At 30.2% G+C, this 102,400-nt stretch overlaps 3 protein-coding genes and 4 pseudogenes across 3 annotated transcripts; 3 read left to right on the top strand and 4 right to left on the bottom strand.

The window, feature by feature from the left end:
* Nucleotides 1-835: 835 nt before the first annotated feature.
* On the bottom strand, nucleotides 836-4,886 carry LOC113558541 (histone-lysine N-methyltransferase 2D-like). The gene has a single exon (XM_026964028.1). It carries the CDS (start codon nucleotides 4,100-4,102, stop codon nucleotides 2,033-2,035), a length of 2,070 nt encoding a protein of 689 aa, XP_026819829.1. The 5' UTR covers nucleotides 4,103-4,886; the 3' UTR covers nucleotides 836-2,032.
* A 28,897-nt stretch (nucleotides 4,887-33,783) lies between these two features.
* LOC113558008 lies at nucleotides 33,784-34,903 on the bottom strand (annotated as a pseudogene).
* A 141-nt stretch (nucleotides 34,904-35,044) lies between these two features.
* Nucleotides 35,045-36,100, top strand: LOC113558007 (annotated as a pseudogene).
* LOC113558006 lies at nucleotides 36,101-36,500 on the top strand (annotated as a pseudogene).
* A 14,916-nt stretch (nucleotides 36,501-51,416) lies between these two features.
* Nucleotides 51,417-52,882, bottom strand: LOC113558005 (annotated as a pseudogene).
* A 10,135-nt stretch (nucleotides 52,883-63,017) lies between these two features.
* Nucleotides 63,018-63,419, top strand: LOC113558003. The gene has a single exon (XM_026963536.1). It carries the CDS (start codon nucleotides 63,018-63,020, stop codon nucleotides 63,417-63,419), a length of 402 nt encoding a protein of 133 aa, XP_026819337.1.
* Nucleotides 63,420-85,826: 22,407 nt separating this feature from the next.
* LOC113555702 (tryptophan--tRNA ligase, cytoplasmic) lies at nucleotides 85,827-89,749 on the bottom strand. The gene is made up of 7 exons (XM_026960215.1): nucleotides 89,130-89,749; nucleotides 87,163-87,391; nucleotides 86,910-87,092; nucleotides 86,608-86,818; nucleotides 86,374-86,547; nucleotides 86,173-86,313; nucleotides 85,827-86,099 (listed from the first exon to the last, which is right to left on the bottom strand). Exons 1-7 carry the CDS (start codon nucleotides 89,251-89,253, stop codon nucleotides 85,950-85,952), a joined length of 1,212 nt encoding a protein of 403 aa, XP_026816016.1. The 5' UTR covers nucleotides 89,254-89,749; the 3' UTR covers nucleotides 85,827-85,949.
* Between the last annotated feature and the right edge of the window lie 12,651 nt (nucleotides 89,750-102,400).

Below are 102,400 nucleotides of genomic sequence, written 5' to 3'. Positions count from 1 at the left end.
ACGAAATCATCATTAAAAAAAAATAAATGTTTATTCGTATAATTAATAAAGAATAAAGGTTTTACTCATATTAATGTTTAAAAATTAAAATGTGATGAATGTGGTAGTCTGATATTCGTTTATTTTGTTTGAGATAATTTTATATTTATAGGTACCTACTCCTACAAAGTAATATAAATATAACCCATGTGATAGGTCAATGATATATTATATGATAATAAATATTATAATACATTATGATGCGAGGGAAATCGTGATGATACTTTTCCTAATTTTTTGTACAGTTGCCGTGTTTAATTCCATAACACTATACATACGTAATGATAGTTTCATATACTTACAGGTTATTTTGTGAAGTTGTATGTTGTATCAGAAATATGTATTGGGGTTTTCAGGATATTGTAAGTTGTAGCTAAGCTAAAACTATTGTTACAAGTTACGTTATTATGATTAATAACCTATATATGTATATAAATAAATAAATAGATAATTATAATATATTAATGTCACACCGATACACGCGCATACACTGCAATGTTCTGCATATTTCATATAGGTATTACGCGTGTATATACTAATTACGTGTGTAGTATAATTAATTATACTAATATGGTACCCATTTCCTAGTCAAAACTTGATGTACAACTCAAAACTCAAAAGGCATATAATTATATTAAAATACAAGTATATCGTGTAAAATTATACATCTAATATAAGTAGGTAAAATTATGTCGTGTGACATAAAACTGATCACACGGCCTGTAGTGCATTGAAATGATAATTTTACACGGTTTGTAAAAAAGCACGTTGGTATAATTTTGTAAATGTTGTCGAATTGAATTTATTTTACTTAAAACCGTACACATGATAAATATTTATAATATAATATACACATAATATAAATATTTACATATTATATAGGTAAAATATAGGTACACGGCATATATTTAGGACACGATCGCAATGTGACAAAGTCACACTACAAAATATACACGTACAATGTACATATATCGATCGTATTATTGTATTGTTGTATATATATATTAATAGATATATATGTATATAAAAAAAATACTTAAAGTACAACAGTTTGCTGTGCGTACGCGTATATATATATATATATATAGTATAGTGTAGTGGCGGCGGCGGCGGCGTCGTTTAAGACCCGGCTAACACCGCTGTCGCCGCGCACGCGACGACGACGAAAAAAAGTAACATAAAAAACTCCTATTTTCAACGTACATTTATATATTATATATTAATTCTATAATTATTTTAACATACTATATGGTAACGCGGCGAAAACGATCGTAAGTCGCTCGACGTACCTATATATATATATATATACTGGCCGCAGTGAGCGTCCAATATATTCACAATAGTACAGCTTACTACGTTTACAAATATACATATAATTCACAATATTTACATATATTATACTTTTATTTGTATAAAATATATAAATATATAATATATTATATGCATACATAAATGTTTACGAGGGAAAAAACGCAACTACTTGCACAACAATTTTTGCATCACATCGCATTACTATTTTGTATAAATTAATAATTTTTATATATATATATATATATATATATATAGATAAACGTAAAAAGTCGTTTTGTAATTTTTTAAACGCGTACACACTAACATAAAATATATACTGTACACACACACGTATATAATAATAATAATAATAATAATAATAATAATAATAATAAATCTAAAAACGAAACATGACGGTATCAAACACATATGAGTATAATATATATAATAGTTTATAGGCAGAAGGTACTCGAGAGATTACTAGAAAAAAACAAAATAAAAATTACACATTCGTTGCGTACCGCAGTCACGCATGCGCGCGCGACAGACGCTTGGAAATTATTGAAGAAAAATTAAGCGCGGCTGCATTAATTACTATTGCTGCTGCCGCTGTTGTTGCCCACGATCGACCACACCGTTTTCAAACAAGTGGCGGATATTGGTGCTGGTGGTGCTGCTGGAGCTGCTGATGGTGATGGTGATGTCACAACGGCGACGACGATCCGGCGGCGGCGGCAGCGGCGGATACTGACGATCCGGACGATTGCGGTCCGCCGGAAGCTGCTGCTGCTGCGGCAGCTGCTGCAGCGGCCGCGGCCGCGTGATATAGTGACGCCTGCTGGTGGTGTGGATGTGGGTGTCCGTGGTGATGTGGATGATGTGGGTGTGCGTGTGGGTGATAGTAATCGTTATACCCAGCCGTAGTACCGTATTGCGAAGCCGCTGCCATTTCGTACATTTTCTCGGCGGCGGAGGCGGCGGTCGCGGACGATGCAGTGGCCGCGGCCACGGATGCAGCTGACGATGGTTTGTCGGACGCTGATGCGGCTGCAGCGACCGATGCCGTTGGCGGTGGCGGCAACAGTCGCGTAATCGAAAACGGATGATTGGATGCGGCGAATTCGGCCGCGGCTGCGGCTGCGGCGGCAGCTGCTGCTGAAGACTTGAGGTGTTGCTGCAGTTGAAGTTGCTGATGGTGGCTATGATGCTGCTGCTGTTGCTGCTGGTGTTGTTGTTGCTGCTGGTGGTTGTGGTGCGCAGCGGCCGCTGCTGCGGCGTAAATGTCCACCGGACTGTGCTGCTGCTGATGGTGTTGCTGCTGCTGGTGGTGGTGCTGTTGCTGTTGGTGTTGTTGTTGCTGGTGTTGGTGATGTTGCAGCAACGACCCAACCAACATTGACGATGACGAGTCATCGTCGCCACCACCGTGTTGTTGTAGGTGATGGTGCATGTGGTGCACGTGATCGTGGTCACTGTCGTGGTGATTACCGTTGTTGTGGCTGTTTTGGTGCTCGTGCGTGTGGTGGTGGTGTAGCAGTAAATGGTGTTTGCTGTGCTGCTGCTGCTGTTGGTGTTGTTGGTGTTGATGGTGCATGCCACTACCGAAGCCTAAATCTGCCGCGGCGGCCGAAGACATGAGCCCGCCACCACCGGCACCTAGTTTTTGATTATGGTGGTGTTGCAGTTGCAGCAGATGGTGGTGGTGGTCCGCAGCAGCGGCGAGTACCGACGAGGACGACGCCGATGACGGTGGTACCGACGATGACGGTTTTTTGTCTAATACCATGTCTAAATGGTGCTGCTGATGGTGGTGGCCACCACTAAGTTGATGTTGACCAGTAAGCTGGTGTTGACTGCCACCGCCGCCGCTATGCAGCATGGGCGACGAACTCTTTGAGTGATTATGACCTCCGTGGTGCTGATGATGGTGACCGCCACCGCCGTCACCGTGTTGTCGGATCGACGAAGCGTCTTTTTTGTCGTCTTTGAAACGCTTTTGTCGTCGTAGGTAGCAACCGTTCTCGAACATGTTTCCTGAGTCTGGGTGTAACGTCCAAAACGAGCCCTTACCTGGTTTGTCGGGTGTCCGTGGCACTTTAACAAAACAGTCGTTGAATGACAGCGAGTGCCTGATGGAGTTCTGCCACCGCTGTTGGTTTTGCCGGTAGAACGGAAACAAATCCATGATGAACTGATAGATTTCGGAGAGTGTGAGCATTTTCACCGGCGAATTTTGTATGGCCATCGTAATGAGCGAAATGTACGAGTATGGCGGTTTAGCGTGAGTGTAGTTCCGACGGTACGTCTTGTCGGCACGGACACGTTGTAACGCCGCGGCGTTCGCGGCACCGGTCGGGTCTCCGCCGGCACCAGCGGCTGCGGCCGCGGCAGCGACGGCGGCGGCCGACGCGTTCAAACCGTACATAGCCGCGGCCGCGGTCGCGGCGGAATTCATGCCGCCGTACAGTTGCTGTTGCATGTTAGCCGCGGCCGAGGCACTGCTGCCGAACACGAGCTGCTGTTGCTGTTGCTGTTGCTGTTGCTGCTGCTGTTGCTGCTGTTGCTGTTGCTGTTGGTGGTGCGACTGCGGAGGCGGCGAGCACAGCGACGGCGTCGACGACGGTCCGCCGCCGCCCCCACCGGCGCCGGTGGTCGACGAGTTGCCGCCGTACATGGCCGCCGCGTTGACAGCAGCTGCGGCAGCGGCTGCGGCCGCGGCCGCGGCGGTCGCCGTATCGGAGTACAAAAGTTTTTGCGACGATAGCATTGTCATAGTTAGCGTTTGTACTTTTACCTGTGTTTATCGGTATAATAATTATGTATTGTATACCTATGATGTGACGACGATTGCGGGCGGTCGCAGACGGCGTTGCTTCACGTGTGTACACTATGTATAATACGACGCTGTCACACTTGCGCTGCGAACATCTACCTGTACGTGATATCAGAGGCGACGGCGGAGCGGCGATCGCGACCGCGGGGACGACGGCGACAACGGCGGCGTTAGCGAATGCGGCGGTGACGGTAACGGCGGACAATCGTACATAATATTTGTGCACAGCGACTGTACGGCATGTATATACAGGTATACAGATATTTCGTAACACTTGCGCCGCGCTGCTGCAGTTTTCCGGCGGCAGCCGCTTTGCCGGCACTTGGGTCTGGTGCGCGTACCCGCAAACGGCGCGGAGTATATTGCTATAATATTATACTCTCGACGCGCGCGGTTCGCAAACACAGCGACGACGTATCGGCGCGGCGGTGGTGAATTCGCGTGCGTCTTCCACTCGCGGACACTGTAACACGACCGACGGACCGCTATATTATATTAGATACGGTTCGCGGCTACAATAATAATATAATATTATATACCTATTACGCGATGTACCGTACAAAATAATAACACGATATTATTATTATGACGCGTTTGTGTGCCTTTGCGTGCGTGTGAGTGCGTTGTTTGCTCGCAGGTATATAATATGATATTATTACGTGTACGCGCATATATCGTTCGTTCGGGCAAGGCTGATCGCGGCAAACTGCTGCCGTCGTTAAACCGACCGAGCGAGAGTGTGGTGCCCCGCCGGCCCCGGTCACGGTCCCGGTCGACGGACACACACACACACACGCACACACTAACGCACACACCCACAAAACACGTATACTCGTACACGTCAGTGGTGCGGCGCGGAAGGAGGAGGGGCCGGCCGCCGAACAAATGTATATGCGCGTCGGGCGCGTGCGTGCGTGCGTGGTATCGCTGTCGTGCGCGCGCGCGCGGCGTTTCTCGGTGCGTCGGTGTCGTTTGCCCGAGGCGCGGTGCGGTGGACGGCGAGGTGCGCTCGCGCATTGGACGACGTCCTACCGCGACGCCGTGCGCGCGCTCCGCCCGCGATACCGCGCCGCGCCCCCCCAGCCGACGGTCTCCTAGACTACGACCAATCGGCCGTCGGCCCACCGTCGCCGCCGAACGTCACCCCGACCCCACCCGGCGGCGCGTCGACGAGTTTTCCGCCGCCGTCGCAGTGACGGTTTTTTTTTCGTCGGCCGTTTTTTTCCCACATCAGTCACGTCGCCGCCGGCACACGCACACACGGTCGGTTGTCTTGCCGCCGCCACCAGCGCACCGGCAGATGTTTGGCCCGCTTGCACTTCGAACTGCACCCGCACCGCGCCCCACACCACGCCACTTATAGTGGACTTGGGCGCGCATAGTAGTGATGGTGTTTCAGTGATAGACGAGCTTTGCCTAAACACCGCCGCCGCCGCCGCCGCCGCCGCCGCTGCCGCCGCCGCCCGAAGTCGCGGATCGCACCTGAAGAGAATAGAGAGCGCTCGTTTTACTATAATATTAATCAATATTTATTATTATGTTTTTTATCATACATTCACTATGACATAGTATGTAACATTAATGTAATATTATTACGATAATTTAATATACGCACGTAGTATGTACGTAAATAATATAATAGGCATAGGTAATATCATGTGCGTTTAACGGTCCCATAGAATTACCCGCTTGGCCATTTGATTGTGGCGCCGGAGTAGTAACAATATCCGTTAAACCCGCACTGGGCGCGTTTACCATAATATTATTATATTGTAACATGTAACGCGCTTATATATTATTGTTACTTTTTCGAAAGTTAGAATTTTACATAAAAGTAGATGGTTAAGTATAATATCTACCGTATTACAATATTATTGCAGTGTAGGTACCAATATATAGCTAAATGTCCTACATAGAATTACGGGTTGTATCGTAAATTTAGGCTAGAAAATATACAAACTATATTGCCCGCTACTCGAATGTATTTCGGGTATGTTTTACGTTCGACAGACAAACTATATCTGACACCCCCTCTTCACGTATATTAATTCATGGAATAAAAATAAATCTACAATTTTATACTATATATAGTCTATAACTGAGGTGTATCGTTTATAACATAGGTAGTGTGCAGCAATATTCACTGGGTACCTATATATATATATATATAGAGAGGAATAATCTCTATACACGCATATTAAGATGATCTAATAGAGTATTACATAATTCGATGGCTAGGTAATGGTGACCAGTTACATATTATAATAGATACTCATGTGGATCATGGTAGGTTACAGTTAATCTTTATGGATATATTCAATGTACCTCAATTTACACCCATACTAATATGCAGGTTTAAAAGATGTATTATCGACTATATTGTATACCTATATATTATATTATAGTATGTATATTACCCATATATTACTCACCAACTAAAATTGTTAAACAGTTATACTTTTTATTAATTTTATTATTTTGAATTATGTTACCTAAAAAAACGTTCATAAATAATATATGATTATTTACCTAGTGTTACCTATCTACATTTTCGACAAAAAAATGCAATTATATACCACGGTACAGTAGAATTCCGATTATCCGGACTAATTAATGTCGAGGGTGGTCCGGATAAGCAAATATCCGGATGATTGATATATGACATATCAAAAATTAAATAATTATATAGTTACAAGTTGAGCATTAACGAATTAAAAAGTTATAGTTAATTTACTTTTAACTAAGTTACTTAACGAGTTACTTTTATTTTGATAAGTAACTTCTAACTTTACTTGTTTCTTTTTTTCAAGTTACTTCTAAATTAACGAGAAAACCCAGAATGATTTTAACATATTGACTATTAAGCAATAAATTCGTTGTGTCGTCAACAATTATATTATTTGTTCATAACATTTTGTTCGTATTGTTTTCTGTAACCGTTTTGTAATTAATTTTACACGAAAAAAAGAAAATCAACTTAATTTTAAAGATAAGTTACAATTTTTTTCAAATTAACTTTTAACGAGTTAAATAAATAAAAAATGTAATTTTTAACTTTAAACTTAACTTACATTTTTCTGTATTGACTTAACGAGTTAAAATAATTAGTTAACTTGCCCAGCCTTGTATAATTGTATGAATATATTGTATGTATGTACTTGTTATTAATATGTATGTACTATAATTTGAAATTTATAACAATAAATAAATAATTTTATTATAATATTTAACTGAAAAAGAATAAGCTATAATTTAAAAGAAATTTTGAAGCCGTTAAATCTTTTTTCTCGTCCGGTTAATTGGACGTTCGGTTGATAGGCGTTCGGATAATCGGAGTTCTACTGTGTATATATAATGTCCATTTATCATTTTTTTTTTTTTAAATGTGTTTTTGGAGGTACCGATTAGAAAAAAATTTACTTTTTACATAATGGAAGTTAAATAAAAAAATTAAAAGATAAATTTTTAAAAAATTGATAAAAACGACTATATATACCTATAACGAATTTTGGCATTAGCAAGCATTATTTTTTCTGACTATCAATAACTGAAACTGAACATATAATAATTAAAATTAAAATATAATCAATATTTTTATAATAATTATCATATTATAATATACGTATAGGTAAAGAATATTTTTATTTAAAACAAAAATAAATAGATTTTGTCTCATTTTCAGATAAAGTGCAATGAAATATATTTTGAAAACAATTTTAAAAATGAGTTCGGGTCTTAACTTCATTGTTTATCCATTTGTGTGCCTTGCGTGTGTATGCTGCATGGTGCACTCATATTTAACTTATTTTCTGAAATCGGTCTTATATAGCTATACATTTACATAGATATTATATAGGTACATTATATTTAGAGGTTATTGATAATAATATAGATAACTGCAAGGACTTAGTTTTAGTTTTAATTATTATTATTATAGGTATTATTCAAGTTTTTTTTCTATTTCACCTTTTTTTCAAAAAATGCTGACAAAAATAATCTGTTATGTTATATAAGTTATAACAATAATGCAATTATTTTTTCATGGCAGATCATTATTAAATTTTGTAGTAGATATGCTAGCTGGCTGTATTAGTGTATTATATATAATAATACAGAGTATCGTATCGTGTTATTGGTGATCATGGAGAATGAGTGCTTTTATAAAATATATAAAGTACTTGTGTACAGAGCCGTATTTAGTTAGAAAAAAACGACTATTAAATTTTTTTAAATTTTCTTTCTGGATTGTTATACTCAGAAAACGTTTTAATTATAGTATTACGCAATGTAGTTTTATAAATAAATGTTTTATGACAATGTCAATGATAATAATATTATATTATAATTTATGGCAATAATTTACAAAATATAAAAATAAGTATAACATATTCTGTATAGGAAATATAATTAAATATCCGCAGTTATGAGAGTGGATTAAGACAATGAAAATTTACAAATAAAATGAAATGCTTCCTGTTGCTATATTCCCTAAATATGGCCATATTACTATATTAGTGAATATAATCAATGATATTACCCATCATATATTAACTTTTACAGTTTATTGTGTATGACGCATATACTCTATCATGTTAAAATATTATTATCGTGTCAGTTATAGTAGTTATATTATTGTATTTTGCGATAATCTATATAAAAACTATACATACCAACTATACCTATGCATATGCACATTGCATAGGCATCTACATGCAACGTGCCCACAGAATTTATAAATATATATTATATAATATGTAGGTACATATATACTCACATTTTAACATTTATATTAACCGTAACTCTTATATTAAATTTATAAATTTTATGTAACATCATTATAATATATTTACTTATTATTGTTATGCAGTAGCCTGCATTGTTGTATAATAAAGTGTGCAATTCTTTATTTTGTCCAAAAATTGCTACTTTTTATTCTGACTAAAAATGAGAGGTATAATAGCTTCCTTTTTTCGTCTAAAAGTATTGCATTATTTTTGTCCATGATTTTTTGATTCAGAATTTTGTATAGCATTGTGTAAAAATGAGTTTAGTTTAAATCTGCTTAACCAAAGCTTTTAGCACGTTATATTTTAATATAATTTTTTTTGGTTTTGCAGTATGGAGAATGTAGATCTTTTGAAAGAGTTTTCATTTATATATAATAATGTTGTGTTGCTATTATAATTTATTGATGATTAATATTCGATTTATCATATCCATTGTAATTATGTTCATCAATTGGTAATAAATAAGTAAATTTGTATATTGTATATATGTTTATAATTTTGCATTTATATTCTTATATATTGTTATATACACATATTTCCAATGGGTATAGATGAGTTGTTTTTTGTTTTGTTAGTCGAACCAAAATAATTGTACTTAAAATTACTAAAAGGAATTGTATAACTATAAATCTTCCACCCTTTTCACTTCTATAAATTTAATTTAATAAAAAAATGTAGTCATCACCCTCTTTAATAAAGTTAGCACAATTTATCATAGTGAAAAAATGTAAATAAAATAAAAGGTTAACATAATATATATAAGTACTGGCTACAACTCGTTTGCGCAAATTTACCTTTTTTACAAACCGTTTACGTACAAAAACACAACTCATTTGCGCACAATTTGCGAATAATAGAAACCTTTTTTCAAAGAAATTTACCCTCGTATAGAGTGTACATAACCTGTGTACGTACCTCCAAAATTTTTGAATTAATCATTAGAAGGGCTGTGCATTTAATGCACTAAAAAGATATTAAATGTATGCATGCATTTTTGCGCTAATACAGGCAAAATATACACTGAAAAAAAAAACATTCAAATGCATTAAATTCACAGCACTGGTCAATAGTGATGGTGGAAAATTATTATACTCTTACAACATTTTCTTTCACCCTTTATAAGGCTTAGAACTTTCTGTCTAATCATATTCTGGTATCATAGACTGGTGGGTTTAAATATGCCGTTTGAGTTATTTAATTTATAGCATAGCTTTCTAATAGATAATAAGCCATCATTATTTACAATACAATTATATATATGTATAATACTATTTGGCATGCGAAGGGGAACTACTTATTACTAAATTAATATGTATAATTGTTTATTTTTATGTATAATAATTAAATGAAATTGTCTGTTTAAACTGTTTAAAAATCATACTTAATAAGACACCGTTCTAAGTTGTATCTATTCAAAGTTCACAGATAATCTTGTCACAATCGTCCATACTCACATCATTATAAGATAACATATAATAGTATGCAACATAATAATTTTGAGACAGCGCGTCCCAAAATGTCATACGTAAAATCGTGAGTAAAAATAATACAGTTTTTTTAATGTGAAAAGAGGAAATAACTTTATTATTATAATTGGTCGAAAAGTAGAATAGGTATATCATTTTTGGGCGAAAGAGTATTGCCTGTCCTATATAAATACTATAACCGCAATTATCAATTTAAATGGTGCTATATTATAATTAGTCTATTATAACACCTATACAGTATCGTTTAAATTAATTGTTTATAATGACTTTAATTTTTAGTATATGTTTATATTGCATATAGATACACTATAATACACTATACTTTACAAAACCACTATTCTACATAATCACATCTATGTGGAGGAGAAAAGAGATGTTTGCAAATGTTACTCCAATATTACCACATTACCCTAGGGTGCCAATATAATATGACTTAACATGGATCTGAATAATATATACGCCTAATCCGTACATAGTTATTGTATAATGGTCATGTTGTGCTTTTTGGTATTTTATCCACTGTATATTTCTTCAACGACTAAATCAGCCGTGAGAGGTGATTATAGTCAAGTGAATTGTAATATACCTATACCGGCTATACCAACCTGTAGTTCGAGCAGTATTATTGAAAGATATATAGATATAAGTTTGCGATATATTTACTAAATTATTGTAGTACCAATTAATTACTTTATATTTAGTCGTTATATTCGTGTAAAATTATAGACTATTATGGTTGACATTTGTAATTTGTATAGATGATACACGCTTGTAGATATATATTCAGTTTGTTTGTTTTACTAGTTATTTTTTAATTTAATTAATTTTAATAAAATGTTATAACAATAGTAGCTAGCGATCCCATAACTACACTACATGAGTGAATAGTTAATTATTATTATATATACATATGTATAGCCGCATAGTTTTCTATTAGGTACACTATCGTAGCCTGTAAGTATTGACTATTGTAGTAAACTTGTAAGACTGAGTAGTAAAATACAATTTAAATAAGTTTCGTTGTTATTTCTATTAAATGTTTTTTTTACTTTTTAGTATCTATATCAGATATCTTCAATCAGGTCATCACAAATTTGAATTGGAGGTGCTGTAAAATTATTTCAAAAATAAAACAATCATACATATTTTTCACTATTTAAAAATATAATTTTACGAAAGATATGAACGTGTGAGCTTAATCCATTAATTAATTTTTTTACAATATATAATGTATATTATTATAATAATATATTTGCACAATATGTTTGGTTGTAACTAGTTAAAAAAAACCAAAGATATAAAATATAAATACAAATACAGGATATACTACTTTAGAGTATCACTGGATTTTTGTAAAATATCTTAAGGTCAAAACTCAAATGATGTTGAGAAACTCTGATCTATAATAATATGTATAATATTCGAGCACACGTATAATTAAATAGACAACATTTATAATTTATTCCTGAACTAACTAGCCACTAAGTTATATATTTCTACATATATCTATTGAAAACATAAGTTACAGCTAAGCGCTAGACTAGTCTAATAAAGATTTTAATCCTATTTTATTGTTTTATACAGGTTATATTTTATTGATTGAATATCATGATGCGACGGCCCACGGTGACCCAATAATGACTGCATATCAGTGTAGTACTTATATATAACTATAAAATTATGGTAAACTATTTATTTTAACTGGTACATATTATACACAGACTATTTTAGTTAATGCTAAGTGCCTTGGTTAGTGGTGACTGAATATAAAACGATATGTTATATTATTATATAATATATAAGTTTTGGACCTCCAGTATTTGTATGCTTTTATTGGATAGTTCAATTTAATTTAGGGTTAAATAAAAATCCTATTTGGATTATAAAAAATCTAAATTAAATTAAATACATTTGCATATTTTAAGGTTTTTGCTTACTACGCGCATCATTTGTAGTTACTATGACCAGTATAAACTAATCTAAACTGGAAAAAAAAATAATATACTAATTGAATCCTGGTATAAACGGAAAAAGTACTGCGGTAAATGTACCTGGAATAGAGTAGGCCACATTGAATGTGTAAAATTTGAATTCAATGTTAAATCATTGCATGTATTACTATATTACTAAGTGTCTAATAAGTATACTATATATTTTCATAATATGGTTTTTTATATTGCTAGTAAAGTAATTTATTTTACTAAAAAAGTTTTTTTCGATAATATTGCATGTATTTAATTTTTATTTATTGCTTATAAGTTTTCCTGATAGAATCTATTATACTTAGACTTATAAATTTACAATTTTTAAAGTAAAATATATCGGTTAGCATGCAATGGTTGCGCATTAATCTAAATTTAGATTATTAGATTTTTAAAATGTAATTTACAAATGCATTAATAATTAATAAGGTATAAAAAGCTTTTATTATATAAATTTATAATATTTAATTATTATATTAGTATATTATATTGATATAATTTATTATTATTATTACATTTTGAGTGAATACTCCGTTACCGTAAAATAGTGGAATATGTTCATGATGGTAATATGATTGCATATAGATATTATGTAATAGTTTAAAATTAATGTTATTCTGTATATAAATACAATAAATAATATTGATATATGTAAAAGTTTGAAGTGCTCACGAATAATTCATTTTCCTATATTATAACTTTATAAAATTGAAAATTTAAGAATTATTACTTCTCCAAAAAGTTATGACTGAGAAAAAACAAAAAACCTGCTATTAAGTATTTATTGTAAAAATAATTTATTCATAATTTCGCTCAGAATCTAAAACATTTTAAAACATACCTACTTGTAGAGTTAATTGTTAACTGTTAAACAGTTATTCTAAGTTTGTACAGATGAAATAAAGGACGATGTTTTTTTTTAAAGTTATACCTACGGGACTTAATTAGTATTAATATTAAAACATGGATTTAATTTGTTTTTATATTTTTGATTTGACTGGACTCAATCAGTATGTGCTAAAACAAATTGGACTTCAGTCGTTCTAAAATATTTTATCGAGATTTGATTTGTATGCATTCCTACTGACAATAACGTTTGAGTTCAATTTGACTCTATTTATCTATAAAAGTTATATATTTATATATTATTTATAGTGGTTATATCTATAATATTGTATAACTATAGCATTCCAATTAAACGCCAAATGTTCTAAAAATAATTTTTTTTATAATATAATATATTAGATACATAATTAGCATATAAATTAGTGTAATAGATATTAAGTTCTAATTGTGACGTGAACAATTACATTTTTTATCACCATAATAGTTGTCAGCTGTTAATTTCATGACTGCGTATACGTCGACTAATAGTTATTACTAAGAAAAATAATAAACTACTACAGTTAATCGCTATTTTTTTGCCACGTACCTATTATATCATAAAACAATATAATACATCATCATTGTCCCGTAAACTTAATAATTGCGCACATACTGCAGCCACATTAATGCGTAAATATAATAATAAAGTAAGTATCTATACTACTTAATGGCTAAATATCTATTTTTTCATTTTTAAAAAATAATATTAATAACACAGTATCTTCACGTAAGACTGCTTGTTACTGTTATTAATTATTATAATATATGTGTTAATAATTAATTTTAATTCTATAATAAATAAAAGGATTAAGATATATAATATAATAAATTAAAATAAACGTACATTTTTCGTTGATTGCACAAAACGGAAAACTAGTATTGGCCAGACAGATTGTCATTGAAGCTCAAAAATACTTACATAATATCACGCATATTAACGATTCGTCAAAACAATTATGTAATATTATAATAAGTCGGTCGAAGTTGTATCCTTAAGTCATTTGATATTCACTGAATTTTTGTAATTATAATAATTTAGGTACTTGGACAGTGGTCGTTTGGGCGAAGATAATAATTTTGACCAAAAAAATAATAGTCCATTTGGCCGAGTGAATTTTTGCCTATGCTCTGTAAAAACCTGGTGATAAATACGGATGATATCGTTGCTAATAACGGTTATTCATCATTATCACTATTAGGTATATTAAAAAAAAATTATGATTCAGACGCATGATTTTGTTTAATTAATTGTTGAGTGTACGTATATTATAAGCATTCTCATACTTATTTGCCCGGTATTTTTAGTTGAATGAACCCTTGTCCAAACAAACTATATTTTGGATCGATTCGTCTAAACGGTCTACGCCCATATATTTATATAGGCATATCTACTAGATATAGGTATACATTATACAAAAACGGCACATAATTTGCAGTGTATTTACGTTAGGCTGCATATATACTCTAATAATAATTAAAGTATAAATTAAATAACTAAAATCACGCATCCATCAAAACACATAAATACTACACATTTTGTACATCGCATTACGTAAAGGAAGGTTTTTTTATGATTTACGTCACGTATTTTTACTACTACCGTTTGTGATTATAATTTATTATTTATTATATATATATATATATATATTATAATTAAGAGATAAATTATAATTTCATAAATAAAAATTAAGTTACCTATGCGTAAATCTTATCTACCGTTTCAGCTTGAATATTTTAATTATGATATCTACAATATCTTAGAACAATTCTGATCTACAAACTCAGATTTCACTATCGTCGTTTTAGCAACTCGTCGAAATAAGTAAGTTTCAAACAATACCTAGCTATATTCCCGTATACCTAACCTAGATATTACGAATTAAATTTATTATTTATATTACTATATTAATTGGACTTTGCCTAGGTTGTTACCAGAACATGTTTTTAACTATTATCAGTTTTTAGAATGTATATTTTAACCATCTTTTTCCATAAGATCACAATAATTATGTACTAATAATGATAAAATCTACTTTCAAAACTTAAACTTTTGATCATATAATAACATCGCTTTATACAAAAATGTGTATAAAGTTTCATATTGTTTATGCTTAAGTAAGAAATATTCATTAAATTATCTTTGAAACAAAATAGGAGGAAGACATTTAATAAACAGTATAGCCCCATTTCATCTCACCAATTAAATAATATTATTGTATTAATTCAGTTGTTAAATAATATTAATAAAAATAAATTACCTATTTAGTACCTATTTATTTTTTAATGGTATTAATATTAATTTAAATTTTAAATTATATTATTTTGTTCAATATAATAATATATAAATAATAATATTTTTCATATAAACTAGATCTAGTTTATATAGTTACTCATTTTCAAATGACATAGAGTCTAAAATATAATAGAGCCCTCAATGTTGAAAATTGAAGCATTTTTATTAATCTAAAAGGTAATAACAGATATTATATATATATATATATAATATAACAAAATAAACTATTTTAAAACCAATACATTTATCACGCCAGTACTTCATTTAGAATCTAATAATAATAATAATAATAGTAATAATAAAATATTGCCTTTCTGAGTGTAGACTGCAGACGAGTGCTTAGTTAGATTGACCTCGTGCAATTTCATTAAACTGAATGGAAACTATTTGACTGGGAATAGTTCTAAGATGTTTTGTGATTTTAGATAAATTTCAATTTTAAAATATTCTTTAAGTCATTAAACATTGAATAGAGATAAGCAACATAATAAATAATCCTTCAACATAAAACAATAAACTACGATGACGTATACTTAATCGTGTAATTCAGAATAATCTAAATATAATAAAATATATACAGCCATTGTTTAGTGTCTTTGGCTAAATGTTTATGGTCTTCATACTTTTTCAACTTTTTTAATAACACATACTATTTTTGAAATGTTACATCAAATAATTTTTATATGTATTTATTTAATAGCGTAACAATCTCTTTTATAATTTTTAATTTTTAATTTTTTAAATGCACATTTTAGGTACCCATTACAACAAGAATAATTTATAATATTTTACGATATAAATACAATTCGATATTACAATAAATTATAGTAAAATATCCAATTACTTTATAAATGTCAACTATAAAAAAAGTTAAAACAGAAAAGCTGGTCAACATTATAATTATAATGTAATATAATTAATAATTACACATAGGTTAAAGAGTTTAGGTATAATTTGTATTTTTACTTTAATAATTACATTGGAATGACAAATGAAGCATTAAATGTATTAAGGTCCTATATTAAATCCAAGAACTTTGTATAGGTAGATATTTTGAAAGTTGTATAGGTAACCTTAATAAATGAGCTGAACATCTAGTCTCTATGGAGTATAAAAAATTGATAAAACTAATTTAGCAATCAAAGATAAAGCATTTATATTGATTAGATATCATATATACCAAGTTTTTTGTTGTATAATGTATAATACCTAAATACATTTAATTTGCTCATAATAGTTTGCCCTGCAATATTCTTTTAATTGAATACTGTAAATCATAGGTTGTAAATTTACCATTTTTATATAGCCAAATTTTTAATAAAATGTAAGATCGTATAGAAAATGATACCTACCGTCAAAAATAGCATCATATTAAAAATGTGTTGGTCTTATTCATTAATAATTATTTAGAATTTTAGGTGGAGAGCCATGAATCATCAGCATAATAGTAATTTCTACCTACTTATATAATATTGGTAGGCATGGTATAAATACATGTCACTTAGGCGTCTATCTATTGAACCTAACATGCGACTATACTAAACGAGTTCCAGCTGAAGAAGACCGTATTACCTATACGTTTATATTCTTATGTTACGGTAATATTAGTATATTACCATCAAGTATTAAATACAAATTCTCCTATAGTTATTATTTATAATTTATGAATTTATGATTGTTATTTTAAAATTATTATAACATATGAGAACGCGGTTTCATGTTATGTCAAGAAGCTTGAAAATTTAATACACCCTGTTCCTTATAACAATTTTTCTTACAAAATATGAATTGGAAAAAAAAATTATAACTGCTAGTAATATACTATGAAATAATATTAAAATTATTATTATATAATACGAGAATATTAAACAATAATTTTTCGAGACAAAAATTTGTTCAACCTACGATATTTTTAATAGGAAAATAAATAATTATAATAGTAGGTATTGATGTAATTAGTTATATGCGAGGCGCATAGCACCGACAACCTATTACACAAATTCGTTATTTAAAAAAAGTATAATATAATAGTTTTAACATATTTTTGAGCTTTTATTATTCTTAATGATAATTATTGTTACGAAATTATCATTATTAGCTACTTACAGGCTAATATCATTTAAATTAACTTTTTTTTTTGATAAATTTTACTTTTCTAAAAAGTTAGTTGCTTATAACAACTTTTGCAAATTGATATAGACTATATTACAACGGAATTAATAATAAAACATTTATTTATTTTGTAAAGTTGGTAAAACTAATATTAGTTACATGTATTACGTGTAGGCAATAAAATGGCATAATCCATTATTATCATAGAGTTGGGATAGGTACTCTTGTTCTAAATAAAATTATTTAAATATAGGCCAAAAAGCATGTATATGTCCTGCCATCTAGCGGACAATTTATTTTTAGGTTTGAGCTAATTTGGCTTTGAAATATAAAATTTTTTTTGACCGATTAAGCTGTTCTAACGATATATGTTTATTTATATTATAATTTATATTAAATGTCACCTTGTTACTAGAGGACGTATGTAGGTTGCATGCAAAGTTGTCTTCGTCTTTCAAGTACTTAAAATATAATAAATGATAATTTTTACTTAGCTTTTTTAAACAATACACATAAGTGAAATTCCTTAAGTGTTGGGAATATAATAATCAATATTTTCAAGACATTTTTAATAATAAATATTTACGTATTTTTGAAAAAATTAATTTATTATAATTTATTCAAAAATCTTTATCTGTAGAAATAGTAGATACGATAATATTTCATTAAATAATATTGTATAAAAGTTTCAAAATATTTTGAGCTGTTTATTGACATTTTGAATTTTTGAATTTAAAGTCAAACAATGAATACATTGATTTTCCAATAATTTGTGATTTTCTATTTTCGAAGTGAAAACTATTATTATTTATAGGCATTTTAAACTTTCAAATTTAGAGTATTTTTTTCTGTGTTGAATAAACTTTTTTAGGCTCGATCAAACAGATTGAAAATATAATACTATTCTACGTAAATTATAGAAATTTAAAAACATCAAAATTTTTTTTCATTTAAAAATTTAAAGATTTTTTTTTATTAGCGCTTGAAGTTCAAAATTTGAAGAAAAAAAACAGTAAAATTTGTAATTCATTCTATCATTATAAAATATAAATGTTAACAATTTTCAATTTTTATAATTAATACTTATAAAAGGTACTAGAAAAGAAAATTGAATACAATATTACATATAAATAATTTTTGTTTTTCCCTCATATCTAAAAAAAATTACCTCATTTTTTTATCATAGGCATTTTTAAGTTATTTAAACGAAAAATAACAAAATATTGTTTAATTTAAAAAAAAAAAGGCGAGGACTTGAACATATATTATAAAATATACTGGTTAGGTAAGCCAATATATATTTACTTGAAAATGATGATATACTTACAATGATAGTTTAAAATATTACAAAATAATTTTACCACCACCGTATGTATAAAAAATAAGTGTGTTTAAGATATTTATAAATTGTTGTGACTTTCTCATTTCCAATAAAATAATAATGCTCTAAAAAAGACCATTATGGTAATCGGTCCGTGGACAAAAAGTCCGAATTCAGTTTTTATAGTCGGACAAAAAGTCCATGTACATTTTTAGTGTCGAACAAATAGTCCGGAAATACAAAATATTTTATATAATTAATATTTATTTAAAAAATTTAAAAATGTTTATAGACATTACATTTATTTCTATTATCTTGTTTTCATTTATTATTATATAATTTATTACAACATATTAGAACAACAATATCAAAATTTATTTGTAACTAAATACATTTTAACAAACAATGAATTTTATTTTATTTATAAACACGCCAATCTAAATAAAACTAAAAAAAAAAAAAAATAGTATATCATAATTATAATAAAAAAATATAAATTAGTCATTATTATAATTTATAGGTACCTAACTATACTACTATAAAAAGATTTCCGTTTATATTTTTATTAGTTATACGCAAATATAATAATGTGTATAAAGCATTTTAAAATTTCAAAATAAATATTAATTAGGTATATAAAATATTTTGTATTTTTAGACTTTTTGTTCGACACTAAAAATGTGCTGGGACTTCTTGTCCGACTATAAAAAATGAATCCGGACTTTTTGTCTAACTTTTTTTAAAGTTGACTTGTTGTAGTTATATGGACCTTTTGTCTCCGGACTTTTCATCCGCGTTTCGACCATTATATATATTATATGGTGTATAAAAAAATATTTTGGTAAGATTACAATTTAAGGTAAACAGAAAAAAAAAATAACACAAGATATTATATTTCTTAAATTGTGAATAATACTAAAGCTATCTACATCTATCAACTATCAAGTACGTAAGAATGTTCGATAGTGTGACAGAATATTACAATCATTAGTTGTAATTTATGACTCATAACTCCGTGATAGCAACTATCCACACCTATTGTCCTCATGATTACAGCCTCTTTAAACTATCAGAATATCATTGTGCGGTCCAGTTCATAAGTGGTGAGATCCAAAATTATAAGCCTATTGTCTACCTATATCTTATGTAGATGTGTAGTAGTTGTGTATAATAGAATAATATACGTACTATAATACATAGAGTATTATGTTGTGCTGTTGTACCTACCGTATACAATTTGTATACTTATTTATTTATGATCTTACACAAAAAAAACTCTTTTAACAAAAATTATGTATACGTATAATAGAAATGTAGATATATAATAGGAATGAATAAATGTGTACAGAATAAGAATACATTTGTACACGGTTTTTATAACAATAAAATAAATGTTTATGTTATAAATGTTATAAATTATAATACTAAAAAGTCGAATTTGAATATTAAATTAGAAAACCATTTTTAGTTAATAAAATGAAACATTAAATTTGAACAAAGTATATTACTAAATATAAAATATAGGTATAAAATACAAAATATATTATTGTTTAAGTGAATACAAAACTCAGTAATTTTCATTCTCAATTTTATAGAGACTTATGACTTTCTATGATTGATTATAACATTGATATTTGATGAGTTACTTATGAATACTTATGATGTGTAAATACAAAGTATTTTATTACTTGCAGTTAGTTATAAAACATTTTAGAGTAGTAAAAATACTTAAATTTTCAACTTCAATATCTTTAATGATAGAAAAATGAATCTTATAGTTGATATTTTTGAGAAGGGCAAGAATAAAAAATTTCTGCACTTTTCTCAATAATAATTGGAAAAAAACAGGAATTTTGTTAGTATTTCTTAATTTAATATATTTATATATAATACATTGAAATACATCATGTATTCAAAACATTGTAATTTTCAGTAGTATAATAAATTTATAAGTAGGTATAACTACATAGTCTTGCTTCACTAAAAAAAAAAAGATTAGTTTATTAATCCTGTAGATTTGTTACGAATGATATTTAACTATATAAATACATTATGTCATCAACTTAAAATCTTTAAAATACTTTTATTAAAAAATATATTTAAGTACTTATTATCAAAATAAGTAGGTAGGTAGTAGGTATATGTAATATGTGGTAGATACTAGACTTGATGTGGGATGAGTGGATTTAATTATTTACTATTTAACGAACGCTTAAATTTATGTTTATTTTAAACATGATTCTTGAATAATAATTAGTTTTACTTTTTGTGTATACGCACAACGTCATTCTACATTGGTCGGAAGTGGGAGGTGTCCTAAATGTAGTCATTACGCTACCACGCTACCTCAACACAGTAAAAAAAAGCTAACCTAAAAACTAACTAAAAATTTAAGGCACTAACAAATACTTTAGTTAGATGCTTAGGATATTAATCAATAGTATTTATTACACAGTTTTTATTAACTTTGAAATTCATAGGAACGACTAGGTAATAGGTAATACCTCTTACGCAGTATTGGTTCACATGCAAGTTGTATGAAGTTAACAACTAACATAGGCGTGTCTATGGGGGGGGGGAATATTATTGTTCATCGTTTATTTATGACCAATTTTTTTTGTGTCCACGATTGTTTTAGTATACTGCTTATTATGACTATTGTTTAAGTGAATACAAATCTCAATAATTTTACCTTTTAATTTTATAGAGACTTATGACTTTCTATGATTGATTATAAGATTGATATTTGATGAAGTTACTTATGAATACTTATGATGTGTAAGACACTTTTTTTTTGGATGTAATCATAAGAGTATATATAATATATATATATCATAAATATAATTGTATTTGAATCTATAATCTATATTGTATTTATTATACAAAAATAGTTTTATCTTTTATCAAATAATTATAATGGAAACCAATTTTATTATGCAATCATTGGTTATATAGTGAACAAATGATAATAATTTATAATATTTGTTTAATTTTTATTCAGTTTTTTTAATTAGAGTAATAAATTCTCAGCTCGTAAAAAATATAAATGGGTTGGCGAGCGAAGTGAGTAGGGTACAGAGTCCATTAGTAAAAAATAAATAATATTCTTTATTAAATATCTTTGTTAAAATCTTCCAGTAATTTTTAACTCATCTGATTTGTTTGAAAATTTGTTAAAAAAAAAATTATTGCCCATTTGCTTTTGAATATAGGTATTGCCAGTTATGCTAAATTATCTTTTAGCGGAAGTATTAGATGACAGGTAAGTCAGTATGACAGTATATTAAGTTAAGTTACATAAATACATTTTTTTCGACTGTTAGATCTTCGATCAAGGTAGACTGAATATCTCTCCAAAATACTGATAAAATTCATTATACATGTATGACATTGCATTGTATTGTAAATAATAGAATTTAAATTAAATGAATTACTATAATAAAAATATGAGTTGTTATATTATATAGCAGTAGTATACATATAATATTAACAATGAATAATTAGTATAATTATTTCAGTGTCTTCTGTAGTTTCTAAAAATCCATTAGCAATAATTTATGTTTTTGATTATTTGTTACATCTTACATGTGAATAATTTGTGTTATAATTTATGAATATTAGCTAACTTTTAATTTTATTTGTGTACATATTTATTTGTCACACTGACAATTTAACAGTTTACCAAAATACTGTCATATTGATTTTTCTTAAAACAAGATATTACCTTAAAGTTTTTGGAATACAATTCAATAGGTACCCGTATAATTAAAATACTTATCTTATGAATATTAAAAATAAAATGTATATGACATCTGATATAAATTATAAATATTTTTATGAAATAAAATAATTATTACAAATTGTTTATTAATAATATTTATTCATACAGATATACTTTTTACATCTATAAAAAATACTATTATTTAATATTTACTAATACCTACTATAAAATATTCCTATATATTATACGATTATTATAACACTTATTACATGCTTACTAAATGTTGTTTTGTTTGTAAAGTAAAGCTGTAGATAAATTATAATTGTTTTTTAATTTGTACAATATTAAGTTTATTTCATAGTAGAAAAGCAAGTCTGCAATATTTTTTTTTATAATTGTAAAACTATTTTATATAAATAATTATAAAGAGATAAAAATTAAGAAATTAATTATTATCTGAAATTTGTAACTTCATAGACATGTTTGATATTGTTTAATACAATTTAGGTATTTACTAATTACTATACAAAAATGTAATTATTTAAATTAATATCTACTATTAACTTATATTTTATCATACCTGAATAATATGCATTATACATGTTCATAAATATAAGTATTGATAAGAGGTATTTAAAAATTGTTCAATTAAGATTTTTAACTTAATTTTTAGTTATACGATTGAAAACGCTCAATTTATATTTTTTTCTCCGTTATTGCCTTATTTAATAATTTATTTCGAATAATTGATTACTATACACTCTGTATTTATTCAAATAAATATCGAGTTTCGAAAAATCAAAATAATATAGAAAGTCTAATGACCCAGAAAAGCGACTCCAGTTATTTTCTGGTCTACTATTTTGAAGTCATGAAGAAGTCGAAGTCTTCGACTTGAAGATCTGTTTGTAGTGGTGACACTACAAAATATCCTCGCAAAAATATTCCATGACAAAATATCCCACGTAAATATTAATTCAAAATGTAAACCTTTTTATAAAAGTCATATAGATATTATTACAATATAATTATTATTAACATAAATTATAGAATACAAAAAATTAATTAAAAAATGTTATGTGCTTGATTTTAAGCATTTATTGTTATTCGTTTCATCATATCCACAACAACATATTTTCGTCTTTTCTTTTGATGGTATAAAATGACTCACTATTCCATTATCAAAATAACGAATGATACACATTCATTAAAAATAAAGTTTGATTATTACTTATAAGTTATAATCGTAACTTTAATAATAGAGGTTAACATTTAAAATTATTATTTATGTGGGATATTTTGGTTTAGGAATATTTTTACCGAATATTTTGTCATGGAACCATTTTTAATAAGTACGAATTAATAAGGTCATAACTCGTAAGGTAAAAAAAAACTAACTAAATAGGTACCGAAAAAATAAAAGTCATAACAGTAAATATTTATAGTATGTATATAACATGAGATACGGAATTCAGTAAATTTATTAAAATATTTAAAATATGTTTGGATAATGCTTTTTAGGAATTGGTGTATAGGTTATTTACTACTATTATTATTTATTGACTCATTATTTATAGTCATAATTTAAAAAAATATATAATTATAATAATTTATGACTACAACATTAAGCATTTGTATCACATATTGTGTATAATGTATAATAAATAATATTTATTATTTATTATAATTTTTTTTTTAACGATATATACTTATTTTTATTATAAATTATATTTCAATATTTAGTAAAATAAATTCAACGCCTTGACTCGTTCAATAAGATAATTAAATGGGCATATACCAATTTCGCCAAATACAAAATTTTCGTTTAGTATACCAATTTATTGCGCTCTTTATATTTTAGGATAACTAGGATAAGTATGCAATTGCGCTTGTATAACACATACTAAGATGCTTACTGGTTAATGTGACTCGGTATAATATTCCTATTTTATATCAATATTAGGAATTTTATGAAACAAATAATAATGTAATGTAACTGGTATTTAATTTTGAATAAATGACGACCAAAAATAACTTGTAAAATGCGAAAAATATTATTTATTTATTTATATTATATTATTTATTATGTATTAATATTCACAAAAAAGTTAGTGTTTTCATTTATTATATAATAATTTTAATTAACTAACATATTTTTTTTTAGGTATATTGTAAAATTTTTTGAGCAATTGATCTATCGATCCTAAAACGTATAGAGTACAATTGGTAAACAAAAAAGTAATGTTAGGCGTAATTGGTAAACTGCCAATTAAATAATATGGAAACGGTGCACGTAAATTTTGTTTTTCATCGCATAGTATTTTTGGTAAATCGCGAGTACTTCATGTTTTTAATCAAGGCTAGGTTAAAAAATGGTAAAGTGTTCTCAATTGCTCGATAGCTTTGTGTTTGATACTGTAGTGTTTGGGAGTACCGCGTACCTATATCTACGTTTGGATACCGTATTTGCATATTTGATAAGTAGATAAATAGGTATGTATATTATATATTAAACTATTTAATCACTATGTAAAATAATAAAAATGTACACTATTATTCTCATAACCTGAATGATGGTATAATTTATTAGCTATTATTTGTTACATCAGTGAAATTTGGTGGTTTTGTATGATTTCGTGCGTTAAAAGCTGAAAATAATAATAATTACCATTATTAATAAATTAAATAATCTTAATTGAATTAAATTAAAATACTTTATGTAAGATTATTAAATAAATTACCATTATTTCATGAAGACAAGGTACAATTCCTTTCAATATTATTAGAAAATATGAATGTTGACTATTCATTTGTAGGCTTGATTTTCACAAATGTAAAAAAAAAAAATATTAATATTAATATTAGTTAAATATATTATGTATTACTAAAATTTATAAATAAATACTTATCAAATTTATTATAGGAATTTACTTACAGGAAAATAATTTTGCCCATAAAAACAAAATTTTACAAAACCTAAAAAAATGTATTTTAATTAGAACATTATTATAAAACATTATTACTTAAGTTATTTCTCTACATAATAAACATTAAAAATAATTCAATGAAAATATAAACACATAGATTAATGATTAATATTTGATAGTTCTATTTGCCTTACTAGTTACTACATTTTTCTATTTATATGAATCTTTGTTCTTGAAATATGGTGCAGGTGTCCGATTGGTTAGGTATGCGTTGACGCGATTCTAAATCAACCATCACTTGAATTGTATTTTTGTTATGTTATATTTATTACATTAATAATTAGAATAAAAACAGTGGCGTACTAACGGGGAAGGAGGAATACCCCTCCCCCCCGGCTAAATGAAATTTTTAGGAAGAATTAGTTTCTTATAAGACGTATATTTTTGGTCATACAAATTGTTTATTTAAAAATTAAGTCCTCCCTCCAAAATTCAGGTCTACCTAAGTACACCACTGAATAAAAAGATAACACGTTATACTTTATACTAATATACTTACTGACATTAATTATTTACGCAGACAAGCCAAAATAGTTGGTGCTTCCATAGTAGGTATTAGATCGAATTAAACTTACAGAAAAATGCTACAGGAACTTGTATCATATATTCATTAAAATCATAATTGGAATATTTGGAGCTAAATTAAAGTACTTACCTACTAGGTCAGAAGATTGAGAATATAAAATGATAGACTAATAATATTTCGGTGTCTTACAATAAATATTACTGTTTTACTATATATATCATTATAGAATTATTTAAGTAATACAAAACTAATGTCGTATACAGTGGACAGTTATTGTAAATATAATATTATTATTTAATGTAGATGCAAAATAGGTGGGAATATATTAATGTTAAAATAGGTCAGGCCAGTGAAGCAAAATGTGCTGAGGCAACAACCAAATTGGCTTTATAAGACCGCCGCACGCGCAGGCATGACTCCCGTTTTCGCTGAGTGATTCGGCGAGGACTAAGCACGGCGATTGTGCATTTAAAGTGTTTTCGAATTAGTGTAAATTTTATGTTTGTTTTACACATGAATAAAAGTGTTTCCGACTAATAAACTCGAATTTGAGTTATTATTTTATTATTTGTGGTGATACCACACTAATAAAAAGTTGTAAGATAGCCTTTTATTTCTATTCAATAGATTTTTTATTCTGCTGTAAATTGAACGGTAATTTTTTTATATTTGACCAAATATTTCCAATGTTATCCCAAAAGAATTAATATATTGTTAAAGGATGTAATTTTTCCAATATTTTGAAATATTTTTCCTTTCCTTTTCTGTAAAGTTTTAGGGTTAAATTACAGTCTTGACCGTCAATTAACGAAATGTTGGCAATGACGTAGAAAGTGAAATTTAAATCGTGAACATACAATTTGGGAAAAATTGTAAATTAAGGGAATATATTAAAGCCGGTCCAAAATGTTTTTATACGTTAAAAAATGACCAGTTTCAAAAATAATACATATTTTTATCGTTTTTATTGCGATGTATATCTAATTGTTTTTTTTATCACAATACGAAGAATTATCATTTTCAAACATGGAATTTACATAAGAGATATTTAAAATTAAAAAAAAGTTCATACATAACGAGCGCGACCAATGCACATAATAAGCATCAGACTGTTTTTGAAAATGTTAAACAAAAATACGGAAAACGTGGATGTATACCACCTACATGATGTTCACAATACATTAATACACTAGAACGTGTGTATACCACATGTCCACATATTATACTTATATATATATACATTTAAATACTCCTATTTAAATCACTATAGAGGTAATATTATTGTAAAACACAATTTTATTGTAATACAATGTATCATCATTTATCGTGTAAATAATATTATACGCACAAACATACGCATCATTGTCAGCTGCGACTTACATCGGTAACTATATGTACCCACACATAATATTTATGGTATATTACAGTCGTGCGTGCGTACTGCAACGGCAATATAATACTGCGTATGTAGTACTAACAAGGGGATAGGCACAGTGGTATATAGCGCGCGCACATATAACTTCCGCCGCAATTAATTTTTCATTACCCTGCGGCGGCGCGTGCGGCCACTGTCGTCGACGCGTGTCTTCCCCGTTTAATAATATCGTATCCGTATCCGTGTATGTATATATGTGCACGTATTTATATGTGCATAAATTATTCCGTTAGCCGCCGCCAATGCCACAGCGGCACGTCGCATTTCCGCATTTGGCGGCACGTCGCGTGCCACTCGCCGCCGTCGATGGGTGCTTTTGGTCGTCGTTGTCGTCGTCGTCGTCGTAGTCATCACCGCAGTCGTCGTCCGCCGCCGCCGCCTTCATCAAAAGCCCCGTCTGCCGGGCAGTTCGCCACGCCGACGCAGCGCACGCACGCCTGCACTCACGCGAGCCGCCGTCATCGAGTATTCCCACAAGAACGCGCACGCGAACGGTTTCGTCTGTTCGTTTATCTATAAGCGTGTGTTCGAACACAGCGATGACGTCGAACTTTCACACGCTCGAGAGTCCGAACCCCACTCGGCCGTCTGGATAATCGCTTCTCAGAGGTATATAGGGACTAGAAAACCAATTTCATATAATTAGGGCTCGGAACTTAATGCACTAAAAAAGTACTAAATATGCATGCACTTATGCACTTAAAAAAGTACAAATATGCTCTAAAAATATGCACTTATATTTAATTATTTTACACATTATTTTCACAAATATTTTTTTAAATTTATAAATAAAAAAAAAGCAAAGTTATATAAATAATATTTATTTTAATTTTTTTAATCATAATTTAAACAAAAAAAAAAAATAAAAATAATAATAAAAAATCGCTTTTAAAATGAAAAATGTTCCTTTAATAAAAAAATGTACTTCTGTCGAGTTATATTTATATACCTGAAATACAGAAATACAAATTAGAAAAACCACCAGGTACCTACCTATAATTAAAATGCATTAGATATAATTTTGTTCCTACCTTCAAAAGTGTTACATTGGACCACTAAACTTTTTTTGATGTTTTCAAAATTGAATGATCGTCGATTATCCACCAGCAAAGTTTTGTATCTTGAAAAACTACGTTCAACATCAGTTGACGTAATCGGCGCATATTTGAAATATGTAATATCGTCACCAGTCAAATCATCAGGAAGACCTTCTATTGAACTTTCTTGTCCACTTAATATTTTTGAAATTTTAAGTATCGTCTTAAAGCCACAATTTTTCTCTAATACATTATTTAATTTTTGAAATACTGCAACACCGATTTCACCCTCACAGTCGTTTAATTTATTTTGAACATATTTAACTGCAGATAGTGCTTCTGATAGTGAAATATATTGTGTTTCAAGTTTCGTTATATACTCCGGTATAAATCCAAAATTTGAATGTATGTATACCAAATTAGCTTCCATATCGGGTTCTTGAATTAACTGTTGAGCTTCTTTAACAGAAATGGCATCTTCAGCATTTAAACTTAGTAATACTCTACGTATAACTTGGTAGTATTTGCAGTAATAGGAAGCTGCGATTATCCATGTACCCCATCTAGTTAATATTGGCTCTGGTGGAAGTGGTATGGCTGGTGCTTCACTTTTAAATACTAAAACACGTGAAGGAGCCTTTAAGAACACCTGTTTAACTCTAGAAATAAGTTTATCAACTTTTTTAAACTTTTCCCGTATATTTTCGGCTACTCTATGGATACCATGTGCGAGACATGTTAAATGTATCATTTTAGAGTACAGTGATTGAAGTGTTTGCCCAGCTTTCACCATGTATGGTGCGGCATCGGTCACAAACAGTAGGACGTCATCATGGCGAATTCCGTTTGGCCAGAGGACGAACATTGAATGATCAAAAAGTTTTACTATAGTCGAATTATTCGCTTTTTTCAGAACTTCGGTTGTTAGCAAATAAGTTTTTCCCGGCGCGTCAGTATTTAAAGTTCCTATTATAACGTTAGCTACATATCTTCCTTCAGAATCTGTAGTTTCGTCAATCGACACCCATATTTTATTTCCTTTAATTTGTTCTCTTATTCATAGTTTCTTCGTATATGTCGTTGACATAAGTTTTGCGTAATGTCGAGTCACTAGGAATTTCTCTTGACGTATACTTTTCTAAAAATGATTTTAATTGAGGATTACTTATTTTGTAAAATGGTATGTTTGCCGACAATAATGCTTTACACAAATCGTGTAAAAAAAGACACTTTTTCGGAGTATTAGTTACTAGCTGTTGGATTTCAGAATTTTTGTTTTTTTCGTTTTTTCTAATAACCGCTCGTTTATGTTTCTTAGTGTTAACGTGTTGAGTCACTACAAATTTTCGATCACTATTGACCTTCACTTCACATAACTTACAGAATAAAATACTTCCGTCGGTTTTGAATATATCCGTACCATATTCCAAAACAAAACTATTCAAACGATTTGTCGCAGATTGTTTGGTTTTCGGCATAATGAATTAAAAATAATATAAGTAGGTAATTAAAACAAGAACGACGCGTACAACTACAACAGATAAGACGGACGTATAAGCCGGAACTGACAAAAACATCTAAGCGGTTTAGCAGTAGGTCTATTAATGCCATTAACAGTAATCAATGAGTTATTTTCCTAGAAAAGTATTTATAGAAAATCGTCGTATTTCGATAGCTGTTGTTTCTATTTTTAAATTTGTATAATATTATATTTTAGATGAAGATAGCTGTAGTTGTAATTTATAAATATATATACATTATATTTTTATATATTAATATTATATTATATTAATCAATAGGGGAAAAACATTGTTTTTAATATCAAATAGAAATTTGAAAAATACGATACAAGAATATCTAGTAAGGTCTCTCAATATGAATGTATTTATTTTTTTTATTTACAAATTTACAAATTTTCATATGAAATCTCCATAAATTATAAAATATGCTCTAAAAAATTGTAAAATTAAGAAATATGCTCTAAAATCTAAAAATCACCAAATATGCAAAAATATGCACTAAAAAATTTTGATACGTTTTTCGTGGTGTCTTGGAATGAATTTCTAGCTCACTTAGCAATAAATCTAACGGTTCAAAAAAATCATGCAAATGCAACAACTTCCGAGCCCTATATATTACACATCACTTTTATAGAATTTATAGTGTTTAAATTTACAGCTTTTTCTGATCGGTGAAGGTCATTACGTGAAAAATATTTATTTCTTTTCAAACCCTAATACAGAGCTTATACTGTTTGGAATATCAAAACGTAGTCTTCCATCACATCTTATTTATGATCTAAAATCTATACGATCCATAATTAAACTGAATGATAAATAAGTCCAGTTTAGTTTATTAAAGGCTAATAACTCTTTCGCAATTTTATTGTTAATATCTGCAATGTTATAATATCCTTGACTAATATTAAACTTTACAACGTATTTTATAATATCTCTAAAAGTTAGTGGTCTGTTAGGTAGTATATTCATCAGTTTTTTTTCCTTGATCCATTATTATTTAAATATAATCGATTACCTTTCTTTCTTTTTAAATTTCGTATTGTATTATACACACTAGCACTTCCAGACATTAAACTACCAAATGCTGATAATCCTGCAGAAATAGGTATTAAGGGAATTGCACCTCCTGACTGACCTGGTGTTAAAATCAACCTTTTACCAACATTTTTTTTTTAAACGTTCTTTTTATCTTCGCTGACAGTATACCATTTATTTTTATTTTTGTAGTCCGTTTCCGTTTACGTTTAAAACCCATACCTATTTTTCTTTTAGTTTTCATTGTGTTTGTTACGATGTACGCAACGATATTCTCTTTTCTAGGTGTATCTTTTGCTTTAAATCTTTCCCAAGCACGAAGTTCTAACACTTTATGTCTATCTTCTAAATTTTTACTAGTTGCATGCAAAATATCGTGATCGTGACATGCAGTATCTAACAGATTTATTCCTTTATCACCCAATCTAGTCTCTTTTTTAATTTCGTACCATGTCTACAATACTCACGAGTCGCTGCGTCGTCAACGAATTAGATCTTGATTTCGTCCCCCACCGAACGGTTGTACTTGTTAATCCGTCTAATAAACTATTAACTAGGTTTTTTTTTAACAAATATAAATACAAATCTAAATCTTTTCGATAAAATCACTAATAGACTTAAACGATAAAAACACTATTCTGAAACCAACGAACATAATAGCGAATAATAAACAAACATTAATTTCTTTAGAAACAGCTATAAATAACTTTTACACAATTACTTAAAAATAAACTGCTTCATCCCCACTAATAAATGCTAACAACTCGCTCGCCGTTTCAGATATTGAAAAAGCAGAAGTATTCCAAGCCCATCTTTCTAAAACTTTTTATCCGCATGAGGACATCCACATTCCGCAAGATATTATCGATGTTGAAAATTATTTATATTCTACCTTACCAAGTGCTCGCCCAGAAAAATATTTTACAACTAATGAAGTTAAAAGTATGATCTCAAATTGTTCTCGCAAAAAATCTCCAGGGTTTGATCTAATAACGGCTAATGTTGCTAATTGCTTACCGAACAAAGCCTTCATACTGCTTACTTATATCTACAATGCTATTTTGAGACTTTCATACTTCCCCACTCTTTGGAAGTTTTCGCAAATAATTATGTTTGCTAACCGGACAAACCTCCTGACCTCCCAACATCCTATAGACCTATAAGTCTATTGCCATATATCTAAAAAAATTGCGAAAGACTCATTCTCAAACGTATTTATCCGCACATAATATCAAAAATTGTACTCCCATCCTCACAATTTGGCTTTAGAGTCAAACACAATACCGTACACCAGGTCCATAGAGTAATTGATGCAATCTCTACCTCTCTTGAAAACAAATGCTACTGTACTTGTACGTTTTTAGACATCTCCCAGGCATTTGACAAAGTGTGGCATGAAGGTCTTCTGTTTAAACTTCGTAAATTTCTTCCTCCTATACTATTTCTACTAATGGAGTCATATCTTACAGACCGATATTTTCAAATACGCCAAGGTTCCACCACCGAAAATATAGCCACAATTAGTGCAGGAGTACTTCAAGGAGGTATACTTTCTCCTGTCTTATTTAATATTTATGCTGCCAATCAACCTTCTACACAACATACTATTGTTGCTAATTATGCTGAAGATAAAGTCATATTATCAGTACATAATAATCCACTAATTGCTTCAAGAAATTTACAATCCCACCTAAATCTACTCTCAGAATGGTATGCCAAATGGAAAATTATATTAAACAACAACAAATCCATTCACACAACTTTCACCCTAAGACACGGACTTTGCCCTAACATAACTGTAAATAATTTACCTATCCCTGCTCTTGACACTGTTAAATACTTAGGACTAAACCTCGACAAAAGACTAACATGGCAAAATCATACGAGGAAAAAAAGACTAATACTTAATGCCCGCTCTCACTCTCTAAAAGTATTACTTTCAAAAAATAAATTCTCATCTTTAAAAACAAAACTTCAAATATACAAATCTCTTCTGAAACCCACATGGACAAATGGAATTCAACTATGGGGATCGGCAAAAAAATCAAATTTAAATAAAATTCAGGTCTTTCAAAATATTATCCTTTGTAAAATCACAAATGCCCCACCATTCGTCTCTAACATGACCCTCCACAAAGACCTAGGTGTAAAAACAGTAGAAGAAGAAGCTGCTATTTTCTATACTAAATTAGTAAACCATGAAAATCCTCTAATAAAAGGCCTACATATCCCGTCACTTCCTGGTAATCCCCGTCACAGGCTGTAAAGGAAATGGTATAGGGATTACCTAACTTAATCCTAATAAGTTATAAGTTATCAGATAATAAACAAGCTAAGTGCTACTGATAGGTGGCTTTTTATTCATGTAACCCTATAATGTTTTGTTACCCTATTCTCACATATACTTATTATGCTTAATTGTATTGATTGTATATTTCTTGTAAAAATAAAAAAAAAATTAAAAAAGTCGATGTAATCGATATGGGGGCAGATTTAGGCTGTCCGCGATTCAGCCAACTTCATCAGCAATTGGACTATGTTAATATTAATAATAATAATAATGATGTTAATCGTATGAAAAATTGTAAACTATTATTTCCGTGCTGAGATCGGGTAGAACGTGACGTTTATCATACGATCTGTATAACGTTAATTTCATTGTTTTGATTGTTTTAATTTGATACTTAAATGATCGGATCGACACGTTCTCTCTATACGAGGTATACGGTTCATAAGACTGCTGTGTTATTGGTGGTGGTGGAGGCGGGGAAGATGTTGACGGCGTTGTCGCCGATGCTGCTGTTGTTGTTGCTGCTGCTGTATGCATGCGTGCGATGACTTGTTGCGCACAAGACGACGCTCCATCTTGCTCGTGCGTGCGTTGAACTCGTCATCGCGTTCATCGGATTCATTGTTATTGTCATCGTCGTCGACGGCAAAAAAACATCGCTTGTGGTCGTCGAACGTTAGGTGATTTCGTATCACGTGACCTCTAATTCCCTTTGCTCGTATGGTGGTTGCATTCTCGATGTCATACGCGTAAGATTTAGCGCGTAACGCCACAAACTCGTACATTTTGCGCCCTCCGGTTTCGTCTTTGAACAATCCGGGGATTCTCTTACGCGACAACGTGTAACACGCATGATCCGGCGGTAGATTAGAGGTATCCTCTGATGTCGTACGACTCATCAAGTTCGGGTTGTCCGCTAAGTCGCTGTAAAAGTCGTCCGTCGACACACAATACAAGAGGGAATCTGTAATAATAATAATAAAAATTATTTTTCATTTTAAGTACGGTATACGTACCGGTGTCGGTCTACAACAGAACAATCTTGTCACCATAATGACATTTCATGACGTTATAATGATAATCATACGTCAGTGTCTTACTCCACTCAAGGACTGCAAACCCAATGTAAATTGGTTTACAGAAATTAATCACTTTGTTGTGCATAGGCACTGCTGCGAGATTTTCACTATAAGTGGTATACTGCTTAAACATCGAGCGGTTAATGAGTTGTCGCATCCTCTGGGGACATGAAACAAGCTCCATCTCGAAACGATTGCGGACATTCTTCATTGTTTTACCTATGTAAGCGTTAATCCATGACATTATGAAGACAGATAATAATAATAGTTACCGAAAACGCTATTATTTTGATCTTCCGCTCGAACGTGGCCATCAACTTTCGGACGGCAGAGCCGGAATACTAGCGTGCGGTAGGAACGGTATATTGCTGTGTTCGTCGTGCAGATGACGCGGGTACGAAATGTCAACTTCGTAGACTCTTCCCACGTCATCCGTATCCGACATCCACTCGAGCTGAGCTAACGCGACGTCCGGATTTTCCGCGTACCACGAAAAACCACCGTACGGCATATATTCGCTCATGGCCCATCCGTAAAGGTTATTGCCTTTCGAGAAAAAATTAATTAATCAATTAATACACGAACATACGTATATTACTATTATTATTATATATAATTAAAATCTTGATATACGAGCCACGTATTCGGCTCGTCGGCTCGGCGTCTTCGGATTGTTGGCCTTGGCCTGACGCCCGATCGCCAGTACTAGCCCGCTTCGGATTCCGAGCTCGAAAAATAATATCTGCTCGTAATTTGGAATATGTTGGGTATGAAAACTCCGGTAGACGAATAGTAGACAAAATTACGTTTTTTACCAAATTAAAAATAGTAATCATAAAAAACCATTTAGTTGTTCATTTTTAAACATGACGTTTCTTTCCGAAAAAAAAACATGGATTAAGGTCAACTTTATTGACTCGGAAAAATCAAAACCGAAAAGTTTTTTACTAATTAACGAAACCGCCGTTACTGGATCGATATCAGCTGGAATTGGATATACGCAATCATCGGAATTGAGCGCGACAAAGAATATTCCATCTATGGCGTCATGTACTTTTATATTAGTTCAAAAATATATCAATAAATGAATACATGATTTCGCAGAAGCACAAATGAAAATCGCCGGTGACGAAGAACGTCGTTTAGCAATAGAAGCTGGAGTAGTAGATACTGATGGAATTCCTATGTGTACGGTTGTCGCGGATGGACAATGGTCAAAGCGTAGTAACAAAACTATAAATATGATGCATTATCTGGAGTGGTAAGAAATGTACATATAACAATTTTGTAAATTTTAATATTACATTCATAATTTCAGGCAACAATAATTGGTTATAGATCGAAAAAGATATTGTTTGTGGAAATTAGAAATCGGTTTTGTGTAATCTGCCAGAGGGCGAAAAATAAAAAATTGAATCCACCTGAGCATACATGTTTTTAAAATTGGAAAAAGCGTACTACAAGTATGGAAGCTGATGGTGTTGCTGATGGATTTAAACAGAGTTTAGAAATGCATGGTCTAAAATACAATAAACTAATAGGTAAGCTACTTTACGTTTTTAAATCGGCATATTTTTTATATAAGTAATTTTAGTTTATTCATGAATTATTTATTTTAATATAATAAAAAAATGTCTAGAAAACGGAGACTCAAGCGTTACAAAAAGATTAGCTGAAATAATGCCTTATGGATCTAGACTACCCGTCATAAAAATAGAATGTCGCAACCATTTATTGCGAAATTAGTAGCTATGACATTAAATACAAAGTATCCGATTTCGTTAAAAAAACATTAAAAATCAAATATATTACGCTTCTTTAGTTATTCTTACATAATCTGAAGGAAGATGAATTTCCTTATTTTTTAACTTGCGCTCTATAGCACTATATACATTATCATAGGGCATTTGAGTGTCACCTTTAATTAGGAATTTTTGTTCAATAACTACATTATGTTGGTCGGAAAAATTTAAAAGTGCGTTTAATAAAATAGAATTACGATTTTGATAACCACGTCCATCAGAAAACAGAATAATATATTTTTTTTCTTGGTCAATATTAATACAATTGGTTTCAAGATGAGATAACAGAATACTTACAAAAACTGATGCATCTAACTCTCCCTCACATTCATTCCACCAATAGTTGTGACATTGGTGTTCATTGTTTACATTATTGATGTAAGCAGCATGTTAAAAACAATCAACTTATTTGCAATTAATATAAAACTTATCAAATAACTCCAAATCAGTTAGAGAAGCATGTAAAAAAACTAATATAGATACACAGACTATTAGCTAAATGGCTAGGCATAGTAAAAAGGTTAGACGATCATTTGAATCCGGAGGTTCAGCGTTGCAGTGGATGTTCGGTAATACCGACGCTGATGATGTAAGAAGGTATGATAGCTCGATTAACTATCTTTCAATAACATCGACGCAAAATTAGATCAACAAGATAAATTATTTAATTCACTTATATTAGGTAAAAAATCTACGAATTTGTATATGCAAATAAATATTTGATTATGATGATAGTTCTCAATTTAATTATTATTGTTTTTATTAATTTCATATTTATTTTATAAGCTGTAACACATATCCAGCCAGTGTGAATTGAAGTAGAATATTTTTTGTATAATAATTTATTGTCAATAAATTTTTTTTTTATTTTTAATAAAAATTTTACCTATTATTAATAATTGAAAAAATGTAAAAGGAAAAACAGGAATATCAATGATGAATATTGTTTTATATTTTCCTATAATTTAATTATTGTTCTTGTAAGTCGTAATAGGAATAAGTATAGGTAATATATAGGTAAATTTGTTTAAAAAAGTAATTTTAAATACATATTAATGTCGTGCGGACAGCCAAATCGTACGGTAAGGTAATTATCGTTAATTAAATTATCATGTTAAAATTAATCACCTTAATTCTACTGGATTTTTTCGGCTAAACAACCTATCGTCTCGGTTTTTAATACTGTATTAGGATCCTGTGTCTAAGAGCGGCTACAAGCCTTTTAGAGGGAAAAAATAAAAAAAAAATTTACGTAAGTACATACAAATACGCTTAGTGTATGATACATTTATACACATCTTATCTCTTTTCCGAGGTATCGCCGCGCGGTGACCTTTGGACATGTCGATTACACTGACCTACCGACAATTTTCGGATCATTAATTAATATTTAAATATTTGATGAATAACAAAACTGCCAACAATAATTATCGCAACAAAAATACACTATCCAAAAACATGTCTAATCAAAACTCGTCTCAAACTATTTCCAAACAAAAACCAAGAGTAGGATCAGCTGGCTCTGCAAATAAATCACATGATACTCACATACGGAGTGTATCAAATAACATATTTAATTCTTCCGAGTCAGCGGACGAAAACAATGATCAATTCATATTAAGAAAAGCAAAAAAACAGTCAAAGCGAAATCTTTCATCGATAGACACTCCCAATCCCGAACCTAAAAAAGTCAAACCTTTATTTATGACGGTCAACAGATTTGCTCCGCTCTCAAACGAAGATACCGTGATGGGAAACACCGAAAAGTCCTCACCTCTCATGTACAATTTAACTCCATACGATGATCAAAATTATAAAAGAAAACTCCCACACCCAATTTATGTCCGTGGTATCCTAGACTTTGTTGAAGTGCACAATGAACTAATTAAACTAATCGACACCGACACATTTACTTGCAAATCATCTTCAAATGACTTAAAAATCCAAACATCAGACTCTAAGTATTACCATGAAGTAATACATTTTCTAAAAGATAGTGAAGCTCAATATCACACGTACCAACCTCAGGAGGAAAAGGCCTTCCGAGTAGTGGTCCGAAACCTTCATCCGTCTACTTTAACAGTTGAAGTAAGAATAGCAATCGAAGAAATCGGTTTCTCCGTCAGGCAAGTTTCTAACGTTCTTCAAAAAACCACCAAAAAAAAACTTCCTATATTCTTTGTCGACCTGGAGCCAGCCGAAATCAACAAAGATATTTTTGGAGTAACATCATTACTCTACACAAAAATAAAAATCGAGGAACCACACAAGCGGAAAGATGTCATTCATTGTCTCAACTGTCAAGAAAATGGTCATAAAAGGAAATACTGTTCATACTCTCCAAGATGCGTCCGCTGCGAAGGTCACCATCTTTCCTCCAGTTGCAGCAAATCAAATGAATCACCTTGTTATATGTAAGCGTAGCATATAGTTATTAGTTATTAGTAATATGATATGTATAGTGGCGTACGTGACCGTGGGATCCAGCAATTCCTACCCTGGCCATTGCACAGAGAGGCCTCCTGGTCACGACCGCCTCAGCAGTCGTTACGCGAGACGCACTCAAGCCGAACCTCATTTTATTAAGCAGAAACTTTATGTTTTAAATTAAGCACCTCTATAAGTTTACAAAGTAAATCGTAATTCTAAAGTAATAAACCTATTTTATAACCTATTATTTTAATCGTTTTCTTGTCTAATTCTTTCGCAACATCCTGACTTGTCTTCGACCCACGTAACTAATGCGCTGGTACACATCATTTGATGGCGGCGGGAGTCAACAATTCCATTGTAAAATAAATTATTGAAGAACCTACTTGTACTACTGCCTTTCTTTACGGGTAGAAGACCGGGAAATCATCAGAGCATCAAGTAACTTCGACAAGGAACTCCAAAGCATCTCGGAATCAAAATGAATAATTAGCAGAGCATAGAGATTTACAAAAAGCGTCAGCACCGACAACGGCAACACCGCAGTCACAAAAGACGTCACCGCCACCGTCGCAGAAGACGTCACCACCGCCGAGAGCCGTCCAACTACGAACATAACCGACGATCATCGTGTCTCCACGGCCTATCAGCCACAACGAATGAGTACGGAGTGTCAAGGACATCAGCGTCACCGTTGTCGTGATATATCGAAGACGCCGCCGCCGTTGACGCAAACTAGGTCACAGCTGTTGTCACTACGTATCAATCAAAACAAACAGTCATCACAATCAACAATGTTATTATATATAGCCGCTTCGTTCTTGTGAGTTATCCAATCATCATTTTATTTTTTTTTTGTAATTAATCACTACGCATAAGCTCAAACTGATTTATACAGTTGTGAAATAATATGAAATTAATAATAGTAGAATTTAAGAGGAGGGAAAATAAAGCGAAGTCAATACAATACACACAATCGTGAATAATTTTGTACTATTATAATTTAATATTATTAATACTATAATTTTGCTGTATGCTTTTTTTTTATTATTTTTTTTTATTTGCTTTTACTCATATTGTTTGCATAGAATCGGAAGGTAATTGAGAAAATTAATTAATTTATCTATTCTATATTGTATGGTTATTTACTAGGACTAGTTATTTCAAATCAATCGTAGTCTATAACAGATACTGATCAAAGTGTAACCACCAATTCTAAAAATCTTATAGATCTTGAAAGTAGTGTTAGTGTTAGTATCCTTTCTAGTGGAGAACTTTACAAATTCTCAGACGAATTTGACTCAGATGATAGTAGGTTCAACAATATATTGCATTCGGAACATATTTTAGACAAGGCAAACCATTTTATAAGTAACACTGACTCGGTTCTCGAGGACGCGAAAAACTTACTCAAATTAACTCGTAAGCAAAATCAAGCAGTAAAAGAAACAATAATGTCAAAGTTTATGACCACAAACACCAAGCTCTAAACTTGATCCCTTTGTTCAATGGGGAGAACGCAGATGATAGTTTTGCATTTCATAATGCATGTGAATATGCATTACATAGTATTGACCCGGCGGAGAAAGAAAATCTAATCAGGGGTATAACAACTCGATTAATAGGCAAGGCCATACGTCCGTTCAGACATAAGAAACCCACTACTTACAAAGAACTTAAGGAAACTTTGGATCTCACTGTTAATAAAAAACAAACGTTAACGCATTTACATTTGAAATTATCAACATTTAAAATAGCTTCGGGAGAGACGATTCAGCAATATAGCGACAGGGCAGAACAATTATATTACTATATAATAGAAGCATTCATGACAAAAAAAGAAATTTCTTGTACGGAAGATTTATCCAAAATAACAGAAAGGCAAATCTTATCAGCATACACCGAAGGATTACCACACTATACAAAAATTTTAGTTAAAGCTAGTAGACCGAATAAATTATCGGACTGTGTCCAAATTGCATTGGAAGAAGAGACATCACGCATAAATCAAAAAGGAATTCGCAAAAACATTAATGAATATAAAAATAATAAGTCAGATTTCAAATCAAGTAAAACTTATGGAGGTAAGACGAGTTCGGCAATAAAATCTAACGCTAAACCATCTGATGCATGTTATCGTTGCGTACGTACAAACCATCAGGCAAAGCAATGCCGTGCTTCGGAAGCCAACCAAGCCCGGTACAGAGAATCGCAAAATATAAATAAAAAGGAAACAAAAGTTATCAGAGTAGTTACGTTCAACTATTTTAAGAAACCAAATCACACTATAAGCGAATGTCGTAAACGGAAGTATGTTAACGAGCGCAAGGCCCAGGAGCAGCAAAGTACCTTATCGGGAAAAGAACAAACACCGGGCCCAAGTGGCGCTTGCCCGGAGGGGATATCAAAACAGCCACTCTGAACCTGCAAGGGCTCTCTATTTCCAGGCAAAACTGATTGATAAACATGTCATGTTAAAAATTCCACAGTACATAGTAGAAAACGTCAAATTACTCATAGATACTGGTAGCGACTTAAATATGATAAAATTATCCACTTTAAGAAACGAAGTCATGGTCGATGAAAGCCAAAGTTATCAGTTAAAAGGAATTAATGTATACCAAGTACGCACCTTAGGCTCTGTAACCCTCAATTTAAATCTTGATACTGAATACCTTACAACCAAATTCCAGGTAGTTCATGACGATTTCCCATTTCCTCACGAAGATATCTTAGGAAATCCGTTTCTTACTGAAAACGGCATTGTAATAGATTATTACTCGTCAAAAATCTTTTAAATTAATACGGACGCTCTTACACTTAAGCCGTGTGCAGAAACCATTATATCAATCGCCAGCTCGAAACCGAAAGGAACAGATTCGGTAGTTCAGTCGCAAACCTTGCCAAAAGGAAACATTCGTCTTTGAAATGTGGTAAACACAGTTAAGTAAGGAAAAATCTTAGCTATTGCCATCAACACTTCAGAAGAGCTCATTACAATACCACCTTTTAATATAGAAGACATAGAATTTGAAGAATTCCGAGAAATCCCCATATTGATCACGACAAATTCTAACGAAATAACGAAAGATACGCAACGCATTGCTCGCATTCGGGAAGCTAAATAATATCAAGAGCTAAATGCGAAGAGTCAAATAGTATCTGGAAGGAGATTGACAAATATCCAGATATTTTCCAGCTAGATGGAGATCCATTTCCTTCTACAGGGGCAATACAAGACGAGATCTACCTAAAGGAAAGTGCGAAACCTATTAAGATTCGACCATATAGATTACCGTACGCTCACTGTCAGGAGATCGTCAGCAAATGAAAGAGTTGGAGAGCAACAATATTATACAGCCATCCGAGTCCCCTTGGAACGCACCACTTATCGTGGTCTCAAAGAAACCAGATGCTCAGGGGAACCGAAAATACCGAGTTTGTGTCGATTTCAGACTCCTTAATGAATTGACCATTGAAGATGCATACCCTATACCCAGGATAGACGAAATTTTAGACCAGTTAAGCCGGTCGAGGTACTATACAACGTTGGATTTGGTCAGCGGATACCACCAAGTATCAATAAAAGCAGAGAATCGCCATAAGATAGCTTTTTTCACTGATAAAGGACACTATGAGTTTCGAAGAATGCCGTTCAGATTAAGCGGAGCTTCTAGTACGTTCCAACGCTTAATGAATACAGCTCTAACAGGGATAAACAGTACCAAAGCTTTCGAATATTTAGACGACATAATTGTTTACGCTTTAGACTTACAGGATCATGAATCCAAATTACGGGATGTATTTTCAAGGCTTCGAAAATCTAATCTTCGTTTACAACCATCAAAGTGTCAATTTCTACAAAGAGAGGTGATATATTTGGGACATCTCATTACCGATAGAGGAGTCAAACCTGACTCCGAAAAAATCCAATGTGTACATAACCATCCAGTTCCCAGGAACTCGACAGAAATTAAACAATTCTTGGGGCAATTTGGCTACTACAGGAGATTTATTGAAGGATACAGCAAGACGGCGAAACCATTCACAGCACTCTTAAGCAAAGACGAACCATTTGAATGGTCGACCGAATTTCAGAAAGCTTTTGAGACGCTCAAACAGAAGCTCGTAGAAGCACCAGTATTGCAATATCCTGATTTTGAAAAACCATTTATCTTAACTACAGATGCAAGCCAATTCACAATTGGAAGTATTTTATCACAGGGCACGCCGGGACCAGATCGACCTATCGCTTATGCGTCCAGGACTCTAAATAAAGCTGAACAAGCCTATAGTACAACCGAAAAAATGTTGTTAAGCATAGTCTAGGCAACAAAGAATTTTAGACCTTATCTACTTGGTCGACAATTCAAAATTTACACGGATCACATGTCATTAACTTGGTTGTTCGACGTAAAGGATCCGGGTTCGAGGCTTCTACGTTGGAGATTAAAGTTGGCCGAATATCAATACGAAGTACTCTACAAAACAGGAAAATCCGATACCAACGACGACACACTAAGTCGAATAATGGAAGTTAAAGTCGTGCACACTAGGTCTCAATAAAAATTGACAGAATCACTTGTAAATTTGAAACTCTTCTACGAATACATATCAGATAGCGAATGTCAAAATTAACGGAACGCGCGAGTCCAAGAGGTAACTGGGGATCTCTTCACCGTTTCAGAATAATTCCATTTAGTACACTGCGTGTCTGCTGATCTAAAGCTGAATCGAGGTATCGCCTTAGAATTTAGAAGTAAATTAGGACACTTACAGGATTTAAAAATTCAACGTCCAAAGAAGACCGAAGTAGCATACTTTCGATTGGGATCACTGTACATCATCAACCTCGTAACGAAGGACAAATTTTGGCAAAAACCAACTTTGGAAGACATTTACGAGTCTTTACGGAACCTTTTGTCAGGAATTTGAAATTCGGAATCTGGCCATGCCCAAAATCGGTTGTGAAGCAGACCAATTGGATTGGTCCACGGTACTCCGAATGATCAAATACATATTTCAGAATTCAGAAATCGATATACAGATATTCTCTAAACAAATTGTTGTTGAATTGGATAAGCAGCAAATTATACGTGAACATCATATGGCAGTTCTTGGAGGACATCGGAGTCAACCAAATAGTCAAGCGAATTCAAAAGCAATTTGATTGGGATGGGCTTAGTTAGGATGTCACGAACTTCATTAGCAAATTTTCATCCTATCAAATGAATAAGATATTGTCCCGTAATACCAAGCAACCTATGGTAATCAGCACCACCACGTCCAAACCCTTTAAAAGAGGATTTATCGATATAGCTGGCTCACTCACTCGAACTTATCAGTGAAACGTATAGATCCTCACCCTTCATCTTACAAAATTTTCGGTAGCAACACCTATGGCTAACAAAGAATCTAATGCTGTAGCATATCATTTCGTTACATCATTTTTATGCATCTACGGCATGCCACAGAATCTAATAAGCGACCAAAGAACGGAATTCTTTATTAAAATCTTTTCCGAAACATGTAAATTATTAAGAGTGGAACGCATTAATACATCTCCGTACCATCCACAAGCCAATGGTGCATTAGAAAGAAGTCATCGCACGTTAGGAGAATACTTGAGACACTACGTAGATGCAGACCAACAAAATTGGGATACCTACATACGCCATATTTACTTACAACTCATCAAAGTATCAATCCACCGGCAAACAACCTTATGCACTACTCTATGGAAGAACATTACAAGTACCAACTACACTAGCAAAACCACCAGAACCGCAGTACAACTACGAAAATTACCAATTAAAACAGAGATTACGAGAATCGTATCAAATTGCTCGAGAACGTCTGATGAAGAATAAAATCAAAACCAAAGCTAGTTATGATCAAACGGCAAACCTAGTAACAATTCATGTCAACGATAGAGTACTTGTTCAGGACAAAACTAAAAAGGGAAAACTAAGCCCTAAATGGTTAGGCCCATACGTCGTGTTAGAAATCAACGAAAATGAGAATGTGACGATACCGAAAGGAAAACGAAAAACCAAAGTTCACAAGAATCTATGAAAAATATTTAACGAGTAGCCAACAAGGATTTTCTAATTTGTACATACATTGATTTATTCGTATTTTTGTTTTATATGTTCTTGGAGCACCACTTCTTTAACGACGCACTAATTCATTATTATTGGGGAAGTTCTTGGATCTATCAGCAATTACTTGTAAAACATACGAAATTTTTCAGGTTAGTAACAACTGTCTCATTGAATGTACAAGCAGTAAGCATTACACAACTTCCAGAACATCTGATCAGATTTAGTGCCTTCCCAAATCATACGGGGATGTACTACGAATTCAGAGAACACATCACATTCACGAACACAGATTGGAATCTCATAACTTTAGTAGACTTATCTAATTACAGCTCAAAATTTCAATTGTTAAGGTCGACTTATAAAGCTACGGCGGGAGTCTGTACCAACCTACAATATAAGGTCAATGTCACTAAGTTCTGGTACCCCTGCAAACAATTTGATCAATCTGTCAACCCGTATCTATTCGAGATTGAAGCTAATCTGGATAACATTTGGAAACAATAGGGCAGGAGGCTGTTGTGGAAGAACGAGTTCGTCGCAGTGTTGGTACTACATTCACCAAATTGGTAAAAGTGTTATTCAGCTCAAAATTGTTTTTGGATGTAAATTCGATTTTTCAAGGAATTAAAGATCTGTCCATGGTAAAACAATCAACAAGTGATTTAATAGAAAAACAAACTAAATTATTCCAAACAACTATGAGCGAAATTTTAAAATCAATCACCAATATTTCCGATCATCAGCAAAAACTCAAAGAAAATTAACAATTTCTACAAACTCAGGCAAACAAAAATTCCATGGCAACTAATACATAAATGGTAAAAACTACTTTGTTAGAACAATCTATTTTTTTGGAATCACTTCTCAATCAATACGCATATGAAACTCAAAATCTCATTTCTATCATAAATTCAGCGGTTCATAGAAAAATTCATTCCACAGTATTACCGCCAATAAAGCTTCTTATGGAACTTAGAGCATAACTTAGACCCAATTAACGTTACCTGCAGGAACCCAACTCCCCGTAGAACCGAAAGTACAGAACATACCAGAATTTTTTAAATATCTTCGATTTCCATACTACATAAAGATTTTCTTCTCATTTTCGCACTTAATTTCCCATAATCACTGTAAATAGCTACGAGATGTATCACCGTATTCCATAACCTTTTTATATGGAAAACGACAATGCTGTTATTATCGAACCAGAAACTGATTATATATCCTTTAGCGACGATAGTGAATTCTATTTCACTTTCACTCAACAACAAAGTGATTCTTGCTCTAGGCTAAGTTCATATACCATTTGCAAGGGCAGCGAACCAATTCAGCGAAGGGCATCCTCTAAAATATGTGAAGTTGAAATCTTAAAAAATCCACAATTTTTTTCCAATTTCATGCAAGAGTAAATATGTAAAACTAGATATAAGCATTTGGAACCGATAAGCTAAAACCGATTCTTGGATTTATTGTACTCGTTCCGAATTTGTAACCCTAAATTGTAAAAACTCTCAGAAATCATTTTAATTTATTATAAAAGGCATTGGCCGACTTAGCATCGCTCCTGCGTGTACACTACATGCGGCTATGGCAATAATGTTACCTATTTTAAACAGATATATTAATCATACGTTAGACTTAGTACCAGAAAACCCTTTATTTAATAAAAGTAATATTAAGGAATTATTAGATATAGAAGATATTAATCCTCAAACACTCAATCATTTTAGTTAATATAAAAACCTCCGTCAAGCAATACGTGAATCTACAATGAAACAAAAATCCAATTATAAAACAACAGAGAACATTTTAATAGTTCCAATCGAATATCATATTATAGTAGAGTATATTTATATTTCAATAGTAATAATAGTAATTGCATTTTTAATTGTCAAATTAAAAAAACAAAAAACCTACGTTTATAAACCAGAAGTAGTGGAAACCGAATGTTAATCCATATCCTTAGTAAATATATATATATAAGTATTTAGTATTATTTAACTCTAGCGTCTTAAATCGCAGAGACTGCTCCAGTTTGGCCCTGGGGGCATGTTATATGTAAGCGTAGCATATAGTTATTAGTTATTAGTAATATGATATGTATAGTGGCGTACGTGACCGTGGGACCGGACGCACCACCAGGAATCTGCCGATCCAGCAATTCCTACCCTGGCCGTTGCATAGAGAGGCCTTCTGGTCACGACTGCCTGGGCAGTCGTTACGCGAGACGCACTCAATCCGAACCTCATTTTATTAAGCAGAAACTATATGTATTAAATTAAGCACCTCTATAAGTTTATAAAATAAATCGTAATTCTAAAGTAATAAACCTATCTTTTAACCTATTATTTTAATCGTTTTCTTGTCTAATTCTTTCGCAACATCCTGACTGTCTTCGACCCACGTAACTAACAGCGCCGGTACCTGCTAAATGTGCCCTCTGTGAGGGCAATCATCCTGCGAACTACAAGGGATGCCGCATGTACAAGGACCTCCAACGCTTCTGAAAGCCAAATTCATACAATCATGTCATTCAAAACAAACGTCACTAAAAGTCGTAACAATATAAATATTAATAATTGTAAAGTCACCCAGCAGCAAACACCCAATATAAACCCTCCCCCTCGTATCTATGCCCACGCAGCATCAGGTCACATTCCCAATACAGAAACTTCTGATAACTCACTGTCAAATTTTCTAAGTGAATTAAAGCTTTAATTGACCCGCTGTTATCTCTCCACACCACTGTCCTCGATCGTCTTCTCGCTCAAAATGTCAAATAATACATTCACCTCCCAGTCCCTAGCCATCATACTTTGGAATGCCATCGGCCTTGCCAAACACAAAATGAACTAATTACATCATTAAACGAAAAAAGAATAGATATAGCACTAATTTTTGATACACATTTTACGTCCAACTCAAAATATTCTTTTCCTAGTTACGGTACCTTTTCCACATGCCATCCTGGCAATACCACTCACAGTGGTACCGCCATCATTATCAGATCATCACTACAATTTACAGCTGCACCCTCAGTTAATAATGGCTTTCTACAAGCGGCAATAGTTAATATTAACTTGAACCATGAGCCAATCACCGTTGCAGCATACTGTCCCCCAAACATAAAACTACGCCTCAACAATTTGATTCTTTTTTCAACTCGCTTGGTCATTATTTCATTGTAGGTGGCGATCTAAACGCCAAAAATCAAACTTGGGGCTGCCACTCAACAAATCCAAAAGGACGCTCCTTATTCCAATCAGTAACCAACAACCATCTTACTATCCTTAATCCTCCAAATCCGACCTACTGGCCTACTTCTACCAGTAAGCATCCAGATATACTCGATATTTTCGTAATCAAAATTCCAACTAACCTAAAACATCTAATAAAAATTTATAAGGCCCAAGCTCAGATCATACTCCAGTCTTTCTTTCTTTAGACGGCCATCCTTCTTCCAAGCCAAATAAACCATGTCTTACAAACAGTTCTACAAATTGCGCCAAATTTCGCGAAATAATAAATTCAAAAATAAACCATAATACTAGATTAAAGACTCCAAACGATATTGAGGATTCAGTCCAAAATTTCAATGAATCCATACAAACAGCTGCTTGGGACTCTTCTAGCTTTCAAAGTTGTCATGTAAATTCTAATTAAATTCCCACTTATGTTAGGGAGCTAATTACTCTAAAACGTCGCGCTCGAGCTAGATGGCAACGAACTAGACTTCCCTCTGACAAAAACTCGTTCAATAATCTCGCTTCATCCTTAAAACGTATATTAAGTAAAATAAGAAATGAATCGTTCAATAACTAGACCTCCTCACTTGCCGCAGAAGGGGGGTCACTCTGGAGGGCAACCCGCAGTTGTCTTAAACAGAAAACTACCCAAGTTACGCTAAAAAAATTGTAACGGTAACTGGTGCATAACAGATAAAGAACAAGCAGATACTTTTTGTTTACACCTCTCGAAAGTCTTTCAACCACATAATGATATTGACAATAATCTACTAGATGAAAATATTGAAAATTTTCTCCTCTCCCCTCTACCTCTCTATCTTGCTCCACTCCAAAACCGTTCTCGCCAAGCGAGGTACAATATTATATTAAATCTTTTCTCTCAAAAAAACACCTGGGATAGATTTAAAAACCGCTGAGGTAGCTCGACAACTCCTTAAGAAAGCAGTTATTCACCTAACCCATATCCTCAATTCTATATTAAGACTATCTTACATGCCCCTCCAATGGAAGGTTTCAGTAATTATCTTATTCCCGAAACCTGGCAAACCCTCGGACATTCCATCATCATATCGACCGATAAGCCTTCTCCCTTTCTTTGCGAAACTATGCGAAAAATTTATTATCAAACGTATATCACAGATCGTTAGCGATAAAAATATAATTCCTCAAACCCAATTCGGCTTTCGTAACAAGCACTCCACCATACACCAAATTCATCGCCTAACTGACGCCATTGTTTACTCCTTCGAAAATAAACTTTACTGCTCCACAGTCCTGCTCGACGTTGCTCAAGCCTTCGACAAAGTCCGGCACACTGGACTTCTGTTTAAACTAAAACCATTTCTTCCTCCTTCCTAGTTTATATATTTCAAATCTTATCTAGAAAATCGTCATTTTGTGACCAAAGTAGGCTCTGAGTTCCAAAACCTAGCACCCATCCTGGCTGGTGTACCCCAAGGTGCCACTTCATCTCCAATTCTCTACAACATATACGTAGCCGACCAACCAACTTCTCCTTATACTGCAGTAGCTGAATTTTCCAATGACAAAATCATCTTTACTTCTAATGAAAGCCCTATTGTCGCCTGCCTACATTTTCAATATCATCTAAATGATATGGAAGTATGGTATTCAAACTGGAAAATAAAAATAAATAATGAAAAATCCTCACATTTAACCTTTACCCTCAGACAAGGCGCAGTCCCTTCGGTCTCCCTTGCAAACAAAATTATACCACCAGTTACCAAGGTTAACTAAACTTTAAAAATAAACTATTGCTTTACAACTCTCCTGAAGCTCATTTGGACTTATGGCATCCAATTGTGGGGTGCTGCAAAAAAATCGAATATTTACAAAATGCAAACGTTTCACTTAATATATCTTCGTATAATTATCAACGCTCCCTTCTACAGGGTGGGGCGTGGTTACTTCCTTATCTGAAACTCTCGCAACTGAGCGGCTATTAATAGTAGAGCGTTGGTTTATGGCTTGTTCGAAAGCACGTTATCTAAGGTTTTTGTTATGACTAGTTCAGTGTCAACAATGCAGTGGACAAAGCAAGAGCGCGCGTTCGCCGTGGAGGCCTACTTTTCTTTCAGCCGTTCGATCATCGCAACTCAGCGTGCTTTCAGAAACCATTTCAATATCGCACCTGCAGGTCGTGTGCCAGATCGGAAATCGATTTTTTTGTGGGTGGACACGTTCAGGGATACCGGTAGTGTGCAGAAGAAACATAATGGACCTTCCAGAACCGTCAGGACGCCAGAAAACATCGAAAGGGTAAGGACGGCGATTTTGAAATCCCCTAGGTGATCTGCACTCAAACATTCGGCTGCTTTAGGGATTTCTAGTCGCACAGTGAGACGAATTCTTCATGAGGAACTTAATTTTCACCCATACAAATTGGCAGTGGTGCAACAACTTAATCCACGCGATTACGTTGTGCGAAAAAATGCATGTGAAGCCTTCCTCGAAAACCTGCCTCAGGACGCCCTTGTTTTCTTTAGTGACGAGGCACATTTCCATATTTCAGGATGTGTGAACAAACAAAACATGCGATATTGGAGCCCCACTAACCCGAGAGAACTTCACGAGCAGCCTCTGCATACAGAACGTGTGACTGTTTGGTGTGCAATATCCAGAATCGGCATTATTGGCCCATGGTTCTTTGAAGAGAACGAAAAAGCAGTTACGGTCAATTCTGAACGTTATGTCAGCATGATTGTGGATTTTTTTCTGCCCAAACTTGAAGAAATGAATGTAGGGGAAGTGTGGTTTCAACAGGATGGCGCCACACGGCAAGAAGGTCAATGAATATTTTGCGTGAACACTTCCCCGAACGGCTCATCTCTCTTAGAGGTGATCTTTAGTGGCCAGCACGATCGCCAGATTTAGCCCCATGTAATTTTTTCCTGTGGGGCTACCTTAAATCGTCGGTATACACTTATCGTCCAAAGACCCTTCGTCATCTATACACAGAAAAAATAATTAAATCAATATTGCCAATAATTGTTGTGTTATGATTTTTTAAAATAAGGAAGTAACCACGCCCCACCCTGTATGTTACAAACCATACTCTACATTTAGATCTCGGACTACCAACTGTAGGCGACGTGGCCACATCCTCCTATGAGCGCTACCGCTCTCTCCTAATCAACCATCCCAATCCGCTTATTCTAGCTCTCAACTCTGCACGAATCATTTAAAAGGCTTAACTCTAAAGGCTGTGTTACAAATGACGACTTTAATATTTGTTCTGTTATTATAACGCCCCAATTCGTTTGAGCAAGACAACCAGCTCTCAGAAATAATTTACCAGAACTTTTTAATGTTAGCCTACGAATAAAATATCGTTTATTACAAATTATCGTGATTATAGTAGGCTTTTCACATACAAAGTACCAATTATTTTTGAAAAATGATGGGTACCATAACTCTTTTTTAAATTCAGTGATATGAGTATTACATTGGGTAGGTTTGGCTATAGAAATTTTTAATATTTCTGTTACACAAGTGGGATCAGTAACACTATTGTGTATGATTTCATTAAAACCACATACAAAAGTGTTAACAACTTTTACACAGTTATTGATATATGACCAAATAAAATATTTTGTCACCAAATAGTCTGTTATTAAGTACATTGGATTTTCAGTTATATGTATAAATTGTCCTAATTCATTGATTGAAACATATATCGATAGAATATAATATTTTTTGAAAGTGTCGATGATAGATAATGGAATTTTTATTGAAAATATTAATCTATCGTTCATTGGATGAAGGTGTATGTGTAATATTTTGAATATTTCTTCATTAAATTTTATAGGGAATTGTAAATTTTCCGGCAGGATATTTTCCATTCGTTTTTTTCCGGTAAAAACTGATCTGGTGTAATTATAAAAATATCCAATTTATTTGTTTGAACGTTTGAAATTATTCTTTGTAACCTCGTTACAAATATATCTAGTTCAAAAATATTATTTTCAATTAGGGATATTAATCTTAGAATAATAATTTGTTTATTTTTGTCTGCAAATTCAATACTCATGGTATTAATAGTGTTTTCAATTTTTTCAAATTTTTATCAAATCATAATTTATTGTCATTAAATGTTGTTATAGGTTTCATTAAAATTTGTTATTGTGCTCCTTAAAATAGAAACTTGGTCTTCAACTATGTGTATCATATCTTTTTGATCATTCTCTAATTTGTTAATCGAACAATCATTCCTTCTTACTTCATCAGCGTCGGCAATGCCGAACCCCCAGATTCAAATGATCACCTAACCTTATTACTATGCCTAGCTATTTGTCTAATAGTCTGTGTATCTGTATTAATTTTTTTTACACGCTTCTCCAACTGATTTAGAGTTATTTGGTAGGTGTTATTAATTGCAAATGAGTTGATTAATTTTAACGTGTTATTTACATCGATAAGGCTATTGATTAGATATTTTAAATCTATAAATGTATTGATGGTCCAACTACTTTTACATAATTTACCTTCTCCTATTATCTCGTTTTAATCCTAGACTATTGGTGGTAAGAGTGAGGTTATAAAATGCAGCATCTTGATTTTCACTGGAAATAATATGACTGATTAGTAGCATGGTACGACAAATCACATTCCAGACATCCATTTTTGTTGTAATTCTATCATAAATAATTTTTATACTATTATAAAATATAAATAATAACAAAAATATGTATATAAATTATAGGTATTTCGTACTTATTTGGTTTAATATTTTGACGTTATATAGATACTTAACAAAATTTTATCGCAACAAGTATGATAGATGTAAAAAATACAAAATTAAAAAATTAACTCAATAGGTATTGTACGTATTTTACAAATACAGCTCTATATATTGACTGCAGAGTGCAGACTGCGCGAGTCCCCATCACATTATATACAAGCTGGTTTATTCAGCAGATTCCTTTTATTGTAATAAATTTTGTAAATAGCTGTAATATGTTTGTTGTAATATAAACACACAAGTATGGTAAGATAACAAATGTTTAACGTATAACAATTTAGTTAGACGTGATCGTAAATGCTTAGAAACCCAACAAATGTATCAAACGTTGTTCAATGTTCAAAACTTGAGCCACAGCCAGGTAAGTGGTATATTTATATAAATTGTAATCAAACAGAATTAACCTCAGATGGCATCGAATGGCAAGTGACAGGCACAAATGTATTACCAAACGATAAAAACCCTATTGTGCATATCGAATACTTTGCATCAAAAAATTTACACAAAAGTGTCTTTAAATTAATTGAAATAATCGATATAATGCAATTTTAATCAACTATGTGGGATCTTCACACTTGAATATTACTAACTCACTAAAAATTGAAACTGAAATCAAAAAACCAAAATCGTTTGTTTCTAAAAAGAGATTTATGAAAAGTATAATGAAAGATCGTTTAAAAATATTCAAAAACTTAAATAATGAAGAAATAATGGATAATCAATCAACTATTGAACCAATTAAGTAATCATAACTATTTTTTAAATTACAACATAATATTATGTCATATATTATTTTTTCTGTAGAAACAAAAAATATTGACTCGCCCACTTTAGGCGCCGACAACTGTCTTCCAGGTACTTCGACATCAATCCCTACTTCCGATTGGTAATAATATACTAAACATTTTATGTACTTATTATGTATAATACTACATTACTACCTATTTAATATTTTAGTTAAAAATAATATATCTATTAATTAATTAACTGTTTTGTAGTACAAAGGGTGATATACCATTATTGATAAGTAGTACACCATCAAATAGAACTTATATAAATGCCAATGATTTTGATATATCGAATGTGGAAAGTTACGAACTTACAACTTCTTGCGATAATACTCATAATAATCTGTAAGTTAAATATTTTATTGATAGTTAGGGTTTGGAAATTGATGACTTTTAAACTATAATTAATAACTATAAAAAATTAATCTATCACTTATATAGCACACAATTAATACACACATTAGTGCAAAATTATAAAAATTTTACTTACCTCAAAATGTCACAAAATGAAACATAAAACTAAGTTACATATACATTATCTTGTATAGTTCCTCCAACAAGAAAAGATAATACAAATAATGTATTAGGATAACATCACATCTTTAGAATTAATTTTAATAATGATATAATAAAATTAAAATTAAAAAGTGATACTTTTTTGTTCACATAATTTATAATTATCAATCATTATCGCACAATGTGAGTCCCAAGGTAGCAGTACTATCAATATCCAGTCATTCACTTCGTGATCCTGCGGTAAATCCTATAGTTACCTGCGGAACAGCCGATTTTGAGAGTTAGTTTTTGAAAATAATGTCCTCGATAAGAGAAGTACTAAGGAATGCGCACTCATACCATTTTCAAAACTCTAGGATCAGCACTTGATTTTATATGATTTATTGGACGGGAGTAATTATAGTTCACGGAAATAATGAAATTTTAAAATGAATAAAAATAAATTTTATATATTTTGTATGAAATATAAATACATCAATGGAAGATTTTCAATATTATTCTAGGGGAGGAGGACTAAAATATAATATGTATTTTACTTTCAGACCCTGCAAAATAGACAACAAAATTATGAATATCTATAAAATAAATCGTGCAACAACATTTGGACAATAATATTTACAATAATAAATCACTTATAATTAATAAAGTCTAAATTTAAATTTAAATCTAAAAATTAAAAATAAAATAACAATTAGGAGCGAAAAAATAATAGATAGTAAACATTCAATGGTCTATTGCCATTTTACAAATCTAAGTAAAAAAAAATACAATAATAAATAATAACACAATTTAAAAAAACTAAAACTAATAAAATAAAACTAAACAGGGGAAAAAAAGAAGAAATACAATTTTAAAATCTGTAAATATTTATCATGTAACTATAATATTTTTTTTGTTTTATTCTATTGTTCAGTAATGTTTTTAAAAACAAAATAATACATTTAATAATATTTTAAAATCATGCTACTTAATTTATCCTATATTCTTCGCAAAACAATTTAGTTAATGATACAAATGTATACTATTCAGATTTACAAAAGATTAATATAAGTACTGCAAACAATATCTACGGAAAAAAAATAATATAAAAAGTTTAAAAGGTTATAAAAAATACCAAATAAGGTAAGTTATTAATAATAATATATTTCAGCAACACTATTTACAATATAATAACACGAAAACAAACATATATATATATATACCTATTCTATACGTTTGCAAACTATGCGTATACGTATATAAACGTATTTATACACGTCATTATAGCGCGAAGCACAACATTCTATGACAGTTTGAATTTTGTCGCTTGTCTATACGACGCTCATTTCATTGTAACCGAGCTGGAATATTACGCAAAGATTGGTCAAAAGCAAATTACCATCAATTTATACAATGATTAAGATCGAAAACTACTCGAAAATCCCAACAGCCCTAAATTGAACTACAGACAAATCCTTTTGGAAATTTCAAAATCATCCGGTATGGTCAACGTACAGTAAAAACAACATTGACAGAATATAAAATAAAGGTATTGTGTCATCAACCAACAAGAAGAAAATAAGACCTACAATTATTGAAGAAGTTGACGATTTTGACAAAACTGCAATAAGGCAAAAAACTCATAATTTTGGGTTCAATTTTTAAGTGGCCACAATTGCAAGAACTGCCATAAATGAAGATGAAACATTTCTAAGTATGAAACGTTCATCATTTCAAAAGATATTAAAAGTATTGCAGATTGTGTACGTCAAAAAATGTCGGAATAGCGCGCTCTTCGAAAGAGATGACACCCTTATGGCTTAGCGGCAAAATTATTTAAGCACAGGGCAGATGACAAATATATTACTTAGATGAGACATAGGTCAACGCGGAAAAAACACATGGCAGATCATGGGTCGACAGTTCAGTCAGTTCACGACGTGACGCATTTAAGACAGGCCTCACAACAGAACAAAAGGAACCCTCGGGCAAAGGTAAACAGCTCATCGTCTTACACATAGGATCATCTGGTTTGTTAAAATTCTACCATCACTTAAATTCAATGCTGTGATTGTTATGGATGATGCGTCATATCGTTTTATAAAAAAACATTCAACTTTAATGAAAGCAGGTGTAATGATTGAGAAAAAAAGGTAATAAGTAAGTCGGGGACTATTATATTATATCTCTAAATCATTACTTGTTAAATAATAATTTGGTAATATTATCTCTCTAATCCTTGTAGCGATTTGCTTGTTGAAATCGTTGTTCGCGTTCAAGATGTAATATGAGGTGATCGATTTATTTTAAAATAATCAAGTACACCTTTTTTCTTTGAACCACTATAGTAATTTTATTTTATTTTTAATACACAAATTTTAATTGATTACAGACGTTTATAACTGAATTATTATTATGTATTATTGCATGAACGATCTGCGTAGTCTCTTACATTTAGAGATGTCAAAAAAACATTGATGTTTTAAGCTAAAAACTTAACAGTTTCGATATTTTGCATCGATGTGTCACGTTTACCGATGTTTTGAATTCGATGTTTGTGTAATATTTAGTGTAGTCCTGGCAGACCATCGAGCAGAGCCTCTGTTATTTTCCTAAGTCTAACAATTATTCTGTGTAACTAATTTCTTTTAAAATTGATTATATTAATAAAGTATTAGTGATAACTTAAACACCGCGTATTTATTACTAACGAACAAACTCGGTTGTGGAGACGTCAATAACATTTTTGGTGGCAGCGGTGGGATCCGTAGATTCCAGTTCGTTAAACAATAAGTTAGTCAATGCCGTGTAATTTTGAGTTAAAGTAAATCTATGCTTATAATAAAATTAAATACAAGAAGAAATTCTGAAGAAGAAAATCCGAAGTGTCCAGAAAATCCAAAACATCGAAGTATACAGAAACTCCAGTTTACAAGACGACAAGGAAGGAAGCCCGCAAGTACCGCTGTACTCGTAGCGCCGCCCAAACTAATGGTTAGTAGCGCACGCACTCACACGAACGCGAATCCGTAATACGAGCATCACAGCCGCCGCGTCCGTTGTTCGTGGTACCGCTGAAATTTATAAGCGCGCACACACACACGCAAACGACGCATAATACACGCGCCGCCGCCGACGTGTCGATAGTGCCGCCCGAACCGAACGACACTCACTTACGCACGCACGCATTTGCCGTGTATGCTAGTTACGAAACCGGACGTCTGTGCTGCCGCCGAATATATATACATATATATATATTATAATATAGTACCAGCAGCTGACAGCCGCTGAAAACACTGATATCCAGTGCACGACGCTCGTAATCAGCGCCGCCGCGAAGTGTAAACAAACAACACGACTCGCGTTAGCGGTTCGAATTCGTGATAAGCGTTAAATTTAAAAAATACGCGATCGTTGTAATCGGTGTAAATACGCGATCGTCGTTATCAAATAAATACGCGACCGTTGGTTATTAACGACAAGTCGTAAGCAAGCAGAGAAACCCACTACAGGGTGTAGTGGTCCCCGCGCCAGCAGTTTCGGGACTAGCGAACGTCGATTCCACAAGCGCAGTCGAAGAGGAAAGTCGTCGTTAACATCCAAGAAATTCGAGCCAAGCCAAGCAGAACATCAGTGCAGATCATTTGAGCATCCAGTAATTTAAGAGCAACGGGATCTGCAATGCCTAAAAAACCGGTTGGACGTCCCAAGTCCGTGAGAACACCGGAAAACATTGCCGCAGTAAGAACATCGATAGAGCAGTCTCCGTCGCGTTCTGCTCGGAAACGTGCCTCTGCTCTCGGGATCTTAAATTACACCCATATAAGATTATGGTAACTCAGGAATTAAGTCCAACAGATTGGGGAAAACGAAAAGATTGCTGTAATGCAATCCTTACAGTTGTGCCTCCCAACGGTATTGTGTGGAGTAGCGACGAAGCACATTTCCACATTTCTGGCACAGTGAACAAACAAAATTTTCGTTATGGGGCTGCTGAAAACCCTCTAAAAATACACCAACGACCTCTTCATAGTCCTAAAGTAACAGTTTGGTGTGCTTTGTCTTCGGTAGGCATCGTGGGGCCTTATTTTTTTGAAGAGGGTGGTATTACAGTTACTGTGACTTCCAACCGGTACTGCGAGATGTTGGAGAACTTTTTACGCCCGAAAATCGAAGAGTACGAAAATAATGATGTCTTCTGGATTCAACAGGATGGGGCCACAGCTCATACAGCCCGTTGTTCTCGTGCTGTATTGCAAAAAATGTTTCCTGGTCGCTTGATTTCCTTAAGGGAAAACATTACATGGCCTCCTCGCACCCCTGATTTGAGCCCATGTGATTATTTCTTATGGGGATACCTCAAAGCTGAAGTTTTCAAACATCGACCAAGAACCATTGAAGGACTAAAAGAGGCCATCCGTCAAGAAATCTCCGCGATTCCACTCGATATGCTGGCGAAAGTGATGGAAAACTTTCGAGAACGGCTCCATATGTGCGTTGCTCGTCAAGGCAATCATTTAGACGATATAATTTTTAAAAAATAATTTAAAAAAAACCTTATATAATATAGTTTTTAAAAATAAAAATTTTTTTTTCTTTATCTTGTATCGTTTTTTTTTAATTCACTTCGAAAATGTGGGAGTCCATTATGCCACACCATGTAGAAATAAACTAAAATGATTCGGGCCTCAATTCCCAGTATTTACCACTGACTGTTATGCAATTATTTATTATATGGGTTTACGTTTGATATAGACTAATGTCTATATCTGTATTATTTACAAACTATACATTTATAAATGTATTGTCAATTATTGTTATAAATATTATTAACGCGTGAATCTGGAACCGTACGGTGTGTAGTGTGCGCGTAATAGACGTCTACAATTCAAGTCAATAGTTCAGTGAATAGTTCAGTACCATATTTTGTTATTTTTATTTTTTTAATTATTGTAATTTAGTTGCTTAATAATTTATTAATCATAATTCAATTTGTTAATAATTTGATTTGTACAACATAATAATTAATATTATGTCTAAATCAAAATCGGAAGTTTGAAAATACTTCGAAAAAAAAACTAATGGAAATGCTATGTGTAAAGTCTGTGGTAAACTATTAAAAACTTCTGGAAATACATCAAATTTAATGGGTCATTTAAAAAAGTTGCATAAACTACCTAGTGAAACAAATGTAAAATCTCCAAATAAAAAAGAAAAAGTAAGTACATTTTAAATAATAATTTTTACAAAGTAAAATTCATCTTTTTATCTTTATCCAATAACATATCAAATGTATTATCCAGTTTTTAAAATTTTGAAGAGAAAATGTTTATTTTCACATGCATTGTACAAAACTGTATTAAATTTATAAAAATTAAATGGATAGATTATTACTACTGGATATTTTAAATAATTAAAAATTCACAAATTGATAGTTTACAAGAACAAATTTAAAACTATTTTAATAAATAGGACAGTAAAACAAAAATAAAATATAAAAACTGAAGAAATCATAATTTATATTATATTGGTACCTAAGTTATATACCATCATACTTACATATTTTTACATTTCAACTGTATACACAATACTTTGTAATTTTTTAAGCTTTTAAAACAATTAGACGTCGGACATGTTTAAATTGTTGGTCATCAGTCTCACTAATACATAAAATTTGTATTAATATAAATGTTTTTATTTATACATAATAATATATTTATATCAAAAATATAATACTTTTCTATTTGAAATTTTATTGATTTTTTTTTAATTTTAAAATTTACTTGTACTAATATACAGTTAAAATTACCAAGGTGTTATTTAAATTTAACTATTACCTATAAATATATTAATTATAACTATTTTAACAGGCAATGAGTTCATATTGTACTCCTGGAATCAGATCATCATGTTTAACTGATACTGAAAACAATATTGATGATCCAGAGCTACAAACTAAAGAAACTGCAAACAGTTCTAACGTATTGCCCCCCTCTGATGTATCTATCTCAACTTACACACAGTCTTCAAGCGGAAGTACCTCCTCAAGTATTACAGGAAATTTCATGAAACAGCCTACTCTGGAATGGTCACTTAATAAAATATCTAGTTTTTCAAATTAGTATTTATTTATAATTAAGAAAATTAATTTATTGAATTGATTTTACTAATTTCATCAACCCTGCTAATTATGCATTTATATAAATAATAATAATTTATATATTTTAACAGATGGAGGGCAGAAACACATTAAAATTACTGAAGCAATTGTATATTTTATCTGCAAAGATAATCAACCGTTTTCAGTCGTTGAGGACATAGGATTTAAGAAACTGATGAAAGATTGAGGAGAGCTATTCAAAGTAAAAGGAAGGGTCTGTTAACAAGAGGAGTCTGCCTGCTGCACAACTCCAGACCCCACACAGCCAATGTCGTGAAACAATTTTTGAAAAAAATTGTTTACTGACGGGGAGGTGAAGGGGTGGTCGAGAAGTGGACAAAGGAAGTGGCGGCAGACTCGATCGACATTATTCACAAGAAAAATTCTTGTGACCACAGTTTTCAACGTACTGAACTTGTTATGGTCTTGTTATAAAGAAGAGGAGTAAATCTATACGGCAGTGTAGCCAACATAGTAGAAAAATATTCCCTATGGCCGTGAAAGCCTCAGTACACTTACTTTCTGGACACGCCTCGTATAACCTCTTTGAGATGAATAGTTTTTATTTTATATCAGAAAACATATGGGTACACTATAGTGTACCTGGGGTCTTCGTATCACGTTAGCGGTCTTTTTGCCACGCCAATTTGTTATCATGATAATAATAATTAATATTCCGATTATGTGTACAATGATATTATGTAGTTATTGTAGTATAATACTTACACGTTAGAATGTAAATTTTGTTAATTGTTTACATTTTCTTGCGTTATTTCAACACTTCTTTGTAAAAAAAAAAAAAAGCTTTTATATAAACAGTATAAAATGCTTCGTGAGGATGACATATTAGCTTTATTAGGTGACGGAAATGTATCAGATATTGGGGAATTAGATAGTGGTGATGAATCTGAAGACTTTTTTTCTGAAGCAGAACTCACTGAGCTTTTAAATGAATTTGAAAATAACGATGGTAATTTTGAAAATGAGAATGAATATAGTGTTGTTGGTAAGAATTTTGAAACAACTAAAAAATGTGATGTTCGTTGGGCACGAAAACCTTTTGCCCAACCACGTCTGCATTTGGAAAACTTAGATCAACCTATATATCCTATTTTACTAAGATCTCCATTAGAATACTTAAGTGAATATTTTAATAATGACATTTTTGAAAAAATGACTTTTTTCACAAATTTAAACGCAGTTTCTAAACAAATTTCGAGATTCAAACCAACAAATATAAACGATTTATTTATTGGTATTCATATTATTATGGGCTCTTTAAAATATCCTCGAGTACGTTTATATTGGGAAGACAATTTTCAAATTAATATTATTGCATGTAATGTGACACGAGACCGTTTTTTCGCTTAACGAACTAATTTTCATATAATTGACAACAACAGTATAAGTAAAGAAAATAAAGACAAATTCATCAAAGTGAGACCATTATTTGATGCAGTGTTAAAAAAATGTAATAGCCTACCTTTAGAACAGGACCTTTGTGTTGATGACAGATGGTTCCTTTCAAAGGCCAACTATCGATCAAACAAAATATGAAAGGAAAGCCTATTAAGTGGGGGGTCAAAATTTTTTTATTGTGCGGAAGTAAGAGTGGAATGGCTTAGAATTTTATGCTATTTCAGGGATATTCAGAATTAGACAGTAACTTGGTAAAATCGGTAGGCTCTGGTGGTAGTGTTGTGTTACATTTAACACAAAATGTTCCTCCGAACCGCCATTTTTTGTACCGGGTGGGGCACTGAAACGGCCGATTTTAAAAATAGATTTTCTCAGTAGTAATTAAGATAAGAATTCTCACTAAATACTATTAGTTCAAAGACAACATGCCATTTAGTAAACATGGAACAGTGGAGTGGTAAACAACGTGCTTATGCGATAAAATCATTTTACAAAAATAATGACAGTTACGTAGCCGCACAGCGTGAATTTCGTCTTCATTTTAATCTTAAACGGCATGATTCGGTACCATCGGCTAAGGCTATTAAAATATGGATAACCAACTTTGAAGAAACGGGTTCAGCATTAAAAAAGAAGCCTGTACGACAAAAAACTATTCGCACACCTGAAAACATCGTTGCTGTCAGAGCCACTTTCATAAAGAGTCCGAGACGTTCTGCACGAAAACATAAGTTATCGTTAAATTTATCCAGTAGAAGTTTACGTCGGATTTTACACAGTGACCTAAACGTTCACCCATATAAGGTGCAGGTGGTTCAAGAATTAAAACCTGCAGATCACTATAGCCGCATAACTTTTTGTCGAGAAATGCTAACCCGAATGGACGAGAACGAAAACTTTATTCAAAATGTTTGGATGTCTGATGAAGCACATTTCCATCTTGATGGTTTTGTGAATAAGCAAAATTGTCGTTATTGGTCTGAAGAAAATCCTCGCAAACTTCATCAACGACCTTACCTTACCTTACCTTACCTTACACAGTGATAGGGTAACTGTATGGTGTGCAATTTCACATTATGGCATCATTGGCCCGTATTTTCATGAGGACGAAAATGGACGGGCAACAACTGTTAATTCAAATCGTTATGTCAATATGATCAATAATTTTATGGTCGGCGAACTAACGAAGTTTCCTCAAAATGATAACTTTTGGTTCCAACAAGATGGCGCGACATCCCATACGGCCCGAGTATCAATAAATGCTATTCAACAAATTTTTGGAAATCGCATTATTTCCAAAAATGGTGATATTCATTGGCCACCTCGATCACCGGATTTATCAGTATGTGACTTCTTTTTGTGGGGATATTTAAAAAGTAAAGTCTATGCACAGAAACCTCGAAATATTGATGAACTAAAAAACAAAATTAAAGAAGAAATTTCCAGTACGCCTTTGGAAGTGATACACCGTGTAGTGGAAAATATACGAAGTAGGCTAGAAGAGTGTTTGAGAAGAGATGACCATCATCTTGAGGATATAATTTTTAAAAAATAAATGGCATGTTATATACTTCATTATAATAAATAATAATTAATTTTTATTTGGTTTTTTTATTTTATAATTTGTCTATGAAAATCGGCCGTTTCAGTGCCCCACCCTGTATTTTGATAATTATTTTTCGTCATTTGGATTATTTGAGAGATTGCAACAGTTGAACATTTACGCGGTTGGTACAATTAGATCAAATTGGTTTGCACAACCACCATTTTTAAGTGACAAACAAATGCGGGAAATGGGTAGAGGCACTGCATTTGAAGTTACCACAGATATGAATCATTGTAATATAGGATTTGTAAAATGGTTTGATAATAAAGCAGTTACTCTTGGTTCTAATTACGTAACATCTGGGGATGTTGACAAAGTTGAGCGTTGGGACAAAAAGAAAAAGGCATATGTAGAAATCGAAAGACCAGAAATTGTGAGAAGATATAATGATTCAATGAGCGGTGTTGACAAAATGGATCAATTGATCAGTTACTATCGTATTTTAATTAGATCGCGAAAATGGACATAACGAATGGCTATGCATGCATTCGATATTGCCATTACAAACAGTTGGATTCAATATACCAAAGAGGCTGAGCAGTTGAATATCCCTAAAAAAAATGTATTAGATTTATTACATTTTAGAATAAATTTAGCGAAAGATTTAATAACTTTCGAAAAGCCAATAACACCAAAACGTAAAGGACGTCCGTTGTCAACCCCATCAAACGAATCAGTAAATGAACCATCTCAAACGTACAAAATACCAAAAGTAGACTCTCAAAGACCCACAGAAGCAGTTAGAACAGATACTATTGACCATCTACCAGAATTCGATGATAGGAAATATGCCACAAAATGTAAAAATAAAAAGTGTGAAGGACGAAGAACCCACGTGTATTGTTTAAAGTGCAATGTCCATCTTTGTCTCGACAAAAAAAGTAATTGTTTTAAAGATTTTCATGTTAACAAATAAGATATGTTGTTACTTATTATTCTATACCTAAATATTATAATATATTTGAAAAAGGTTATTATTATTATTATTATTATTATAATTATTATACAAAAGAGACTGTAATTTTGTGATTTGGTAAACTATTTTTATTGTTATATTTGATAAAGGATATTATTATTATTATTATTTTACAAAAAAGATTGTAATTTTATGATTTGTTATACAATTTTTATTGTTAAAAAGCACAGGAGAATACTGTATTAATTTTATATTTTTCAAAGGTTTTAAAAATAAATTTTATTTGATTTGTTTTACTAAATTTGTTTCTTAACATCGAAAAAGATTAATTTAGATTAATAATTAGTTGACACAATGAAAAATTTATTTATAGATGAATATTGACTCCACGAAGACCCAAGGTACACTATAGTGTACTCACTTAAAACTTCGCAAAAAAAAATGATAAAATTACGAAACTCGGCAAAATTAATTTTAAGACTATAAATATAAATATGATGAAAAAAAAAATTTTTTTTTTAATTTTCAAAAAGTCGGGTCTGAAAGGATTAAAAAAGATATGATGCTTATGCGTACATCATTACACAGGCTTAATTGACCAAAAAAATGTCTATTTTTAAGCATTAGAAAATCTAGCTGAACTTAGATAGAACGTTAAAGCGTTAATAGTATTAGAAAAAAAAATTTTAATTGTATGTATTGGCATTAGAAATGGGCCACGAAGTAATTGGACCATTGCCAATTCAATCCAATTAGGGTAATATGGACACAGGTCAAAATCAAGAGGCCAAAAACAATTCAACTTAAAATGGTGGATATAGAACAGTTGATCTACAAAATATTAGACACTCGTGATTGGGTGAAGTGTGTGAGACATGCCGAAGCATTGCAAGAACAAGACAGCGAAAAATAAATTATGAAACAGTATGTAGGTATGAGCCAATCATTTTGACTATGTTAGCTGATGATAGCCGATTGGGAGTCTAGTGACGATAAAAAATTATGAATAACATTCGAAAATTCGCAATTACATATTTTAATAGTATACTCACTTGTATAGTTATTTTCTTATTCTGGTGTTGTATTGTATGTGGTATATTTGTTTTATTTTTATTATCAATTAATACAAAAATATAAGATAAAACTTTTGTTCAAATGTTATTCGAATAGTAAATCACATGGTAAAATGCGTAAATACATTGTGTCATTATCATCTATTTGGAGGGAAAATAGTTCATTTAATGTTATTATAGAAAAAAATTAGATGGCAAAGGTGCTTAAATACCACAATTTTAAAAACAATATACCAGGAGATAATTGGGTTGAAGGTTTTTGAAAAGATACCCAGATTTGTCTGTTAAGTTTAATCCAACATAAAAAACACTCACGCCAACTTAAGTGTAGATGACATTATCAGTTATATTGACTGCTTGATGTCGCTAAAAGACTTATGAGGTATTCCACCTTCCAAAATATAAACTACGACGAGACGAACTTAAATTACAACCCGGGCAATAAAAAACTTATAAGAATTATTCTAAGAGTAATTATAGAAAATCGGATGTACAAAAATTGATTAAAGATAAAAAATATTCCCTACAGTAATTTAGAAACATTGGCCGAACTCAAAATAAAAATGAAAAAAAAATGCTATGTGAAAAGTTTTATCTCCTTGATGAGTTTGCATTAGAAACAGGTCATGAGGTGATACGACTTCACCCCTATCACTGCCAGTATAACCCTATTGAGTTTATTTGGACTCAAGTTAAGAATGAAGTTGCCAAAAAATAACACTTTTAAGATGGTAGATATTGAACGTTTGACTTACGAAGCATTAGATTCAATGACTGCAAAACTGGGAGAAATGTGTATGACAAACAGGAACTACTCAATCACTTGACTATGAATGAGAAGTTCACATTTGATAAATGGTATTCCTGCTGGTAGGATATTCAGAATAAACAAAACAATTTATATTAAGTCTTTTAAAAATATTTAAAAATATACAATTAATTAAATTTTAATGTTTATTTAAACTGTTCAACTATAAATTGTTTAAAAATAGTTTTAATTTTATGTATATTATTAGGAAAGATAAAAATTAGCTCACAAGTGCTCGTCAACCTATTATCTGTTAATGTAAATAGAATACTTTTTTTAAAAAAGTTTTACCTATGCATAAAAAATATATGTCGTTATATTAGTTGTAACATAGAGAGTAAGTTTATAAAATTCATAAAAATTGTATATTTTACAATCTTTAGAGGGTTAAGAGGACTTATAGTCTTGGCACATATACATTGTAAAAACTAATTATATTTTGTTATTTGTGAGTAAAGGAAGGAACAAAATAAAAAAAAGTCTCATGTTATAAAGAATGAGGATAAAAAAACTATTTTATGCTCATTATGTTATAATCTACGAGACATATCCAGAAAGTAAGTGTACTAAGGCTCTCACGACAACAGGAAATATTTTTTTACTATGATCGCTACACTGCTGTATAGCTTTACTCCTCTCGTTTATAACAAGACCATCACAAGTTCAGTACGTTGAAAACTGTGGTCACAAGAATTTTTCTCGTGAAACATGTCGATCGAGTTTGCCGCCAAGTGCGAAATCCGCGCCGTCATTCATTACCTCTATGGAACACTATAAACTGGAGGGTGATAATTTTCTCAGGTCTATTGTTACTGGAGATGAAACTTGGGTTTCACACTATATGCCTGAGACCAAGAGACAGTCCGAACACTAGTGTTCACCCTCAACCAAAAAGTTTAAAACCGATTTCAGTCAAAAAAATCATGGCATCAGTGTTTTGGGACCACAAAGACGTCATATTGATTGAATATTTACCTCAGGGTGAGACCATCAAAGCAACAAGGTATTGTGAAACCCTAAAAAAATTGAGGAGAGCTATTAAAAATAAAAGGAAGGGTCTGTTAACAAGAGGAGTCTGCCTGCTGCATAACTCCAGACCCCACACAGCCAATGTCGTGAAACAATTTTTGGGCTCATTTGGATGGGATGTTTTGAACCACCCTCCGTATTCCCCGACCTGGCGCCTTCAGATTACCATTTGTTCACTTCCCTGAAGAAGCACACGGGTGGAAAAAAATTGTTTACTGACGAGGAGGTGAAGGGGCGGTCGAGAAGTGGACAAAGGAGGTGGCGACAGACTCGATCGACATTATTCACAAGAAAAATTCTTGTGACCACAGTTTTCAACGTACTGAACTTGTTATGGTCTTGTTATAAAGAAGAGGAGTAAAGCTATACAGAAGTGTAGCGAACATAGTAAAAATATATTCCCTGCGATTGTGAGAGCCTCAGTGCACTTACTTTCTGGATATGCCTCGTAAATTTAAACTCTTCAAAACCAAATTATTTTATATTACAAATAATTCATGTATGATGTGATATTTAATAATAAATAAAATGTTTATTTTAATAATGATTTGCTATAAATCAACTTTGTTTCATAGAAAATTTATATTTATATCTGATTTCCTAACAACACACATTTTTAACAGATTTGTATAATTACCTTGTAATTAACTTATTAATTTCAATAGAAGCAAAAAAAAAACAAAAAACTTGTTTAATAAGTAAATTATTTTAAAACGCATGATAAAAACAATATAATTAAATTATATACACTATGTAACAACTGTTTGTTAAATATTCTTTACTAGACATTTGATTATAAAATTCTTAACATTTAATAGTCAATGCACTGTGTATCCTAAAATGGCATTATTTATAAACATACAATTGTGTACAAACCACAAACATGTTTTTTTAAATCAGCAAATTAGTCAATATTTACAACATTTAAGATTAATGGTTGTAATTTAACATAACCATCTAAGCATACATTTATGAGCTTACAGATCATTAGACCGTGCCAGGGGCTCACACATATGCATTTATTGAATAATATATATATTATATTATAATCATACCTAATTTAATGATGTATCAATTGAATAGTAAACTTGTAGTTATCATACACAATAATAACACATTAATAAATTGTTTTTTTTTTTATTAAACACAACATTTATATAACTGTTAATGCAAATATAGTAGTAAAGAACAAATAGCTATTAGAAGTATACACAATGGTATAATGGTTTAATTATAATGTAATAATAAAATTGATTTTTAAACATGTTGTTTTATAAGCAAATAATATAAATGTGTTGATCTAAGAAAACTTCAAGTCATAATTCAGAACCGAATTATATCACTCATTAATTTTTTTTTAATAAGTAAATATATTACTATTATACTGTAAAATGTACCCATGAAATAATCAACATTAACAAGCATAAATTTGTTTTTACTAGTGATATAATAAATGCCATAATTTTTAGATTAAATAAAAATTTTTATGGAATCAAAATAGATTAGGGACATAACATGATGAGAATGTTAGGTTGACCATTAATTAGAACAATGAAGATAAATATGGACAGAAATCAGACTATGGACTTATACAAAATAAAAAAAAGGGAATGTCTTGACTAGCAATGTGTAGTTAGAAAAATTTAATTACTCAATTTTATGTTTTAATTAAATAATTTTTTCACTCTTAAGTTATACTATTATTAAGGTTTATTTTTAGTCCTTACTAAAGTTTTATTTTAATTAAACATTATTTGTAATTTTTGATTAAACAAAAAAATCAACAAAAGGATGAGTTAAAAATCTGACTAAATGATCTACTGATTTAAAAATTAACATCAAAATTAAGGAATTCAATAGTATAAATAAATGCTCTAGGTTAGATTATCAGATGTAGGGTATTTAAATTATATGGTTAAGGAATTCTTATCCATTCCTACCAGCATGTCACCAAATACCATGTTAAGACACAATAATACTATCAAATTCTTTGCAGACAATGTAATGAAAAAACCAAATATTTTAATAGCGCCCAGCGTTAACATATGGAAACATTTATAGACTCTATTTATAACTTTTTTTCCGCGCATATTATCGTTATCGCAATCGAAACAATATACGTTTATCGACACTATAACATGTCTAGTTTACGATTGAACAAATACAATCAATTTCTAATGCATTGTTGTCTCGGAAACACAGTTTTGTTTTTACGATTACAATCGACGAAAAAATGGATCTTCATTTCGAGTAAGTAGATTTTAGCATACGTACATATTTTTTTGAGCCGCTGTTTTTTTATATTTACTTTTACGACATACTAAGAATAATTTTACAATAGTTTGAAAGTATTTTAATAATATTGAATATAGTTATGGCTGTCTAAGTACCGGTGTTGCCATATGGCAACGCTAGGCGTTTCGATACATAAAGTTATTATTATTTTTTTTCATTTTGAAAGGCATGGTTTTTCGCTTTCTGAAGCATTGGATATATTATTAAATGATGATGAGATGGAGGGGGATATTTTTAATGAGCCACCTCATCCTAGTGTCGATACTGATGAAGATTCAGGTGATGAAGACGGGAGTGGGTAAGATATAACATACTAGTTGATGTTATCAAATTTTTGTAAATAAATTCCGTATTTTTATAGTTTAGTTGATAATCTGTCATCTCGACAATTGACGGCAAACGCTGAAATTCGGCTGGAAAACAACGAAAGATTAGGTAACTTTTGTGACGAACTAGTTCAACCTACAGACATTTTGAGTTATAGACCACGTCATGAAACATTGGTTGTTACACCCAAAAAACATCAAAAGTGGTTAGAGGCTAGGAAAAAATCCAAACAAATACCTCGCTGGGAGAAGGGGGCAGATTTTGACATCAAAAAACCCGCTTCATTTCCCCAACCTGATCACTCCAGGTATAAAAGTTTGTCCGCTACAGAAATATTCGAACAATTCATTGATACAGATATTATTGAACATATAGTTGTAGAAACTAGACGGTATGCATTATTTTTAAACTGTCCTGATCCAAACATAACAGCAGAAGAAATTCGTTGTTTTATTGCGATATTATATGTCAGTGGATATAATAATTTGCCATCGAAACGACATTATTGGGATTCAAAAAATGATATAAAAATTTGGCTGTATCTGAATCAATGAGACGAAATAGATTTTTGCAGATTTGTCGATTTTTGCATCTTGCGAATAATATTGATATCAATCAAAATGATAAAGCATGGAAAATACGACCAGTTATGGAAATGCTAAAAAAAAAATGTATTGAGAACTTTATTCCTGAACAAAATACAGAAAAAAAAAAAAGAAGATGCGCCGGAAAAAATTGCAACTCAATTGTACGAACAAAGTGTTCAAAATGTTCTGTTGGGTTATGCATTAATTGTTTTAAACCTTTTCATACCCAATGATGTATATTTATAAAATATTTTAAGTTTTTTTTGTACAAGCTGTACGACGTATAATATGTTGGCGTGGATATGATACAGACGAACTAACCAGAGCTAGATACACACATGCTACAGTCAATCATACTAATAACTTTGTTGACCCTGTTACTGGGGTCCATACTCAGCATATTGAACGTGTTTGAGGCTAAATGGAGAAATAAAAAGCATAGGGGTACCAGACACCATCATTTGGAGTCTTATCTGGCGGAGTTTATCTAGAAACAAAACATTGAAGGAGAACCATTTGATAACATATTAAAAAATATTTCAGAAAATTGGTCACCAAAAATAGAATTTTAAACTTATGCAACTGTAACTGTGATAATTCGTTTATATTTATTTAATATCGTATTTTGACGTTTTTTGATAATTTTTATGACTTTGTTTTATATTATAATAACTTTTAGACTGCTAAACTTTCCACTGCTATCATTTTAGAATTAGTAGTTTGATGTTATACTAATACAAGGTTTATAGATTAAAATACAGAACTATCTGGATAGTACTATAGTAGTCAAGATAACAGAATTAAGCGTCTTGGTAGTAGGGATAACAGAAAAGTACCGATGTACTAATGTAATTAAACTATTTAAGTATTGTAACACATCTCTTCTCTGAAAAGTTGTAAACTATGTTCACAGGAGAGGACACAAAACTACCAGAATACCTAATTATCTTACAAAACCCCAAAATCCGTCTTATACAGTAGTCGCCACGACCACCAATCTTAATGATCATATAAAAAGGAGATTTTGGCAGATGGCTAGAGATATCTGAGATGTTCAGAGTTAGGTTGTAACACCACTAATCAGTCTAAATCAGTGGTCGGAAACCTTTTTGGACTCCCGAGCCACATTAATAAATTAATAAGAGTTCGCGGTCTAGACAAAAATAAAAATTTTTAATAATCAATTAAACTTCATTGTCATAGAATTTAAAGCGGGCCGTATACAATAAACGCGCGGGCTGTCGGTTGCCGACCACTGGTCTAAATAATTTACAATTGTATTTTTGTATTTAAAATATATGTTCAAAAAAAAACAATATAATACCTTTAAACATCATATTGTCGTTCCTGTATTGATGTATGAATTGACAAGTCCGACATAACGATATGAAAACATTAACTGTTTGCATTACAAATGTTGCTACAAGCTGCTGTTTATAGGGCTCAAATGACATGCAAAATATTATGATATATTATAGTGTTATACTTAAAACATACTTCCAAAGTAATATACAGGTTTCACGTGCTTGCAGCCAAAGTAAAAGTAAGCAGCAACCGTTCCAGATACTTGCATGAAAAGCGTCTATTATCTTTGCTCTGGGCGAGGTCCTTATCCACCGCTACAGCTTTCATTGTTACTCCGTACTTCAATTACTAGTACCTAATCAACGAGTTCTTCACCGAAACGAAAATCTGTGGAGACTTGAATAAGACCAACGCCTGATCAAGCATAACTGAAAGATAAAATAAACAAATCGCACATAAACACGTGTTTTAAAGACGCAAAATCGACATTGGCGTCAATGAACAACGAGAACAATACAGTAAAATATATTATAGCGTTTTATTATAAATTGTAACCTATTATTAATAATGTTATGCCAATCGATGGTGTATTGAATTGTAAACGATCACTGCCGGTTCAGATGTGGTGAAAAGAACATTGTACATACATACTTTAGAGGACAAGCAAACAGGACCGGCGAGGAAGAAGACCGGTTCACAGCACTATACAACGTTATTACACAGTACACAGCGTTAGTAGTACCACAGGCTACAGTTACAGCGCTACGCGTCGGTGTTCCGATCTATACGTTACGTGGCGGGGAGTAAACAGTGGTGGCGGTGTCGGTGGTTACTGCAACTGGTTGTGGACTTATGGTGGTGTCGGACGTTAGTTTCTCGACGGCGACGACACTACGCACAATTGTCAATAGACACCCAAACTCAGTTTGGTGTTCGGTCCTCAGTCTCAGTGGTTCTCACTTTTCTTATGAATAAACGAAACGAACCGACCGCGTTCACTCGATCCCTTGCGGCACGACACTAAATTACAGTGTTTGGAAAGAACGTCGTTTATGAACGCACGTACATTCGTACATAGTTAATGAACAATACGCGAACGTTACTCGTTTTTTTCAAATTCGAACGTGGACGACATTTATATTTTTAATGAATTTGAACGATTTTTAAGACATTTAATTGATTTACTGTTTAATAAATTTAATATGTATAAAATAGATTAAATATTTTATTCGATGAAAAAATTAAATTTGTAAACTCCAATGGTCCCGGCTCGACATATAGCATTATAGCAATAATAATATTATTATGATTTCCACAAATTTTTAATAAATCTGTATAACTAATCGGCTGATCATAATAAAAACGAATATAAGTGTAAACGTATAGTGATGTTGGTGTATCGTAGTACCGTGCACAGCACCGGATTTTGAGCGGGACGATCCGGGGCCCATGCCCCGGGCGCTAATCATAAAGGAGCGCAAATTTCAAATTTTAAACTTGTAATTTTTATTACATTTTTTTTTTTTTTTAATACAAATTGAATCTTTTGTTTTGAATTACACAAGTATTTCAAATTAAATAGTTTTAATTCAATATAGTCACACTGGTAATGATTAAGAAAAGACATTCGTCAAAAAATTATCTGGTTGTGAGTTCCGGTAAAAAGCTCTCAAAAAAAAAAAGAAAATGAGCGCACTTCGGCGTATTTTCAAAATTGGTTGGGTAATACACAATGCAACAGAGGTTAGAAATTATTTATAATTATTAGATCTGTATAGTATTATAATAATTAATGACGTGATTATTATTATTATTATTTATTAGTTTATTATTTTAGATATTATAATACGTACTATTTTAGAATCTAATACCTAACCGCGAATTTGAAACAGGTATAACTTCTAAAATAATAGTTTTCGGAAAATTTTGTGAATTAATTTTAATAATATATTACTATATTTTATTTAAATAATACAGTACAATAAATATCTAATATTTTATAGAAAATGAAGAGAATGGGACAGATGTTGAAGAGGATGAGAATATTGAGAAATGTAGTGATAGGGTAATTGTCAAGGAGATTAATTCTGATAATAACAAAGATAAAAATTTAAATGTGTCCGAATTTATGTCATTGAAATTAAATGAAAATGAAACTTTGAATTTCAAAGATTGTGATACATGGCCTGAAAAAATAATAGATTCTCAAAGAACTCATATTATTAGAATGAGAATGAACTATATTAAAAAGTTGGATACTACTAGATCTGAAAGAGAAGGGCGATCTATTAATGTTTCTTGGTTTTTCAAAAATCTTTTTAATGGAAATCGATGTCATTAAACTTGGCTTAGCTACTCCAAATCAAAAAATGCATTATTTTGTGTACCGTGCAAATTGTTTTTAAATTCAAATGACAAAAATATGTCAAAATTAACATTAGATGGGCTTATTAATTGGTAAAAAAGTGTCAGAAAAAATACCAGAACATGAAAATTCTAATATTTATAAAAAGTATTTTTGTTCAAAGAAAATACTTGAAATGTCAATTTGTGAAGGTAAAGGAATTGATAAAATTACAAAATGAAATAAAATTAGAAGAAAATCATTGGAGACTAATTAAATCACCTATAATAATCCGTATTTTGACACACTTTAGGACACATGCATTTTTTATTGTTGACTTTTAAGGGCGCTAATATTATGTTGTGCCCCGGGTTACATAATTTGTAGATCCGGTACTGAATTCGTGCATATCATATGGGCTATGTTATAGTTATGTATAGTAGACTTATACTTTATAAAATGTATATACTCTAGTCTAAATTGTGTTTTTATTTCTGGGGTGAGTTGCATATGTTAATAGATATTTGTATTGACAGCGGGTAAACGATAAATAAAAAAAAATTAATGAACGACCTCATGAAAGCAACGCAATCATATTTTAGAATGTGGACGTGAACACGTTCGTTTGAAAAAAAAACGAACGTGAACGTGAACAAATTCATATTTTTAGTAAACGCTCTGAACACTGATAAATTATTAGTTCTAATTTATTGTACTAATTACTACTAAGCTTCTAAGTACAAACATATTGTTCGGTGTGGCGTAATGTCACTATAAAATCGATTGATTTACATTGTTACACTCGTCTCTTTGGCCACTATTACAATTAGCATTATCGTGTCCTATCTCATTGCAATAATTACAAGTCATTGGTGTTGCATTATTATTATTATTATTATTATGTCGCGTAGGTATTACTATTATTCTGATTAGGTTGGCGAATATTATTTTCAATTTTGTATTATTTTGTCTTTTGCGGGGACAACGGCTGTTCAAACGCGTTTTTTTATAATTGCTTTTATATTTTCCCAAGTTGAAGTTTCCCTATAGAGCTATTACAACACACGTCCAATGCTTTACCCGTTATTCTAGTTATTTTATATTTAATTAACATATAGGTAAATCGGTAAATTTTCTTTTACTATAGCCTCGCATGTTTTTATAAACACGTCTTTTTTGTCTCCGCAATTATGTATTATCGCCGATATTTCTTTTAATGGAATTTAGTACCGCTCAATTTTACTTTAGATTTTCTTGTTAATGGCGGTAACTGTGTATGCATTATATTTCAATATTTGTTTTAGCGCGCGTGTCTATAACCCTTGTTTCGTTTTCGCTATCTGAAACTGGTTTAATACAGTAATACTTGTAAGTTGTAGGTTATGTTTGAAAAGACTTTAAATTACCGGGGACGATTATATGTCTTTTACATTCGCTTTTGACCGTCTGTACAAAAAGACAATATTAAGTAATAACGCGTCAAGGCCCGCTTGACTGAAAATTATTATACAACGTTGTGTGTGTGTGTGTGTGTAATATCTTATCGTTATATGCATTTTGTCGTATTCAATATTTGTAACTTATTCTTATCCTTAATGGCTAATAATACAAGTAAAGAATTATGCATACAAGCATATTAAGATAATATTACAACTTTTTTTTTTGCATATTTATAAAACATATTTAGGAAAAGATTTAAATTAAGATGAAATTATAATAAAAAAAATTACAATTATAATTATTATAATAAAATATATAATAAAAAAAGGGTATAATAATAATATTACTAATGCGTACATATTCTCAAAATAATAATGAATATGTAACATAACTAAGAATTTATTACACTTTTTTTAGATAAATAGTATAATGATGTTAAGTAAAACATGTTATGTAAAAGGGTAATGGTATAATAGGTTAAATTTAATCGGTTCGAATCTCCTGATACTTTTGTTCTCGGATTTTATAGATTATATAACTGATTTAAGACGTCATGCAAGTACAACTTATTTATATTAAGTAATAATTTAGCAAGCTTATATTTTTGTTTTTTTTTACAACTTTTATACGAGTTTTGTCTGTTGTTTCCTTGAATGTAGCTGTAACTAGGAATCCATGCTAAAGCAATTTTTTACTTAGCAGATTTATTTAATTGTCTATTTTGAATAATATTTGATTGTGGTTGAATTTGTGCTAAGTGAGTTTCTGATGATCAGCTAATGTGGCTTGTCTTGGTTTGAAATATATTGAATATTTATTAATATAACAGTGTACATAGAACAGTGGTTATTCTTCTTTGACAAGTAATTTAAAAAAAAAAAACGCTATAAAGATCTAATGATGAAAAAAATATTTTGATCCTTCTAGAAGAGCTCTTAATAAATCTGTAGTTCTAGGTAAAGGATATTAATCTGCTTTGACACTATCATTTAGTTCTTTTTATGAAACTACAAGCCTATAAGATCCTTTTTCTTTTTTTTTTACTAAAAAGGCTAGAGCTGCAAATGTTAATATTATAGGACGAATAATATTCGCATCAAGTAATTTGTCAAGTTGTTTTTTTAATTCTTCACGTTGTTGTGGGGAAACTGTGAGTGCATTAAATTGAATGTCCGTATAATTTGGTTTTAATTTTAATTCGCAAGGATCTACATTAGCACATTTTATGCATGAAGTGTCAGTTGTAAAAAAGGTGAATGAATTTTTTTAATAATTTAACTACTTTTTTATGTTAATATATATCAAGATATTGGGATATATTTATTACACGGTTCCTTCATTATCCATAAGTATTTCTTTGTCGTAAATGTTCGAAATTATGTTTGGTATTTTTCTGTAAGTATTTACTGATTCAATATTATCGTTTATTATTTAGAGGTTTTTTGGGTATCTGTAAAGTCATTAAGAAGTGAACTATTATCGATATTATTATTTTTCTTTGTGTTATTTATCAATTGTTGTAAAAGCGGTATATAATTAATGACAATATGATTAGGTGGTACTTTATTTGATGGTTTATCTGTTCTTGTTCTGGGGACCCAATGCGTGTTTTTATTTACATTATACAAAACGATTACGAGCCGATTAATATAATTTTTCTTTTGATAGACAATTGCTGTTTTATTAGTGTCATTGTAAATATTATAAGTATCGTGATTATAATAATCAGCGATTGCGGCTAATTCATCATCAGACATTCAATAATTGGGCAGCTGTGTAATGTTTAATATTCGTAAGATATCGGCTATAGAAGTGATTTTATTTAATTTGTTATCATTCAAAGCATTACATATAGCATAAATGCCACAGTTTTCATCTCCTGTGACATTTTCTCCGGGTTTATAATTTTCAAAAACTGATTTTATTTTATTATTATCTTTTATATTAATGTCTATATTATAATCATCATTTAATTTTTTAATTTACTTATGTTACTCATATTGTTATTATTACTTTTATCATTTTCAAGATTATTAATAGGTGATTTTATTTTATCATTGGAATTATCGTTAATGTTATTTAATTTTTTAATTGTTTTATAAAAATGGTAATGGTCATGTTTTAAATGTATAACTTTTTGATGTTCTTGAGTTTTCTAATTTTTAGTTATGTGTGTTGTGTTTTATCTTTATGACAAATGAGAAAAAAATTTTTTTAAATATTTATCCATTATAATGTTGTTAAATACGTTTTGAAACCCTCGATCTATTTAATAGTAAAGTATGTTTCTGCAGTATTCAAATTAAATGCAATAAGCCGATGGTTAGATGTTACGTATTATTGTCTATGCGGCGTAAACGCGTACAGTAAATATTTTAATATAATTGTCGAGGAAAATTATATCTAAATTTTATTTTTACATAAAAATAATAACTATTAACTAAATCAATATATAATATATATACTATTATAATGGTTAACAAGCCAGATAAAAATTAATATTTATGACCTATTACACTATAGCAGAGTTAACTACTTACAGTAAAACGCTAAAATTCTTAAATGCGTATTGGAAAGAAAATAAAACAAATACGCGGGTATACGATTGTAGCTTTTTGAACGATAACCATATTACCACAATTTATTAATAATATACTTATAATTTGAACATTTCTAATTTTTTTTTTTTATTCTCATAACTCCAAGAGAATTGGTGTACCAGAATAATTAATTATGATTAATTATAAAATGATAAGAAATAATAAGAAAATTTAAAATTGTCCAAACGTCAAAACAAATATTAAAAATTTAATTAATATTATGAGTTATGATGATGGCATATGGTATGTAGGTATAAGACATGAGGAAAATGAAATACAACAATTGAGCCGTAGATTTTTATTAAATACATCTGTACTAGTACAAGGAATGAGAAACTTTATTCATAATAATACAATGAATGAAGAAATACAGGAATTAAATATACTTATAAAAACATTGCTAGTTACTACAGCAGAATGTGAACGGGGATTTAGTTTAATGTTTAATGAACATAATATGTTCAGATCTAAGATCTAAATTGACAATAAAAAATATAACAAATCTTATGTTTATCAATATAAATGGGCCACCTCTTAATACATGAACAAGGGCGGATCTAGCATGTATTTACGGTCGGGGCACTTTATAAAAAAAATTATATAATATAGATTTATCCCCCCACAAAAAAAAAACAATATGATAAATATTTATGTTTGTTAATATGTATTATTTTTTTCTAACTGGGGTGGCACTTGTACCCAGTGCCCCCCTAGATCCACCCTTGTATATGAAACCCAACCAAATATGTTGGAATTATAAGCTGGCTGTTGCAGCACAGATTGGCCGATGATAACTGTTCGAGGAGAGTGGAGCCATTAGAAAAACAAAGTGGAAAATTTTTTAAATTATAAATAAATACATTTGCTATAATGGAATTATATATTATTATGTATTTAAATATATTTATAATAATAGATAAATTTAAGTTAATTAGTATACGGGGGGTAGGGGGCAGAGCCCCCACGTATTACATATTTCTCAATTTAGGTGTATACCCAAAAAAATATTTACGATTACACCACTGTGTACAACTTGTATAAGGTATATTGACAACGAGTGTGCGCCGGGTGTATCGCAAGCGAAAATCATTCCGTTATATTTTATTACACCAAAAACACTTCGTTATAAATTCGTATAAAAAAAGCCAAGTTAAAAAAATTAAATTTAGTAATGATTAAATCTGTAATAACGTAAAAAATCGATATACAATAAAAATATGAGATTTATTCTTACTTTAAATATATGTTATATGTATGTGATTTAATCATATATTAATATCAATTTTGTACGTAATTACCTTCCTCCTGATCGTCGAAGGATTTTCGTTATTGTACACTGTATACAACCTGTATATCTAGTTTATAATATTACTATAATACCATATATTGTCAACATGCACCTTACCTGTTTCACTGGAATATGTGTATATATGTATATTGTATTTGTATATGTATATATATGTGCTGTGATGATGTAATGAGGTGATACAGGTAAAATAAGATCACTGGACGTGTATATCCAAATAAAAACAAGACTGACTTATTAATGTATAATAAGAACGGGTTTAGTAATCGCAAAACGGAAACGGATTCGAGAGATGTTTGTGAAAAGACGGGTGCACATGCACTGCCGAGGGAGACGACTTGATCAAGCCAGCCAGAGACGTAGGCGGCCCTATCAAAGGCCTCCACGTTTCCAAAGATCTGGCTTTATCCTTGGTTGCAGAGACCCTCATTAGGGCCATTCCTTGTCTTTGCCAGCATACGAGAAAAGTCACACGTCCTGCGATTTATTTTCACAGACACGTATGGCGTTTCTGTGTGACCTCGTAATATAAATCGTCCCCTTCATCACTGATAAAAGATTTTTATTGAAGTTTACCGTTATCTGCGCGCGGTAACTCGACCGTTACTAATTTATTATATTTTACCCTTTATGAAATGATTACATTTATGATATGAGCGCATATCATTACAAATCTTTAAAAGACATGATATTATATGAAAACTAATTAAAATGCCATTATTTTATAATACTACAACTACCTATGATGACAAATAAAATCAACTGTAAAGTTTCTAATTCCAAGTAAAATACTTAGTAGTTACTAATAAGTCAATTAAAGTATTGTTTATAAATTATTAATTACGAAAAATACTATATATAGTGATTACTTATTTGTATTTATTTAAATATACTTACACGTCCACGTCCTGCCAAGTATAGGTAATTAAACAATATGTTGACTAAGTATTTAACTTTAAAATTGATTTTATTTGTTGTCATACTCGTCATAGGTATTTGTAATATTATAAATGGCATTATACTTATTTTCCATATTATTTCACGTCTTTTAAACATTTAATCATTACTAAATTTAATTTTTTTTAACTTAACTTTTTTTACACAGAGTTATAACGAAGTATTTTTGGTGTGATATTATCTATTATTTTTATACAAAAGTTACGATTTCTTTTGACTATTAAGCCTGAAGATAAATTTTCATCATTTTTATAAATTAGTATATACCTAGAGTAATAATAATTATTACAATGGCCATACGGCGAACGCCGTGGGTCCGGCGTCATCCTCACTCATCGTACGTTGTCATCATCGCCGCCGCAGTAATGAGAATAGGAGGATGGATAAGCGGCGAATCGAGGGAATTATTAATTATTATTTATATATTTTAACATTTTATATAATATATATTATATTATACGATTATAATTTACGATATTTTAGTTGCGTAAGTAAAATCGGTCTTTAAAGTACTTAAAAATTTTTGGTTATAACTTCTAATAAGCTAGCTAAACAATCTGCTTGCAAGTCTCTCTGTTCCCATCTGCACAATATTTTTGATCAATTGATAACGTACGATAGGTACGACTGTATACGTTTAGCCGTTATGTAGAGCTGGCCGATGCATTAACAAAAATTAGCTCGGTATTTCAATGGTACAACTTGGTTTCCTATTATTATATACATTATTGGCTATATTACCTACACTATTTTTTTTTTTTTTTTTTACTTAGCTTTGCGCCACTACCGTCACGCTAGATAACAATACTTAATTATTATAACTATTAAATATATATAGACCTATTTTTTTTTATTGTAGATTCATCGTAAAAAAATCATTGTATATTTCCATACATTTCATATGGGTATACGGTATACCTATTTAATAGGTTATAAATAAAATAATATTTTAATATATAATATAGTAGGTACTTACTCATATAGAATGCTATATTCGTGTTAACATGACCTTTGTAATATGATGAGCAGGTTTTATTATAGTTTTTATTTTTTATCGGATAATCGCATATAACCTATAATTTATAGATTTTTAATTATTTTGACATGCATCTACTTGGTAGTTAATACTAGGTACTAAGTAAATAATTTTGAAAATAAAGAAATCACTCAAGACTATAATAATTTCATCAGCAGATATAATTAATATTTAATTGTATGTTTATATATAGCCATACAGGTACCTAAGAATTGAAAATATAATACAATGTACGTATTTCTTTGTACATTTTACAACCTATTTAATTCTACTGGAAGTCTTTAGTCAATTAACATTTGAAGTTCAAGTTGTTAGTGTTTTTAAGACTTATTATATAATATACTATATTCACTCGTAAAATAAATAAGTCTCTTTAAACAAGAAAAAATGTAATACAATATCCCATGATTATTGTTTTTAAATCTATAAAAATTATTAAAAATAAATATAAGTTCGATTTTTTTTTTTTTTTTTTAATGCATTTGATTTGAAGTTCAAATTTTTTCAAAATTTACAATGAAGTAAATTATAAATAACATTTACCTTATAGTAAAAAATTAATAAAATCTTCAATTTTTATAGCTAAGGTTTTAATATTTAATACAATGTTCTTCATAAATAGTTCATACCGAAACTAATAAATTTAAATAATATACAAACACAATTATTTTTTATAAACATTTGAAGAAGTTCAAATTCGGACGAAATTACCTACTATGTAAATGTAACTTAACGATGAATAACGATGTTAATTATTTTGTTATAAATCAAAAATATTATTCATGGAGATTTAAAACTTAAACGCGTACCTAAACTATTATATCACGTTTTTTTTTTACTATAAAATTTAAGGAATAATTGGTCAAAATATTCAACGATCTTAAAATATCCAAATGTATCCGTTTTTCCGAAAATAAGTGTATTACACTTTACTTTCAAATAAAATGTAAATATAATATATTATAGTACATAAATTACGTTAATAGTAATAATATTACAAAATATACTGCACACACATTACTCATTAGTCAAACAGCCAAAATATATAAAATAAATTGTTTTTATATTTACAGTATACACACAATAAAATAAAATATTAAATAATTTGCTAAAAAAATAACTGCACTATTAAAAATGTAGAAAAATCTTTTTAAAAATAGAAAATATTATTTTATTTTTAATAAAATTAATCCGTTTTCCGACAATAAGTGCATTACACTTTACTTTCTAATAAATAGAAACCGGATCAGCTCTTAGATATTTTCTATTATATTATACATTTTTTTATTTATACAATTTTATTTTTCTTGTCAAAATACTTAAAAATTATTTGAGCTAATTTTATTAGCAAGTTAAGTGTAATGCACTTATTTTCGGAAAAACGGATTAATTTTATTAGAAAATAAGATTATTTTATATTTTATTTCATATTATTTGACTATTTGACTAATGTGTGTGCAATATATTTTGTGATATTATTACTATTAGGTATTTAGGTAACGTAATTTATGTATTATAATATATTTATATTTTATTAGAAAGTAAAGTGTATAATGCACTTATTTTTGGTAAAACGGATACATTTGGATATATTGCCTGTGAATATTTTGACTGTTAGATATTTTGATTTGGATATTTTATAGATGTGAACAGAATAGGTAGTTGACATTTTTGTTTAGATTTTATCTTGAATTTATTAAAATGCTTATAGTATAACTTCTAGTATGGTTATACCATACCTAATCGATTTTGTTGAAGAAGTAATTTTTACCTAGATTGTCGTTATTTTTTTTAGTCTAATTTAATACTTAATAAAAATTATACAGTGCCGGATTAACGTATAGGCCAAGCAGGCCCGGGCCTAAGGGCGCCTTAATTTTAAATCACATAAAGGGCGCTGTCTATCGTCTATGATGTCCAGTACAAGTAACAAAAACATGAAATTGACGTTCTCTTGTAGTAGTTCTGACTAGAGTAAATAGTAATAACATTTTAAATATAAGTATATAGTAATAGTATTTTCAATATTATGCCATTCTTAGAATAACTACAATATGTATTTATAAAAATAAACATATCGTAATAAGCAAATATAGCAAATCAAGGAAATAATAAATTTACCATTACTTTAATTAATATTTAATATTACGATTTAGTTACAATAAATTGTAATTTTTAATTATAACACAAATAGGCAGCACATTATATCTGCTCCAAAAATCACTATTCCCCCCCAAAAATTTGGGTAATTATCAACAATTATATTATTGAAGTCAGATTTATGTGAATCAAAATTCATCCAAGTTATTCATTATTTAATTTTAACTGATATGTTATATTTTTATGGCTTTACAAGCATAGTGCATCGTATTTTCGTATAGGAATATGAATATTATAAGCCTTAAAATTCTAAACATCTAATTACAATTATTGTTTTTCTGAATTTTATATGATTTTTAATTTAACTAAATCATGGTAATATAAAATAAATTTTTCAAACAAGTTGTATAAGAAGTTTTTTATAAGTATATTAGGGCAAAATGTCCTTATTACTTGTTAATAAACAAAAATGTTTTTTAAGGGCGTTATATTATATGGGCCTAGGGGCGCCAAATCTCTTAATCTGGCACTAACCATAATAATCAATTATACTTTATACTTTATACTACAACGTAACTTTTGACAATCAGTAGATTGTTTAAGACTGCATGCAGATTGCAGAGCTTACCCATCTATAACCCAGGGTACACTATATATTCCGAACACCTCCGGCTGCGTAGGCAATGGGGGACGATCAGAGGCGTATTTATGATTTTGGCACCCTTATTCCCACCAAAAAAAGTTCGGCGCCCCTTTAAGAGACTTACTATTTGGCACCCGAGGAGATTTCCCCCTTCACCCCTCCCAAATACGCCTCTGGGAACGACTGGATACCCCTTCTATTTACTGTGGTTTCGCTAGATTTTGCACGTGAAACAGCGAAAAAACACAAATAGTTCACCATTCTATTATTATATAAATGAGTATGTATATAATTTAAAATAATTATAATAATTTTGATTAATTTTAAAAAATATAATTAATTATTATATTTATTGTACTCAAACAGTTTATACATAAATTAATAAGAACAATTTTTAGGTTTAAATTGCAAGTTAATTTTGTAACAAAGTCATAACCCATAGGTAATCCAAACAACCGGAACAACCACTCTCCCCAATTCTATTCAGATTACTGCGAAGCTACTGTATTGTAAAAATCTTATGAGAGAATACAAATAATATTCTTACTTTTAAGATTGATAATAAGTGAATTCATTATAATAATAAATAATATTAAATCTAAGAGTATACATTTGAAATTGCTAAACAAAAATTTGGTTGTTATCCATTACGTAAAATAGAAACAACATATTGATGGTTTCACGACAAAAGGGGACAAGCAACATAATATATATCAAGGTTTTCAAGAGAGTAAAAAAATGATTTTCACATATTTTATGATATTGACGTTTGGACCCCAAAAATGTCGCTTGGGCCCGTGTTTTTGAGTTCACATATTATAATAGTCGTTTGTATCCTAAATTTAAAAATTCGATAACTTATTATAAGATGATCACACGGATGTACCAGTGATACATTATGATAAATCTAAATTTCCAATAACCGATTATAACAAAAATGTTGCTTAGACCCTAATGTCACTTATCCCTTTTTGTCGTCTAACCATCAATATGTAGATGTAACATTCTCTTGAACAAAAATATATATTATTAATGGGAATATGCTACCTGTATTGCTATGTAATCTTGTACTACCTATGTTAATAATAAGCTATAAAACAGGGGTCGCTAACAAGTCAGCTACTTTTGAAATTTTAAGACCCTGGTGATCGACCTAGGACGAGATTTATTTGATGAGCAAAAAAAAAAAAAGTTGTTTCTTGGTTTTTTTCTGCAAGTTTTGAAAATTCTAGTATATAGTTAGTAATAGCTGCTTGTATACTTGAATCCAAATTAATGTTTGTAATTTTTGACCGATATGAATAGCAAATTACATTATCCAATTATTAATTACGCGATCGACCGATAATGGTAAAATTAATTTTTATAACAATCGACCTGTATTCCTAGAAAGATCGACTGGTTGGCGACCCCTGCTGTAAAATAAAGCATAAAAACGTTGCCTAACCTAACCATATAATTATTGATTTGTAACTACACAACACTGATTTCTTAGTACTATAACACCATATATAAAATAATAATAATTTACAAATTATCTAAGAAAAATAATTTTCATACTTTATTCAATTTGAATTATAGTAGTTTATTACATTAAACAACACATTTTTGTGTGTGTGTGTGTGTGTGTGTGTGTACATAAATTATGTAAAACATAGAAGTTGAAAATTAATTTTTTTTTTTTTAAATATATAATTGTGTTTTTGTCTTAGTTTATGATAACTTTCTTGGAGTCATGAATTCTTTGACATCATCATCTGTAATTTTGCTTCTGTTTGTTTGGTGTTCCTTCACAATTTTTGAAATAGATTCAATCAATATTTTTTTTAATTCTCCAGTTAACATATTTCCAGAAGTATAAGCCTATTAACATATTAAAACAATATGTTTATTTTTAATAAAACTATAATATAAATTCATTAATTATGTGCATTACTTTTTCAATTTTAGTTAATTCTTCATCACTTTCTAGAAAATGTTTTAAATACTGATATGATATATCCACATTACAATCACCGCCCTTTTCACGGTGTAATTCAACTGTTTCTCGACCTCCAGAAAATGCATACTTGTTGATCTGTTTATAAGAAATAATATAATGAATAAAAAAGAAAATATTTCAAAAAACTAAACTAACTTTATTTTTTATTTCCTTAGGAGTATCTTTCAAATAGATAGATGAATTCAAATCACTAGCTGACATTTTAGTGTCAGCTCCTTGTAAAGACGGTAAAAATGATGAATGTATTAAAGCTGGTTTTAAGTATCCAAGTTTAGGGGCAACATCTCTGGTCATTCGAAAATATGGATCCTGAAAAAAAATATTTTATCAAACAATTAATATAATAAGAGAATTAAATGTTATTCTTACCTGATCAATAGCACATGGAACTAAACAAGGAACTTTTTCATTTCCAAATATAAATGGAAATGTTGAAGACAAGCAAGGAGCAGCTTGAACAGCAGGGAATGCAATTTTTCCGATTACATCACTATCTCCAAATCCAAATATACCTTTTACTTGATTGAATGTAACACTTTTTTGAATTCTCAGTACATTAGCATAAAAAGACGGACATTCACTAAAATCATTTAATTATTTTTTTTAAATTATAATTTTTATTTATTTTAAACAAAAATATATTAATGCATTAGTTTAAATATTTCTAATACCCCATAAACTGTAAATCTGAAAATATAAATGTGTTCTTTTTGTCAAATCCACATGCTATTATATCTTTAGCATTTTCAACAGACAACACCTTTGCTTCTTCTAATGTTAAATCTTTCCATAAGTATTTTTCATCATCAGTCAACTGTATAACAAGAGGAACATTAAAAGCTTCTTGTAACCATCTGAAAACAATAAAATATTAGCTACTGCTATGCTCAGAAGAATTTAAAATAAAATAAATAAAAATCCTACTTTGTAAATATAAATGGTATTAAATGTCCAATATGTAGAGAGTTTGAAGAAGGTCCTCTTCCTGTATATAAATAAAAAGGTTTTCCTTGTTCATATAAATTTAAAATACTGTATAAATCTCGATGTGAAAAAAATATTCCTCTTTTAAGGAAATGGTGAACAGGTTTTTTAGTAACAGCCTCGATCCGCGAAATTAATTCGTCATCAATTTTACTACTACCAAATCTTCCTAAAAAAGAAAAAGAAAATATAACTACCTATTATTTGTAATTACAACATAAATGTGTAATAACAATCTATTAAATAGTTTTAATTTTCATTATTAAATTATACTTACAAACCTAAAAGTTAAGAATTGAAATAACAATTTATTATAAATATAATGTAATCCATGTACCTAATCTATAATAAATAATAATAAAATATAAGTAATAATATTGTATATATATGTATTTTATTAATTTAACACGTTTATTGTAATTTACTTTAAATTTTATTATTATATAATTAATAAGAAAAATACCTATTTGTTTATTATTATATGTAAACAAAAATAAATAAGTAGGTAAATTAACCAAAATTAACTAGAATTATTACTAATAATTAATAACTTATATAAAAATTTGTTTATTTAATAAAACTTGAACATTTAGCTTAAATGTAACTAATGTTAATGAAGTTAATATTAAATTATTTAAATAATAATATTATGTTTAAAAAACCATGGATCAAAATGATACAGTAATAAAAAAAAGAATATTTTTTTAGAATAGTTTAAGCTTAAAAATTAGAACAGGTTACAGATTAATAAAATAATAAGTATTGTTATAAGACATAGATATTAATCTATAATATTTGTTTAGTACTTAAATACAAACACAAATATAAAATCTTAGTATCTATATAAATAAATAGCTGTCCTTGTGTACTTTGTTGCCTGTATAAAATGCATTTGTGTCAAATTTGGTTGCCTAATATTAACATTTAATATAATAAATCATATTTTTGATTTTTTGATTTGGTACATAGATGATATTTCTGACATATCAATAAATAAATAATCAATAAATAGCATATAAAAAAATTAATTTTTGATTGTTTGGATGGTGTACTAAAAATAATTTTTTTAAAGTACCTATTCATCAAAGTTTCTATCAATTATTTTAATCAAAAATTTTAATTTCATCCACGACTGTTGCGTAGGAAGACGACTGTGCTACTAAAGAAAAATATTTTTGAATATTCGTCTATACTCTATAGTCAGCGCATGCCGATATATCAATGTATCTGCATGTTTTTCTCGGAATTAATTGACTAATATTTTTAATTACAATAAAATATAGCTTATGTCACTCAGAAATAATGTAGCTTTTTCCTGGGGAAAGAATTTTCTAAATTGGTTAAGCAGTCATTTAATAAATTTTGAAGAGACGTTATACTCGCATGTGTTTTATCTGTCTTATTAATGTTCATCATAGCAAATTTGTGTTCAATAGAACACATTTTATGTTGTTACCTTTAATAATGCAGTCAATTTACCTATTATCAAACTTAAAAGTAAGAATATTATGTATGGCATGTCCTAATACTCAATTTCAAAGGAAACAACATGAAATGTGTTCTGCTGAACGCAAATTTACCATGATGTATGTTACAACAGAGAAAACACATGTGGGTATAACATCCTCTTAAATTAAATAATTAGGAAAAAATAAAAATTGCATATTATCTACCATGAAAATATCTAATGTCCCGGCGAGTCAATTAACGATAGTTGTATACAATAGTAAAGTGTATCCATGTTGAGGACAATGAATAAATCAACAAAAATGTAAAATGTATTCCTAGTATAAAGCAATATATGTATTAATCCATATAACAACTTACGATAAAAATGATAAAATATTGCGAAAATATAATTATTGTTATGGGGAAAGAAAAGTAATAAAATAATAATAATTGCTTACTGATGAGTTTGTCATAGTCGATTCCTGTTTTGTTCTTTGAAGAAACATTCCACGGGTTTACCACATCATCTTCGTTGTTGACTTCTTTAGATTGCAATGACAAGTTTTCCAAGGATGAAGCCATTTTCAAACGTAAGTAAAACGTAATATATTAATATGTAATTACTAGGAAATCAAAACCGCTATTCTGTACAAATAATTGTTGGTTATGCATCATTATACACAATAATTATTATAGGAAAGTTATCAGTTATCGGTTATCAGTTGTTATTATAAACGACGTGGATCCCGTGGAGGCATAAAATATTTGATATTTATTTAGCCATGCGTGGAGGTATGTAACGGTTATAACTTATAACCATTGATATTAAACATGAAAAAGGCGGGCCAAATTGGATACCACTCTGCTGTATAATACTTGATGTAGAGTGACTGAGTGAGTATAATGAGTGTGTTAAAATTGAATTCAATTATCATTAATTGTATACGAAAAACGATTCCGAACGGAAATAGTCTACAATATCATCAGACGGTAGACACTAAGTAAGTAAATATACGGAAGCGTTAAAGGGCCAACCTTATTTTTTTTATCTCATTATTATAGATTATCACAACTCATAATTATCAATTAAAACTCGTAATTATTACATAACGCAACTCAAAATTACGCGTTGACACAAGTCATTATTATGCATTATCACAACTCATTATTATGAATTAGAAATTAGAATTCGTATAATAGAAAAATTTTGGAAATGGGATTTGTGGGCGCTATGGTACTACGATGTAAGCTTTACTGTTTAAATACTTAATTAGAAGAGGATATTAAACAAACCCCGAGTCGAAAACCAGTTAGGCCTAAAAAGTAAAAATATAGTATAAAATAATTAATAATAATGAAGGAATTGCACATCGTAAATTGGGAAATGACCCAGAACTGAGAACTAAGAACTGAGTACCTAACACCCCCAGCTTATTTTGAACTAAAAATATTTTTTAAAGTGTAATTTTGAGTTTATAAGAACGAGTTTAATAAGTATGCACAAACGCCATAGATGTACGTACTTACATATTATATATATATATATATATATATATATATATTAGATATTTGGGTTTGTAATGTTAGTACAATATATACAATATAAAAAATATACATTTATATATATATATGTTATATATTTATAAAATTATAACGCATTTGGATTTTGGAAACGGGACCTAAACATCATAAGCTATCACCTATCGACTTGTCAATATTTAATTTATATAATTTCTTTTTACAATTTGGTCAACAAAAATGCTCTTTTAGTAGTGATGTTTTACAATGTTTTAGAAACTTCTTATGAAAGTTTAAAAGCATAAATTATGATATGACTGGGCCTTTACAAATTAATTCAAGATGCAATAACCATACCAAACTCATCAGCAACACGTGAAAGATCATTTTCGACAATGCGCCGCACGATTTGGTTACGCACCATGTATCAAGTATAATCACAATTTAAGATAATTATCCAAAATAACTATCTTAAATCGTGAGTATGATGCAGAGTAGATTTATTAATCTTTCGTTTTTATAAATAGGAAGAACTAACCAATGGATGAAAAAATGAATTTGTAATTGATAAGTTCGTAAAAAAATCAAGAAAATTAAATTTAAAATAATTTATTTTTAATTTGTAATCCTTTTTAGTTTTTCTTTATCGGCTATACCTATAGTAATATTAAACCATATTATTTTATACAGATTTATACTTACATACATATTTATAATTATATTTTATATTTATGAATATAGACCTATTATTAATAATTAATATAATAAAATTAAAATCGTTGTTCGTTGATTTCATATTTTAAAGGAAAGTATGTCGGTTATATTGAACAAAAAAAGATTGTTCATTGAAAATTAGATTTACTGCAGAATACTTCGATTTTTTTTTTAATGTAGTAATTTATTACTAGGTACATTACACTTTACACTATATAACATTTTAGCACATTTTCGGCGAACAAGAGATAACTTTTTAATTTTCTCTTAATTGAGTTCCATATTAAAATAGTTTTTAATAGTTTTGTTTAAATCCATGGTAAAGTAGTAAGTAATATGACTGGCAACAATTTGAATCGATTATAAAATTTAAAAGCACCCACAAACCCCATTTCTAAAATTTTTCTATTTTACGAATTCTAATTTATAATTTATAATAATGAGTTTTGATAATCCATAATAATGACTTGTGTCAACGCGTAATTTTGAGTTGCGTTATATGACAATTACGAGTTTTAATTGATAATAATGAACTATGATAATTTATAATAATGAGATAAAAAAAAAGTGGGTATCGCTCTGCTGTATAGTAGAGATGGAGAGTAGGTCACTGGTCACTATAATGGATGTGTTAAATTTGAATGCAATGACGGGTATCATTGTACACGAAAAACGATTCTGAACGGAGTTGATTTGTCAGTTAATGATAATTAGTTGGATATATTAAATTATTACTTATGTTTAAATTGTAATATATCGTTATTTAACGCGATTTCGTAAGAAATTAAATTTCATACGCTCATAAAATATTTTCTGTATTGACGCTGGAATTTTTTTTTACAGTTACTTGAAGGAAAACTTATGGATAACCGTGTATTGGATTTTTGAACCTTAAGTATAAATCACAAAAATTTTATGAATTTTCAACTTCAAAATTCCTAGCAAATTTTCGCGATTTTGATATATTTATTATATCCGTTATTTTTTCAGGGTTTTTCCCGACGCTTTTGAAAACTACTGTACATTTTTTATGAATTTTCCTATTCTAATAGAGGCTGAAGTCAAAAATCGAGGCATTATTACTACTCCAAAACATGATGACACACAAAAATAAAAAAAAAAACACATCATTGTAAAACCAATGCATTCATCACTCTGTTCAGAATCTAAAACATAAGATTAGCCCTTCAACGCTTCCGTATAAATACATATATATTTATATATCTTTTTTCGTGTTAAATTAATTTTTATTACTAGGATTCGGGACTTATAGCACTAAATATGCGATTATATTAAATAATCCGAAAAACTTAAAAATGAAAAAAAAATCACTTAAAAATATTAACAAAAAAGATTTATTTCATATAAATATAAAAAAAAATTGTAATTTATATATAATTATTAATTAATAAATTTAAAAAATAAAAATAAAATCTTTAAAAATATGATTTTGAATGTTCTGAAAAAAATACACATTTATATAGTATAGGTAGTAAATATTTATTAAAAATTTGTTGTTGTTAATAAAATGTTTATCTTTATGATTGTATTGAACTATAAGGTGTTTTCGAACTAAAAGGCTCTTCTATTATCGGCTAGAATACACTTTATGCTGAAAATGAACGTTCCACGTCAACGGAAGTAGGTAGAAAATATAAGAGCATCGAACTTACTTGAAAAATACTACATTATTACATGTTAGATCTTCTGCTATTGAACTAAGGTCCATGGACTCTCCTACGATGATGATTTTAAATATTTGTTTTAAACCATTTAAACCTTGGTTTTTTTCGATACTGCAATTCCATATTATATAACCCATGTAAATTACATCATTTCTGTAATTTGTTTACTGTACAGGATAAAGAACATATTATTAATGAATAAAAAATAAAGTAGGTAGGTACTTAGAAGATTTGAAACTTTAAAAACGTAAATACTAAAAAGTAAAATTATTTAAACATAAATAAAAAATATCCATAATATTATTATTTACGTAAAAATTGAACATAACCGCAATTGTTTATCAGACATTCGAAGCAGTGGTGACCTTTTAAAACCACGGCTTTAGATTTAAAGCCGTGTTTAAAAATAAACTAATTAATAATTTATTATCCTTATTTATAAAATATGATAATATTAATACAGCGAATTTTGTATTGTTTTTTGGCTTTTTTATGCTTTTTGAAAGCAATTTATTTAACTACTAGAAAATTTATTACACTTGGATCTACATAAAATTCTCTATCGATAAACTTTAGATTTCATCCATTTCTCGTTTTCCATGTGAGAGTAATCTCATCCACAAACGGACAAGGACAAAAGTTTTACTAAAAAATTAGAAAATATAATATTACACTTGTCATTTTGTAATTTACCATACCTATTGTTTAGCGTTAGTACATTTTGAGACTTGTCATATTAGTATTATACATTCACAACATTATACATTTAATTATAAGCATTTTCGAGGCGTATAAATCGTTAATTTTGATGATTGAAATTCAAAGTTCATCAGTTATATGAACAATTATTGATATTTATTAACTGTATTAATATCCCGTTCCAGTCAGATCTTCTGATCTTGTCCAGTTGTTTAATTGTTTGGTAGTGGGTTCTTATTCTTAAAAGAATAAATTTGATTAAAAGTTGATAAATTTATTTATTGATTGAGTCAAGTACTGAATAGTTCATAAAGCTTACTTAATTAAGAATCATAAAATATAGTGTTAGAGTAAAACGACTTATTAAAAATCTAACGATTAAAATTTAACAATTTAATGCAAATATACAATAACAATACTAATAATAGTACTCATAGATAAAATGATGAAACACACTACGAAATTAAGAATATTTAAGCTTTTGAAAAAGTATTTAAAGTCTAACTATTGTAATTTTTACGTATAATAAGTAATGTAGTTGTTTTATTTACATCGAATATTATATGATTTTGACGTTTGCGAATACATTTTGTACTAAGTCGTAATTTTTCACAGTTTTTTGTTGATTTTGTTAATTAAAATTTAGAAAGTTCAGTATAATTATACCGTTTAGGGCAATGTTAATCTTTTATAACTGAAAAATATAATTAATTACTTCGACGCCAGATTCATTAAAAAAATTGTCTTAAGTAATGTTGAATATACAGACATGCAGTAAGTAAATAAAATAAATATTTAAAAAAGTTTTATATTGTATAACATAACTTTTCTAAAACTTTGCATTCTACAAATGGTTATTTTAACACATGATAAAAAATGTTGTTATTAATCTATTAACCTATTAATTAAATTAATCTATAGATTTTGAGATTCAGCTTGAAACACTAACCTTTTTAATATTGGTCGTATCGTCTCGAAATCTTTGAGGTTCATCGCCGTGACACCTCGAAATCAAATTTCTGTTTTAAAAAATGTTAAATTTCAATTTTAAAATTAAAATATTACTAAAACCTAATTACCCGCCAATTTTTTTTTTTTTAACTTCACATTTAAGTCACCACTTACCGTCTAAATAATTGATTTGAAAAACTTTTACTAATTGGAAGATCATCTAGGGACGCATCTGTGTCGATCCTTGAATATTTTATCTAAATGGGGCAAGTATTAAAAGATTTAGTTTTGGAGTTAGATTTTTGATAACGTAATAACTAATAATAAATTGAATTTTTGGACAAAAATTCATGAAAAAATAAGAATTTGGACAGTTACACTGTTACACAATTATAAATGAGTAGGCAGTTTTTTTATATTATGCAATGGTTTGTGAGGAGAAATTTCGAAAATATTGAACGTGCGGTAGGGTTGCCTTACAAAACATCTTCGAATCTGTATGCCAATATAATAAAATACATAATGCGTTCACTTTCACTATTTGAGGTGTATTGTATGATAAAATAATTTATAAAACAAATTGTTTCATAGAGATAGAATAATAGAATAATCAGCAAATATTTTATATTTTAAGGATAATTAAATTGTATAGAACTTGCCTATATAATTACCTTCTATTGATGAAAGAAAGAATCTGACAACCTGGCAAAATTAATTAAGCATATGAATATATGATGATCACTAATGTTATTGAAATATAAAAACATAGATCACAAAAGTCCATAAAACATGGTTTTTTTTATGAGTAGGTATTATAAGTATATATTTTGATATGAATCAAAATCACAAAAAAAAAAAACTATTTTGTAATTCATAGTTGTGTTACTTGTATTTTTATGTTTTGAAAATTGTATACATGACGTTTTATAAGTAGTTGTATTTCGTAAAATAGAAATCATAAAATCTAAGTATGTACAAAGACAATTATTTGTTCTACACACTACACATTTGAAGTTCAAACTCGGTCAAAATCATATAACTAAACAAAGATAACTAATGAATTTTTTTTATATTTAAAAAAATATTTGCAGGACTCTAAAACTTTAAGAAACTATTATTATATTATATACATTTAATGGCTTTTTCAAATGTATTTTTTTATTTTACAAAAATGAATTTAACCTAATGCTGTACTAATGCCATAATAATATAATTTACTTTATTCAAAATAATTCCATCAAACCTACTTAGTGATAATAAAGCCTGATAGAAAATATTTATTCAAAACTGCTTTTCCAATATAATGATTTTATTTTATTGAATTTAAATGTTCCAATAACGTTGCACAAAATCACAATTTCAATCAGAATCTTTTATTCCATTTATAAGGTTGGATGTTAAAATTCATATCTCAGCATGCCCTAAAAGATCTGATGTTTTGCCAAATAAAAAAAAAATGGTAAGCAATGATAGATAGTACAAATCTACCGGAATGTTGTGTTGAATTTCAATGTAAAATAAATGTAAAGAAACAATACACTTGTACAGGCAACTTAAATTTGGTGCTTTTCAATAAGAAAAAAAATATGAGTTTGTAATATTTCTATATATTAATATGTAATATAATGTTTTACAGTGTTTATGAAGTATCAGCTTAAATGAAATACACGAATGTTAATAATGGAAAGTAAGAATCATTTTCATAATCTAGTGGTCAAGGTTTCAACACACTAACATGAGAATAGAGTGTTTAAAGAGCAGTTAAAAAAAAAATGAATTAGTAATATTTGTCTAAATTACAAAGTAGAATCATGTTATATAATGTTCATGAAGTATCAGCTTAAATGTAATACATGAATTTTAATAATGGAAAATAACAATCATTATATTAATCTATTGGTCAGGGTTTCATGACACTAACTATATGTTGCACTACTATTCATTGACTATCAATTACATTCAATAACCATTACATGTACATTGCATAATACCATTATGATTATCAGTATCTTCTGATCCATTTTCAACGAAGGATGTTGTAACATTCACTCCCAAATGGTAGAAATGTGAATTCATGTCTCAGCATGCCTGCAGTGATTTGCTGTACTTCCATCTAAAAAAATGTATTCAGTTAAATATGTTTTACAGTAAGGAGGACAAAATGTCACTAATACGAGCAATTAGGAGAAAGAAAATTTGTACATGACAACCAGTACGTGGAAAACACTGAAGAATTCAGAAATGGAAAAAATCTAACAAAAACTAACAGTGAAACTTTATTCTTATTACAAAATAATTGAAATTTGACAATCAACAGTTGAAACTTAAATGCAAATACGAATGTAAAACTGCAAATGGATATGAAACATAAACATATTAATAACAGATGATAAGAAATTACAGTTTTGATAAGCCATAAAAGATAGTACGTATTTACTAGTACGCATAAACTAAACAATACACTTGTACAATAAATTTATATTGGTTTTGTTTAATCTATAAAATGCCATCACCATACTTCGAAAATATATCTTAGTTGAATAAAATAATATCAAGTCATTATCGAATAAGAGTACCGTAATCCATCTATTTAAACTGGACAATTAAAATTAAAATACTTTGTGTAATGGTTTGATAAAACGTAATAATGAAACAAACGTAGTTCAAGTGAAAAGATTTTTGAAGCAAAGGTAAATTATAAAGAATAAAAATTATAAGCTCAATTTGTTTACCAATACTATATTCAGATATTTAACAAATTTCAATTGTTACACTACTATAAATTTACTATCAATTACATTCAATACTCATTACACGTATATTGCACAAAACATTATAATTATCAGAATATTCTAATCCGTTTTTGATGTAGGATGTTGAAAATTTCCCAGGTGGCTAAAATGTTAATTCATGGGTCAACATGACCAGAGTGATCTGCTATACTGCCATCTAAAAAAAAAGTAGTCAGTTAAATATGTATAATTGTTTGAGAAAAAACAAAAATGTTGAGTAATTATAAATAGTACAAATCTACCAGATTGTCGTGTTGTATATCAAAGTAAAATAAATGTAAAGAAACAATACACTTGTACAGGGACAACCTAAATTTGGTGCTTTTCAATTAGAAAAAAAATATGAGTTTATAATATTTCTATATATTAATATGTAAGAAAAAGTTATACAGTGTTTATACAGTATCAGCTTAAATGAAATACATGAATGTTAATAATGGATAATAAGAATCATTTTCATAATCTAGTGGACAAGGTTTCAACACACTAACATGAGAATAGAGTGATTAAAGGGCAGTTAAATATTTGAATTAGTAATATACGTCAAAATTATCATAAAAAAACAAGTTTTATAGAGTTTATGAAGAATTGGCTTAAATGAAATGTATGAAAGTAATAAATGCTAAATAAGAAACATATTCTTTATCTAGTGGTCAAGGTTTTAAAAGATTAACTTGTGACTTGACAGTTCTATAAACATTCAAAAATAGGAATTTATAATTCTCTTTAAAATTATCATATAAAATCATGTTTTATAGTGTTTATGAAGTATCAGCTTAAATGAAATTTATGAAATGCTAATTAATGCTAAATAAGAATCGTTTACTTAATTCATTGGTCTTGGTTTCATGATACTAAATTTTTTTTTCAGTAATATTAAGTTGCTACCAATTATATTCAATAACCATTACACACACATTGCATAAATCCATTATTATTATCAATATCTTCTAGTTTATTTTCAAAAAAAGATGTTGATACTTTCCCAAAGTGGTATGAATGCAAATTTCTGTCTCAGCAAGCCTTGGGTGAACTGCTGCACTGCAATCTGAAAAAATGTAGTCAGTTAAATTTGTAAGATTGGTGGAGAATTAATTGAGAAATGAGTGTTTCATAATCAGTTTAAAATATGAATTTAAAACACGAGTCAAAATTATCATTTAAAAGCATGTTTATAGTGTTTATGAAGTATCAGCATCAATGAAATACATGGAAGTTAATAAAGTTAAATAAGAATCATTTACTTAATCCAATGGTGTTGGTTTCATGTCAATTAATTGAGAATTGAGTGTTTCATAAGCCATAAGAAATTTGAATTTGTAATATACTCCAAAATTATCATATAAAAACAAGTTTTATAGAGTTTATGAAACATTGGCATAAATGAAATGTATGATAGTTATTAATGCTAAATTAGAACCATTTTCTCAATCTAGTGGTCAAGGTTTCAAGATACTAACATGAGAATTGAGTATTTTATAAGCAATTAAAAAAATGAATTTGTAAAATACGCCAAATTTACCATATAAAAACATGTTTTATAGTGTTTATGAAGTATTGGCTTATATGTAATGTATGAAAGTAATTAATGCTAAATCAGATCCAATTTCTCTTTCTAGTGGTCAAGGTTTCAAGATACTAACATGAGAATTGAGTATTTTATAAGCAATTTAAAAAAATGAATTTGTAAAATACGCCAAATTTACCATATAAAAACATGTTTTATAGTGTTTATGAAGTATAGGCTTATATGTAATGTATGACAGTAATTAATGCTAAATAAGAAACATATTCTCTTTCTAGTGGTCAAGGTTTCAAGATACTGACATGAGCATTGAGTATTTTATAAGCAATTTAAAAAAATGAATTTGTAAAATACGCCAAATTTACCATATAAAAACATGTTTTATAGTGTTTATGAAGTATAGGCTTATATGTAATGTATGACAGTAATTAATGCTAAATAAGAAACATATTCTCTTTCTAGTGGTCAAGGTTTCAAGATACTAACATGAGAATTGAGTATTTTATAAGCAATTAAAAAAATGAATTTGTAAAATACGTCAAATTTACCATATAGAAACATGTTTTATAGAGTTTATGAAACATTGGCTTAAATGTAATGTATGAGAGTAATTAATACTAAATAAGAAACATATTTTCTTTCTAGTGGTCAAGGTTTCAAGGTACTAACATGAGAATTGAGTATTTTATAAGCCATAAAAAATTTGAATTTGTAATTTACATTAAAATTATCATATAAAAACATGTTTTATAGAGTTTATGAAACATTGACTTAAATGTAATGTTTGAAAATAATTAATGTTAAATAAGAAACATATTCTCTTTCTAGGCGTCAAGGTTTCAAGATACTGACATGAGAATTGAGTATTTTATAAGCAATTTAAAAAAATTAATTTGTAAAATACCCCAAATTTACCATATAAAAACATGTTTTATAGTGTTTATGAAGTATAGGCTTATATGTAATGTATGACAGTAATTAATGCTAAATAAGAAACATATTCTCTTTCTAGTGGTCAAGGTTTCAAGATACTAACATGAGAATTGAGTATTTTATAAGCAATTTAAAAAAATGAATTTGTAAAATACGCCAAATTTACCATATAAAAACATGTTTTATAGTGTTTATGAAGTATAGGCTTATATGTAATGTATGACAGTAATTAATGCTAAATAAGAAACATATTCTCTTTCTAGTGGTCAAGGTTTCAAGATACTAACATGAGAATTGAGTATTTTATAAGCAATTAAAAAAATGAATTTGTAAAATACCCCAAATTTACCATATAAAAACATGTTTTATAGTGTTTATGAAGTATTGGCTTATATGTAATGTAAGAAAGTAATTAATGCTAAATAAGAAACATATTCTCTTTCTAGTGGTCAAGGTTTCAAGATACTAACATGAGAATTGAGTATTTCATAAGCCATAAAAAATTTGAATTTGTAATTTACGTTAAAATTATCATATAAAAACATGTTTTATAGTGTTTATGAAGTATCAGCATCAACAAAAATACATGGAAGTTAATAATGCTAAATAAGAATCATTTACTTAATTCATTGGTCTTGGTTACATGATACTAATTTTTTGTTTCACTAGTATTAATTTGCTATCAATTAAATTCAATAACTATTACACACACATTGCATAAATCCAATATTATTATCAATATCTTCTAGTTTATTTTCAAAATAAGATGTTGATGTTTTCCAAAGTGGTATAAATGCAAATTCCTGTCTCAGCAAGCCTTGAGTTAACTGCTGCACTGCAATCTGAAAAAAATGTAGTCAGTTAAATATGTAAAATTAATTGAGAATTAATTGAGAATTGAGTGTTTCATAAGCAGTTAAAAATATGAATTTATAACACGAGTCAAAATTATCATATAAAAGCATGTTTATAGTGTTTATGAAGTATCAGCATCAATGAAATACATGAAAGTTAATAATGCTAAAAAAGAATCATTTACTTAATCCAATTGTCACTACTACACACCATAAGGAGAACGAAAATAATTCTAAAACAACTAGTGCGTGGAAAACACTGGATAATTTAGAAATTGAAACAATCAAAACAAAAACTAACAGACAACCTTCATTTTTAATACAAAATAATTGAAAACTATTTACAGTTGAAACTTAAACACAAGTACGAATGTAAAACTGTAAAAAGATACGAAATTTAAGCATAAGCAGATGATAACAAATAATAATTATGATAAGCCATCAAAGATTGTACAAATTAACAGAATGTTTTGTACTTTTAAAAAAGAATACACTTGTACAATAACTGAAAAATACCCCTTTACCATATGAATTTGATGATAATTTTTCAATGATAAATTTAAATCATTTTCTTAATGCATTGGTCGAGGATCAGGACACTGACTTGTGTTAACTTCGGCCGTAAAATATGAACAATTCGTTGATATTATAAATATTCTTTCGTAAATGTACAAGACATTCGGTCAAAAGCCTAATAAATATACCGCCCCACTCCGGTGAGCAGTGGAACGGTGAACGGCTCACAACCAACTAGATTCTTCCTGTGGCAGGTCAGTCGTCGACCATGGTATGGGGAACCTCCCCCCCTCTGTTGGTGTTAATATCGACTTAATGATTAATTCTTCTATAAACGGTTGAAAATGTGAATTTGTAATTTTTGTCAAAATTATCATTTATATATAGTCTAAATAAAAGATTTTTATAGCATAGGTAAATAAGAAGAATAAAAATTACAAGCTAAAAGTGTTTACTAATCTTTTATTCATATGTATAACAAATAACAATTGTTTCACAACTAATAATTTATTATCAATTATATTCAATAACCATTACACACACATTGCATAAATCCAATATTATTATCAGTATCTTCTAGTTTATTTTCAAAATAAGATGTTGATACTTTCCCAAAGTGGTATGAATGCAAATTTCTGTCTCAGCAAGCCTTGGGTGAAATGCTGCTTTGCAATCTGAAAAAAATGTAGTCAGTTAAATTTGTAAGATTGGTGGAGAATTAATTGAGAAATGAGTGTTTCATAAGCAGTTTAAAAAATATGAATTTAAAACACGAGTCAAAATTATCATTTAAAAGCATGTTTATAGTGTTTATGAAGTATCAGCATCAATGAAATACATGGAAGTTAATAAAGTTAAATAAGAATCATTTACTTAATCCAATGGTGTTGGTTTCATGTCAATTAATTGAGAATTGAGTGTTTCATAAGCCATAAGAAATTTGAATTTGTAATATACTCCAAAATTATCATATAAAAACAAGTTTTATAGAGTTTATGAAACATTGGCATAAATGAAATGTATGATAGTTATTAATGCTAAATTAGAACCATTTTCTCAATCTAGTGGTCAAGGTTTCAAGATACTAACATGAGAATTGAGTATTTTATAAGCAATTAAAAAAATGAATTTGTAAAATACGCCAAATTTACCATATAAAAACATGTTTTATAGTGTTTATGAAGTATTGGCTTATATGTAATGTATGAAAGTAATTAATGCTAAATCAGATCCAATTTCTCTTTCTAGTGGTCAAGGTTTCAAGATACTGACATGAGCATTGAGTATTTTATAAGCAATTTAAAAAAATGAATTTGTAAAATACGCCAAATTTACCATATAAAAACATGTTTTATAGTGTTTATGAAGTATAGGCTTATATGTAATGTATGAGAGTAATTAATACTAAATAAGAAACATATTTTCTTTCTAGTGGTCAAGGTTTCAAGGTACTAACATGAGAATTGAGTATTTTATAAGCCATAAAAAATTTGAATTTGTAATTTACATTAAAATTATCATATAAAAACATGTTTTATAAGT

This window comes from Rhopalosiphum maidis, chromosome 3 (genome assembly GCF_003676215.2).
Source record: "Rhopalosiphum maidis isolate BTI-1 chromosome 3, ASM367621v3, whole genome shotgun sequence".
Taxonomy (NCBI): Eukaryota; Metazoa; Arthropoda; class Insecta; order Hemiptera; family Aphididae; genus Rhopalosiphum; species Rhopalosiphum maidis.
This window is presented reverse-complemented; position numbering and strand designations above follow the sequence as displayed.

Bases quoted from the DNA above. Each gene is read 5' to 3' on its own strand.
- LOC113558541 (XM_026964028.1), bottom strand. From the start codon at position 4,102: ATGACAATGCTATCGTCGCAAAAACTTTTGTACTCCGATACGGCGACC.
- LOC113558003 (XM_026963536.1), top strand. From the start codon at position 63,018: ATGATCAATAATTTTATGGTCGGCGAACTAACGAAGTTTCCTCAAAAT.
- LOC113555702 (XM_026960215.1), bottom strand. From the start codon at position 89,253: ATGGCTTCATCCTTGGAAAACTTGTCATTGCAATCTAAAGAAGTCAAC. The intron at 87,093-87,162 runs GTAGGATTTTTA...TATTGTTTTCAG, and splicing joins ATACCATTTATATTTACAAA to ATGGTTACAAGAAGCTTTTA. The intron at 86,819-86,909 runs GTATTAGAAATA...AAATGATTTTAG, and splicing joins TCAGATTTACAGTTTATGGG to TGAATGTCCGTCTTTTTATG.